The following is a 144,179-nucleotide window of genomic DNA, read 5'->3' as shown; positions in this document are numbered from 1 at the left end:
ATAGAGTGTTTATGGTTGTTCCGAAATATATATAGATGTGTCGACATGATAGGTCGAAACATTGTATACGTGTCTATGGTATCTCAAGATTACATAATATACAATACAAGTTGATTAAGTTATGGTTGGAATAGATTTGTTACCAATTTTCACGTAGCTAAAATGAGAAAAATTATCCAATCTTGTTTTACCCATAACTTCTTCATTTTAAATCCGTTTTGAGTGAATCAAATTGCTATGGTTTCATATTGAACTCTATTTTATGAATCTAAACAGAAAAGTATAGGTTTATAGTCGGAAAAATAAGTTACAAGTCGTTTTTGTAAAGGTAGTCATTTCAGTCGAAAGAACGACGTCTAGATGACCATTTTAGAAAACATACTTCCACTTTGAGTTTAATCATAATTTTTGGATATAGTTTCATGTTCATAATAAAAATCATTTTCTCATAATAACAACTTTAAAATCAAAGTTTATCATAGTTTTTAATTAACTAACCCAAAACAGCCCGCGGTGTTACTACGACGGCGTAAATCCGGTTTTACGGTGTTTTTCGTGTTTCCAGGTTTTAAATCATTAAGTTAGCATATCATATAGATATAGAACATGTGTTTAGTTGATTTTAAAAGTCAAGTTAGAAGGATTAACTTTTGTTTGCGAACAAGTTTAGAATTAACTAAACTATGTTCTAGTGATTACAAGTTTAAACCTTCGAATAAGATAGCTTTATATGTATGAATTGAATGATGTTATGAACATCATTACTACCTTAAGTTCCTTGGATAAACCTACTGGAAAAGAGAAAAATGGATCTAGCTTCAATGGATCCTTGGATGGCTCGAAGTTCTTGAAGCAGAATCATGACACGAAAACAAGTTCAAGTAAGATCATCACTTGAAATAAGATTGTTATAGTTATAGAAATTGAACCAAAGTTTGAATATGATTATTACCTTGTATTAGAATGATAACCTACTGTAAGAAACAAAGATTTCTTGAGGTTGGATGATCACCTTACAAGATTGGAAGTGAGCTAGCAAACTTGAAAGTATTCTTGATTTTATGAAACTAGAACTTTTGGAATTTATGAAGAACACTTAGAACTTGAAGATAGAACTTGAGAGAGATCAATTAGATGAAGAAAATTGAAGAATGAAAGTGTTTGTAGGTGTTTTTGGTCGTTGGTGTATGGATTAGATATAAAGGATATGTAATTTTGTTTTCATGTAAATAAGTCATGAATGATTACTCATATTTTTGTAATTTTATGAGATATTTCATGCTAGTTGCCAAATGATGGTTCCCACATGTGTTAGGTGACTCACATGGGCTGCTAAGAGCTGATCATTGGAGTGTATATACCAATAGTGCATACATCTAAAAGCTGTGTATTGTACGAGTACGAATACGGGTGCATACGAGTAGAATTGTTGATGAAACTGAACGAGGATGTAATTGTAAGCATTTTTGTTAAGTAGAAGTATTTTGATAAGTGTATTTAAGTCTTTCAAAAGTGTATAAATACATATTAAAACACTACATGTATATACATTTTAACTGAGTCGTTAAGTCATCGTTAGTCGTTACATGTAAGTGTTGTTTTGAAACCTTTAGGTTAACGATCTTGTTAAATGTTGTTAACCCAATGTTTATAATATCAAATGAGATTTTAAATTATTATATTATCATGATATTATCATGTATGAATATCTCTTAATATGATATATATACATTAAATGTCTTTACAACGATAATCGTTACATATATGTCTCGTTTAAAAATCATTAAGTTAGTAGTCTTGTTTTTACATATGTAGTTCATTGTTAATATACTTAATGATATGTTTACTTATCATAGTATCATGTTAACTATATATATATCCATATATATGTCATCATATAGTTTTTACAAGTTTTAACGTTCGTGAATCACCGGTCAACTTGGGTGGTCAATTGTCTATATGAAACATATTTCAATTAATCAAGTCTTAACAAGTTTGATTGCTTAACATGTTGGAAACATTTAATCATGTAAATATCAATCTCAATTAATATATATAAACATGGAAAAGTTCGGGTCACTACAGTACCTACCCGTTAAATAAATTTCGTCCCGAAATTTTAAGCTGTTGAAGGTGTTGACGAATCTTCTGGAAATAGATGCGGGTATTTCTTCTTCATCTGATCTTCACGCTCCCAGGTGAACTCGGGTCCTCTACGAGCATTCCATCGAACCTTAACAATTGGTATCTTGTTTTGCTTAAGTCTTTTAACCTCACGATCCATTATTTCGACGGGTTCTTCGATGAATTGAAGTTTTTCGTTGATTTGGATTTCATCTAACGGAATAGTGAGATCTTCTTTAGCAAAACATTTCTTTAAATTCGAGACGTGGAAAGTGTTATGTACAGCCGCGAGTTGTTGAGGTAACTCTAATCGGTAAGCTACTGGTCCGATACGATCAATAATCTTGAATGGTCCAATATACCTTGGATTTAATTTCCCTCGTTTACCAAATCGAACAACGCCTTTCCAAGGTGCAACTTTAAGCATGACCATCTCTCCAATTTCAAATTCTATATCTTTTCTTTTAATGTCAGCGTAGCTCTTTTGTCGACTTTGGGCGGTTTTCAACCGTTGTTGAATTTGGATGATCTTCTCGGTAGTTTCTTGTATAATCTCCGGACCCGTAATCTGTCTATCCCCCACTTCACTCCAACAAATCGGAGACCTGCACTTTCTACCATAAAGTGCTTCAAAAGGCGCCATCTCAATGCTTGAATGGTAGCTGTTGTTGTAGGAAAATTCTGCTAACGGTAGATGTCGATCCCAACTGTTTCCGAAATCAATAACACATGCTCGTAGCATGTCTTCAAGCGTTTGTATCGTCCTTTCGCTCTGCCCATCAGTTTGTGGATGATAGGCAGTACTCATGTCTAGACGAGTTCCTAATGCTTGCTGTAATGTCTGCCAGAATCTTGAAATAAATCTGCCATCCCTATCAGAGATAATAGAGATTGGTATTCCATGTCTGGAGACGACTTCCTTCAAATACAGTCGTGCTAACTTCTCCATCTTGTCATCTTCTCTTATTGGTAGGAAGTGTGCTGATTTGGTGAGACGATCAACTATTACCCAAATAGTATCAAAACCACTTGCAGTCCTTGGCAATTTAGTGATGAAATCCATGGTAATGTTTTCCCATTTCCATTCCGGGATTTCGGGTTGTTGAAGTAGACCTGATGGTTTCTGATGCTCAGCTTTGACCTTAGAACACGTCAAACATTCTCCTACGTATTTAGCAACATCGGCTTTCATACCCGGCCACCAAAAATATTTCTTGAGGTCCTTGTACATCTTCCCCGTTCCAGGATGTATTGAGTATCTGGTTTTATGAGCTTCTCTAAGTACCATTTCTCTCATATCTCCAAATTTTGGTACCCAAATCCTTTCAGCCCTATACCGGGTTCCGTCTTCCCGAATATTAAGATGCTTCTCCGATCCTTTGGGTATTTCATCCTTTAAATTTCCCTCTTTTAAAACTCCTTGTTGCGCCTCCTTTATTTGAGTAGTAATGTTATTATGAATCATTATATTCATAGATTTTACTCGAATGGGTTCTCTGTCCTTCCTGCTCAAGGCATCGGCTACCACATTTGCCTTCCCCGGGTGGTAACGAATCTCAAAGTCGTAATCATTCAATAATTCAATCCACCTACGCTGCCTCATATTCAGTTGTTTCTGATTAAATATGTGTTGAAGACTTTTGTGGTCGGTATATATAATACTTTTGACCCCATATAAGTAGTGCCTCCAAGTCTTTAATGCAAAAACAACCGCGCCTAATTCCAAATCATGCGTCGTATAATTTTGTTCGTGAATCTTCAATTGTCTAGACGCATAAGCAATCACCTTCGTTCGTTGCATTAATACACAACCGAGACCTTGCTTTGATGCATCACAATAAATCACAAAATCATCATTCCCTTCAGGCAATGACAATATAGGTGCCGTAGTTAGCTTTTTCTTCAATAACTGAAACGCTTTCTTTTGTTCATCATTCCATTCAAATTTCTTCCCTTTATGCGTTAATGCAGTCAAGGGTTTTGCTATTCTGGAAAAGTCTTGGATGAACCTTCTGTAGTAACCAGCTAGTCCTAAAAACTGGCGTATGTGTTTCGGAGTTTTCGGGGTTTCCCACTTTTCAACAGTTTCTATCTTTGCCGGATCCACCTTAATACCTTCTTTGTTCACTATGTGACCGAGGAATTGAACTTCTTCCAACCAAAATGCACACTTTGAAAACTTAGCGTACAATTCTTCCTTTCTCAATACTTCTAACACCTTTCTCAAATGTTCACCGTGTTCTTGGTCATTCTTTGAGTAAATAAGTATGTCATCAATGAAAACAATGACAAACTTGTCAAGGTATGGTCCACACACTCGGTTCATAAGGTCCATGAACACAGCTGGTGCATTAGTTAAACCAAACGGCATGACCATAAACTCGTAATGACCGTAACGTGTTCTGAAAGCAGTCTTTGGAATATCATCTTCTTTCACCCGCATTTGATGATACCCGGAACGTAAGTCAATCTTTGAATAAACAGACGAGCCTTGTAGTTGATCAAATAAGTCGTCGATTCTCGGTAGTGGGTAGCGGTTCTTGATGGTAAGTTTGTTCAACTCTCGGTAGTCGATACACAACCTGAATGTACCATCTTTCTTCTTGACAAACAAAACAGGAGCTCCCCACGGTGATGTGCTTGGTCGAATGAAACCACGCTCTAAAAGTTCTTGTAATTGGCTTTGCAGTTCTTTCATCTCGCTGGGTGCGAGTCTGTAAGGAGCACGAGCTATTGGTGCAGCTCCTGGTACAAGATCTATTTGAAATTCAACGGATCGATGTGGGGGTAATCCCGGTAATTCTTTCGGAAATACATCGGGAAATTCTTTTGCAATGGGAACATCATTGATGCTCTTTTCTTCAGTTTGTACTTTCTCGACGTGTGCTAGAACAGCATAGCAACCTTTTCTTATTAGTTTTTGTGCCTTCAAATTACTAATAAGATGTAGCTTCGTGTTGCCCTTTTCTCCGTACACCATTAAGGGTTTTCCTTTTTCTCGTATAATGCGAATTGCATTTTTGTAACAAACGATCTCCGCTTTCACTTCTTTCAACCAGTCCATACCGATTATCACATCAAAACTCCCTAACTCTACTGGTATCAAATCAATCTTAAATGTTTCGCTAACCAGTTTAATTTCTCGATTCCGACATATATTATCTGCTGAAATTAATTTACCATTTGCTAATTCGAGTAAAAATTTACTATCCAAAGGCGTCAATGGACAACTTAATTTAGCACAAAAATCTCTACTCATATAGCTTCTATCCGCACCCGAATCAAATAAAACGTAAGCAGATTTATTGTCAATAAGAAACGTACCCGTAACAAGCTCCGGGTCTTCCTGTGCCTCTGCCGCATTAATATTGAAAACTCTTCCACGGCCTTGTCCATTCGTGTTCTCCTGGTTCGGGCAATTTCTAATAATGTGGCCCGGTTTTCCACATTTATAACAAACTACATTGGCATAACTTGCTCCGACACTACTTGCTCCGCCATTACTCGTTCCGACACCATTTGTTCCTTTCGTTCTATTAACCCCTGGTCCGTAGACCTCACACTTCGCCGCGCTATGACCATTTCTTTTACACTTGTTGCAAAATTTGGTGCAGAACCCCGAGTGATTCTTTTCACACCTTTGGCATAGCTGCTTCTGATTGTTGTTGTTGTTGCGGTTATTATTGTTGTTGGGATGATTGTTGTAGTTGCTGTTGTTGTTGTTGTTGTTGTTGGGCCGTTTGTTGTAGTTGCGATTGATGTTGCGATTGTTGGGATAATTGTTGCGATTATTGTTGTAATTGCTGTTGTTGTTGTATTGGTGATTCTTATCACCGTTTTCCTCCCACTTTCTTTTGACTTGCTTCACATTGGCCTCTTCAGCAGTCTGTTCTTTAATTCTTTCTTCAATTTGGTTCACGAGTTTGTGAGCCATTCTACATGCCTGTTGTATGGAGGCGGGCTCGTGTGAACTTATATCTTCTTGGATTCTTTCCGGTAATCCTTTCACAAACGCGTCGATCTTCTCTTCCTCATCTTCGAATGCTCCCGGACACAATAGGCACAATTCTGTGAATCGTCTTTCGTACGTGGTAATATCAAATCCTTGGGTTCGTAACCCTCTAAGTTCTGTCTTGAGCTTATTGACCTCGGTTCTGGGACGGTACTTCTCGTTCATCAAGTGCTTGAATGCTGACCACGGTAGTGCGTACGCATCATCTTGTCCCACTTGCTCTAGATAGGTATTCCACCATGTTAACGCAGAACCTGTGAAGGTATGCGTAGCGTACTTCACTTTGTCCTCTTCAGTACACTTACTTATGGCAAACACCGATTCAACCTTCTCGGTCCACCGTTTCAATCCGATCGGTCCTTCGGTTCCATCAAATTCCAAAGGTTTGCAGGCAGTGAATTCTTTGTAGGTGCATCCTACACGATTTCCTGTACTGCTAGATCCAAGGTTATTGTTGGTATGTAGCGCAGCCTGTACTGCGGCTATGTTTGAAGCTAGAAAAGTACGGAATTCCTCTTCATTCATATTCACGGTGTGTCGAGTAGTCGGTGCCATTTCCTTCAAAATAGTCAAATGGAACAAGTTAATCATACAGAATATTAAGAGTAGTTAATAGTATTTCGTAGCATAATATGAACTCATTTATAAAAGCTTTTTCTTCATATTAGCGTTTTATAAGTTTAAATTCGGGTAGTACCTACCCGTTAAGTTCATACTTAGTAGCTAATATACAATTCAACTACTACAATTCTATATGAAAAACTGATTATAATAATATTTCGCGTTCAAACTTTTATACAATATTTTACAAACTTACAATACCGCTTATTTTACATAAAGCATGAAATATAGCACACAATAACTTTGATACAAGATAGTTGTGAAGATAATTCTAGCTAGTACACAAGTCGTTCAGCAAAGGCAATAAAGACACGTAATTCATACGTCCAGAAACAAGTCATGCATTCTGGTTTTACTAGGATTACTTCCCATCCTTGGTCTTGTGGAACATAACCGTTATGGCCGTTGATAAGACAGCGTGTTGTAACGTCGTCAAAGGGACGAGGGTTACGTAATGTCCAACAGTCCCGTAACAATCTAAAAACCTCATTTCTTACCCCAATTACCGACTCCGTTACTTGTGGAAACGTTTTGTTTAATAGTTGTAGCCCGATGTTCTTGTTCTCACTTTGGTGAGAAGCGAACATTACTAATCCGTAAGCATAACATGCTTCTTTATGTTGCATGTTAGCCGCTTTTTCTAAATCACGAAGTCCAATATTCGGATATATTGAGTCAAAATAATTTCTTAACCCGTTGCGTAAAATAGCATTTGGGTTCCCCGCAATATATGCGTCAAAGTAAACACATCGTAACTTATGGGTTTCCCAATGTGATATCCCCCATCTTTCAAACGAAAGTCTCTTATAAACCAAGACATTCTTGGAACGTTCTTCGAATGTCTTACAAACTGATCTCGCCTTAAATAGTTGTGCCGAGGAATTCTGACCGACTCTAGACAAGATTTCATCAATCATGTCTCCGGGTAGGTCTCTTAAAATATTGGGTTGTCTATCCATTTTGTGTTTTTAAACTGTAAAATAGACAAGAGTTAGATTCATAAAAAAATACTTATTAATACAAGCAATTTTTACATATATCATAAAGCATAAGCACACTATATTACATATATTACACCACACGAATACAACTATCTTATTCCGACTCGCTCGTTTCTTCTTCTTCGGTTTTGGTTCGTTTTGCCAGGTTTCTAGGGATATATGATGTTCCCCTAATACGAGCCGTAATTTTCCACATTGGTTTAGAAAAACCTGGTGGTTTAGAGGTTCCCGGGTCATTGTTACAACTTAAGGACTTCGGGGGTTGACGATACATATAAAGTTCATCGGGGTTGGAATTAGATTTCTCTATTTTTATGCCCTTTCCCTTTTTATTTTCTTTTGCCTTTTTAAATTCAGTTGGGGTAATTTCTATAACATCATCGGAATTCTCGTCGGAATCCGATTCATCGGAGAATTGGTAATCCTCCCAATATTTTGCTTCCTTGGCGGAAACACCATTGACCATAATTAACCTTGGTCGGTTGGTTGAGGATTTTCTTTTACTTAACCGTTTTATTATTTCCCCCACCGGTTCTATTTCTTCTTCCGGTTCCGATTCTTCTTCCGGTTCCGATTCTTCTTCCGGTTCCGACTCTTCTTCCGGTTCCTCTTCGGGAACTTGTGAATCAGTCCACGAATCATTCCAATTTACATTTGACTCTTCATTATTATTAGGTGAGTCAATGGGACTTGTTCTAGAGGTAGACATCTATCACATAATATCAAACTCGTTAAGAGATTAATATATCACATAATATTCACATGTTAAAAATATATAGTTTCCAACAAAATTTGTTAAGCAATCATTTTTCAAGTAAACACGGTCGAAGTCCAGACTCACTAATGCATCCTAACAAACTCGATAAGACACACTAATGCAAATTTTCTGGTTCTCTAAGACCAACGCTCGGATACCAACTGAAATGTCCCGTTCTTATTGATTAAAAACGTTCCATATTAATTGATTTCGTTGCGAGGTTTTGACCTCTATATGAGACGTTTTTCAAAGACTGCATTCATTTTTAAAACAAACCATAACCTTTATTTCATAAATAAAGGTTTAAAAAGCTTTACGTAGATTATCAAATAATGATAATCTAAAATATCCTGTTTACACACGACCATTACTTAATGGTTTACAATACAAATATGTTACATCGAAATCAGTTTCTTGAATGCAGTTTTTACACAATATCATACAAACATGGACTCCAAATCTTGTCCTTATTTTAGTATGCAACAGCGGAAGCTCTTAATATTCACCTGAGAATAAACATGCTTTAAACGTCAACAAAAAATGTTGGTGAGTTATAGGTTTAACCTATATATATCAAATCGTAACAATAGACCACAAGATTTCATATTTCAATACACATCCCATACATAGAGATAAAAATCATTCATATGGTGAACACCTGGTAACCGACAATAACAAGATGCATATATAAGAATATCCCCATCATTCCGGGACACCCTTCGGATATGATATAAATTTCGAAGTACTAAAGCATCCGGTACTTTGGATGGGGTTTGTTAGGCCCAATAGATCTATCTTTAGGATTCGCGTCAATTAGGGTGTCTGTTCCCTAATCCTTAGATTACCAGACTTAATAAAAAGGGGCATATTCGATTTCGATAATTCAACCATAGAATGTAGTTTCACGTACTTGTGTCTATTTTGTAAATCATTTATAAAACCTGCATGTATTCTCATCCCAAAAATATTAGATTTTAAAAGTGGGACTATTACTCACTTTCACAGATTTTTACTTCGTCGGGAAGTAAGACTTGGCCACTGGTTGATTCACGAACCTATAACAATATATACATATATATCAAAGTATGTTCAAAAATATATTTACAACACTTTTAATATATTTTGATGTTTTAAGTTTATTAAGTCAGCTGTCCTCGTTAGTAACCTACAACTAGTTGTCCACAGTTAGATGTACAGAAATAAATCGATAAATATTATCTTGAATCAATCCACGACCCAGTGTATACGTATCTCAGTATTGATCACAACTCAAACTATATATATTTTGGAATCAACCTCAACCCTGTATAGCTAACTCCAACATTCACATATAGAGTGTTTATGGTTGTTCCGAAATATATATAGATGTGTCGACATGATAGGTCGAAACATTGTATACGTGTCTATGGTATCTCAAGATTACATAATATACAATACAAGTTGATTAAGTTATGGTTGGAATAGATTTGTTACCAATTTTCACGTAGCTAAAATGAGAAAAATTATCCAATCTTGTTTTACCCATAACTTCTTCATTTTAAATCCGTTTTGAGTGAATCAAATTGCTATGGTTTCATATTGAACTCTATTTTATGAATCTAAACAGAAAAGTATAGGTTTATAGTCGGAAAAATAAGTTACAAGTCGTTTTTGTAAAGGTAGTCATTTCAGTCGAAAGAACGACGTCTAGATGACCATTTTAGAAAACATACTTCCACTTTGAGTTTAATCATAATTTTTGGATATAGTTTCATGTTCATAATAAAAATCATTTTCTCATAATAACAACTTTAAAATCAAAGTTTATCATAGTTTTTAATTAACTAACCCAAAACAGCCCGCGGTGTTACTACGACGGCGTAAATCCGGTTTTACGGTGTTTTTCGTGTTTCCAGGTTTTAAATCATTAAGTTAGCATATCATATAGATATAGAACATGTGTTTAGTTGATTTTAAAAGTCAAGTTAGAAGGATTAACTTTTGTTTGCGAACAAGTTTAGAATTAACTAAACTATGTTCTAGTGATTACAAGTTTAAACCTTCGAATAAGATAGCTTTATATGTATGAATTGAATGATGTTATGAACATCATTACTACCTTAAGTTCCTTGGATAAACCTACTGGAAAAGAGAAAAATGGATCTAGCTTCAATGGATCCTTGGATGGCTCGAAGTTCTTGAAGCAGAATCATGACACGAAAACAAGTTCAAGTAAGATCATCACTTGAAATAAGATTGTTATAGTTATAGAAATTGAACCAAAGTTTGAATATGATTATTACCTTGTATTAGAATGATAACCTACTGTAAGAAACAAAGATTTCTTGAGGTTGGATGATCACCTTACAAGATTGGAAGTGAGCTAGCAAACTTGAAAGTATTCTTGATTTTATGAAACTAGAACTTTTGGAATTTATGAAGAACACTTAGAACTTGAAGATAGAACTTGAGAGAGATCAATTAGATGAAGAAAATTGAAGAATGAAAGTGTTTGTAGGTGTTTTTGGTCGTTGGTGTATGGATTAGATATAAAGGATATGTAATTTTGTTTTCATGTAAATAAGTCATGAATGATTACTCATATTTTTGTAATTTTATGAGATATTTCATGCTAGTTGCCAAATGATGGTTCCCACATGTGTTAGGTGACTCACATGGGCTGCTAAGAGCTGATCATTGGAGTGTATATACCAATAGTGCATACATCTAAAAGCTGTGTATTGTACGAGTACGAATACGGGTGCATACGAGTAGAATTGTTGATGAAACTGAACGAGGATGTAATTGTAAGCATTTTTGTTAAGTAGAAGTATTTTGATAAGTGTATTTAAGTCTTTCAAAAGTGTATAAATACATATTAAAACACTACATGTATATACATTTTAACTGAGTCGTTAAGTCATCGTTAGTCGTTACATGTAAGTGTTGTTTTGAAACCTTTAGGTTAACGATCTTGTTAAATGTTGTTAACCCAATGTTTATAATATCAAATGAGATTTTAAATTATTATATTATCATGATATTATCATGTATGAATATCTCTTAATATGATATATATACATTAAATGTCTTTACAACGATAATCGTTACATATATGTCTCGTTTAAAAATCATTAAGTTAGTAGTCTTGTTTTTACATATGTAGTTCATTGTTAATATACTTAATGATATGTTTACTTATCATAGTATCATGTTAACTATATATATATCCATATATATGTCATCATATAGTTTTTACAAGTTTTAACGTTCGTGAATCACCGGTCAACTTGGGTGGTCAATTGTCTATATGAAACATATTTCAATTAATCAAGTCTTAACAAGTTTGATTGCTTAACATGTTGGAAACATTTAATCATGTAAATATCAATCTCAATTAATATATATAAACATGGAAAAGTTCGGGTCACTACAAACTGCAACTAAAAGCTTGTCTTTCTTGAGGGATAATGCTATGAAATATATGTTCGTTTTTAGCATTATCAAATATTTCCACACTTGAGCGTTGCTTGTCCTCAAGCAATATAGTCTTGAAATACTAGAATCACTTCTTTATTCTTCACACTTTGTACATCAGTGATTTCTATATAGTGGTATAAACAATGGTAGTAACGATGTGGTTTACAGTCCCACATGACTATAAAAATTTAGATCCTTAAAGAAATTGGATCTTTATGAAAACATTTGATCTTTTGAAAATTAAATCTAGCTTTTACCCTAGATAAGTTTTCCGGAATAACCCTTCAACGGTGTTTGCAAATTCTTTTTGTGGATTTGGTGGGTTTTAGATTTGAAAATTTTAGTTCAAAACTTGCGGTTTTGTGTCACCCACTTGCTAACCTTGTATTGGAAAAGCAACACGTCCAGTATACTTGTTCCGAATATTACCTTTCGATAAACTACCGTCCGGTTGTCAAGGAAAGCGTTGAACAAACAACTGTTAAGGCAATGTCCCCTGACATGCTTTTAATTATGGTCTATAACGTATCGGATGCAATTACTATCCTTGGTATGAGCAATAGTAAAGCTCACCCTTATAATTTTTCGGTCTGGCACAAGGTCCTGTCTTTGACCATGCTATGCAACCACCGTTCTTACGGTTGACACCCGATTTGGTTCAGGTGACCTAATGAATTCTAGGTGAATTCCTAGGATTTTACGTTCAATGGTAATGAACGCATTGAAAATGGGTTTTTAGAAAACAAATCGATTTGTAATTTTGATCAAAATATTTTCTCGTTCAAGCTCGAGTTTAGATATCATTGAATTCCATGAGTTTGTAATTCTCAATCTTTAAGGTCAATCCCTAGGATTGAGTAATATCAATCTTAAAAGCTGATTTTTTGATCTTTAAGGAGATTATCCTTTCTGGGGGTCTGATTCATTAGTCTTATCCAGCTAATTTCCACGGCGTCCTCCCCATTTTACAAGACAGATCCTCTCATGGTTAGGATAAGTCTGACCACTTGGCGACCCTGTTTGATGCTGAGGTCCGTGGATTTCCTGCTGATTTTAGTGATGACTTTTCTAGATTTTTCGTCAACCTACAGCTGGTCTGGACGACAACTTCATGACCTAAATCAAGAAGCGCGTTTCTTTTTCGGAAGACTTTATTTCCTTTAAGTGATGGAATTGATTCATCGTGTAGATCCATCTTTCTTACAGTAAATCGGGTAAAACTTTTTATTTTAGTCCAAAGCAAAAGTATCTTCAATTATTTGTTACAAAAATATGTGACTTATGTTTAAAATAACTTGGTAAATTTTCCCACACTAGGCTTTTATTTTCTTTTATTTGCCTTTTTATTGTCCTCTATTCCATTTTAAATGAATTCTAACATTTTGGTTTGTTTCTCAATTTATGTCCTTTCCGAGGTAACAATAATTTCGGTGTTAACACCTAGTTTTATCGTTCATAAATATGTATAAACATGATTTTGAATTCATTTAATTGAAAATTTTGAAAATTTTTACTAGAATTGGGTAGTCAGTATATAAGACTAGGGCTGTTCTTTATTATCAGAGAGCACTAGATTCTAATACAACTACTGCGTTACTAGTATTTTTAATGGTAACCAAGTGTTTTAAGTTAAAAAAATTTTAAAATTCCAAAAGAATTTAACCCCTTCCCACACTTAAGATCTTGCAATGCCCTCATTTGCAAGAAATCAGTAACAATTTAAATTATTGAGGGAGATTAGCGTAGAAAACTGATTAAATTTTACCAAAGTTTCCAAACATATTGGCGTTTGTTTGCTGAATGATAAATGGTGCATATCATTTGTTCATTCCATCTCGTTGTTACATCACATTTGTTTTTCGTTTTATCGTCTAAAGTACTAGCTTTTGCTGAACTTAATGCCAGTCTTTGAAAATGCGCTGTTTTACCCTGTTTTGTACAATCAACAATATACATACAATACAAATATAAACATGCATGACAATTTGAAATGAGACTTAATATCCCACTTTCAAATCCTAAATGTGAAATATTAGTACATAATATTAAAAAAATGATAAAAATTACAATAATATATTCAATAACATAAGTTTAAACATGAATAAGTAAAAAGATAAGAACATAAAAATCATAAAAATAACCTAATGGAACTAAATCAGTCTGGATAGGGGTTCCAGTTCATCTCGTCAGGTGGGTTCCATTGTTGGTTATAGGTGTTCTGATAGGCTTGGTTATAGTCATACCGGTTAAAGGGTGGTCGGATGTCGGGGCTGTGTGGCGGAAAATGAGCAGGTTGAGTAGGCACGTAATTATTTGGTACCTGATATGATAGCTGGCTCATGATTTGGTGCTGATGAACTAACTAGCTATCGTGTTGGCGTCGCCTATAATCCTCGTATACTCGCTCGGAGTTCCACTGCTCGTACATACTATGTCTGGCCGCGCTCATCATTGCTTCCTCATCTATACGAACGTGGACGTCAAGAATAGCATCTCGAATGACATCCCTAATGTCTTCCACTTCCTCTATTTCTTCGTCTGAACCCCTTTCTACCTGTGGATGATTACCTTCATAGGGCAATGCCTGGTTGCGTCTACTTTTCAATACCTTAGCACCCACATAAACCCGCAATCCTATGGTCTCATCCTATTCTCTACAAATCTGTAATTGACCCCCTTGGTTCCTATCAACACCTAAATACTCTCTAATGAGAGTAACAAAAATACCTCCTCCTATTATACTCCCGTCCTGCATTGCTTCTACCATTTTAGATAAATAAAAACCAACACAGTAAGGGATATTAACAAAGCTTCTCGGGTCTCGAATACACTTTAAGTAAAATAAATCATGTAAGGTCATTTTCTCCTTATTGTGACCTCTCTGTGTAATCGAGTTAGCCAAAAATCTATGAATCACACGAAGCTCTGCTTTGTTAATATGTAAGTAGGAGTGTTTTCCTCCCAGTGTAAAAACATTATAGTTTGACATACGCCTCCAAACGGCGTCAGCGTCAAAGTTCCTATCTACCCTTTCACCCTGATAAATCAAACTCATACAATCGGGTAGTAGCAATTCACTAGGAGTGTAAATCTATAATGCCCTGGCCATGTCCATCATGGACATTCTGTACATCCTACCGCCAAGGATAAACCTAAGAAATCTTCTATCATCTATTCTAACTATATTTGTATCAAGTGATACAGTACTCATGAGCTCAACACACCATTCCTTATATACAGGTCTACGAATGGTGAAAAGACGTTCCCAATCTGTAAAAGAAGAGTTCCCGTACCTCTGAATCAGTAGCAGTCTGACTCTATTAGCTAGCTGAACTCTTTCCAAAGGATCCCAATCGATTACCCTTGGCACCTCTACATTTTTAGTTACCAATATGAATTTGTTCATTTGATATGTCTCGTAATCTCTCCATCTTCTATCAAATCACAGATTAGGATGCAAAGTGTGCTCAGGAATCGTTGGGTATTCTACTGGCGGCCTCATCGGGAATACTATGAATTCATTAACAAACTGTACCGGATCATAATAAGGTACGTGTTGATCAGGCTGTTGTTGTGGTTCCTGTTGTGGTTCTTGTTCGGGTTCTGGCTCGTGTTGCATTTCTGGTTCTGGTTCTGGTGCTGGAGCAGGTTGTCTAGATGATGATGATCCTGAACCTCCAGTATCGGCTTTCTGCAAAACACATTAAACACAAAATTTGTGCATCCAAATATGCATTAGTGTTAGCAAAATAACAATTTAAAACAATCACAATAACATGTTAAATCAAAATTAAACTTATACACATTTTCACAATTTTTACAATTCTATACTTTTTCAAATAAGCACATATGAAAATGTAGACAAAGTTCATAAGCATTTAACTCAAATAACATGTTAAAATAGTCATTACTAACAATTAAACAAGTCTCAAATGGCAAATATATCAAATTAATCAAGTTCATGAATTTTGTACCTAAAAAGTCCACTTTAATATTCAAAAATCATGTTTAGGATCAATGTTTGGATCATTTAACTACCTAAACATGTTACACTACTCAATTTAGCAATAATTCATGACAAAAATCGGCCATAACCTGTTTATATCAAAAAGCCCCAAATTGCTCAAGAACACAAACCCTAGATTTCTAAAATTTTTGAAGTTTTTGGCTTCAAATCATATTAAATAGCATCAATCTAGGTTATACATGCATAAAATACTAACAATTTAACACTAATTACACTAGAAATCAACAAAATTGCATTAGGTAAAATATTGGTAATTATCACAAAAATTAGGAATTTATAGAGTTTAGGGGTGTAATTTTTACCTTTTTGCTGAAGAATGAGAATCTAGGCATGATTAGAGCAAGAAATTTGATGAATTACGGTGGAAAAATGATGAAATTTGGTGAATATTTGGGAGTATTTTTGGGTATGTGTGTGTGTTGTGGTGTAGAAGCAGACTCGCTGAGAGTTTTTGATCTGGCTAGTTTTCCAGCCTCATACGATCGCATGAGGTTGGTGTGTAAACCCCATGCGATCGCATGGGGTGCCGGCTACAGTGTTTTCAGGCTTTATTTTATTTTTATTTTTTTTTATAAAACCTTACACTTTATAAAACATAAAATTAATAAAATTTTAAAAATTTGTTTCTTTTTAGGATGAGGGCGTTTCGGATCGTTGTCCTAGTCCGTCCCTCGACAAAAATTTTAAAATTTGTTATTTTTAAGCGCGATTTTAAAAGCAAAGATTTTTGGTTTTTTTTTTTTTTTTTTTTTTATGTTTTTGGCATACTTTAATTCAATAAGATTAAAAATAATGATAATAAAAGTTCTCGTCCCTCCCTTGGGTAGAGCAATTTCGGTTCAACGACCTAGTCTTCAACTCAACGAAATTTAAAAATCTTATTTTTTTTAACTTAGCGAAATAAAGTAAATTTTTTTTTTAATTCACACCAAACTTAAATTTAAAATGCATTAAAATAAAATTCATATTTTAAAAATTAAAAATTCACACCAAACTTATATTATATTTTTATTTTTATACATATAAACTTATATTAATTTTTCAAATATTTACAATTTTAAATATATTGATTTTAAAAAGTTTACAATATTATTTTAATATTAATATATTAATTTTAAAAATAAGGTAAAAATAAAATTAAAAATCTTTTTGGCTTTTATCCTACTTTAATCAATCAAATATTATCAAAAATATACGCCCCTCTTTTCGGTAAAGTAATTTCGATTACATAACCTAGTTTAACTCATGACGAATTTTTAAAATATTTTGGGTTGATTGATTAAAGATATTTATACCTTAAGAATAAACGTTAAATTTCGCAGTGATGTAATAAATTTTTGAATGATATCAATAATTTCGGTCGCAATACCTAATTTTATCGAATACCATTTTAATACTTTATAGCGAACAAATTAGCGTTTATTATCAAAAGGTTAAAAATAAAAATAAAAACTGTACAAACTTACTTGTGAAATATATTTCTTAGTGATATGCTCTAGCCCACTCATAAGATAGTCAGACTAATTGGTTTTCCATAGCTACATAGGCGTAACCTCGAGCATTTATCGTTTTTTCTTCTAAACATATGAACGGTCCGTCTCTGCATAAAGTAACAAATTCGGTGTTTGAATAGGTTTGATTATTTGAACATTTACCTTCGTGTGACCATTTTCCGCATTTGTGACATTTTTCAAGGTGTCGTGCTCTTCTTTTCGCTGCTGATTTTGATTTTCCTTTACCAAATTGTAACTTATTATTTTCGCATCTGGATTCTTTTCTTACTCCATCCAATTTACCTCTGATTAATGATACTATTTCACTTGGAAGGGTGTCATTATTATGTTTAGTGATCAAAGCGTGTAGCATTAGACCATGGTTTAATTCACAGGAAGTCTTCATTTCGAAAAACCTAAAAAAAATAAAAATTCAGAATGGGGGGAGAAGACTAGTTCTTTAGGGTCTGCTAGGGAAAGACCATTCGGGTTCTATTTTCGAGAACTACACGAAAACAGAAAATCTAACTCTAACAGAAATACATATTATCCTTTAAAAGACTTGATTCTCCCCACACTTAGTTATCTGTGGTATCGAAATTGTGATTAACTTCGTTGTCGACTTCCATCGAACTATCTATGTAATGTTTAACTCTGTGACCATTAACCTTAAATTCAATCCCATTTGAATTTATTAATTCTACTGTTCCGTATGGGAAAACTCTTTTGACTATGAATGGTCCAGACCATCTTGATTTCAATTTTCCAGGAAATAGTTTGAATCGTGAATTGAAAAGAAGAACTCTGTCTCCTTCTTTAAATTCTTTTGAACTTCTGATTCTTTTATCATGCCATTTCTTCGTTCTTTCTTTATAGATCAACGAATTTTCGTATGATTCATGTCTTAATTCTTCTAATTCATTTAGTTGACTTAATCGTAGACGTCCGGCTTCATGTAAATCAAGATTACATGTCTTCAAAGCCCAAAATGCTTTGTGTTCAATTTCTACTGGAAGATGACATGCTTTTCCGTAAACGAGTCTAAAAGGTGTGGTTACAATTGGAGTTTTGTAGGCTGTTCTAAAAGCCCAGAGTGCATCCTCCAATTTAATGGACCATTCCTTCGGATTTGATCCTACGGTTTTCTCTAGAATACGTTTTAAAGCTTGGTTGGTATTTTCAACTTGTCCACTTGTCTGTGGATGATAAGCAGTGGAGATTTTATGAGTTACTCCATATATTTTGAGAACTTTCTCAAGTTGATTATTACAGAAATGAGTACCCCGATCACTTATTGAAGCTTTCGGTGTTCCAAACCTTGCAAAAAGACGTTTTAAAAAGTTGACTACAACTCGTGCATCATTAGTTGGGAGAGCTTGTGCTTCCGCCCATTTAGATACATAATCAATGGCTACGAGAATGTAGAGATTATTATGAGATTTTGGAAATGGACCCATAAAGTCAATACCCCAAATGTCAAATACTTCACATACTTGAATGACATTTTGTGGCATTTCATCACGTTGACTTATTTTTCCGGCCCTTTGACAAGCATCACAGGATTTGCAAAGAAGGTGTGCGTCTTTGTAAATTGTAGGCCAATAGAATCCAGCATCATAAACTTTTCTTGCTGTTAGTTGAGGTCCATAATGCCCTTCTGTTGGTCCTGTGTGACAATGGTTTAAAATTTTACTAGCTTCATCTCCGAATATAGATCGGCGTATTATTCCATCTGGACAACTTTTATACAAATGTGGATCTTCCCAGAAATAGTGTTTTATATCACTAAAGAATTTCTTTCGTTTTTGGTACGACAATCCTTTTTCAAGGAATCCACATACTAAATAGTTTGCATAGTCTACAAACCATGGAATTTCATTATAATCTATCTTCAATAGATATTCATCAGGAAAGTTGTCTTGTATGGCCGATTCATTTAGAACTTCTAATTCAGGATTTTCAAGACGAGAAAGATGATCAGCGACGAGATTTTATGCTCCTCTTTTATCTCGGATTTCAATATCAAACTCTTGTAAGAGTAAGATCCAACGGATTAATCTTGGTTTAGCATCTTGTTTCGAAAATAGGTATCTAAGAGCAGAATGGTCAATATAGACCACCGTTTTAGCTAGAACGAGATATGAACGAAATTTGTCAAAAGCAAAGACAATAGCAAGGAGTTCTTTTTCAGTAGTTGTATAATTTGTTTGTGCTCCTTGTAACGTCTTACTAGCATAATAAATAGATTGAAATCGTTTTTCAATCCTTTGTCCTAAAACGGCTCCCATTGCAAGGACTGTATCAAGTGAATTTGTTTGTGATCTTTTCTGGTGGCGTCATTTAATTTTCTATAATCAATACATACACGCCATCCTGTTACAGTCCTAGTCGGAATACGCACATTTTTCTCATTTGTGATAACAGTCATGCTGAAATGTCCCGTTCTTATTGATTAAAAACGTTCCATATTAATTGATTTCGTTGCGAGGTTTTGACCTCTATATGAGACGGTTTTCAAAGACTGCATTCATTTTTAAAACAAACCATAACCTTTATTTCATCAATAAAGGTTTAAAAAGCTTTACGTAGATTATCAAATAATGATAATCTAAAATATCCTGTTTACACACAACCATTACATAATGGTTTACAATACAAATATGTTACAACAAAATAAGTTTCTTGAATGCAGTTTTTACACAATATCATACAAGCATGGACTCCAAATCTCGTCCTTATTTAAGTATGCGACAGCGGAAGCTCTTAATAATCACCTGAGAATAAACATGCTTAAAACGTCAACAAAAATGTTGGTGAGTTATAGGTTTAACCTATATATATCAAATCGTAACAATAGACCACAAGATTTCATATTTCAATACACATCCCATACATAGAGATAAAAATCATTCATATAGTGAACACCTGGTAACCGACATTAACAAGATGCATATATAAGAATATCCCCATCATTCCGGGATCCTCCTTCGGACATGATATAAATTTCGAAGTACTAAAACATCCGGTACTTTGGATGGGGCTTGTTGGGCCCAATAGATCTATCTTTAGGATTCGCGTTAATTAGGGTGTCTGTTCCCTAATTCTTAGATTACCAGACTTAATAAAAAGGGGCATATTCGATTTCGATAATTCAACCATAGAATGTAGTTTCACGTACTTGTGTCTATTTTGTAAATCATTTATAAAACCTGCATGTATTCTCATCCCAAAAATATTAGATTTTAAAAGTGGGACTATAACTCACTTTCACAGATTTTTACTTCGTCGGGAAGTAAGACTTGGCCACTGGTTGATTCACGAACCTATAACAATATATACATATATATATCAAAGTATGTTTAAAATATATTTACAACACTTTTAATATATTTTGATGTTTTAAGTTTATTAAGTCAGCTGTCCTCGTTAGTAACCTACAACTAGTTTGTCCACAGTTAGATGTACAGAAATAAATCGATAAATATTATCTTGAATCAATCCACGACCCAGTGTATACGTATCTCAGTATTGATCACAACTCAAACTATATATATTTTGGAATCAACCTCAACCCTGTATAGCTAACTCCAACATTCACATATAGAGTGTCTATGGTTGTTCCGAAATATATATAGATGTGTCGACATGATAGGTCGAAACATTGTATACGTGTCTATGGTATCTCAAGATTACATAATATACAATAAAAGTTGATTAAGTTATGGTTGGAATAGATTTGTTACCAATTTTCACGTAGCTAAAATGAGAAAAATTATCCAATCTTGTTTTACCCATAACTTCTTCATTTTAAATCCGTTTTGAGTGAATCAAATTGCTATGGTTTCATATTGAACTCTATTTTATGAATCTAAACAGAAAAGTATAGGTTTATAGTCGGAAAAATAAGTTACAAGTCATTTTTGTAAAGGTAGTCATTTCAGTCGAAAGAACGACGTCTAGATGACCATTTTAGAAAACATACTTCCACTTTGAGTTTAACCATAATTTTTGGATATAGTTTCATGTTCATAATAAAAATCATCTTCTCAGAATAACAACTTTTAAATCAAAGTTTATCATAGTTTTTAATTAACTAACCCAAAACAGCCCGCGGTGTTACTACGACGGCGTAAATCTGGTTTTACGGTGTTTTTCGTGTTTCCAGGTTTTAAATCATTAAGTTAGCATATCATATAGATATAGAACATGTGTTTAGTTGATTTTAAAAGTCAAGTTAGAAGGATTAACTTTTGTTTGCGAACAAGTTTAGAATTAACTAAACTATGTTCTAGTGATTACAAGTTTAAACCTTCGAATAAGATAGCTTTATATGTATGAATCGGATGATGTTATGAACATCATTACTACCTTAAGTTCCTTGGATAAACCTACTGGAAAAGAGAAAAATGGATCTAGCTTCAACAGATCCTTGGATGGCTCGAAGTTCTTGAAGCAGAATCATGACACGAAAACAAGTTCAAGTAAGATCATCACTTGAAATAAGATTGTTATAGTTATAGAAATTGAACCAAAGTTTGAATATGATTATTACCTTGTATTAGAATGATAACCTACTGTAAGAAACAAAGATTTCTTGAGGTTGGATGATCACCTTACAAGATTGGAAGTGAGCTAGCAAACTTGAAAGTATTCTTGATTTTATGTAACTAGAACTTGTAAAATATATGAAGAACACTTAGAACTTGAAGATAGAACTTGAGAGAGATCAATTAGATGAAGAAAATTGAAGAATGAAAGTGTTTGTAGGTGTTTTTGGTCGTTGGTGTATGGATTAGATATAAAGGATATGTAATTTTGTTTTCATGTAAATAAGTCATGAATGATTACTCATATTTTTGTAATTTTATGAGATATTTCATGCTAGTTGCCAAATGATGGTTCCCACATATGTTAGGTGACTCACATGGGCTGCTAAGAGCTGATCATTATAGTGTATATACCAATAGTACATACATCTAAAAGCTGTGTATTGTACGAGTACGAATACGGGTGCATACGAGTAGAATTGTTGATGAAACTGAACGAGGATGTAATTGTAAACATTTTTGTTAAGTAGAAGTATTTTGATAAGTGTCTTGAAGTCTTTCAAAAGTGTATGAATACATATTAAAACACTACATGTATATACATTTTAACTGAGTCGTTAAGTCATCGTTAGTCGTTACATGTAAATGTTGTTTTGAAACCTTTAGGTTAACGATCTTGTTAAATGTTGTTAACCCAATGTTTATAATATAAAAAGAGATTTTAAATTATTATATTATCATGATATTATGATGTACGAATATCTCTTAATATGATATATATACATTAAATGTCGTTACAACGATAATCGTTACATATATGTCTCGTTTCAAAATCATTAAGTTAGTAGTCTTGTTTTTACATATGTAGTTCATTGTTAATATACTTAATGATATGTTTACTTATCATAATATCATGTTAACTATATATATAACCATATATATGTTATCATATAGTTTTTACAAGTTTTAACGTTCGTGAATCACCGGTCAACTCGGGTGGTCAATTGTCTATATGAAACCTATTTCAATTAATCAAGTCTTAACAAGTTTGATTGCTTAACATGTTGGAAACATTTAATCATGTAAATATCAATCTCAATTAATATATATAAACATGGAAAAGTTCGGGTCACTACAGTACCTACCCGTTGAATAAATTTCGTCCCGAAATTTTAAGCTGTTGAAGGTGTTGACGAATCTTCTGGAAATAGATGCGGGTATTTCTTCTTCATCTGATCTTCACGCTCCCAGGTGAACTCGGGTCCTCTACGAGCATTCCATCGAACCTTAACAATTGGTATCTTGTTTTGCTTAAGTCTTTTAACCTCACGATCCATTATTTCGACGGGTTCTTCGATGAATTGAAGTTTTTCGTTGATTTGGATTTCATCTAACGGAATAGTGAGATCTTCTTTAGCAAAACATTTCTTCAAATTCGAGACGTGGAAAGTGTTATGTACAGCCGCGAGTTGTTGAGGTAACTCAAGTCGGTAAGCTACTGGTCCAACACGATCAATAATCTTGAATGGTCCAATATACCTTGGATTTAATTTCCCTCGTTTACCAAATCGAACAACGCCTTTCCAAGGTGCAACTTTAAGCATGACCATCTCTCCAATTTCAAATTCTATATCTTTTCTTTTAATGTCAGCGTAGCTCTTTTGTCGACTTTGGGCGGTTTTCAACCGTTGTTGAATTTGGATGATCTTCTCGGTAGTTTCTTGTATAATCTCCGGACCCGTAATCTGTCTATCCCCCACTTCACTCCAACAAATCGGAGACCTGAACTTTCTACCATAAAGTGCTTCAAACGGCGCCATCTCAATGCTTGAATGGTAGCTGTTGTTGTAGGAAAATTCTGCTAACGGTAGATGTCGATCCCAACTGTTTCCGAAATCAATAACACATGCTCGTAGCATGTCTTCAAGCGTTTGTATCGTCCTTTCACTCTGCCCATCAGTTTGTGGATGATAGGCAGTACTTATGTCTAGACGAGTTCCTAATGCTTGCTGTAATGTCTGCCAGAATCTTGAAATAAATCTGCCATCCCTATCAGAGATAATAGAGATTGGTATTCCATGTCTGGAGACGACTTCCTTCAAATACAGTCGTGCTAACTTCTCCATCTTGTCATCTTCTCTTATTGGCAGGAAGTGTGCTGATTTGGTGAGACGATCAACTATTACCCAAATAGTATCAAAACCACTTGCAGTCCTTGGCAATTTAGTGATGAAATCCATGGTAATGTTTTCCCATTTTCATTCCGGGATTTCGGGTTATTGAAGTAGACCTGATGGTTTCTGATGCTCAGCTTTGACCTTAGAACACATCAAACATTCTCCTACGTATTTAGCAACATCGGCTTTCATACCCGGCCACCAAAAATGTTTCTTGAGATCCTTGTACATCTTCCCCGTTCCAGGATGTATTGAGTATCTGGTTTTATGAGCTTCTCTAAGTACCATTTCTCTCATATCTCCAAATTTTGGTACCCAAATCCTTTCAGCCCTATACCGGGTTCCGTCTTCCTGAACATTAAGATGCTTCTCCGATCCTTTGGGTATTTCATCCTTTAAATTTCCCTCTTTTAAAACTCCTTGTTGCGCCTTCTTTATTTGAGTAGTAAGGTTATTATGAATCATTATATTCATAGATTTTACTCGAATGGGTTCTCTGTCCTTCCTGCTCAAGGCATCGGCTACCACATTTGCCTTCCCCGGGTGGTAACGAATCTCAAAGTCGTAATCATTCAACAATTCAATCCACCTACGCTGCCTCATATTCAGTTGTTTCTGATTAAATATGTGTTGAAGACTTTTGTGGTCGGTATATATAATACTTTTGACCCCATATAAGTAGTGCCTCCAATTCTTTAATGCAAAAACAACCGCGCCTAATTCCAAATCATGCGTCGTATAATTTTGTTCGTGAATCTTCAATTGTCTAGACGCATAAGCAATCACCTTCGTTCGTTGCATTAATACACAACCGAGACCTTGCTTTGATGCGTCACAATAAATCACAAAATCATCATTCCCTTCAGGCAATGACAATATAGGTGCCGTAGTTAGCTTTTTCTTCAATAACTAAAACGCTTTCTCTTGTTCATCATTCCATTCAAATTTCTTCCCTTTATGCGTTAATGCAGTCAAGGGTTTTGCTATTCTGGAAAAGTCTTGGATGAACCTTCTGTAGTAACCAGCTAGTCCTAAAAACTGGCGTATGTGTTTCGGAGTTTTCGGGGTTTCCCACTTTTCAAATAAGTCGTCGATTCTCGGTAGTGGGTAGCGATTCTTGATGGTAAGTTTGTTCAACTCTCGGTAGTCGATACACAACCTGAATGTACCATCTTTCTTCTTGACAAACAAAACAGGAGCTCCCCACGGTGATGTGCTTGGTCGAATGAAACCACGCTCTAAAAGTTCTTGTAATTGGCTTTGTAGTTCTTTCATCTCGCTGGGTGAGAGTCTGTAAGGAGCACGAGCTATTGGTGCAGCTCCTGGTACAAGATCTATTTGAAATTCAACGGATCGATGTGGGGGTAATCCCGGTAATTCTTTCGGAAATACATCGGGAAATTCTTTTGCAATGGGAACATCATTGATGCTCTTTTCTTCAGTTTGTACTTTCTCGACGTGTGCTAGAACAGCATAGCAACCTTTTCTTATTAGTTTTTGTGCCTTCAAATTACTAATAAGATGTAGCTTCGTGTTGCCCTTTTCTCCGTACACCATTAAGGGTTTTCCTTTTTCTCGTATAATGCGAATTGCATTTTTGTAACAAACGATCTCTGCTTTCACTTCTTTCAACCAGTCCATACCGATTATCACATCAAAACTCCCTAACTCTACTGGTATCAAATCTATCTTAAATGTTTCGCTAACCAGTTTAATTTCTCGATTCCGACATATATTATCTGCTGAAATTAATTTACCATTTGCTAATTCGAGTAAAAATTTACTATCCAAAGGCGTCAATGGATAACTTAATTTAGCACAAAAATTTCTACTCATATAGCTTCTATCCGCACCCGAATCAAATAAAACGTAAGCAGATTTATTGTCAATAAGAAACGTACCCGTAACAAGCTCCGGGTCTTCCTGTGCCTCTGCCGCATTAATATTGAAAACTCTTCCGTGGCCTTGTCCAATCGTGTTCTCCTAGTTCGGGCAATTTCTAATAATGTGGCCCGGTTTTCCACATTTATAACAAACTACATTGGCATAACTTGCTCCGACACTACTTGCTCCGCCATTACTCGTTCCGACACCATTTGTTCCTTTCGTTCTATTAACCCCTGGTCCGTAGACCTCACACTTCGCCGCGCTATGACCATTTCTTTTACACTTGTTGCAAAATTTGGTGCAGAACCCCGAGTGATACTTTTCACACCTTTGGCATAGCTGCTTCTGATTGTTGTTGTTGTTGCGGTTATTATTGTTGTAGTTGCTGTTGTTGTTGTTGTTGTTGTTGGGCCGTTTGTTGTAGTTACGATTGATGTTGCGATTGTTGGGATAATTGTTGCGATTATTGTTGTAATTGCTGTTGTTGTTGTATTGGTGATTCTTATCACCGTTTTCCTCCCACTTTCTTTTGACTTGCTTCACATTGGCCTCTTCAGTAGTCTGTTCTTTAATTCTTTCTTCAATCTGGTTCACTAGTTTGTGAGCCATTCTACATGCCTGTTGTATGGAGACGGGCTCATGTGAACTTATATCTTCTTGGATTCTTTCCGGTAATCCTTTCACAAACGCGTCGATCTTCTCTTCCTCATCTTCGAATGCTCCCGGACACAATAGGCACAATTCTGTGAATCGTCTTTCGTATGTGGTAATATCAAATCCTTGGGTTCGTAACCCTCTAAGTTCTGTCTTGAGCTTATTGATCTCGGTTCTGGGACGGTACTTCTCGTTCATCAAGTGCTTGAATGCTGACCACGGTAGTGCGTACGCATCGTCTTGTCCCACTTGCTCTAGATAGGTATTCCACCATGTTAATGCAGAACCTGTGAAGGTATGCGTAGCGTACTTCACTTTGTCCTCTTCAGTACACTTACTTATGGCAAACACCGATTCGATCTTCTCGGTCCATCGTTTCAATCCGATCGGTCCTTCGGTTCCATCAAATTCCAAAGGTTTGCAGGCAGTGAATTCTTTGTAGGTGCATCCTACACGATTTCCTGTACTGCTAGATCCAAGGTTATTGTTGGTATGTAGCGCAGCCTGTACTGCGGCTATGTTTGAAGCTAGAAAAGTACGGAATTCCTCTTCATTCATATTCACGGTGTGTCGAGTAGTCGGTGCCATTTCCTTCAAAATATTCAAATGGAACAAGTTAATCATACAGAATATTAAGAGTAGTTAATAGTATTTCGTAGCATAATATGAACTCATTTATAAAAGCTTTTTCTTCATATTAGCGTTTTATAAGTTTAAATTCGGGTAGTACCTACCCGTTAAGTTCATACTTAGTAGCTAATATACAATTCAACTACTACAATTCTATATGAAAAACTGATTATAATAATATTTCGCGTTCAAACTTTTATACAATATTTTACAAACTTACAATACCGCTTATTTTACATAAAGCATGAAATATATCACGTAATAACTTTGATACAAGATAGTTGTGAAGATAATTCTAGCTAGTACACAAGTCGTTCAGCAAAGGCAATAAAGACACGTAATTCATACGTCCAGAAACAAGTCATGCATTCTGGTTTTACTAGGATTACTTCCCATCCTTGGTCTTGTGGAACATAACCGTTATGGCCATTGATAAGACAGCGTGTTGTAACGTCGTCAAAAGGACGAGGGTTACGTAATGTCCAACAGTCCCGTAACAATCTAAAAACCTCATTTTTTACCCCAATTACCGACTCCGTCACTTGTGGAAACGTTTTGTTTAATAGTTGTAGCCCGATGTTCTTGTTCTCACTTTGGTGAGAAGCGAACATTACTAATCCGTAAGCATAACATGCTTCTTTATGTTGCATGTTAGCCGCTTTTTCTAAATCACGAAGTCCAATATTCGGATATATTGAGTCAAAATAATTTCTTAACCCGTTGCGTAAAATAGCATTTGGGTTCCCCGCAATATATGCGTCAAAGTAAACACATCGTAACTTATGGGTTTCCCAATGTGATATCCCCCATCTTTCAAACGAAAGTCTCTTATAAACCAAGACATTCTTGGAACGTTCTTCGAATGTCTTACAAACTGATCTCGCCTTAAATAGTTGTGCCGAGGAATTCTGACCGACTCTAGACAAGATTTCATCAATCATGTCTCCGGGTAGGTCTCTTAAAATATTGGGTTGTCTATCCATTTTGTGTTTTTATACTGTAAAATAGACAAGAGTTAGATTCATAAAAAAATACTTATTAATACAAGCAATTTTTACATATATCATAAAGCATAAGCACACTATATTACATATATTACACCACACGAATACAACTATCTTATTCCGACTCGCTCGTTTCTTCTTGTTCGGTTTTGGTTCGTTTTGCCAAGTTTCTAGGGATATATGATGTTCCCCTAATACGAGCCGTCGTTGTCCACATTGGTTTAGAAAAACCTGGTGGTTTAGAGGTTCCCGGGTCATTGTTACAACTTAAGGACTTCGGGGGTTGACGATACATATAAAGTTCATCGGGGTTGGAATTAGATTTCTCTATTTTTATGCCCTTTCCCTTATTATTTTCTTTTGCCTTTTTAAATTCAGTTGGGGTAATTTCTATAACATCATCGGAATTCTCGTCGGAATCCGATTCATCGGAGAATTGGTAATCCTCCCAATATTTTGCTTCCTTGGCGGAAACACCATTGACCATAATTAACCTTGGTCGGTTGGTTGAGGATTCTCTTTTACTTAACCGTTTTATTATTTCCCCCACCGGTTCTATTTCTTCTTCCGGTTCCGATTCTTCTTCCGGTTCCGATTCTTCTTCCGGTTCCGACTCTTCTTCCGGTTCCTCTTTGGGAACTTGTGAATCAGTCCACGAATCATTCCAATTTACATTTGACTCTTCATTATTATTAGGTGAGTCAATGGGACTTGTTCTAGAGGTAGACATCTATCACATAATATCAAACACGTTAAGAGATTAATATATCACATAATATTCATATGTTAAAAATATATAGTTTCCAACAAAAATGTTAAGCAATCATTTTTAAAGAAAACACGGTCGAAGTCCAGACTCACTAATGCATCCTAACAAACTCGATAAGACACACTAATGCAAATTTTCTGGTTCTCTAAGACCAACGCTCGGATACCAACTGAAATGTCCCGTTCTTATTGATTAAAAACGTTCCATATTAATTGATTTCGTTGCGAGGTTTTGACCTCTATATGAGACGGTTTTCAAAGACTGCATTCATTTTTAAAACAAACCATAACCTTTATTTCATCAATAAAGGTTTAAAAAGCTTTACGTAGATTATCAAATAATGATAATCTAAAATATCCTGTTTACACACAACCATTACATAATGGTTTACAATACAAATATGTTACAACAAAATAAGTTTCTTGAATGCAGTTTTTACACAATATCATACAAGCATGGACTCCAAATCTCGTCCTTATTTAAGTATGCGACAGCGGAAGCTCTTAATAATCACCTGAGAATAAACATGCTTAAAACGTCAACAAAAATGTTGGTGAGTTATAGGTTTAACCTATATATATCAAATCGTAACAATAGACCACAAGATTTCATATTTCAATACACATCCCATACATAGAGATAAAAATCATTCATATAGTGAACACCTGGTAACCGACATTAACAAGATGCATATATAAGAATATCCCCATCATTCCGGGATCCTCCTTCGGACATGATATAAATTTCGAAGTACTAAAACATCCGGTACTTTGGATGGGGCTTGTTGGGCCCAATAGATCTATCTTTAGGATTCGCGTCAATTAGGGTGTCTGTTCCCTAATTCTTAGATTACCAGACTTAATAAAAAGGGGCATATTCGATTTCGATAATTCAACCATAGAATGTAGTTTCACGTACTTGTGTCTATTTTGTAAATCATTTATAAAACCTGCATGTATTCTCATCCCAAAAATATTAGATTTTAAAAGTGGGACTATAACTCACTTTCACAGATTTTTACTTCGTCGGGAAGTAAGACTTGGCCACTGGTTGATTCACGAACCTATAACAATATATACATATATATATCAAAGTATGTTTAAAATATATTTACAACACTTTTAATATATTTTGATGTTTTAAGTTTATTAAGTCAGCTGTCCTCGTTAGTAACCTACAACTAGTTTGTCCACAGTTAGATGTACAGAAATAAATCGATAAATATTATCTTGAATCAATCCACGACCCAGTGTATACGTATCTCAGTATTGATCACAACTCAAACTATATATATTTTGGAATCAACCTCAACCCTGTATAGCTAACTCCAACATTCACATATAGAGTGTCTATGGTTGTTCCGAAATATATATAGATGTGTCGACATGATAGGTTGAAACATTGTATACGTGTCTATGGTATCTCAAGATTACATAATATACAATAAAAGTTGATTAAGTTATGGTTGGAATAGATTTGTTACCAATTTTCACGTAGCTAAAATGAGAAAAATTATCCAATCTTGTTTTACCCATAACTTCTTCATTTTAAATCCGTTTTGAGTGAATCAAATTGCTATGGTTTCATATTGAACTCTATTTTATGAATCTAAACAGAAAAGTATAGGTTTATAGTCGGAAAAATAAGTTACAAGTGGTTTTTGTAAAGGTAGTCATTTCAGTCGAAAGAACGACGTCTAGATGACCATTTTAGAAAACATACTTCCACTTTGAGTTTAACCATAATTTTTGGATATAGTTTCATGTTCATAATAAAAATCATCTTCTCAGAATAACAACTTTTAAATCAAAGTTTATCATAGTTTTTAATTAACTAACCCAAAACAGCCCGCGGTGTTACAACGACGGCGTAAATCCGGTTTTACGGTGTTTTTCGTGTTTCCAGGTTTTAAATCATTAAGTTAGCATATAATATAGATATAGAACATGTGTTTAGTTGATTTTAAAAGTCAAGTTAGAAGGATTAACTTTTGTTTGCAAACAAGTTTAGAATTAACTAAACTATGTTCAAGTGATTACAAGTTTAAACCTTCGAATAAGATAGCTTTATATGTATGAATCGGATGATGTTATGAACATCATTACTACCTTAAGTTCCTTGGATAAACCTACTGGAAAAGAGAAAAATGGATCTAGCTTCAACGGATCCTTGGATGGCTCGAAGTTCTTGAAGCAGAATCATGACACGAAAACAAGTTCAAGTAAGATCATCACTTGAAATAAGATTGTTATAGTTATAGAAATTGAACCAAAGTTTGAATATGATTATTACCTTGTATTAGAATGATAACCTACTGTAAGAAACAAAGATTTCTTGAGGTTGGATGATCACCTTACAAGATTGGAAGTGAGCTAGCAAACTTGAAAGTATTCTTGATTTTATGTAACTAGAACTTGTAAAATATATGAAGAACACTTAGAACTTGAAGATAGAACTTGAGAGAGATCAATTAGATGAAGAAAATTGAAGAATGAAAGTGTTTGTAGGTGTTTTTGGTCGTTGGTGTATGGATTAGATATAAAGGATATGTAATTTTGTTTTCATGTAAATAAGTCATGAATGATTACTCATATTTTTGTAATTTTATGAGATATTTCATGCTAGTTGCCAAATGATGGTTCCCACATGTGTTAGGTGACTCACATGGGCTGCTAAGAGCTGATCATTGGAGTGTATATACTAATAGTACATACATCTAAAAGCTGTGTATTGTACGAGTACGAATACGGGTGCATACGAGTAGAATTGTTGATGAAACTGAACGAGGATGTAATTGTAAACATTTTTGTTAAGTAGAAATATTTTGATAAGTGTCTTGAAGTCTTTCAAAAGTGTATGAATACATATTAAAACACTACATGTATATACATTTTAACTGAGTCGTTAAGTCATCGTTAGTCGTTACATGTAAATGTTGTTTTGAAACCTTTAGGTTAACGATCTTGTTAAATGTTGTTAACCCAATGTTTATAATATCAAAAGAGATTTTAAATTATTATATTATCATGATATTATGATGTACGAATATCTCTTAATATGATATATATACATTAAATGTCGTTACAACGATAATCGTTACATATATGTCTCGTTTCAAAATCATTAAGTTAGTAGTCTTATTTTTACATATGTAGTTCATTGTTAATATACTTAATGATATGTTTACTTATCATAATATCATGTTAACTATATATATAACCATATATATGTTATCATATAGTTTTTACAAGTTTTAACGTTCGTGAATCACCGGTCAACTCGGGTGGTCAATTGTCTATATGAAACCTATTTCAATTAATCAAGTCTTAACAAGTTTGATTGCTTAATATGTTGGAAACATTTAATCATGTAAATATCAATCTCAATTAATATATATAAACATGGAAAAGTTCGGGTCACTACACATGCCACCCTTCTTAGGCACGCATTGAACTGGGCTTACCCATAGACTATCAGAAATTGGATAAATTAAACCTGCATCAAGCAGTTTAATAATTTCTTTTTTAACAACATCTTGCATATTAGGATTTAGTCTTCATTGGCGTTGCACATACGTTTTATGACCTTCTTCCATAAGGATTTTATGTGTGCAATACGAAGGAATTATTCCTTTAATATCATGAATCTTCCATGCAATAGCTGGTTTATGAGCTTTTAACACAGAAATGAGTTGAGATTTTTCATTTTCAGTAAGAGAAGACGATATTATTACAGGTAATTCAGATTCACCATGTAAATAAGCATATTCCAAATGGTTTGGAAGTGGCTTTAACTCTAATGTCGGTGGTTCTTCTATCGATGATTTATATCGATATCTGTCTTCTTCTTTTAACATTTGAATTTCTTCTGTTGTTGGTTCATATCCATTAGCCATTAGTGTAGCTAACATTTCAGTTTCATCAATTGGTTCAGTTCCTTCTCCTAAAGAACATTCTCCTGTTCCTTGTAATTCTGGAAATTCTTTTAACAATTCTGCATGTGATTCTATAGTTTGAATATAATAGCATGTATCATCTGCAGATTGCGGTTGTTGCATAGCTTTATCAACTGAAAATGTAACACTCTCGTCCTCTATACTCAGTGTCAGTTTCTTACCGAACACGTCTATCATTGCTTTAGCTGTATTTAAGAATGGTCTTCCTAATATGAGAGGAACTTGAGAATCTTCTTCCATGTCCAGAACAACAAAATCTACTGGAAATACTAAAGTACCAACTTTAACTAGCATGTTCTCCATTATCCCTCTAGGATATTTTACTGATCTATCGGCTAGTTATATGCTTATTCGTGTTGGTTTCAATTCTCCAAGGTCTAGTTTAGTGTATAGTGAATACGACATTAAATTTATACTAGCACCTAAGTCTGCCAATGCTTCTATTGAACTAAGACTACCCAGAAAACATGGAATTGTGAAACTTCCTGGATCAGATAGTTTTTCTGGTATCTTATTCAACAGCACTGCTGAACAATTAGCATTCATAGTAACAGCCGAGAGTTCTTCCATTTTCTTTCTATTTGTGATTAGATCTTTTAGAAATTTAGCATATCTAGGCATTCCAGAAATTACATCAATGAAAGGAAGATTTACATTTATATGTTTAAACATATACAAGAATTTAGATTGCTCGGCTTCAAGTCTCTCTTTTCTCATTTTACTCGGGTAAGGAAGTGGTGGTTGGTATGGTTTAACATAAGGTTTAGCTTTAACTGTGTTATCTTCATTAACCTTTTCAACTACCGGTTCTGTTTCCTTATCTTGTTTAGGTTGTGGTTCTTGTGGAGTAGGAATAGCTTCATCAGAAATTACAGGTATTTTGGGTGGTTTAAGTGTAATACCACTTCTTGTGGTAATGGCTTTAGCTGTTTCATTCCGGGGGTTAGCATTTGTATCACTAGGTAGACTTCCCGATTTTCTTTCACCTATTAACCTTGCTAGGTTGCTCACTTCTTATTCCAGATTTTGAATAGAAGCTTATTGATTTCTAAATGCTTGAGCATTTTGTTCATTGGTTTTTTTCTGAGATGTGAAAAACTGAGTTTGAGATTCAATTAGCTTCGTCATCATATCTTCTAAATTTGGCTTTTTATCATCGGTTTGTGGTGGTTTGTTTTGAAAATTAGGTCTTTGCTGGTTGTAAGTATTGTTGGATACTTGTTGATTGTTAGGACCTTGTTGGTTGTTGTATGGAATATTGCGACTATAATTCTGGTTTTGATTGTAAATCGGTCTTGGCGGTTGATAATTATTCTGATAATTATTTCCAGGCCTTTGGTTTATGTATGAAACATTCTCTCTTTGTTCCATTGTTAGTTCAATACTGAGACAAACTTTTGTCAAATGTGGTCCTCCACACTGCTCACAACTAATTCGTATTGAGTGAATATCTTTGGTTATCTTTTCCATTCGTCTCTCGACAGCATCTATCTTTGCAGAAATGGAATCTAAGTCATGGCTAGAATCGGCTCTAGCTGCTTTAGATGATCTAACGGTATCTTTTTCTTGGTGCCACTCATGTGAGTGGGAAGCAGTGTTATCAATAATTTTATAAGCATCAGTTTCTGTTTTCTTCATAATAGAACCACCAGCTGCTATATCGATGTCTTTCCTTGTAGTGATGTCGCATCCTTGGTAGAATATTTGTACTATTTGACAGGTGTCTAAACCATGTTGCGGACATCCTCTCAATAACTTTCCGAATCTGGTCCATGCCTCATATAGAGTTTCATTTGGCTTCTGTGTGAACGTAACAATTTCTCCTTGAAGTCTCACGGCTTTAGATGCCGGAAAGAATTGTTTAAGAAATTTTTCAACTAAAACGTCCCATGTATCAATCGCCCCTTCAGGTAACGATTCCAACCAATCTTTGGCTTCTCCCTTTAAAGTCCAGGGAAATAACATGAGATATATCTGTTCATCCTCAACTTCTCTTATTTTAAATAGAGTGCAGATCCTATTAAAGGTACGAAGATGTTCATTTGGATCTTCCTTCGGCGCACCACTAAATTGGCATTGATTAGTTACCATGTGTAGAATTTGTCCTTTGATTTCATAATCTGGTGCATTAATGTCCGGATGAGTAATTGCGTGACGTTGGCCAGTGCGTTTATCTCGCATTCGGTCTTCCATACTTAAAGGTTCCAGATTCTCCATGATTGAATTTGTTGAATCTGAATCACTAGAGGATTCTGATTTAATGGTCCGTTCCTCAACAATATCTGTTTGAATGATTGGTGGTTTCGGAGGAAAGATTAGTGGTTCAGGATCTATGAATCGTCCCTGAATATTCTCCAAATTCTCAATTGTGGGGTCGGGTTCAAAAAATGGATTATCGGAAATTTGAATTGGAGTACTTGGTCGACTGGATGACGATTCTAAAGAAAAATCAAGGGCGACAATATTTGCTAGATGTCTTGATCGAGTTACAGGTGGTGAACGTATAAAAGGTGGTGAACGTTTTGCTCGGTGCATTCACTGAATATCCTATTAGTTTTTAAAAAGGAAGAAAAATTATATAAGTTATCCAATTAATAGACTTTTCTGATTTTGCCCACGTTTCGAATAGCCAAAAGATGCAGCAGAGGGGCAGGATTCGTTTGGTTTCAATATAATTGAGTACTATTTGGCTCCAATAACTCGGTCCACGTACAAATCCAACTATTACTACGAACCAGAAAATTTTGATGTCTATCAATTTAACCACTTAAAATAAATTTTTGTAATTTAAAGAAATTTAGAGAAGAAATAGAGAAAATTCTAAGTCCTAAAAACTAGAATGGTGAGAAATAAGAAAGAAAAAGAGCGCGTCGGTATTAAAATTGGAGAAATAAGAAAGAAAAAGAGTGACTTATAAAACTTTAAAACACTCGACTAACCCAACCTTATTATTATCACTAACTTAAAATTAAAATTGCAAATTGAGATTACTAATTGGAGTGATAATTGATACATAGGTAAAAGGCGTCAAAAAATAAAAATAAGAAAGTAGCGCGTTGAAACTTAAAAAGGAACTAAAAACTAAGAATTAAAAGTTGCGTCTAAAAATATTAAAGCTTACAAGGAATACTATATCCTAAATGGCAATAACTTAAAAAGGAACTAAAAACGGCGTCGCAAAATTCTAAAGCACCTAAATCTTAGTCTAAAGAAAAAGCATTAAGGGATTTTACGGCAAAGCCTAAAAATCTAGAAGTAAAATAACTATTGCAAAAACTATATCTTAAAACTAAATACGAACGAAAAATACAAAAAAATTACACTAAAACAATTAAAAGGAGACAAAATATAAAAATATACTAAAAGTTGTAAAAAGTACAATTTTTATAAAAATATTATTTTTATATTATTTATTTTATAAAACTATTAATTTTATAATTTAATTAAACTAAATAAACTAAAAATACAAATTAATTAAAATCTAAACTAACTAATTAAATATTAAAAACCTAATTAGGGTTTTAAATTAAATAATAATAATAACCCGTAATTAATGCTGAACTAGGGCTTCCTGTGGCCTGTCAGAGACCCTCATGCGATCGCAAGAGTAATTGCCTTCGGGCTCATGCGATCGCATGAGCTTGGATTTCGGGCCAGGATACGGGCTGCTACAGTACCAGGCCGAGAGTTTTTAATTTTTTTTTAATTTTTTTTTTGTTTTAAATAAATACAAAATATTTAAATAAAATTTATATTTTTACAAACTTAAAAATAAAAATAAAGAAACTTTATAAAACTTATATATTTAACAAACTCTTAAAAATATTTATATTTTTCTTTTTCTTTTTATATATTTTTTTTAATTTTTAAAACGTATTTTTACAAAAGCGTATTTTTTTATAAAAGTAAACTAAAAATATCTTTTTTTATATATATAGCGTTGCGCTTCTGCTTTTAAGCTAGATTTGTTCCCCGGCAGCGGCGCCAAAAATACTTGATGTGCATAGAGACGTATATGAAATAACTTATATTTTACTAGGAAAAACTATTAAATATGATACAATTTTACACAAGATATTTATTTATTTATAGAACGGATATAACTAAACCTTGCTACAATACTTATAGGCAGTGTACCTAATTGTACAATAGTGTAGTTTTTAGTAAGTCCGATTCGTTCCACAGGGAAATCTTTAAACAAAGCTTAACGCTATATTAGTTTTACTTTATAAAAATACAAATATATATATATAAGTAATATTATTAATATAAAGGAGGGTTTTTACCGTTTAATGACCGGTTTGTCGATTTTAAAACTTTAGTCGCAGTTAAAACCTAATGTAAAATATTAAAAATAAATACAACTTAATTTAAAGCACAAAGTAAATAATGATAATGAAATTGCGATAAATAAAATTGCGATAATTAAAAAGTACGATAATTAAAAGTGCAATTAAATACAATGACAATAAATAAAAGTGCGATAATTAGAAGTGCAATTAAATATGAAATAAAGGAATTATGCTTATTTAAACTTCGGTAATCATGATGTTTGACGTGTTGATTTTAGTTTATTCCCATGGGTTAATTGTCCTTTGTCCTGGATTATTTAATATGTCCGTCTGATTTTTGTCCATAACAGTCCATCAGTCATAAATATAAAGTGCGAGTGTCCTCGTCAAATTATCCGTATACCCGAAGTCAAATATTCCAACTAATTGGGGACTTAAACTGTAACAAGGTTTTATTACTTTGTTTAATAATTACACTAGGATATCGACTGCGTGTAACCCAAGGTTTTAATACTTTGTTATCAATTATGCCAAGTGTCCTTGTACATAATTTCACCCTTGTTTTAATAATTCCATAGACTATTAATCCATTCCCGTGTCCGGTTAAATGAACGATTATTCGTACATATAAATATCCCGCCCATCGTGTCCGATCGAGTGTATATGGTTATTTATAGGTATGTCCAATTGTAAATCTTTATATTAAAATTAACAAACTATCATTTAGTTAAACAAATATAAAGCCCACTAATAGCCCATAGTCTAATTTCCACAAGTGTCGTTTTTTGTCCAAACCCCAATTATGGTACAAAGCCCAATTACCTAAATTTAAATATTTAGCCCAACATCATGATTACTTCGGTATTAAATAAGCATAATAATAACTTAGCTACGAGACATTAATGTAAAAAGGTTGAACATAACTTACAATGATTAAAAATAGTGTAGCGTTACACGGACAGAATTTCAACTTACACCCTTACAACATTCGCTAACATACCCTTATTATTGGAAATTAAAATTAAAATTAAAATTATAATATAAATATATATATATATATATATATATATATATATATATATATATATATATATATATATATATATATATATATATATATATATATATATATATATATATATATATAATACGTTTAGATAGAGAGATTGATGGATGGATATATATATTTTACGTTCACCAAACTGCGAATTTTTAGGCCTGTGAACTGAAAAAGGAGCTCATGCAATCGCATGAGCTTTGCTCTTCAAGGCCATGCGATCGCATGGCCAGCTGGGGAGGCTCACATGTGGTTGTTTTCTTCTGCCGACGGTTTATTAATATATTATATAATATATAAATAATTATAAGAATTATTTAAATATTATATTATATTTATGTGCATAGTTGACTTGTAATTTTTAGTCCGTTGCGTCGAGCGTTGAGAGTTGATTCTGGTCCCGGTTCCGTATTTTTGAACGTCCTTGCGTATAATTTAATATCTTGTACTTTGCGTTTCGCTTCTTGTACTCTTGTAATTTCGAGACGTTTCTTATCAATAATTGGAACCTCTTTGATTGTACTTTATACTTTTGAGCTTTTTGGTCGTTTGCGTCTTCAATTCGTCGAATCTGTCTTTTGTCTTCACCTTTTAATATTTAAACGAATATTCCTTGTAAATAGGACAACTGCAACTAAAAGCTTGTCTTTCTTGAGGGATAATGCTATGAAATATATGTTCGTTTTTAGCATTATCAAAAACGTCTTCGAATTCACTAACCACCGGAATTTCACGAATAGGTGGTGGCTCGTCACAAGTATCAACAACATGGGCAAGAAAAGCCATGCCACCACTAATAAGAAAACGACGTGCCCACGCAAAAGAACATATCGGCACAAGTCTTCTTCGCTTATCGCCATGAATAATTAGCTCTCCCCCACTTGGGGTTTTCACACGAATAGATTTTTTATGGCATGAAATATCGGCTCTATTATGATCGAGCCAATCCATACCAACAACGATATCAAAATCTCCCAAAGTCATCGGGATAAGATCAATCTTAAAGTTTTCGGCACCAAAAACAACATCACAATTATTACACACATCAACCACTAACACCATCTTACCGTCCGCTATTTCTACTTCTACCGGACGACTCAACTTAGCTAATGGTTTATTAAGTTTAGGCACAAATTTTGGTGACACGAACGACAAGTTAGCATCACTATCAAAAAGTATCCTTGCCGGATTAGAATTAACCATGAAAGTACCTGAGACTACTTCGTTTGATTGTTTGGCTTCGTCATTGGTCATCAAATAGTATCGACCCCTAGCCGTGCTCGCCGCCTTCTCTAACTTCTTAGCATGATCATTATTCAAATCAGGGCATTCCGGCCTCTTGTGCCCCTCTTTACCACAATTAAAGCAAGTGACTTTGGTCGACGCCTTGGTGCAATCACGGGCCATGTGTCCTCTTTGATTACAATTATAACACGTGGGCCCGAAACCCCCGGAAGCACCCTTCTTCACACTATTAACGCTTTCAGAGCCTTTCTTATTCTTTTTATTGAAAATTTCGAATGACTCGAACCTTCAAACTTTCTTTTAGAAAAAGTGAAATCGCTTTTCCTTGGAACCTCTGGCTCAAAAGCCCGAGCCAACTCAAACAACTCCTCAAAAGACTTAGCCATACCCCGACTAATCTTACCCTTCAACTCATCATTTAAAGTACGGTAGAAATCTTTCATTAATTTGTGATCTTCCCCAACATACTCCGGGCAAAAGCGAGTCTTTGCCAAGAAGGTAGACTTGAGAGTAACCAAGTCCATTGAACCTTGTTGCAAATGATGCAACTCGTCCCGGATTTTATCAAGGTCGAAAGAAGTTCGGTATTCTTGGAAAAATTCCTTCTTAAACTCCTCCCATGTCAAGCTCATGCATTGCTCTTGGCCATATAAATTGATTTTATCGTCCCACCACAACTTGCCTTCTTCACGTAACATGCTAGACCCATACCTCGTCTTCTTCTCGGGAGGACACTCCGCGGTACGGAACGCCCCCTCGATATCGGAAATCCAACAAGTGCTTTTCAATGGATCCCTCACACCATTAAACATCGGAGGTTGAGTATCCTTGAAATTTTTGTAGTGGAAGTCCCGTCTTCCTTCACCTCCTTCACCACGAGGATAAATGTTTCTAGCTTCAAGAGCCTCATCGACAGTGGTCTTCATTCGTTCATTAATTAAATCGGTTATTTTCTCGTCAACCGATTCCTTGAAAACCTTTCTCACGCTAACAAGAAAATCCTCCTTGTAGTGGCCTCAACTTTGGCCGTGAAATCGGGGTCCTCGCTTGTACCACCGATATCATTATCGTGTCCATTTCTCGTCTTCATTCTATAAAACGGAAAGGGTTAAACCATGAACGAAAGGCATAACACGTAAGTATATACATGGGTACCACACTACCCCATCTTGCTCAACAATCGTCGTACATTACTCGTTTGACACGATTTGCACCCGTAACAACGGTAGCTAATCGTTGTTACGCGAGCACGTCACATTAACTTGCTAGTACAACGTCCGTCTTGCTTGATGATTGCTAAACACAACACAAAACAATTAGCACACGGTTAGTTCACATAAACCAAAGCACTAACAATTCCCGATTAGACCCAAGGTCCTACAAGTCCCGCATAAAGCGCTCACACAATAAAGCCCAAGTCTAGGCACCTATCTCAAGTCGCCTAAATCCCTTAGACCATGCTCTGATACCACTTGAAACAACCCAACCCGTATTCCATACGATAAAATTTTTTTTTATACACATTTACGCGCCAATTAAATATGCAAACCATTCCACAAGTTCCATTTAAACGTACAGCAATTTAAATGTTTACAAAAGGCACGAAGGCCATTAATTAACTTTAATACAAGTTTGACCTACTACAACGATAGTTTATAATCCAAACGACACTCGAGCATGGTTTGGGGCTAAACTACCCAAAACGTTAGGCCACTTCAAAAGCTATCCCAAAAGCACCCCCTGTCAACACAAACGGGAGACAACTAATCCAACCGTATGCCCTTACCCTTGTCCAAGCTGGAACCTATAAAATGGTAAACAACGAGAGGGTAAGCAATGCTTAGTGAGTGCAACAATTATATGTACATATATATAACCTATCCATTTGCAATCACAATACCAAATACCTCATACGAACTTGTAACTCAAATAGCATGTCAACGTACCCGTAACACTAACAAGTCGTACATTATCACACCACTTCATTAGCATATACTCAACTCAATATATATTATATGCTAAACAAAACAACAATCTCAATATGGTTAACCAATAACGCTATGGTGCTACCGGCTCGTGGTTCACACCATACGCTTTTGAGTCATACTCGTTTATAGTGCTACCGGCTCGTGGTTCACACTCGATGCTACCGGCTCGTGGTTCACATCTTAGTTTATAGTGCTACCGGCTCGTGGTTCACACTCGATGCTACCGGCTCGTGGTTCACATCCTATCCCACACATGTTATGGCACTACAGGCTCGGTGATTCATACCATAACATTCACAAATAAATACGCTATATACATATACGTATAATTACTCCACTCACCTTAACACTTCGGTGATGATTTAATTGCTTCCGTATACTTCGAGCAAAATACCACATTACTTACTCTCGAGCATTAATGACCCATTAGCATTTATTAGCTCACTTACACCCAACACCGCCCATAAATGGCCAAGACTCATGTTAAATCACTAAAGCTAGTGATTTAAAGTCTATTAACATTAACTAGCACAACCTAGGGCAATTCATACCCATTTCACCCAAACTAGGTCAACATTACCCATTTTGACTCATTTTAACACTTTGACTCACAAACTAGTCATACTTAGTTTATTAACTATTTTCATCATCATTAACAAGTGTATTAGTGACAAAGAACCCATTTAACACTTTCAGCCTCAAATCTTAAGTCCAAACCCTAGATTATAGTTACTTAGGGTTTCCTTTCATTAACACAACCCAAGTTCACCCATTTTAACCCCAAATGGGTCACATAAGTTCCAAATGAACGAAAACCCTAGCATAACTAATTAAAACTCGAAACATAGAGTTAGAACTTACCAAGACTATCTTCTTGTAGCTAACAACAAGGAGAACAACTTTAATTCTTGCTCCTAGGTTTGATTCACAAATCTTCACCTTCAAATCTCAAGATTAAACTAAGTGGGTTTTGTGTTTTGGGAGAGAAATTGGAAAGAAAAGAGAAAAGAAAATGAAATAAATGGATAAGTGGCTGTGATTTAATGCTCCAATCTGATCTACAAGTCAAATTACCAAATTGCCCCTTAAAATCTCTTAAAATGAACTAAGTCCGGAATCTGTCCAGCAGAAATGTCGCGGCGCGACCCAATTCTCGCGGCGCGGCGTATAAAAGGAAAACAGACCCTTCTTAACTCAACTTCTGATCCAGATTTCCTTTGTTTGTTGCGTCGCAGCCCAGATCGCCGCGGCGCGGCATTAGCCTAAGCCTGAACAGTTTGACAACCTAAAACACATTTTGATTTCATTTGATTCGTACACTTAAATCCCGCTTCCTACATTCGCCTAACCTTCAACAATAGTCTCACAAGACTTAACGCTATCAAAGCCCATGTATAAACTTGTATGCGCACACATTATCAAGTATATATATATATATATATATATATATATATATATATATATATATATATATGTATATATATATATATATATATATATATGTATATATATATATATATATATATATATGTATATATATATATATATATATATATATATCTTCACATGTATCTATACAATTACGCATAATCTAGCGAGTTACAAACGTACAAATGATTAAGTATGTACCTTTCAATATGTGCGGGAAAAACGGGATGTGACACAAATGAAAGAAAGAGTGTTCACTTTAATGCTTAACAAATGACTAAGATTGTTCTTATGTAAATATTAACCCTTATATACTAAAAGTGATGGCCGATGTCGTAGTTTCAGTTACATCGGCTTGTCGTTTTAAATTTACGTTCACATTACAAACGGTCCCACAACTTCGACTATATTTACACAACACCCTTATATACTAAAAGTGATGGCCGATGTCGTAGTTTCAGTTACATCGGCTTGTCGTTTTGAATTTGCGTTCACATTACAAACGGTCCCACAACTTCGACTATATTTACACAATGGCCCCTAAAGTTTACACTTTTTCAGGGGTACAAAGTGTAAATATATAATTTTATTAAAATAAAAGAAACTAATTCCACCCGAATTTATAACGGGCCCTATCTTCTCGCTCGGTGTGAGTTAAATTTTTCAGAGACCACCGTTCAACTCGAGAAAATCTTATGAACCCCACGGGACTAACAATACGCGAAACGGACACTTCTTAAAAAAACGCTAAACAAAACGACAACCCGTATCTTCCCGCTCGACACGAGTTAAATTTTTTCGACGGCAGCGCATACTCGAAATAATTTTATGAACAAAACGAAACTAATCGCGTTCGAAACGGACACTTTTTAAAAAACGCTAAACACAACGACAGCCCGTATCTTTCTGTTCGCCGGGAGTTACATTTTTCCGACAGGACCGTTACACTCGAAAAAATTTATTGAACAAAACAAAACTAACTACGTTCGAAACGGATACTTTTTAAAAAACGCTTAACACAACGACATATAAAACGTCGCTTAAGACATGAGTCATGTTCCCCTCTGTAAATACACAACGCTACGTTAAATATGAATATGCAGGCCGAAAGCCCTCGCCGCAACGCGCGGGCCGGTCTGGACTAGTTAAAGTTATTATTAAGGTTATAAGTAAAAAGTTATATTAATCTCACAATATCAATAACTAAGATCTAATGAACTCAGTAAATTCACATAAACATCATTCATAGATTTTACCCTATTTAATCAATGAGACTCTTCCTTAATTAAACTCACGTAAAACCTTGCCTATTAAGATCATTCAAAATAGTCTGCACAATTATGTTGATACAATACCATTCATTTACCACTTATACTCACATGTAGATGTCTAAACCACTAGGTGCTAAAGTATGAATTATTTATCACGACTTATCTCACGATAACTAGTCGATAACTCATGTAATTGAATTAAAGCATATAAACAATCATAACAGTTAATATATGGAAGAACACAATCAATTAAACACAATAACCTCAATAATCAAAATATAAAACAATCCCAAATCATATGTCTTACATTAAAATGAACAGAATAAAATTTAGCCTAGCATAATTAAAGATGAAACATTCAAATACATAGGCATGATAGAATTCATAATTAAATCACTAAAATAATGAAAAGTAAAAGTACAAATGTTAATTTTGATCCGATCTTCATTCTTGATGATGTTCAAGCTTGAATGTGATGAAAAATAGCTCAAAACCCCTCAAATTCGTAGATGGAGTCGTGTATATTTTGAATGGTCAAAACCCTTCCATATTTATAGATTTTTCATGACTTGGAGGCCAAGACAGACACTGAGGCGTCACATCCTTCCACGCGTACAGGACAATGCGCCGCATCTCATGTAATGCACCGCATCATTTGACTTCTGATCAAAACTGGTTTCTTTTCAAAGGGCGATGCGCCACATCTTTTACAGGTGCACCACATCTCTTACAAATGCGCCGCATCTGATATTGAACTTGTATTTTTCTTCGTTTTAACATTTAAAGCTACAAATCTTCACTTTTATCCATCTTGAAACATTTTTACTTGAAATCATCATTCTAACCTTTAATTCATCAAATGTCTTCAATTTCATTCAAACCCACTTAAAATAAGAATGGATATTGCGATGATTGGCGTGATATCAGATATATAGTAGACTGTGTAACGATTAACATCCCTAAACACGTACTCGTAATAAACTAAAACCCAAATAATAACCTTTTTATAGGTACATTTTACCAACACGATAATCACATAACCTCTTTAAATCACAATTCTAATCACCTTTAACTCTCACAAATTCATTATCAACTTTTCATTTAGAAAAAGCATTGCTAATGATTCGGTGTCTCGATCGTTGCTTCCAGAAGGTTGGCAAAAAGTCACGTACGTATGCGTTTGAAATTGCATCCTCAAATGAATTTCACGGTTTCCAAAAATCCACGATTTAATATAATTTCATGGGATAGGAAGAGGTCAAGGGTTCGATCCTTAGAGATGACATGATTTTCTTTAAACCAATTGAACACCAATAATGGTGGTATATATTGACCCTATAGGGAAGATTTACCGGATTCGTTCACGGACCCCTACCCGGAACCACTGCCCGAATTGATGTGTTCCCGGGTACCGTCGACCGGGTTCGGGTTTTTGCCCGAACGTGTGTGTTACGTGCAAATGATGAGGGTCGTTGAAAGAAATGATCTACCGATGCCAAAAAAATCGCCGTTCAAAAAAAAATATATATAATTTCATTTCTTATGATTTTTCGTTATTATTAGACAAGATAAATCGCGTGCCCGCTACGCTGGGCGAAAATTACCAAATCGTCCAATATTCATATTTAAAATGAAACATTTTTTAATGTATCAAATTAAATTTTCATAAATAATTAACATATAACTCGTTGTTAAAATGTTACTCATTAAATTTAAGATAAAAATTATTTAGTTGCAAAATAAAAATGAAGTACCAAAATCGAAACATATTTGCTATGCATGTTTTCTAATGTTGTGATAACAAAAAATTTTAACCTCAAATAAGTAATATATACGTAATATATACTTCGAAATCAATAATATAGTCGTAAACATTTGTAGCGACCCCGACAAATCATCAAGTGACGGCGTCGTCTACGTAGGTCCCATTGCATGGTCATAAGTCTTTAAGACAAAGTTTGACCAAAATATGTCGCCTTCATTTCAAAATAAAGATGTTTCAAAGTTTACAAACATAGTTTCCATAACAAGTACATAACAATGTTTAAAGTTTGTATGAAACACGTGCGACACAATTAAAAGTAGTCAAAAAGACGCTCCACGTATGCAAGTATACTCGACATCCAATGCAAGTATCAAAAGTATGAGCGGAAGCATATATCACCTAAGTTCAAAGACCTGAGAAAAACATAGAGAATCTGTCAACGAAAACGTTGGTGAAATCACAGGTTTAAATAAGTAAGTGAGTAAAAGTAAGTTGAACCACAAGATTTGCAACATCGATAAAGTCATAGTACATTCTAAAAGTTAATATTCACGAGCACTCAATTATCAAAGCTTAACATTCCGTCCGTTGAACCCCGTAATAATAGTGTTAGAACATACACTGTTTCCCGAAAATATATTTCACCCGTAGACGGTAGCGAACCGTCCGAAGTGAGGGTTTGTCAAACCCATATGGCCATATAACATAAGTTCTCGCTTACACCATCTGATGTAACTAATGATAATCGAATTGAGGATTTGTGTTCAAACTCGTATGTAGAATGTTTGTTTTCCCTGTACTTGTGTTCACGTAGTTTAAAAGAACGTTTATGTTTTCTCATCCCAAAAGTAAGTTCAAAAAGAGTAAAAGTGGGACTATGATCTCACCTTGTATGCACGAACAAAAAGTACTTCGACAAGTAACGTGTGCAAGGAACAATGCTAGTCTCGACCTAAACAAATAGGTTGTATCAATAACGATAGTAACGAAGGGTCAAAGATGTTCAATTAGTCCTATGGCTCGTTACGACTCGATTAATATATCATGTGAATCAATTTGTCAAGTTTCATGCACGATACAAGTAGTTAAGCATGTTAGAACGATTGTATAATCGTTTGGTTAAGTTTGACTAAAAGTCAAACTTGGTCAAAGTCAAAGTCAACGGGGTCGGGTCGGGTGTCCGACAATTTTCTCATGATGAGAAGTCATATACGAGCATAATAGTCAAGTTTCATGTTAATCGGAGTTACGGTTAAGCGGGAAACATTTTGGGAGCGTTTAAAGACAAGAAAGTTGGCCTGGGCCATTTGCGCGGTGCGCAAAGGGTTGCGCGGCGCGCACCCATGTGCAATACCAGGTCAGAACTTAACCAAGAAGGCAGACATTGGGATTTTTGATTATGCGCGGCGCGCAGGTATGTGCGCGGCGCGCACTACCTGGGAAACATGTTGTTTGCAGAAAATTGGTCTAAGTCACGACCCAAAACACAATTTAACACATTTCTTGCACCGAAAACATTTAAAACGCATATCATATATCATTAGAAAGGTAATTTGACAAGGAAGATAACTAAATGCATTTACTCAATCAAAACCAAACAAACTCATATCAAAATCACCATTAATGCTCACATTTATTACTTTCAAGTTCATAAATGCAATTTAATGATTCGGAAATTTAATACACCCATTTAATACGCCGTTGTGTAGATAATCACGCATACAATGTATCTAAACACTTACAAACAACATTACATGTCATTCAAAGCATTACAAAAACCATTTCAAGTTCATGAAACCCTAACCCATATTCACCAAATTTCATAATCAAGTTTATGAACTAATCCATGTCAACCTACATACCAATTTGAAGCTAGTGATGTTAGGAACACAATTAAAACATGATCTTTCATCTTTAAACAACATATGAACACCTAAAACTCAAGATTAAGCAAGCATTCTTTCAATATGAATTAGTTACACCAAACTAGCAAGAACAAGCATACAAAACACATAATCATACTAGACTTGAGCCATAGACACTAATTAACAACCTTTTTAACTCAAAAACTCAAGAACACATAAAATTAGTGATTTTAGAAAGTTACCCAAATTTGATGAGATCGGTATGGAATCGAAGAGGAGATCACGAGGAGTTCAAATATGTAATTTGTTTGGCAAGATGACCGCTAGCTCGATTTTGGATGATGAATCTTTGTATGGAAGTTGAGAGAAAAGTTGAAGTAGTAAGAGTGAAAGAGATGAGGTTGAATGGATGAGGATGAGGGTTGACTCTTTGACCTAGTCAAAAGTTTCAACCCTTGGCAAGTTTGGTCCCTTAACTTTAAAACGGGTGTGGGAATTACCGAAACAAGATAATTCAAACACGTATCAACGAGACGTGTTATAAACATATAACGGAACATAAATAGTTAAACGGAAAAGTTGATGGAAAAAGGCGGGATGTTACATTACCTACACCTTAAAAGAAATTTCGTCCCGAAATTTAGGTAGGCGTAGTAGTCGTTGTTTCTTCCTCGGAATCTGACGTTTCCGGAACCGGGAATAGATGAGGGTGTTTCTTTCGCATTTGATCTTCTCTTTCCCAAGTAAACTCGGGTCCTCTTTTGGCATTCCAACGAACCTTAACAATCGGGATCCGGCTTTGTTTCAATTCCTTCTCGACGTAGTCCACAATTTCAACCGGTTCCTTGATAATGCTAAAAACGAACATATATTTCATAGCATTATTCCTCAAGAAAGACAAGCTTTTAGTTGCAATTGTTCTATTTACAAGTGATATTCGTTTAAATAATAAAAGGTGAAGACAGAAGACAGATTCGACGATTTGAAGACGCAAACGACCAAAAAGCTCAAAAGAACAAAAGACAATCAAAAAGGTTCCAATTATTAATAAGAAAAGTCTCGAAATCACAAGAGTACAAGATTCAAAACGCAAAGTACAAGATATTAAATTGTACGCGAGGACGTTCGAAAATCCGGAACCGGGACCAGAGTCAACTCTTAACGCTCGACGCAACGGACTAAAAATTACAAGTTAACTATGTATATAAATATAATATAATATATAATTAATTATATTAATTATATATATATTATATATATATATTAAAAACCGTCGGCAGCAAGAAACTCCAAGGGTGTGAGCTGTAAATATATCTCCGCGACTCGCGGAGTTTTAAGGGCATTTGGCCGCGAGTCGCGGAGCCCCAATTTTCAACTCTGGCTATAAAGCCAACCGAATTCTGATCAAATTTCATCATCTTTTTTCTCTTCCTCTTCATACGTAAATATATTTATATTTATAATTTATATTTTAATTTTAATTATAATTCTAATAATAAGGGTATGTTAGCGAATGTTGTAAGGGTGTAAGTCGAAATTCTGTCCGTGTAACGCTACGCTATTTTTAATCATTGTAAGTTATGTTCAACCTTTTTATATTAATGTCTCGTAGCTAAGTTATTATTATGCTTATTTAAAACGAAGTAATCATGATGTTGGGCTAATTACTAAAATTGGATAATTGGGCTTTGTACCATAATTGGGGTTTGGACAAAAGAACGACACTTGTGGAAACTAGACTATGGGCTATTAATGGGCTTTATATTTGTTTAACTAAATGAAAGTTTGTTAATGTTAATATAAAGATTTACAATTGGGCGTCCCTATAAATTACCATATACACTCGATCGGACACGATGGGCGGGGTATTTATATGTACGAATAATCGTTCATTTAACCGGACACGGGAATGGATTAATAGCCACTAGAATAATTAAAACAGGGGTGAAATTACATTCAAGGGTAATTGGTGTAATTGTTAACAAAGTAGTAAAACCTTGGTTTACACGCAGTCGATAACCTGGTGTATTCATTAAACAAAGTATTAAAACCTTGTTACAATTCGAATCCCCAATTAGTTGGAATATTTAACTTCGGGTATAATAATAATTTGACAAGGATACTTGCAATTTATATTTATGACTGATGGACTGTTATGGACAAAAACCAGACGGACATATTAAATAATCCAGGACAAAGGACAATTAACCCATGGGCATAAAACTAAAATCAACACGTCAAACATCATGATTACGGAAGTTTAAATAAGCATAATTCTTTTATTTCATATTTAATTTCCTTTATTTTATATTTAATTGCACTTCTAAGTATCGCACTTTTATTTATTGTTATCGCACTTTTAATTATCGTACTTTTTAATTATCGCAAGTTTATTTTATCGCATTTTTATTCGCAATTTCATTATCGTTATTTACTTTACGCTTTAATTTAAGTCTTGTATTTATTTTATATTTTACATTAGGTTTTAACTGCGACTAAAGTCTTAAAATCGACAAACCGGTCATTAAACGGTAAAAACCCCCCTTTATAATAATAATATTACCTATATATATATTTGTATTTTTATAAAAGTAAACTAATATAGCGTTGAGCTTTGTTTAAAGATTTCCCTGTGGAACGAACCGGACTTACTAAAAACTACACTACTGTACGATTAGGTACACTGCCTATAAGTGTTGTAGCAAGGTTTAAGTATATCCATTCTATAAATAAATAAATATCTTGTGTAAAATTGTATCGTATTTAATAGTATTTTCCTAGTAAAATAATAACTATTTTATATACACCTCGTTCGACATCAAGTATTTTTGGCGCCGCTGCCGGGGACTATCTTAAAAGCCGGAAGCGCAACGCTAATATAAAAAGAAAAAAAAAAAAAAAAAATTTTATCTACTTTTATTAAAAGTCGTTTTTGTAAAATTACGTTTTAAAAATTCGAAAAATATAAAAAAAAAAAACAAAAATATTAGTATTTTTAAGATTTTGTTAAATATTTAAGTTTTATAAGTTTCTTTATTTCTATTTTAGTTTATAAAAATATAACTTTTGTTTTAAACATCTTTTATTTATAAAAAAAAAAAACAGAAAACATAAAAAAAAAAAAAAAAAAAATAAAGAAAAACGCGTAAAAAGTGAAACCTGTCAACTGAATTCTGGAACCCCGCGACTCGCGGGGATTTCTTCTTTATTTGCCGCGACTCGCGGAGGGCATCTGACACACGGACAAAAACCCTAATCAAGCATTGATTACGGGTTATTTTTAATTATTATTATTATTAAAACCTAATTATTATTATTATTATTTTTAAGTTTTAATTTTACTTTTACTTTTTATTTATATATATTTTAGTTAAATTAGTTTTATTAAAATTGTAAAATTAATAGTTTAATAAAATAAATAATATAAAAATAATATTTTTATAAAAATTGTACTTTTTACAACTTTTTGTATATTTTTATATTTTGTACCTTTTTAATCGTTGTAGCGTAATATTTGTATTTTTAGCTCATATTTAATTTTAAACTTAGTTTTTGCTATAGTTATTTTTACTCCTATATTTTTAGGCTTTGCCGTAGAATTCCTTAAGTGCTTTTTCTTTAGACTAAGATTTAGGTGCTTTAGAATTTTGCGACGCCTTTTTAAGTTTTAGTTTCTTTTTAAGTTATTTTCATTTGGGATTTAGTTTCTACTGTAAGCTTTAATATTTTTAGACCTTTTACTATGTATCAATTATCATTCCAATTAGTAATTTCAATTTGCGATTATAATTTTAAGTTAGTTGTAGTAATAAGGTTAAATTAGTTAAGTATTTTTAAGTTTTTATAAGTTTCTTTTATTTTTCCGTCACCTTTTATTTTTCAACCATTTTTCTTTTTCGACCTTTTGCGACGAACTCTTTGTCTTTCTTATTTCTCGCCATTCTAGTTTTTAGGACTTAGAATTTTATTCTACTTCTTATCTAAATTTCTTAAAATTACGAAAATTTATTTTGAGTAGTTAAATTGATAGACATCAAAATTTTCTGGTTCGTAGTAATAGTTGGATTTGTACGTGGACCGGGTTATTGGAGCCAAACAGTCCTCAATTATATTGAGACCAAACGAATCCTGCCCCTCTGCTGCATCTTTTGGCTATTCGAAACGTGGGCAAAATCAGAAAAGTCTATTGATTGGATAACTTATTATAATTTTTCTTTCCTTTTAAAAACTAATAGGATATTCAGTGAATGCACCGAGCAAGACGTTCATCACCTTTTGTACGTTCACCACCTGTAACTCGATCAAGACATCGTTTAACAAATATAACCGCCGTTGATTTTTCTTTAGAATCGTCATCCAGTCGACCAAGTACTTCAGTTCAAATTTCCGATAATCCATTTTTTGAACCCAACCTCACAATTGAGAATCCAGAAAATATTCAGGAACGGTTCATAGATCCTGAACCATTAAACTTTCCTCCGGAACCACCAATCATTCAAACAGAGATTGTTGAGGAACGAACTATTAAATCAGAATCATCTAGTGATACCGATTCAACAAATTCAATTATGGAGAATCTGGAACCTTTAAGTATGGAAGACCGAATGAGAGCTAAACGCACTGGCCAAGGTCATGCAATTACTCATCCAGACATTAATGCGCCAGATTATGAAATCAAAGGACAAATTCTACACATGGTGACTAATCAATGCCAATTTAGTGGTGCACCGAAGGAAGATCCAAATGAACATCTACGTACCTTTAATAGGATCTGCACACTATTTAAAATACGAGAAGTGGAGGATGAACAGATATATCTCATGTTATTTCCCTGGACTTTAAAGGGAGAAGCCAAAGATTGGTTGGAATCGTTACCTGAAGGGGCGATTGATACATGGGATGTTTTAATTGACAAATTTCTTAAACAATTCTTTCCTGCATCTAAAGCCGTAAGACTTCAAGCAGAAATTGTTACGTTCACACAGAAGCCAAATGAAACTCTATATGAGGCGTGGACAAGATATGGAAAGTTATTAAGAGGATGTCCGCAACATGGTTTAGACACCTGTCAAATAGTACAAATATTCTACCAAGGATGCGACATCACTACAAGAAAAGACATAGATATAGCAGCTGGTGGTTCTATTATGAAGAAAACCGAAACTGATGCTTACAAAATTATTGATAACACTGCTTCCCACTCACATGAGTGGCAGCAAGAAAAAGACATCATTAGATCATCTAAAGCAGCTAGAGCCGATTCTAGCCATGACTTAGATTCCATTTCGGCAAAGATAGATGCTTTCGAAAGACGAATGGAAAAGATGACTAAAGATATTCATGCAATACGAATTAGTTGTGAGCAGTGTGGAGGACCACATTTGACAAAAGATTGTCTAAGTATTGAATTAACAATGGAACAAAGAGAGAATATTTCATACATAAACCAAAGGCCTGGAAATAATTATCAGAATAATTATCAACCGCCAAGACCGATTTACAATCAAAACCAGAATTATAACCGAAATATTCCATACAACAACCAACAAGGTCCTAGCAATCAACAAGTATCCAATAATACTTATAATCAGCAAAGACCTAATTTTCAAAACAAACCACCACAACAAACCGATGATAAAAAGCCGAATTTAGAAGATATGATGACGAAGCTAGTTGAAACTCAAACGCAGTTTTTCACATCTCAAAAACAAACCAATGAACAAAATGCTCAAGCATTTAGAAATCAACAAGCTTCTATTCAAAATCTGGAACAAGAAGTAAGTAACCTAGCAAGGTTAATAGGTGAAAGAAAACCGGGAAGTTTACCTAGTGATACAAATGCTAACCCCCGGAATGAAACAGCTAAAGCTATTACCACAAGAAGTGGTACAACACTTAAATCACCTGAAATACCTGTAACTTCTGATGAAACTATTCCTACTACACAAGAACCACAACCTGATCAAGATAAGGAAAAAGAACCGGTAGTTGAAAAGGTTAATAAAGATAACACAGTTAAGGATAAACCTTATGTTAAACCATACCAACCACCACTTCCTTATCCGAGTAAAATGAAGAAGGAAAAACTTGAAGCCGAGAAATCTAAATTCTTGGATATGTTTAAACAGATAAATGTAAATCTTCCTTTCATTGATGTAATTTCAGGAATGCCAAGGTATGCTAAATTCTTGAAAGATCTAATCACGAATAGAAAGAAAATGGAAGAACTCTCGGCTGTTACTATGAATGCTAATTGTTCAGCAGTGCTGTTGAATAAGATACCAGAAAAACTATCTGATCCAGGAAGTTTCACAATTCCATGTTTTCTGGGTAGTCTTAGTTCAATAGAAGCATTAGCAGATTTAGGTGCTAATATAAATCTAATGCCGTATTCACTATACGCTAAACTAGACCTTGGAGAATTAAAACCAACCAGAATAAGTATACAACTAGCCGATAGATCAATAAAATATCCTAGAGGGATAATGGAGAACATGCTAGTTAAAGTTGGTACTTTAGTATTTCCAGTAGATTTTGTTGTTTTGGACATGGAAGAAGATTCTCAAGTTCCTCTCATATTAGGAAGACCATTCTTAAACACGGCTAAAGCAATGATAGACGTGTTCGGTAAGAAACTGACCCTAAGTATAGAGGATGAGAGTGTTACCTTTTCAGTTGATAGAGCAATGCAACAACCACAATCTGCAGATGATACATGTTATTATATTCAAACTATAGATGCACATGCAGAATTATTAGAAGAATTTCCAGAATTACAAGGAACAGGAGAATGTTCTTTAGGAGAAGGTAATGAACCAATTGATGAAGCTGAAATGTTAGCTACACTTATAGCTAATGGATATGAACCAACAACAGAAGAAATTCAAATGCTAAAAGAAGAAGACAGATACCGATATAAATCATCGATAGAAGAACCTCCGAAATTAGAGTTAAAGCCACTTCCAAACCATTTGGAATACGCTTATTTACATGGTGAATCTGAATTACCTGTAATAATATCGTCTTCTCTTACTGAAAATGAGAAATCACAACTCATTTCTGTGTTGAAAGCTCATAAACCAGCCATTGCATGGAAGATTCATGATATTAAAGGAATAAGTCCTTCGTATTGCACACATAAAATCCTTATGGAAGAAGGTCATAAAACGTATGTGCAACGTCAACGAAGACTAAATCCTAATATGCAAGATGTAGTTAAGAAAGAGATTATTAAACTTCTAGATGCAGGTTTGATATATCCAATCTCTGATAGTCCATGGGTAAGCCCAGTTCAATGCGTACCTAAGAAGGGTGGCATGACTGTCATCACAAATGAGAAAAATGAGCTTATTCCTACTAGGACTGTAACAGGATGGCGTGTATGTATTGATTATAGAAAATTAAATGACGCCACCAGAAAAGATCACTTTCCCTTACCTTTCATAGATCAAATGTTGGAAAGATTAGCCGGAAATAGTTACTATTGTTTTCTAGATGGATTTTCCGGATATTTTCAAATTCCAATAGCACCCGAAGATCAAGAGAAAACCACATTCACGTGCCCTTATGGTACTTTTGCTTACAAAAGAATGCCATTTGGACTTTGCAACGCCCCTGCAACCTTTCAAAGGTGTATGATGGCGATTTTTCACGACATGATAAAAGAATGCATGGAAGTATTCATGGATGACTTTTCAGTCTTCGGTGATACATTTAAATCATGTCTAGTTAATCTGGAACGAATGCTAATTAGATGCGAAAAATCAAATCTAGTACTTAATTGGGAGAAATGCCATTTCATGGTTAAAGAAGGCATCGTTCTTGGACATAAAATTTCAAAAGAAGGAATCGAAGTGGATAGAGCTAAAGTAGATGTAATTGCTAAACTTCCACATCCCACCAATGTTAGAGGAGTTAGGAGTTTTCTAGGGCATGCCGGTTTTTACCGACGTTTCATAAAAGATTTTTCTAAAATTGCCACTCCTATGAATAAACTCCTAGAAAAGGATGCGCCATTCATCTTTTCAGATGAGTGTATCAAATCTTTTAATATTCTTAAAGAGAAACTCACTAATGCACCGATCATGATAACACCAAATTGGAATCTACCATTTGAACTAATGTGCGATGCAAGTGATTTTGCAATGGGAGCCGTTTTAGGACAAAGGATTGAAAAACGATTTCAACCTATATATTATGCTAGTAAGACATTACAAGGAGCACAAACGAACTATACAACTACTGAAAAAGAACTCCTTGCTATTGTCTTTGCTTTTGACAAATTTCGATCATATCTCGTTCTAGCAAAAACGGTGGTCTATACCGACCATTCTGCTCTTAGATACCTATTTTCAAAACAAGATGCTAAACCAAGATTAATCCGTTGGATTTTACTCTTACAAGAGTTTGATATTGAAATCCGAGATAAAAGAGGAGCAGAAAATCTCGCCGCTGATCATCTTTCTCGTCTTGAAAATCCCGAATTAGAAGTTCTGAATGAATCGGCCATACAAGACAACTTTCCTGATGAATATCTATTGAAGATAGATTATAAAGAAATCCCATGGTTTGCAGACTATGCAAACTACTTAGTTTGTGGATTCCTTGAAAAAGGATTATCGTACCAAAGACGAAAGAAATTCTTCAGTGATATAAAACACTATTTCTGGGAAGATCCACATCTGTTTAAAAGTTGTCCCGATGGAATAATACGCCGATGTGTATTTGGAGATGAAGCTAGTAAAATTTTAAACCATTGTCACACAGGACCAACAGGAGGGCATTATGGGCCTCAACTAACAGCAAGAAAAGTTTATGAAGCTGGATTCTATTGGCCTACAATTTACAAAGACTCACACCTTCTTTGCAAATCCTGTGATGCATGTCAAAGGGCCGGAAAAATAAGTCAACGCGATGAAATGCCACAAAATGTCATCCAAGTATGTGAAGTATTTGACATTTGGGGTATTGACTTTATGGGTCCATTTCCAAAATCTCATAATAATCTATATATACTCGTAGCCATTGATTATGTATCTAAATGGGCGGAAGCACAAGCTCTCCCAACTAACGATGCACGAGTTGTAGTCAACTTTTTAAAACGTCTTTTTGCAAGGTTTGGAACACCGAAAGCTTTAATAAGTGATCGGGGTACTCATTTCTGTAATAATCAACTTGAGAAAGTTCTTAAAAGATATGGAGTAACTCATAAAATCTCCACCGCATATCATCCACAAACAAGTGGACAAGTTGAAAATACCAACCGAGCTTTAAAACGTATTCTAGAGAAAACCGTAGGATCAAATCCGAAGGAATGGTCCATTAAATTGGAGGATGCACTCTGGGCTTTTAGAACAGCCTACAAAACTCCAATTGGAACCACACCTTTTAGACTTGTTTATGGAAAAGCATGTCATCTTCCAGTAGAAATTGAACACAAAGCATTTTGGGCTTTGAAGACATGTAATCTTGATTTACATGAAGCTGGACGTCTACGATTAAGTCAACTAAACGAATTAGAAGAATTAAGACATGAAGCATACGAAAATTCGTTAATCTATAAAGAAAGAACGAAGAAATGGCATGATAAAAGAATCAGAAGTTCAAAAGAATTTAAAGAAGGAGACAGAGTTCTTCTTTTCAATTCACGATTCAAGCTATTTCCTGGAAAATTGAAATCAAGATGGTCTGGACCATTCATAGTCAAAAGAGTTTTCCCATACGGAACGATAGAATTGATAAATTCAAATAGGATTGAATTTAAAGTTAATGGTCACAGAGTTAAACATTACATACAGGGTCCGATGGAAGTCGACAACGAAGTTAATCACAATTTCGACACCACAGCTAACTAAGTGTGGGGAGAATCAAGTCTTTAAAGGATAATATGTATTTCTGTTAGAGTTAGATTGTCTGTTTTCGTGTAGTTTTCGAAAATGGAACACGTATGGTCTTTCCCTAGCAGACCCTAAAGAACTAGTCTTCTCCCCCCATTCTGAATTTTTATTTTTTTAGGTTTTTACGAAATGAAGACTGCCTGTGAATTAAACCATGGTCTAATGCTACACGCTTTGATCACTAAAAGAAATAATGACATACTACCGAGTGAATTAGTATCAGTAATCAGAGAAAGAATGGACGGAGTTAGAAAAGGATCCAGATGCGAAGATAATAAGTTACAATTTGGTAAAGGAAAATCAAAATCCGCAGCGAAAAGAAGAGCACGACACCTAGAACGATGTCACAAATGCGGAAAATGGTCACATGGAGGTAAATGTTCAAATAATCAAACCTATTCAAATACCGAATTTGTTACTTTATGCAGAGACGGACCGTTCATATGTTTAGAAGAAAAGACAATGAATGCTCGAGGTTACGCTTATGCAGCCATGGAAAACCAATTAAACCGACTATCTTATGAATATAATAGATCATATAACTAAGAAATCTATTTCACAGGTATGTCTGTACAGTTTTTATTTTTATTTTTATTTTTAACCTTTTGATAATAAACGCTAATTTGTTCGCTAAAAAGTATTAAATTGGTATTGAATAAAATTAGGTTTGGCAACCGAAATTATTGATATCATTCAAAAATTTATTACATCACTGCGAAATTTAACGTTTATTCTTAAGGTATAAATATCTTTAATCAATCAACCCAAAATATTTCAAAAATTCGTCATGAGTTAAATTAGGTCTTGGAACCGAAATTACTTTACCGAAAAGAGGGGCGCATATTTTTGATAATATTTGATTGATTAAAGTGGGATAAAAAGACAAAAAGATTTTTAATTTTATTTTTACCATATTTTTAAAAATTAATATTTAAATCTTAAATTAATATTGTAAAACTTTGTAAAAACAATATATTTAAATTGTAAATATTTGAAAAATTAATATAAGTTTGGTATGAAATATGAATTTTTAAATTAAGTTTGGTGTGAATTTTTTATTTTTAAAATATGAAATTTTAATTTTATGCATTTCAAATTTTAAGTTTGGTGTGAATTTTTAATATTAATTTTGAATTTTATATTTAAGTTATGTGAATTTAAAAACAAACAAAAATTTACTTTATCTCATTAAGTTAAAAATATGATTTTTAAAATTCGTCGTAAGTTGAAGACTAGGTCTTTGAACCGAAATTGCTTTACCCGAGGGAGGGACGAGAACTTTTATTATCATTATTTTTAATCTTATTAATTTAAAGTATGCCAAAAAAAATTAAAAAACCCAAAAATCTTAGCTTTTAAAACAATCGCTACAAAAAGACAAATTTTAAAATTTTGTCGAGGGACGGACTAGGACATCGATCCGAAACGACCTCGTCCTAAATAACAAGGGAAACAAAATTTTAAAATTAATTTCTTAATTGTTTTAAGAAGTTAAAGATTATAAAAAAAAAAAAAAAAAAAAAAAAAAAAAGGGTAAACTCCGCGACTCGCGGAGTTTGCAGTGCAAAACCTCCGCGACTCGCGGAGGGTCCAAAACCCAGAAAAAAAAAATAAAAGAGCTGCTCGATCAGTCACTCCCCCACACACAAACACACTGCATAAACACTCGAAACTGCACCCGAAAACCACCGAAAATCACCCCCAAAAATCTCAATTTTTAACCGTTAATCACCAAATTTTTTGCTAAAATCATGTTGAGAAGGATGATATCTAAGAACTACTCAAGAAAAACGAATGAAAGGGGTGAATCTTCATCCCAAGCCCGCCATGCTCCTGCTGAGAACTTGGAACAACAGGAGGTAGATAACTACTACAAGCAGGATGTACCTCATCCAGTCATGACCTTTTCAGATATGCACTTGGAACAGTTGCACCCGAACCTGAGATTTGACAGACTTTGGATAGATTATCCAAAATATCAACGAGGTTTGCATACTCTTCACTCTAAGGTTGTTGAGGTACCGAGGGTCATAGAATGGGGACCCTTGGAAGCTGTAGAATTGGCCGGGCCAATTAGGGAATTACTTGTACAGAGGTATGGTAATTCTTCTTTTAATGACTGGATATGTTTATTCACCATACGCAGACCTGTATATAAAGTATGGTGTGAAGAGTTGTTATGTAGTATAGAGTTGAATGATCGGGTAGCTAGTTTAACCGATCGTTCTTTTATTAGATTTTTGTTAGGCGGTTCGATGCGCCACATGTCTTTACTGGACATGGCTCAGGCTTTACGTATATATACGCCTGAGGAGTTAGCGTCTGCCGATTGTAGAGGATTGATACTAAACGGTAGAAAGATATATGAGAATTTTGATACACACGGTGTGTGGAGTCAAATGACAAGCCATCACCGTTTCAAAGGGGGAAACTACTCTTATTTGGATATAGATAGAGCCGAATTAAGAGTAATACATAGGTTTTTAGCTAATTCGATTACACAAAGGGGTAAAAACAAAGAAAAGGTAAATGAACAAGATTTGTTTTACCATATGTGTATTCGAGACCCACACAGCGCTGTAAGTATACCATATTGTGTGGGTTATTATTTATCAGCTATGGTTCGGGGGATGCGTCCACATAGCATAATAGGAGGTGGTATTTTTATTACTTTGATTGGTGAATATCTCGGTGTGGATATAAGTCGGGGGGGATTATTACTAGAAGAGCCGGAACCCCGCGATACTATAGGTTTAAATGTATACCATGGTGCGAAAGTTTTGAAGAGGCGAAATAACGCCGCAGTACGATACCATGGTAGACATCCACAGGTGGAGAGAAACCATCAACAAGGTAATGTAGGAGGGGGGAATGAGATGCAAGAAATGCATAGGTTTATAGCTTCTCAGGAATACGAAAATGCTAGACAGAGAGCATTTGAAGATTGGCAAGTTCATCAGAACCAGATCATAGCGCATTGCCAACATATAGGTAGAAACTATATTCCTACACCGAAACCCGTCTTCCCTCCTTGGTCGATAGAGATGCAGCCACCATATCCTACGTATGACCCTGCCGAAGCATTCTATAGCACTTATGGTTATGCGTGGAACCCCTATTGGTACCAATATCATCCTTAGTTTACTTATTATTTTTTATTATTTTGTAATTTGTAATTATTGATACATTTAATATTTTTGTTAATATTGTAATCATTTTTATAATTATCTAACTTTTATTCTTTGATTTTAATAATTTTTGAATGTGGGGTAATAAACCAAACTTCAAAAATATGTATATATGTTTGCAGTTTATCTTATGTACACAACAGGGTAAAACAACGCATTTTCAAATACTGGCATTAAGTTCAGCAAAAGCAACTAATTTTGACGACAAGATGCAAAATACATGTGAAATAACAACAAGACGGAATGAACAAATGATGTGCACCATTTATCATTCAGCAAACAAACGCCAATATATTTGGAAACTTTGGTAAAAATTTAATCATTTTCACACAAATCACCCTCAATAATTTAAATTGTTACTGATTTCTTGCAAATGAGGGCATTGCAAGATCTTAAGTGTGGGAAGGGATTAAATTCTTTCGGATTTTAAAATTTTTATATTAAACACTTGGTTACCATTAAAAATACTAGTAAAGCAGTAGTTGTATTAGAATCTAGTGCTCTCTGATACAAAAAGAACAGCCCTAGTCTTATATACTAACTACCCAATTCTAGTAAAAATTTTCAAAATTTTCAATTAAATGAATTCAAAATCATGTTTATACATATTTATGAACGATAAAACTAGGTTTTAACACCGAAATTATTGTTACCTCGGAAAGGACATAAATTGAGAAACAAATTAAAATGTTAAAATTCATTTAAAATGGAATAGAGGACGATAAAAAGAAAAATAAAAAGCCAAGTGTGGGAAAATTTACCAAGTTATTTTAAACATATGTCACATATATTTGTAACAAATAACTGAAAATACTTCTGCTTTGGACTAAACTAAACTGTTTTACCCAATGAAAGAAAAGAAGAGATGGATCTACACGATGAATCAATTCCATCATTAAAAGGAAGTAAAGTCTTCCGAAAAAGAAACGCGCTTCTTGATTTAGGTCATGAAGTTGTCGTCCAGACCAGCTGTAGGTTGACGAAAAATCTAGAAAAGTCATCACTAAAATCAGCAGGAAATCCACGGACCTCAGCATTAAACAGGGTCGCCAAGTGGTCAGATTTATCCTAACCATGAGAAGGATTTATCTCGTACAATGGGGGGGCACCATGCAAATTAGCTGGATAAGACTAATGAATCAGATCCCCAGAAAGGATAATCTCCTTAAAGATTAAAAATCAGCTTTTAAGACTGATATTACTCAATCCTAGAGATTGACCTTAAAGATTGAGAATTACAAACTCATGGAATTCAATGATATCTAAGCTCGAGCTTAAACGAGAAAATATTTTGATCAAAATTACAAACCGATTTGTTTTCTGAAAACCCTATTTTCAATACGTTCATTACGATTGAACGTAAAATCCTAGGAATTCACCTGGAATTCATTAGGTCACCTGAACTAAATCGGGTGTCAACCGTAAGAACGGTAGTTGCATAGCATGGTCAAAGACAGGACCTTGTGCCAGACCGACAAATTATAAGGGTGAGCTTTACTATTGCTCCTACCAAGGATAGTAATTGCGTCCGACACGTTATAGACCATAATCAAAAGCATGTCACAGGACATTGCCTTAAACAGTTGCTTGTTCAACGCTTTCCTTTACAACCGGACGGTAGTTTGCCGAAAGGTAATATACGGAACAAGTAAACTGGACGTGTTGCTTTCCAAATACAAGGTTAGCAAGTGGGTGACACAAAACCGCAAGTTTTGAGCTAAAATTTTCAAATCTGTAACCCACCAAACCCACAAAAATATTTTGCAAACACCGGTAAAGGGTTATCCCGGAAAACTTATCTAGGGTAAAAACTAGATTTAATTTTCAAAAGATCAAATGTTTTCATAAAGATCCAATTTCCTTAATGGATCTAAATTTTTATAGTCATATGGGACTGTAAACCATATCGTTACTACCATTGTTTATACCGCCGTATAGAAATCACTGATGTACAAAGTGTGAAGAATAAAGAAGTGATTCTAGTATTTCAAGACAATATTGCTTGAGGACAAGCAACGCTCAAGTGTGGGAATATTTGATAATGCTAAAAACGAACATATATTTCATAGCATTATTCCTCAAGAAAGACAAGCTTTTAGTTGCAATTGTTCTATTTACAAGTGATATTCGTTTAAATAATAAAAGGTGAAGACAGAAGACAGATTCGACGATTTGAAGACGCAAACGACCAAAAAGCTCAAAAGAACAAAAGACAATCAAAAAGGTTCCAATTATTAATAAGAAAAGTCTCGAAATCACAAGAGTACAAGATTCAAAACGCAAAGTACAAGATATTAAATTGTACGCGAGGACGTTCGAAAATCCGGAACCGGGACCAGAGTCAACTCTTAACGCTCGACGCAACGGACTAAAAATTACAAGTTAACTATGTATATAAATATAATATAATATATAATTAATTATATTAATTATATATATATTATATATATATTAAAAACCGTCGGCAGCAAGAAACTCCAAGGGTGTGAGCTGTAAATATATCTCCGCGACTCGCGGAGTTTTAAGGGCATTTGGCCGCGAGTCGCGGAGCCCCAATTTTCAACTCTGGCTATAAAGCCAACCGAATTCTGATCAAATTTCATCATCTTTTTTCTCTTCCTCTTCATACGTAAATATATTTATATTTATAATTTATATTTTAATTTTAATTATAATTCTAATAATAAGGGTATGTTAGCGAATGTTGTAAGGGTGTAAGTCGAAATTCTGTCCGTGTAACGCTACGCTATTTTTAATCATTGTAAGTTATGTTCAACCTTTTTATATTAATGTCTCGTAGCTAAGTTATTATTATGCTTATTTAAAACGAAGTAATCATGATGTTGGGCTAATTACTAAAATTGGATAATTGGGCTTTGTACCATAATTGGGGTTTGGACAAAAGAACGACACTTGTGGAAACTAGACTATGGGCTATTAATGGGCTTTATATTTGTTTAACTAAATGAAAGTTTGTTAATGTTAATATAAAGATTTACAATTGGGCGTCCCTATAAATTACCATATACACTCGATCGGACACGATGGGCGGGGTATTTATATGTACGAATAATCGTTCATTTAACCGGACACGGGAATGGATTAATAGCCACTAGAATAATTAAAACAGGGGTGAAATTACATTCAAGGGTAATTGGTGTAATTGTTAACAAAGTAGTAAAACCTTGGTTTACACGCAGTCGATAACCTGGTGTATTCATTAAACAAAGTATTAAAACCTTGTTACAATTCGAATCCCCAATTAGTTGGAATATTTAACTTCGGGTATAATAATAATTTGACAAGGATACTTGCAATTTATATTTATGACTGATGGACTGTTATGGACAAAAACCAGACGGACATATTAAATAATCCAGGACAAAGGACAATTAACCCATGGCCATAAAACTAAAATCAACACGTCAAACATCATGATTACGGAAGTTTAAATAAGCATAATTCTTTTATTTCATATTTAATTTCCTTTATTTTATATTTAATTGCACTTCTAAGTATCGCACTTTTATTTATTGTTATCGCACTTTTAATTATCGTACTTTTTAATTATCGCAAGTTTATTTTATCGCATTTTTATTCGCAATTTCATTATCGTTATTTACTTTACGCTTTAATTTAAGTCTTGTATTTATTTTATATTTTACATTAGGTTTTAACTGCGACTAAAGTCTTAAAATCGACAAACCGGTCATTAAACGGTAAAAACCCCCCTTTATAATAATAATATTACCTATATATATATTTGTATTTTTATAAAAGTAAACTAATATAGCGTTGAGCTTTGTTTAAAGATTTCCCTGTGGAACGAACCGGACTTACTAAAAACTACACTACTGTACGATTAGGTACACTGCCTATAAGTGTTGTAGCAAGGTTTAAGTATATCCATTCTATAAATAAATAAATATCTTGTGTAAAATTGTATCGTATTTAATAGTATTTTCCTAGTAAAATAATAACTATTTTATATACACCTCGTTCGACATCATTCCTCCACAAAATGGAGTTTGTCATTAATAGTAAGTTCATCGAGAGGGACGACGATAACGGGCTCGGCGAGACACTTCTTCAAGTTAGATACATGAAAAGTAGGATGGACGGAGCTTAGTTGAGGCGGAAGATCCAAACGATACGCAACGGTTCCAACACGCTCTAAGATTTCGAAAGGACCAACGTACCGCGGATTTAGTTTTCCACGTTTCCCAAAACGGATGACACCTTTCCAAGGTGCGACTTTTAACATGACGCGGTCACCGACTTGAAATTCGAGGTCTTTGCGTCTTTTGTCGGTATAGCATTTTTGACGACTCCGGGCCGTCCGAAGCCTATCTCGGATTTGAAGAATCTTTTCGGTTGTTTCGTGAATGAGTTCGGGCCCGGAAATTTGCACGTCACCCACTTCGGCCCAACAAAGAGGAGAGCGACATTTTCGACCATATAACGCTTCAAAAGGTGCGGCCTGGATACTCGCATGATAACTATTGTTGTAAGAGAATTCGGCGAGAGGTAAGTGCTTGTCCCAAGCTTTTCCAAAATCAACAACACAAGCTCGTAGCATGTCCTCCAAGGTTTGTATCGTACGTTCACTTTGCCCATCGGTTTGAGGATGATATGCGGTGCTCATGTCTAAACGCGTTCCCAACGCTTCTTGTAAAGTACGCCAAAATCTAGAAACGAAACGACCATCTCGGTCGGAGATAATCGATAAAGGTACACCGTGACGGGCTACGATCTCCTTGATGTAAAGTTGTGCAAGTTTCTCCATTTTGTCGGTCTCTTTCATGGCGAGAAAGTGCGCGGATTTGGTGAGGCGATCGACAATGACCCAAATAGTATCATAACCGCTCGACGTTTTCGGTAATTTGGTGATAAAATCCATCGTGATCCTTTCCCACTTCCATTGTGGGATCTCGGGTTGTTGAAGTAACCCGGACGGTCTTTGGTGTTCGGCTTTGACTTTAGCGCAAGTCAAACATTTGGCAACGTATCTAGCAACCTCCTTTTTAATATTCGGCCACCAATATTGTTCTTTAAGGTCATGGTACATCTTATTGGCGCCGGGATGAATCGAATATCGTGATTTGTGGGCTTCGTCTAGGATGAGGTTTCGTAAGTCGCCATATCTAGGCACCCAAATTCTTCCGGCGTAATATCGAAGTCCGTTCTCCTTAACTTCGAATCGAGAGACGAGGATGTTTAAAAGTTCACGTCCGATGTGGTTGTCTTTAAGAGCCTCCTCTTGGGCTACACGAATTTGGCTATTAAGGTTTGAGTGGATGGTGATGTTTAATGCTCGGACGCGAAGAGGTACCGCTCTTTCCTTTCTACTTAAGGCATCGGCCACTACATTTGCCTTCCCGGGGTGGTAACGAAGCTCACAATTGTAATCGTTCAAGGTCTCAATCCACCTTCGTTGTCTCATGTTTAGTTGCTTTTGATCGAAGATATGTTGGAGACTTTTGTGATCGGTAAAGATAGTACTCTTGGTACCAAGAAGATGATGTCTCCATAGCTTAAGTGCAAAGATGACGGCACCGAGTTCAAGATCATGTGTCGTGTAGTTTCGTTAGTGAACCTTGAGTTGTCGAGAGGCATAAGCAATGACTTTCTTTCGTTGCATTAGTACACACCCATAACCGTTTTTCGAGGCATCACAATATACAACAAAATCATCATTGCCTTCGGGAAGTGACAAGATAGGAGCGGTGGTTAGTTTAGTTTTCAAGATTTGGAAAGCTTTTTCTTGTTCGGATGTCCAAACGAATTTTCGGTCCTTGTGAGTTAACGCGGTTAAAGGACAAGCGATTAGGGAGAAATCCTTGATGAATTTATGATAGTATCCGGCGAGACCCAAGAATTGACGAATTTGAGTAGGAGTAGTAGGAGTCTCCCATTTACTAATGGCTTCGATTTTTGCGGGATCGACTTTAATACCTTGATCACTTACAACATGACCAAGAAATTGAACTTCCTTTAACCAAAATTCACACTTGGAGAATTTGGCATAAAGTCGTTCTTGTCTCAAGAGTTCAAGCACAAGTCGGAGATGTTGTTCGTGCTCTTCTTCATTTTTAGAATAGATCAATATGTCATTGATGAACACAATACCGAATTTATCGAGATACGGTTTGCACACGCGGTTCATAAGATCCATGAACACCGCCGGTGCATTTGTGAGACCAAAAGGCATGACAAGGAATTCATAACTACCATAACGTGTCCGGAAAGCGGTTTTGGAGACGTCTTCCCCCTTAACCCTTAGTTGATGATAACCCGAACGGAGATCGATTTTTGAATATACACGAGAACCTTGTAGTTGATCAAAGAGATCATCGATGCGAGGAAGGGGATATCGGTTCTTAACCGTCAATTTGTTTAGTTCACGATAATCAATGCACATTCGTAGGGATCCATCTTTCTTCTTGACGAATAAAATCGGAGCGCCCCATGGTGAATGGCTAGGTTGAATGAAACCACGGTCAAGTAACTCTTGGATTTGACTTTGTAATTCTTGCAATTCGGATGGAGCGAGTCTATATGGTGCACGCGCTACGGGTGCGGCTCCTGGAATAAGATCGATTTGAAATTCAACCGGTCGATGAGGTGGAAGACCCGGTAGTTCGTCGGGAAACACATCGGAAAAGTCACTAACAATCGGCACATCATCGATGCGTTTCTCGTCGGCCTCGACTTTCTTAACGTGGGCAAGAATCGCGAAACAACCCTTGCGAAGTAGCTTTCGAACTTTAAGGCACGAAACGAGATTGAGTCCGGTGCAATTTTTGTCGCCATAGACAATCAATGGTTCACCATTCTCGATAGGAATTCGGATTGCATGAAGATCGCAAAGAATGTGAGATTTATTTTTGACCATCCAATTCATACCGATTATTACATCAAAACTCCCTAGTTCTATGGGTATCAAGTCAATTTCAAATTCATTACCCAAAATGTTCAAAGTACACCCCCGGTAATATGTGTCGGCACTTAAGAGTTTTCCATTGGCCACTTCGATGGAGTAAGTAGTATCTAAAGGGTGTGGTGGAGTGCAAAGAGTAGGAGCCAAAGTCTTAGACACAAAACATTTATCGGCACCCGAATCGAATAAGCATGTAACATAAGTGTTGTTGAGAAGAAACGTACCCGTGACTAGTTCATTGTCATCTCGGGCTTCCTCGGTGTTGATGTTAAAGGCTCGACCTCGGTTGTTGGGGTTGGCTTTCTTTTTCAGGCATTCGTTCTTATAATGGCCCGTTTAGCCACATTCGTAACAAGTGACCGTTTTTGGAGGATTGGGCCCCTTTCGAGCAACGGGGGCGGCGCTTGTGCAATTGTTGGCCCTATGACCAACACCTTGGCAACGGTGACAAACTAGTTTGTTACATTCGCCGTGATGATGCTTGTGACATTTGTTGCAAAAAGGTAAGTTTCCTACATAACCCTTCTTGCCGTCGTTGTTGAAAGGCTTTTTTGTGAAGTTGTTGTTGTTGTAGTTGGTTGATGGAGTGGCTTCCCATTTCCTTTTGTTGCCACCCGACTTGTCCTCGGCCTTAGGAGCCGGCACTACGATTTCGTCAACCGTTTCAATTAGTTGGCGAGCCATGTTCATAGCGGCTTGATGAGTAGTGGGTTTGGATGACATCACCCCTTGTTTGATGCTTTTTGGAAGACCGAGCATGTAGAGCTCAATCCTTTGAGATTCGGGGTTAACAAGATTAGGACACATCAAGGATAGTTCGGCGAAGCGTTGATTATAAGCTTTAAGATCGTTTCCGACCGCTTTCAAAGCTCTTAGTTCTTCCTCAAGCTTTCGGGTTTCTTCACGCGGAAAATATTCAACAATCATCTTTTCCCTTAGATCGGCCCAAGAGAGGGCATGAGCTTCATCGGTACCCACCGATTGAACATAGGTGTTCCACCATGTTAGAGCAATTCCGGAGAAGGTGTGGGTGGAGTATTTGACCTTGTCTTGATCCCGACAACCGCTTATACTAAAGACGGCCTCGGTTTGTTCAAACCAACGAGTAAGCACAACCGGTCCCCCGGTTCCATCATAAGTGTGAGGTTTGCACCCCATGAAAGCTTTGTAGGAGCACCCTTCGCTAGAGTTACCGGCTCCTTGGTTATTGTTGTTGTGGTTGGTGTTATTGTTGTTGTTAGACGAGTGACCGGCCATGGCCGCATCCACGGCGGTGGCTATCATGCGTTGTAAGGCTTGTTCGGGAGTTTCATTGCGTCGTACACGGCGAGGAGGCATTGTTCCTTCAAAACAAAAGAATACCGTTGGTTAGTATTCTAAATAATACTAACCGTGATATGGAATAAAGATAGAGAGAAAATTATCCTTGACTCGCCTTAAATTCTTTATGGCATAATGTCGGTATGTTCGTATGAGTCACCGTAATATAATTTCCGGAAATTATATTACCCTAATTCATATGTGCATTCGACATTACATCATATAGTCAAGGTGGCGTGTCAAGTAAATTATATGACGCAAGATTTAGATAGAATAAGAGTAGATATGAGTAGAAGAGTTAGAGTATAAATGCACAATTTGTCAAGTAATTCCTATGTCAAGTCTATATGCCGGTTGTAGTCTAGACTCACCAATGTACCCTATGACTCGGGGTTGACACCAATGAACTCTAAATCCCTACAACCAAGGCTCTGATACCACTTGTAGCGACCCCGACAAATCGTCAAGTGACGGCGTCGTCTACGTAGGTCCCATTGCATGGTCATAAGTCTTTAAGACAAAGTTTGACCAAAATATGTCGCCTTCATTTCAAAATAAAGATGTTTCAAAGTTTACAAACATAGTTTCCATAACAAGTACATAACAATGTTTAAAGTTTGTATGAAACACGTGCGACACAATTAAAAGTAGTCAAAAAGACGCTCCACGTATGCAAGTATACTCGACATCCAATGCAAGTATCAAAAGTATGAGCGGAAGCATATATCACCTAAGTTCAAAGACCTGAGAAAAACATAGAGAATCTGTCAACGAAAACGTTGGTGAAATCACAGGTTTAAATAAGTAAGTGAGTAAAAGTAAGTTGAACCACAAGATTTGCAACATCGATAAAGTCATAGTACATTCTAAAAGTTAATATTCACGAGCACTCAATTATCAAAGCTTAACATTCCGTCCGTTGAACCCCGTAATAATAGTGTTAGAACATACACTGTTTCCCGAAAATATATTTCACCCGTAGACGGTAGCGAACCGTCCGAAGTGAGGGTTTGTCAAACCCATATGGCCATATAACATAAGTTCTCGCTTACACCATCTGATGTAACTAATGATAATCGAATTGAGGATTTGTGTTCAAACTCGTATGTAGAATGTTTGTTTTCCCTGTACTTGTGTTCACGTAGTTTAAAAGAACGTTTATGTTTTCTCATCCCAAAAGTAAGTTCAAAAAGAGTAAAAGTGGGACTATGATCTCACCTTGTATGCACGAACAAAAAGTACTTCGACAAGTAACGTGTGCAAGGAACAATGCTAGTCTCGACCTAAACAAATAGGTTGTATCAATAACGATAGTCACGAAGGGTCAAAGATGTTCAATTAGTCCTATGGCTCGTTACGACTCGATTAATATATCAAGTGAATCAATTTGTCAAGTTTCATGCACGATACAAGTAGTTAAGCATGTTAGAACGATTGTATAATCGTTTGGTTAAGTTTGACTAAAAGTCAAACTTGGTCAAAGTCAAAGTCAACGGGGTCGGGTCGGGTGTCCGACAATTTTCTCATGATGAGAAGTCATATACGAGCATAATAGTCAAGTTTCATGTTAATCGGAGTTACGGTTAAGCGGGAAACATTTTGGGAGCGTTTAAAGACAAGAAAGTTGGCCTGGGCCATTTGCGCGGTGCGCAAAGGGTTGCGCGGCGCGCACCCATGTGCAATACCAGGTCAGAACTTAACCAAGAAGGCAGACATTGGGATTTTTGATTATGCGCGGCGCGCAGGTATGTGCGCGGCGCGCACTACCTGGGAAACATGTTGTTTGCAGAAAATTGGTCTAAGTCACGACCCAAAACACAATTTAACACATTTCATGCACCGAAAACATTTAAAACGCATATCATATATCATTAGAAAGGTAATTTGACAAGGAAGATAACTAAATGCATTTACTCAATCAAAACCAAACAAACTCATATCAAAATCACCATTAATGCTCACATTTATTACTTCCAAGTTCATAAATGCAATTTAATGATTCGGAAATTTAATACACCCATTTAATACGCCGTTGTGTAGATAATCACGCATACAATGTATCTAAACACTTACAAACAACATTACATGTCATTCAAAGCATTACAAAAACCATTTCAAGTTCATGAAACCCTAACCCATATTCACCAAATTTCATAATCAAGTTTATGAACTAATCCATATCAACCTACATACCAATTTGAAGCTAGTGATGTTAGGAACACAATTAAAACATGATCTTTCATCTTTAAACAACATATGAACACCTAAAACTCAAGATTAAGCAAGCATTCTTTCAATATGAATTAGTTACACCAAACTAGCAAGAACAAGCATACAAAACACATAATCATACTAGACTTGAGCCATAGACACTAATTAACAACCTTTTTAACTCAAAAACTCAAGAACACATAAAATTAGTGATTTTAGAAAGTTACCCAAATTTGATGAGATCGGTATGGAATCGAAGAGGAGATCACGAGGAGTTCAAATATGTAATTTGTTTGGCAAGATGACCGCTAGCTCGATTTTGGATGATGAATCTTTGTATGGAAGTTGAGAGAAAAGTTGAAGTAGTAAGAGTGAAAGAGATGAGATTGAATGGATGAGGATGAGGGTTGACTCTTTGACCTAGTCAAAAGTTTCAACCCTTGGCAAGTTTGGTCCCTTAACTTTAAAACGGGTGTGGGAATTACCTAAACAAGATAATTCAAACACGTATCAACGAGACGTGTTATAAACATATAACGGAACATAAATAGTTAAACGGAAAAGTTGACGGAAAAAGGCGGGATGTTACAACATTTTTTGGCCAAAAAATTCACCCTTATAGTTAGCGGAAACCAATAATAAAGTCTCCTACAATTTTGGTCCAAAAAATTCACATTTAGAGCTAAAAAAAAGTCTATACTCCGAATCAATAATATAGTTGTGTACAATTCTTGACCAACAAATTCGTAGAAAGCAATAATATAGTCGGCTACAATTTTTTGTTCAAAGAATTCACCTTTAGAGGTTAAAAAAAAAAAGAAGGTAAAAGATGAACAGTAAAGTCGGGCCAATGAGAGCCCTTGAATCCGGGCGCAAATAGTGATAGAGTAATGTTTATTCAACATTATATGATAGATCTTTTTTTTTTTTTTTACGTGTGACACTAATATTTGCATAATTTGTGTGATTGGTACTTGACCTAAATAGTCGTTAGTCAAGCTCCTTCAAATGACCATATGCCTTACATGTGAGGGTATTTTCGTCATTTTAAATAATTCTCTTCCTCCATTCTAATTTCATCTTCCCCAAATTTTATATCTTTAGCATCAAAATTAAAATGAAATTCAAATCAAAACCTATAAACTAAAACCAATTCTAATTCATAAACCTACGATTAATAACGAAAAATATAAACATAAACAAAATTATTAGAGTAAAATGGTTCATACGTGAAGTTACCAAATTCATCATCTTTCTCTTCTTATTCTTTTCCATATTCAGATCTTGCATATCATATAACAAGTATTGTAAATCAGAATTAGATCTGAAATTCTAAACTAGATTTTGGCTGTGTTCTCGAATTTTTTTAAGCAGAAAGGAATGGAGTGAATAGAGCCTTTCAAAAAAAAAAAAAAAATGGAGGTAATAGAGAATGAGAGAATTATAACAAAAAAGAAAATGATGTAAAATAGTACACCTACATTCTCGAGTTGAAAGGGATAAAGTGGAAAGGAAAGGAGAGAATTATAACAATCGGATTGTTTACACTGTACACTATTAATAAAGAATATATAACTATTTTATTTTAGTTGATTATATCGTATATACATCTAATATAATTTTTTTTTTTTTTTTTTTTTTGTCTTGGCTAATACAAGCAATCACTTTTATACTATCATTAAATATATGCATCAGATGTTAATATGTTACTCAGTAAAGCATACTCCACAAATAACAAACAAAATGTAAACATCTTGACATGAATATCACTTGTCTAATATGACCATTTTTTTAAAAGAAAAGCTAATATCATTAATAAAAGAACTAAATACAGAGTTAGGGGCTTTGGCCATACAGCGAAATATAAACAGGCAGCAGTGACTATACAAAGTAAACTTTTGTAGTACGGTTTTCGTTAGTTCTAACGTGTTTGAGAAATAATATGGAGTGGTAATAGTAGGATTAAGGAATATAATAGTCTTATTAACATACAAGATTTTTTTTCCGTTCTAATCATCTCAAAAGTGAGCGGATTGTAACCTATGTAAAAAACCATTGTAGTCCCCTTCCAACCTTTTTCCTCTCAATTACTTTCTTTGCTTAAAAAAACCTCAAGAATGGTTGATGAGTGCTCTATCCATCTGTTTCCTTTCCTCACCTCTTAAAAAAAAACTCAAGAATGCAGCCTTAAAGGACAACAAACTTTGCCGAGAAGAACTTGATTTTTGGATTTAAAAATCAGAATTATCAACCAGAAGCTTTGATTCATTTCCGAGTGTCGTGTTTCATCGCTGACCGATGTTTTCATCACCATCCTTACTGGGTTTATTCTGATTAATCAATTATGCAGTTCAATCGAAATTGTTAAACATAGATCTAAAATCGCCTCTGTAGTTGGAATTTGGGGTAAAAATAGATATTCATATATACGCTATTATGGGTGTGCATGGTATAGGAAAAACCAAAAATATCCAAGGACCGAACCGAACTAGAACCGAGCATTCCTAAGGAGTTTTCGTACGGTCTATGGTCCCAAATTAAAATATTTTTTGGTCTTCGGTACGGGACGGACTGAAAGCGAAAAAAGTAAAATTGGATCGGACCGAAGTATTTACATTATTTCGTAGTTTTTTTAAGAAATGTATACATTTATAGGGTTTTATAGAATAACAAGGTCTGTAATTTAGTTTTCAAAATGTGTATTATTCAATATATGTATGAGACGTCTGTTATACACTTTATATATATGAGACGTTTGTTATTCAATATATTTATGAGACGTCTGAACCTCCCGAGCAGGTGAAACGCCCCATTTTTTTTTCAAAACTTAGAAAAAGTCTATTTTCATTACTACATACACACTTTAATAACATCCTTTAAGTAAATTTGCCTTCATTTTACATATCAAGTTCAAAAGATCATTATCATATCATTTTTACATTTTCAACACCATATCTAAATGAACATAACTTCAAAAGATTGCTTTTACATACCCCAAAATAACATTTGGCATTTTTAAGATTAAACAAAAACATAATATCATAACATGGACATCATTATAAGCTAAGCACATGACGGTAATTCAAAAGAGGGGCTTTGGGTAACACTTATGATGTGCAATCCACTTTATTCTCTAACTTGTTCCTTTCCTTCTCTATGGCCACTTCTTACTTCTTTAACTTATGTACCTATAAAATGTTAGGAATTTTGTAAATCTGATTAGTCAAAGAAGTATTTAGCTGAAAAGTATTTTGAGTCTGTATTATTTGAATCTGTGTATTTAGAGTCTGTAATATTTAGAGTCTGGAAGATTGAAAAACACAGACTATGCTCAACAAGAAATACAGATTCTACGGTTGCTGAAAAGAGATAAAGATCAAATCAAATACGCGTGAAACAATTGAAGATAAGAATGAAGAGATTTCATCTAAACGAATATCTCTGATTTCTAGGAAAAGATCATTGAAGAGATATGATATTATCTTGTTTCCTTTTATTTCGCTACGTTTGTTTTGGAATAGATTTGATAAGATTTGAGAAGTGTGTTTCTCAAATCTATAGATAGGGAACATGTAATTCATTCCAATTCGCCAATTTCAATAACAATTATCTTCTCTATTGCTTCATTCTTTGTGTGTCAATTTAATTGATAAAGTTCAATTGATTTCGTACTTTGTAACTTATTTGTTATTCTGTTCAATTGATCTTATATAAACATTTAACGACCCGAAAAAAACGTCATTGACGGCGTCGTTAACTTAGGTCTCGTTACGTGGTCATAGTCCCTAAATGAGACGCGTTTGACCAAAATTATGTGGCATTTATTTGAAACGTACAAGACTTACAAAGTTTAGTTTACCCAACGGTTCGGCAACAAGTTTAAGTTTACAAAATTATAAAGTATTATTGAAATAACTTGCGACATAATTAGTTGAAAATCACAGTTGCTATAAATAGCGTACGTAGGTATGCTTTAAGTTTAAATCCAAAGGTGCTATTCCTAGCATATGCATGCATGGTTGACCCCAAGCAAGTAATCAAAGTGTGCGGAAGCATGTATCACGTAGCCAATCAAGAAGCTGAGAAACATATAGAAAACTGTCAACGAAAAACGTTGGTGAAATCTTAGGTGTATTTGTAAACGTTGTTTTTAAACCACAAGATTTTGTATTTCCATAAAGTTGATTATCCAAATCATTTACATTCCAAAAGTTGTTGTTATTCGCGAGCACCCAATTATCAAGACTTAACTGTACACGAACCCCATAAACATAGTGTTAGAACCTACACTTATCCTCGAAAATACATTTCATCCGCCAACGGTCGCACCTTCCGAGTGAGGGTTTGTCAAACCCGTATGGCCACACAACGTAATTACACCCTGCAAGTGTAACTAATGATAATCAAATTGAGGCTTTTTGTTCTAACTCGCACGTGGAATGTTTGTTTTCGTACTTATGTTTAAAGCATAAAAGTAAGTAGTATAAAATGTATATGTTTCTCATCCCATGATTTAAAAGAGTAAAAGTTATTGAAAAGATGGGACTATGATCTCACCGTAGTCGCATGCCAAAGTAATTGAAATTAAACATTGTGCAAATGAAAGTTGCTTAGCCTTGACCTAAACAATTAGGTTATATCAATTAACGGTTACGACATAAGGTCGGGCGAAATGTGTTCAATTAGTCCTATGGCTCGTTACGACTCGATTATATATAGCATGTGAATCACGTTGTCAAGTTTTATGCAAGATATAAGTATAAAAGCATGTTAGAATGATCGCATACGCATTTGGTTAAGTTTGACTAAAAGTCAAACTTCGGTCAAGTCAAAGTCAACGAAAAAGTCAACACGTTCGGGTCGGGTCTCGAACAATTTTTCTAAGTTATATAATCATATGAACATGTTAGAACAAGTTTCATGTTAATCGGAGATGCGTAGCATAGTTAGAATTAAACGAAAAATGACAATTTTGGACAGCCCAAAATGTTACGCCCGCAATGGCATGGTTTACAGCCGCAATGTCCTGGGTTACGGCCGCAATGGCCTGGGTTACGGCCGCAACTTGGGTCCTCCAGGTGCTGAAATGCTGAATTTTTCTAAGTGTCGAGCCAAACTTCTTTCATTCATAACTAATGATCCGAAAACGCTAAAAACGCATATCATACATCGTTGGAAAGGTATTTTGACAAGGAATACAACTAAACACATATCATCAATCAAGTTCATCATTTACAACAACAAAAACCTCTTTGAAAGATCGTTAAAAGTCCATTATCAAAGTTTCAAGTTCATAAAATGCATTTCATGATTCGGGAAACCAATTTACATATACGACATGCCGTTTCGTAGGTAATTAAACATACAATACAACTAAACACTTACCAACAATGTCTCATGGCATTCAAGGCATCAAAAGTTCATTTTAAATGCTACCAAACCCTAACCAAGAATCAAGAATTCAACATTTTTGTAAATGAAGTTTTTCTAAATCAATCTACATACCAAAACGAAGCTAATGATGCTAGTAACACATTAAATACATGAGCTTTAACATATAACAACATTAAATCACCCAAAACTCAAGATTAAACAAACCCTTTTTCAAGTTCATGCTAGTTTATGCAAAATAACAAGATCGAGCAAATAAATCACATATTCATGCTAGACTCGAGCCATAGACACTAACTAACACACTTTCAAGTTTAAAAGTCTAATTTATGAAAATTAGAGATTTTTGAAAAGCTTACCCCAAGCTATGAAAATGGTACCAAATTGAAGAGGATGATGCAAGGTTCACAAATATGTAGTTTATTTTGATGTTTGATTGCTAGATTGGATTTAGATGATGAATTAGTGAATTGGGTGTTTGAGAGTAAAAATGGAAGTAGTAGAGAAAGAGGAGGTGAATGAATGAGTGGAGGATGAGGGACTTGACTAGTTGACCTAGTCACTAGTTTGGTCCCTTGGCAATTTTGGTCCCTCGAGTTTGGAAACGGGTGCGTGAATTAACCAAACGAAATATATCAGATACGCAAGAGTAAACGGGAGATGTTATAATTAGATAGCAGGAAATATTGAAACGCTAATTAACGGAAGATACGAATTTAGATAATGAAAGATATTATCTATAAAAAAAAAAAAAGACGGGCGTTAAAATAAATTAACGGAAAAAGTCTGGTTGTTACATAGGTTGTTGATTGTGGACCAACAACTGATATCAGAGTGGTTAAAGATATAAATTCTTTTTATTTTCTTTAAATGATCTATTAAAACCTAGAACAAGAACACACAATCATCATGTCTGCTACAATTACTGCTCCAGTTATGGCAGGAAAAGGTGTTTCCATCTTTGATGGTATTGATTTTACAACCTAGAAACTAAAGTTACTTTGGTATCTAGGTTCCATTCATGATGAAATGGAAAGAGTTCTAACTGAAGGACCTATTATTCCAGGAAAATGGACTGAAGAAGTAAGCAATGCAGATGGTGTAGTGACCCGAACTTTTCCATGTTTATATATATATTAAATAAAATTGTTATTTACATGATTAAGTGTTTCCAACATGTTAAGCAATCAAACTTGTTAAGACTTGATTAATTGAAATAGGTTTCATATAGACAATTGACCACCCAAGTTGACCGGTGATTCACGAACGTTAAAACTTGTAAAAACTATACGATGACATATATATGGTTATATATATAGTTAACATGATTTTATTATAAGTATGTATCTCATTAGGTATTTTAACAATGAGTTATATACATAAAAATGAGACTATTAATTTAAGAAACTCGAAAACGATATATATAACGATTATCGTTATAACAACGTCTTACTAGGTACATATGAATCATATTAAGATATTGATACACTTGGTTAATTATGTTAAATGATAAGTAAATATATTATTAAGTGTATTAACAATGAAATACATATGTAAAAATAAGACTACTAACATAATGATTTCGAAACGAGACATATATGTAACGATTATCGTTGTAACGACATTTAACTGTATATATATCATACTAAGATATATTATATATCATAATATCATGATAATATAACAATTTAACATCTCATTTGTTATAATAAATAATGGGTTAACAACATTCAACAAGATCGTTAACCTAAAGGTTTCAAAACAACATTTACATGTAACGACTAACGATGACTTAACGACTCAGTTAAAATGTATATACATGTAGTGTTTTAATATGTATTCATACACTTTTGAAAGACTTCAAGACACTTATCAAAATACTTCTAATTAACAAAAATGCTCACAATTACATCCTCGTTCAGTTTCATCAACAATTCTACTCGTATACACCCGTATTCGTACTCGTACAATACACAGCTTTTAGATGTATGTACTATTGGTATATATACTCCAATGATCAGCTCTTAGCAGCCCATGTGAGTCACCTAACACATGTGGGAACCATCATTTGGCAACTAGCATGAAATATCTCATAAAATTACAAAAATATGAGTAATCATTCATGACTTATTTACATGAAAACAAAATTACATATCCTTTATATCTAATCCATACACCAACGACCAAAAACACCTACAAACACTTTCATTCTTCAATTTTCTTCATATAATTGATCTCTCTCAAGTTCTATCTTCAAGTTCTAAGTGTTCTTCATAAATTCCAAAAGTTATAGTTTCATAAAATCAAGAATACTTCCAAGATTGCAAGTTTACTTCCAAGTTTTCTAAATCCATTCCAAGTAATCATCCAAGATCAAGAAACCTTTGTTACTTATAGTAGGTTATCTTTCTAATACAAAGTAATAATCATATTCAAACTTTAATTCAATTTCTATAACTATAACAATCTTATTTCGAGTGGAAATTTTACTTGAAATTGTTTTCGTGTCATGATTCTGCTTCAAGAACTTTCAACCCATCCAAGGATCCTTTGAAGCTAGATCCATTTTTTTCATTTCCAGTAGGTTTATCCAAGGAACTTGAGGTAGTAATGATGTTCATAACATCATTCGATTCATACATATAAAGCTATCTTATTCGAAGGTTTAAACTTGTAATCACTAGAGCATAGTTTAGTTAATTATAAACTTGTTCGCAAATAAAAGTTAATCCTTATAACTTGACTTTTAAAATCAACTAAACACATGTTCTATATCTATATGATATGCTAACTTAATGATTTAAAACCTGAAAACACGAAAAACACCGTAAAACCGGATTTACGCCGTCGTAGTAACACCACGGGCTGTTTTGGGTTAGTTAATTAAAAACTATGATAAACTTTGATTTAAAAGTTGTTATTCTGGGAAAATGATTTTTATTATGAACATGAAACTATATCCAAAAATTATGGTTAAACTCAAAGTGGAAGTATGTTTTCTAAAATGGTCATCTAGAAGTAGTTCTTTCGACTGAAATGACTACCTTTACAAAAATGACTTGTAACTTATTTTTCCGACTATAAACCTATACTTTTTCTGTTTAGATTCATAAAATAGAGTTCAATATGAAACCATAGCAATTTGATTCACTCAAAACGGATTTAAAATGAAGAAGTTATGGGTAAGACAAGATTGGATAATTTTTCTCATTTTAGCTACGTGAAAATTGGTAACAAATCTATTCCAACCATAACTTAATCAACTTGTATTATATATTATGTAATCTTGAGATACCATAGACACGTATACAATGTTTCGATCTATCATGTCGACACATCTATATATATTTCGGAACAACCATAGACACTCTATATGTGAATGTTGGAGTTAGCTATACAGGGTTGAGGTTGATTCCAAAATATATATAGTTTGAGTTGTGATCAATACTGAGATACGTATACACTGGGTCGTGGATTGATTCAAGATAATATTTATCGATTTATTTCTGTACATCTAACTGTGGACAACTAGTTGTAGGTTACTAACGAGGACAGCTGACTTAATAAACTTAAAACATCAAAATATATTAAAAGTGTTGTAAATATATTTTGAACATACTTTGATATATATGTATATATTGTTATAGGTTCGTGAATCAACCAGTGGCCAAATCTTACTTCCCGACGAAGTAAAAATCTGTGAAAGTGAGTTATAGTCCCACTTTTAAAATCTAATATTTTTGGGATGAGAATACATGCAGGTTTTTTAAATGATTTACAAAATAGACACAAGTACGTGAAACTACATTCTATGGTTGAATTATCAAAATCGAATATGCCCCTTTTTTATTAAGTCTGGTAATCTAAGAATTAGGGAACAGACACCCTAATTGACGCGAATCCTAAAGATAGATCTATTGGGCCTAACAAACCCCATCCAAAGTACCGGATGCTTTAGTACTTCGAAATTTATATCATATCCGAAGGGTGTCCCGGAATGATGGGGATATTCTTATATATATGCATCTTGTTAATGTCGGTTACCAGGTGTTCACCATATGAATGATTTTTATCTCTATGTATGGGATGTGTATTGAAATATGAAATCTTGTGGTCTATTGTTACGATTTGATATATATAGGTTAAACCTATAACTCACCAACATTTTTGTTGACGTTTAAAGCATGCTTATTCTCAGGTGAATACTAAGAGCTTCCGCTGTTGCATACTAAAATAAGGACAAGATTTGGAGTCCATGTTTGTATGATATTGTGTAAAAACTGCATTCAAGAAACTGATTTCGATGTAACATATTTGTATTGTAAACCATTATGTAATGGTCGTGTGTAAACATGATATTTTAGATTATCATTATTTGATAATCTACGTAAAGCTTTTTAAACCTTTATTTATGAAATAAAGGTTATGGTTTGTTTTAAAAATGAATGCAGACTTTGAAAAACGTCTCATATAGAGGTTAAAACCTCGCAACGAAATCAATTAATATGGAACATTTTTAATCAATAAGAACGGGACATTTCAGTTGGTATCAGAGCCTGGTATAACGCCGTCCATGTGTGGCGGGTTAGTCGTAAAGGAGGTTCTCACAGTGTTACCTGTGACGAAGCATTGGCTCTTACTCCTTGCGATCCCTTACGAGGGTTGGCAGTAGCCGAGAGGCAGGCCCTAAAATCAGTATCTGAGGTACACTCAGTGGTCACCAGGCGGTTAGCTGGGAAGGCACTGGGTGGGACGGTGGTTGTCCCCAACTGTATTTCAGTTGGTATCCGAGCGTTGGTCTTAGAGAACTAGAAAATTTGCATTAGTGTGTCTTATCGAGTTTGTTAGGATGCATTAGTGAGTCTGGACTTCGACCGTGTTTTCTTTAAAAATGATTGCTTAACATTTTTGTTGGAAACTATATATTATTAACATGTATATATTATGTGATATATTAATCTCTTAACATGTTTGATATTGTGTGATAGATGTCTACCTCTAGCACAAATCCCATTGACTCACCTAATAATAACGAAGAGTCGAATATATATTGGACTGATTCACAAGTTCCCGAAGAAGAACCGGAAGAAGAATCAGAACCGGAAGAAGAATCAGAACCGGAAGAGGAGGAACCGGAGGAGAAAATAGAACCGGTGGGGGAAATAATAAAACGGTTAAGTAAAAGAAAATCCTCAACCAACCGACCAAGGTTAATTATGGTCAATGGTGTTTCCGCCAAGGAAGCAAAATATTGGAAGGATTACCAATTCTCCGATGAATCGGATTCCGACGAGAATTCCGATGATGTTATAGAAATTACCCCAACTGAATTTAAAAAGGCAAAAGAAAATAATAAGGGAAAGGGCATAAAAATAGAGAAATCTAATTCCAACCCCGATGAACTTTATATGTATCGTCAACCCCCGAAGCCCTTAAGTTGTAACAATGACCCGGGAACCTCTAAACCACCAGGTTTTTCTAAACCGTTGTGGAAAACGACAGCTCGTATTAGGGGAACATCATATATCCCTAGAAACTTGGCAAAATGAACCAAAACCGAAGAAGAAGAAATGAGCGAGTCGGAATAAGATAGTTGTATTCGTGTGGTGTAATATATGTAATATAGTGTGCTTATGCTTTATGATATATGTAAAAATTGCTTGTATTAATAAGTATTTTTTTAATGAATCTAACTCTTGTCTATTTTACAGTATAAAAACACAAAATGGATAGACAACCCAATATTTTAAGAGACCTACCCGGAGACATGATTGATGAAATCTTGTCTAGAGTCGGTCAGAATTCTTCGGCACAACTATTTACGGTGAAATCAGTTTGTAAGACATTCGAAGAACGTTCCAAGAATGTCTTGGTTTATAAGAGACTTTCGTTTGAAAGATGGGGGATATCACATTGGGAAACCCATAAGTTACGATGTGTTTACTTTGACGCATATATTGCGGGGAACCCAAATGCTATTTTACGCAACGGGTTAAGAAATTATTTTGACTCAATGTATCCGAATATAGGACTTCATAATTTAGAAAAAGTGGCTAACATGCAACATAAAAAAGCATGCTATGCTTACGGGTTAGTAATGTTTGCTTCTTACCAAAGTGAGAAAAAGAACATCGGGCTACAACTATTAAACAAAACGTTTCCACAAGTGACGGAGTCGGTAATTGGGGTAAGAAATGAGGTTTTTAGGTTATTACGAGACTGTTGGTCATTACGTAACCCTCGTCCCTTTGACCACGTTACAACACGCTGTCTTATCAACGGCCATAACGGTTATGTTCCACAAGACCAAGGATGGGAAGTAGTCCTAGTAAAACCAGAATGCATGACTTGTTTCTGGACGTATGAATTACGTGTCTTTATTGCCTTTGCTGAACGACTTGTGTACTAGCTAGAATTATCTTCACAACTATCTTGTATCAAAGTTATTGTGTGCTATATTTTATGCTTTATGTAAAATAAGCGGTATTGTAAGTTTGTAAAATATTGTATAAAAGTTTGAAGGCGAAATATTATTATAATCAGTTTTTCATATAGAATTGTAGTAGTTGAATTGTATATTAGCTACTAAGTATGAACTTAACGGGTAGGTACTACCCGAATTTAAACTTATAAAACGCTAATATGAAGAAAAAGCTTTTATAAATGAGTTCATATTATGCTACGAAATACTATTAACTACTCTTAATATTCTGTATGATTAACTTGTTCCATTTGACTATTTTGAAGGAAATGGCACCGACTACTCGACACACCGTGAATATGAATGAAGAGGAATTCCGTACTTTTCTAGCTTCAAACATAGCCGCAGTACAGGCTGCGCTACATACCAACAATAACCTTGGATCTAGCAGTACAGGAAATCGTGTAGGATGCACCTACAAAGAATTTACTGCCTGCAAACCTTTGGAATTTGATGGAACCGAAGGACCGATCGGATTGAAACGGTGGACCGAGAAGGTCGAATCGGTGTTTGCCATAAGTAAGTGTACTGAAGAGGACAAAGTAAAGTATGCTACGCATACCTTCATAGGTTCTGCGTTAACATGGTGGAATACCTATCTAGAGCAAGTGGGACAAGATGATGCGTACGCACTACCGTGGTCAGCATTCAAGCACTTGATGAACGAGAAGTACCGTCCCAGAACCGAGGTCAATAAGCTCAAGACAGAACTTAGAGGGTTACGAACCCAAGGATTTGATATTACCACGTACGAAAGACGATTCACAGAATTGTGCCTATTGTGTCCGGGAGCGTTCGAAGATGAGGAAGAGAAGATCGACGCGTTTGTTAAAGGATTACCGGAAAGAATCCAAGAAGATATAAGTTCACACGATCCCACCTCCATACAACAGGCATGTGGAATGGCTTACAAACTAGTGAACCAGATTGAGGAAAGAATTAAAGAACAGACGGCTGAAGAGGCCAATGTGAAGCAAGTCAAAAGAAAGTGGGAGGAAAACGGTGATAAGAATCACCAATACAACAACAACAGCAATTACAATAATAATCGCAACAATTATCCCAACAATCGCAACATCAATCGCAACTACAACAAACGGCCCAACAACAACAACAACAACAACAACAACAACAACAACAACAACAACAACAACAACAACAACAACAACTACAACAATCATCCCAACAACAATAACTACCGCAACAACAACAACAACAATCAGAAGCAGCTATGCCAAAGGTGTGAAAAGTATCACTCGGGGTTCTGCACCAAATTTTGCAACAAGTGTAAAAGAAATGGTCATAGCGCGGCGAAGTGTGGGGTCTACGGACCAGGGGTTAACAGAACGAAAGGAACAAATGGTGTCGGAACGAGTAATGGCAGAGCAAGTAGTGTCAGAGCAAGTTATGCCAATGTAGTTTGTTATAAATGTGGAAAACCGGGCCACATTATTAAAAATTGCCCGAACCAGGAGAACACGAATGGATAAGGCCGCGGAAGAGTTTTCAATATTAATGCGGCAGAGGCACAGGAAGACCCGGAGCTTGTTACGGGTACGTTTCTTATTGACAATAAATCTGCTTACGCTTTATTTGATTCGGGTGCGGATAGAAGCTATATGAGTAGAGATTTTTGTGCTAAATTAAGTTGTCCATTGACGCCGTTGGATAGTAAATTTTTACTCGAATTAGCAAACGGTAAATTAATTTCAGCAGATAATATATGCCGGAATCGAGAAATCAAACTGGGTAGCGAAATATTTAAGATTGATTTGATACCAGTAGAGTTAGGGAGTTTTGATGTTATAGTTGGCATGGACTGGCTGAAGAAGGTGAAAGCAGAGATCGTATGTTATAAAAATGCAATTCGCATTGTATGAGAAGAAGGAGAACCCTTAATGGTGTACGGAGAAAAGGGCAACATGAAGCTACATCTTATTAGTAATTTGAAGGCACAAAAACTAATAAGAAAAGGTTGCTATGCTGTTCTAGCACACGTCGAGAAAGTACAAACTGAAGAAAAGAGCATCAATGATGTTCCCGTCGCAAAAGAATTTCCCGATGTATTTCCGAAAGAATTACCGGGACTACCTCCACATCGATCTGTTGAATTTCAAATTGATCTTGTACTAGGAGCTGCACCAATAGCTCGTGCTCCTTATAGACTCGTACCCAGCGAGATGAAAGAACTGCAAAGCCAACTGCAAGAACTATTAGAATGTGGTTTCATTCGACCAAGCACATCACCATGGGGAGCTCCTGTTTTGTTTGTCAAGAAGAAGGATGGTACATTTAGGTTGTGTATTGACTACAGAGAGTTGAACAAACTTACCATCAAAAACCGTTATCCACTGCCGAGAATTGACGACTTATTTGATCAACTACAAGGCTCGTCGGTTTATTCGAAGATCGATTTACGTTCTGGATATCATCAAATGCGAGTAAAGGAGGATGATATTCCAAAAACTGCTTTTAGGACGCGTTATGGTCATTACAAGTTTATGGTTATGCCGTTTGGATTGACTAACGCACCAGCTGTGTTCATAGACCTTATGAACCGAGTGTGTGGGCCAGATCTTAACAAGTTTGTCATTGTTTTCATCGATGACATACTTATTTACTCAAAGAATGATCAAGAGCACGAAAAACATTTGAGAAAAGTGCTAGAAGTATTGAGGAAAGAAAAACTGTACGCTAAGTTTTCAAAGTGTGCATTTTGGTTGGAAGAAGTTCAATTTCTCGGTCACATAGTGAACAAAGAAGGTATCCAGGTGGACCCGGCAAAGATCGAAACCGCTGAAAAGTGGGAAACCCCAAAAACTCCGAAGCATATACGTCAATTTTTAGGATTGGCTGGTTACTACAGAAGATTCATCCAAAATTTCACCAAAATAGCAAAACCCTTGACTGCATTAACGCATAAAGGGAAGAAATTTGAATGGAAGGATGAACAAGAGAAGGCGTTTCAATTATTGAAGAAAAAGCTAACTACGGCACCTATATTGTCATTGCCTGAAGGGAATGATGATTTTGTGATTTATTGTGACGCATCAAAGCAAGGTCTCGGTTGTGTATTAATGCAACGGACGAAGGTGATTGCTTATGCGTCTAGACAATTGAAGATTCACGAGCAAAATTATACGACACATGATTTGGAATTAGGCGCGGTTGTTTTTGCATTAAAGACTTGGAGGCACTACTTATATGGGGTCAAAAGTATTATATATACCGACCACAAAAGTCTTCAATACATATTTAATCAGAAACAACTGAATATGAGGCAGCGTAGGTGGATTGAATTGTTGAATGATTACAACTTTGAGATTCGTTACCACCCGGGGAAGGCAAATGTGGTAGCCGACGCCTTGAGCAGGAAGGACAGAGAACCCATTCGAGTAAAATCTATGAATATAATGATTCACACTAACCTTACTACTCAAATAAAGGAGGCACAACAAGGAGTTTTAAAAGAGGGAAATTTAAAGGATGAAATACCCAAAGGATCGGAGAAGCATCTTAATATTCGAGAAGACAGAACCCGGTATAGGGCTGAAAGAATTTGGGTACCAAAATTTAGAGATATGAGAGAAATGGTACTTAGAGAAGCTCATAAAACCAGATACTCAATACATCCTGGAACGGGGAAGATGTACAAGGATCTTAAGAAACATTTTTGGTGGCCAGGTATGAAAGCCGATATTGCTAAATATGTAGGAGAATGTTTGACGTGTTCTAAGGTCAAAGCTGAACATCAGAAACCATCAGGTCTACTACAACAACCTGAAATCTCGGAATGGAAATGGGAAAACATTACCATGGATTTCATTACTAAATTGCCAAGGACTGCAAGTGGTTATGATACTATTAGGGTAATAGTTGATCGTCTCACCAAGTCAGCACACTTCCTGCCAATAAGAGAAGATGACAAGATGGAGAAGTTAGCACGACTGTATTTGAAGGAAGTCGTCTCCAGACATGGAATACCAATCTCTATTATCTCTGATAGGGATGGCAGATTTATTTCAAGATTCTGGCAGACATTACAGCAAGCATTGGGAACTCGTCTAGACATGAGTACTGCCTATCATCCACAAACTGATGGGCAGAGTGAAAGGATGATACAAACGCTTGAAGACATGCTACGAGCTTGTGTTATTGATTTCGGAAACAGTTGGGATCGACATCTACCGTTAGCAGAATTTTCCTACAACAACAGCTACCATTCAAGCATTGAGATGGCGCCCTTTGAAGCACTTTATCGTAGAAAGTGCAGGTCTCCGATTTGTTGGAGTGAAGTGGGGGATAGACAGATTACGGGTCCGGAGATAATATAAGAAACTACCGAGAAAATCATCCAAATTCAACAAAGATTGAAAACCGCCCAGAGTCGACAAAAGAGCTACGCGGACAGTAAAAGAAAAGATATAGAGTTTGAAATTGGAGAAATGGTCATGCTTAAGGTTTCACCTTGGAAAGGCGTTGTTCGATTTGGTAAACGGGGGAAACTAAATCCAAGGTACATTGGACCATTCAAGATTATAGATCGTGTCGGACCAGTAGCTTACCAACTGGAGCTACCTCAACAACTCACAGCTGTACATAACACTTTCCACGTCTCAAATTTGAAGAAATGTTTTGCTAAAGAAGATCTCACTATTCCGTTGGACGAAATCCAAATCAATGAAAAACTTCAATTCATTGAAGAACCCGTCGAAATAATGGATCGTGAGGTTAAGAGACTTAAACAAAACAAGATACCGATTGTTAAGGTTCGATGGAATGCTCGTAGAGGACTCGAGTTCACCTGGGAGTGTGAAGATCATATGAAGAAGAAATACCTGCATTTATTTCCAGAAGATACGTCAACACCTCCAACTGCTTAAAATTTCGGGACGAAATTTATTTAACGGGTAGGTACTGTAGTGACCCGAACTTTTCCATGTTTATATATATATTAAATGAAATTGTTATTTACATGATTAAGTGTTTCCAACATGTTAAGCAATCAAACTTGTTAAGACTTGATTAATTGAAATAGGTTTCATATAGACAATTGACCACCCAAGTTGACCGGTGATTCAAGAACGTTAAAACTTGTAAAAACTATACGATGACATATATATGGTTATATATATAGTTAACTTGATTTTATTATAAGTATGTATCTCATTAGGTATTTTAACAATGAGTTATATACATAAAAATGAGACTATTAATTTAAGAAACTCGAAAACGATATATATAACGATTATCGTTATAACAACGTCTTACTAGGTACATATGAATCATATTAAGATATTGATACACTTGGTTAATTATGTTAAATGATAAGTAAATATATTATTAAGTGTATTAACAATGAAATACATATGTAAAAATAAGACTACTAACATAATGATTTCGAAACGAGACATATATGTAACGATTATCGTTGTAACGACATTTAACTGTATATATATCATACTAAGATATATTATATATCATAATATCATGATAATATAACAATTTAACATCTCATTTGTTATAATAAATAATGGGTTAACAACATTCAACAAGATCGTTAACCTAAAGGTTTCAAAACAACATTTACATGTAACGACAAACGATGACTTAACGACTCAGTTAAAATGTATATACATGTAGTGTTTTAATATGTATTCATACACTTTTGAAAGACTTCAAAACACTTATCAAAATACTTCTACTTAACAAAAATGCTTACAATTACATCCTCGTTCAGTTTCATCAACAATTCTACTCGTATGCACCCGTATTCGTACTCGTACAATACACAGCTTTTAGATGTATGTACTATTGGTATATACACTCCAATGATCAGCTCTTAGCAGCCCATGTGAGTCACCTAACACATGTGGGAACCATAATTTGGAAACTAGCATGAAATATCTCATAAAATTACAAAAATATGAGTAATCATTCATGACTTATTTACATGAAAACAAAATTACATATCCTTTATATCTAATCCATACACCAACGACCAAAAACACCTACAAACACTTTCATTCTTCAATTTTTTTCATCTAATTGATCTCTTTCAAGTTCTATCTTCAAGTTCTAAGTGTTCTTCATAAATTCCAAAAGTTCTAGTTTCATAAAATCAAGAATACTTCCAAGATTGCAAGTTTACTTCCAAGTTTTCTAAATCCATTCCAAGTAATCATCCAAGATCAAGAAACCTTTGTTACTTACAGTAGGTTATCTTTCTAATACAAGGTAATAATCATATTCAAACTTTAATTCAATTTCTATAACTATAACAATCTTATTTCGAGTGGAAATCTTACTTGAAATTGTTTTCGTGTCATGATTTTGCTTCAAGAACTTTCAAGCCATCCAAGGATCCTTTGAAGCTAGATCCATTTTTCTCATTTCCAGTAGGTTTATCCAAAGAACTTGAGGTAGTAATGATGTTCATAACATCATTCGATTCATACATATAAAGCTATCTTATTCGAAGGTTTAAACTTGTAATCACTAGAACATAGTTTAGTTAATTCTAAACTTGTTCGCAAATAAAAGTTAATACTTCTAACTTGACTTTTAAAATCAACTAAACACATGTTTTATATCTATATGATATGCTAACTTAATGATTTAAAACCTGAAAACACAAAAAACACCGTAAAACCGGATTTACGCCGTCGTAGTAACACCACGGGCTGTTTTGGGTTAGTTAATTAAAAACTATGATAAACTTTGATTTAAAAGTTGTTATTCTGGGAAAATGATTTTTATTATGAACATGAAACTATATCCAAAAATTATGGTTAAACTCAAAGTGGAAGTATGTTTTCTAAAATGGTCATCTAGACGTCGTTCTTTCGACTGAAATGACTACCTTTACAAAAACGACTTGTAACTTATTTTTCAGACCATAAACCAATACTTTTTCTGTTTATATTCATAAAATAGAGTTCAATATGAAACCATAGCAATTTGATTCACTCAAAACGGATTTGAAATAAAGAAGTTATGGGTAAGACAAGATTGGATAATTTTTCTCATTTTAGCTACGTGAAAATTGGTAACAAATCTATTCCAACCATAACTTAATCAACTTGTATTGTATATTATGTAATCTTGAGATACCATAGACACGTATACAATGTTTCGACCTATCATGTCGACACATCTATATATATTTCGGAACAACCATAGACACTCTATATGTGAATGTTGGAGTTAGCTATACAGGGTTGAGGTTGATTCCAAAATATATATAGTTTGAGTTGTGATCAATACTGAGATACGTATACACTGGGTCGTGGATTGATTCAAGATAATATTTATCAATTTATTTCTGTACATCTAACTGTGGACAACTAGTTGTAGGTTACTAACGAGGACAGCTGACTTAATAAACTTAAAACATCAAAATATATTAAAAGTGTTGTAAATATATTTTGAACATACTTTGATATATATGTATATATTGTTATAGGTTCGTGAATCAACCAGTGGCCAAGTCTTACTTCCCGACGATGTAAAAATCTGTGAAAGTGAGTTATAGTTCCACTTTTAAAATCTAATATTTTTGGGATGAGAATACATGCAGGTTTTTTAAATGATTTACAAAATAGACACAAGTACGTGAAACTACATTCTATGGTTGAATTATCGAAATCGAATATGCCCCTTTTTTATTAAGTCTGGTAATCTAAGAATTAGGGAACAGACACCCTAATTGACGCGAATCCTAAAGATAGATCTATTGGGCCTAACAAACCCCATCCAAAGTACCGGATGCTTTAGTACTTCGAAATTTATATCATATCCGAAGGGTGTCCCGGAATGATGGGTATATTCTTATATATATGCATCTTGTTAATGTCGGTTACCAGGTGTTCACCATATGAATGATTTTTATCTCTATGTATGGGATGTGTATTGAAATATGAAATCTTGTGGTCTATTGTTACGATTTGATATATATAGGTTAAACCTATAACTCACCAACATTTTTGTTGACGTTTAAAGCATGCTTATTCTCAGGTGAATACTAAGAGCTTCCGCTGTTGCATAATAAAATAAGGACACGATTTGGAGTCCATGTTTGTATGATATTGTATAAAAACTGCATTCAAGAAACTGATTTTGATGTAACATATTTGTATTGTAAACCATTATGTAATGGTCGTGTGTAAACATGATATTTTAGATTATCATTATTTGATAATCTACGTAAAGCTTTTTAAACCTTTATTTATGAAATAAAGGTTATGGTTTGTTTTAAAAATGAATGCAGACTTTGAAAAACGTCTCATATAGAGGTTAAAACCTCGCAACGAAATCAATTAATATGGAACGTTTTTAATCAATAAGAACGGGACATTTCAGATGGTACTATAGTCAAACCTGCTGAGTTTATTCAGATTCCAAGAACTCAGTGGACAGATCAAGATGCTATTCTTTATAGATTAGATAACAAAATCAGAAGTATCATTGGAAATGCTATTTCTGTTCTTATCTTAAGAAAGGTAGGACATGCTAAAACTGCAAAAGCTATGTGGGATATTTTGCTAAATGATTTTGAAGGAGTTACTGTGGTTAAAACTCAAAAGAAGAAGAATTTAATTTGATTGTATGAAAATTTTACTGCTGAACCAAAGGAATCATTGTTTGATCTTCATTCAAGATTTCAATTTTTGATCAATGATCTGGAAGGTGCTGGAGTAATAAAGACACAAGCAGAATTGTGTCAAAAGTTTGTTGATGCACTTCCAGACACTTTTGAATCTATCATTACCTCAATAGTAGTAAGTGAAAAGTTGGATAATTATGATCTTAGTGGGTTATTTGGAATCCTCACAAACTTTGAGGAAACCAAATTGAAGAAGAAGATCAATGCTAAGAAGATAGCCAAAGATCCAGATGTTGCTTTAGTTGAAACAACCAAAAGAAACAAAGAACTATTCTCAAGCTATTCTACCAAGGCTGAAACAGATGAGGAAAGTGATGACTCTTCAAAGGATGAAGAGGTTCAAATGCTTGAAGAACAAATGGCTCTTCTTACTCAAAGAATTGAAAAGAAAAAGTTTGGACCTAGGAAAATAAAAAGTTCTTTTGATCCAAAGAAGGCTACTTGTTTTAAGTGTGGAAACATTTGTCACATTGCTGCTGAGTGTTGGTCTAAGGTTGATTCTAGTTCAGACTCTGGTAAGTACTTGGAAAAATCAAAGAAGTGCAAGCAGAAGTACAAGAACTTGAAGAAGGAAGGAGTGAAGCCTGTGATAAAGAAGGCTGAGAAGGCTCTCTACACATATGAAATGTCCCGTTCATAATAATTATAAACGTTTCATATTAATTGATTTCGTTGCGAGGTTTTGACCTCTATATGAGACGTTTTTCAAAGACTGCATTCGATTTTTGAAACAAACCATAACCTTTATATTTGCGATAAAGGTTTAAAATATTACGAAGATTATCAAATAATGATAATCTAAAATGTAGCGTTTTCACACGACCATTACATAATAGTTTACAATAATATTACACAACAACTTAAGTCTTCGAATGCAGTTTTTAAACAATATTGTACAAGCATGCAGACTCCAATCCTGTCATTATTTAGCATGCAACAGCGAAAGCTCTTAATAATCACCTGAGAATAAACATGCTTTAAACGTCAACAAAAATGTTGGTGAGCTATAGGTTTAACCTATATATCAAATTATATTAATTGACCACAAGATTTCATTTTTCATAATTAACTGCAGGAACACTCATCTACAAAAAAAATAATACAGGAACACTCATCTGTATAAAAATCATTCATATGAAGAACACCTGGTAATCGAAATTAACAAATGCATATAGAATATCCCCAAATATACATGTACACTCATCTGTATATAAAAATTGAAGTACTAAAGCATCCGTAACATGGATGGGGTTCGTTAGGCCCATAAATCTATCTTCAGGATTCGCGTCAATTAGTGGCGTTCACTAATTCTTAAGTTACCAAACAAAAGGGTGATATTCAATAAGTTAATTCAATCATATAATGTAATTTTCAAGTACTTGTGTCTATTTTATAAATCATTTATAATACTGCATGTATTCTCATCCCCAAAATATTCAATAGTAAAAATGGGACTATAACTCACTTTCACAGATTATCCCTTCGTCGGAAAATAACACTTGGCCACTGGTTGATTCACGAACCTATAACAAATATATACATATATATCAAAGTATGATCGAAATATATTCACAATATGTTTTATTATGTTTTAACGATTTAAGTTTGTTAAGTTAACAGTCCAACGTTCGTAGTCCACAATTAGTTGTACACAGTTAGTAGTACAGAAATAAATCAATATATATTATCTCGAATCAATCCACGACCCAGTGTATACAAGTCTCAGACTCGATCACAACTCAAAGTATATATATTATTTTGGAATCGACCTCAACCCTGTATAGCTAACTCGAACATTACCGCATATAGAGTGTCTATGGTTGTTCCAAATAATATATAGATGACGTCGATATTATATGTCAAAACATTGTATACGTGTCTATGGTCTATCAAGGGTACATAATATATGTTAGACTACATGTATAATACAATATAAGCTAGTTAAGTTATGGTTAGTATAGATTTTTGTAAATTCATCCCGTAGTCAAATTAACCATTTTTAACCAATTTTGTTTTACCCATCATTTCTTCATTTTAAATCCGTTTTAAGTGAATCAAATTGCTATGGTTTCATATTGAACTGAAATTTATGAATCTAAATAGAAAAAGTATAAGTTTATAGTCAGAAATATAAGTTACAAGTCATTTTTGTAAGAGGTAGTCATTTCAGTCGAAAGAACGACGTCTTGATGACCATTTTGAAAAACATACTTCCACTTTGAGTTTAACCATGATTTTTGGATATAGTTTCATTTTCATAAGAAAAATCATTTTCCCAGAATAACAACTTTTAAATCAAAGTTTTTCATAGTTTTTAATTATCTAACCCAAAACAGCCCCCGGTTCACTACGACGGCGTATGTCCAGTTTTACGGTGTTCTTTGTATTTCCAGGTTTTAATCATTAAGTTAGCATATCATATATGTAACAGACTGAAACCCGAGCTAGTTGTAAGTGGACTATTTTTCCCTTAGAGTTTGTGCTTAGTTTTAAGTGCTTTTATTTTAATTATTTTATTAGTGTTTTGTTATATTTGTGTTGTGTCCAGTTTGTGACAAGGGTCCCAGAATAGGTTTGTTTATTTTATTTGGACCTCATTTGGGTTACCTAATCCTGTACGAAAGATATCAGATAACTGGTAAATACTTGCACAGTGTGGGAATTAAACCCAATTAAGTGACTTGTGTGCTGTATTTTCTTCCCATTTCTAGAAAATTCACCAAAAACACCGTACCTTCATCCCTCCCACCTAACCAAACCCTAATTCTCCATTGTTGATCTTGAGCTCGAATTAGTCTTGAAATCACGTTCTTTACACTCTACTGATTCTTTTAAGGTATGAATCATGAGCTTTCATGATCAATTTAGTGTTAAAATGGTGTTTTAAGTGTATTTGTTCAAAAGCTTGATTTTGTGTCAAAATCCATGGATTTGATGTTGTTATGGTCAAAACTTTGTGGGTTTATAGTCTATAACATGTAGTAATTGAGTTGTGGTAAGTTTTGGTGTAGAAAACGAGCTCTAGATCGAGTTTTGGTGAATTTAGCTCGAAGTCCGTAGGTTGTGTTCAGAATCTGCAGATGATGAACACAGTCGGCCGACTGTCGGTCGACAGTCGACCGACTGGCGAGTGAACCGACCGACTGAGTGTGTGTAACGACCCAACTTTTTTGACTAGCTTTTATGCTTTGTATTTTTGCGAAACTGCGTATTTCTGCGTACTGTGTTACTTTATTACTCCGGAACCTTGGCATACGTGTTTTATATTCATATATATATTAAAACGTGCCTTGGTGTATGTAGAATGCTTAACTTGTCCACCGGATGCTTTATAACCGTTGGTGTTACTTGCCGTTACGAATAAACCGCGGACTGCGCACGTTTGACTTTTGTCGGAACCGTAATATTTGGACAGCGAAATATTAATTATTATTTTATAATAATAATTATTTGGGCCTTTGGATACTTAATTTTATTTATTTAATTGCTAAAGCCCAATAGTTAGTCTTGTTGGACTTTCTACCTTGTTGGGCTCAAGCCCACCCTACTCTAGCTAGTGACTCAATTAATTAGTCCAAGTATTATTACTAGTGGCCCATATTAATAAATAAATAAATAAATAATTAATTAATGAGTCATACTAGCATAATGGATAAGGATTATCTATTTGTCACATGAAATTCTAGCAAAAGGACACACTTTAGACAACCACTAACTAAAAAGCAACATGGTGTCTCCCCCTCCCCTCCTCAAAATTTCAGCCAAATGGCCTTGCCATGTCATCAATCCAAGTGAAATTATGCCTATAAATACTAGCCTTTAGTCCCTCATTTCTACACTTGATCATTTTGGTTTTTCACACACTTGTTCTTTCTTTCTTTCTTTCCTTTCTAGCATTATTTGTAAGTCTTCTTTTCCTTCTTCTTTTTCTTTTCAAATTCATGATCATCATCATCATTTTATGGAGATCAAAGTTCCTTTTAGCTTTGATCTTACTTATATCTTGTTGATTCAAGCATGAATCTTTCAAGAACATGGAAGATTCAAGCTTTCTAGCTTGAATCTTCATATCTTTTGTAGATCTATTTCTTTTAAACTTTAATCTTTCTATTTTATGATAAAGATTTAAACTTTTGTTTGTAATCTTCATGCATCTTCAAGATCCAAGTTTTATGCTTCAAGATCTTCAAGAACAAACAAGATGCAAGCTTTCTAGCTTGAATCTTCATATCTTTTTGTTAGATCTAAGTTCTTTTTGCTCTGATCTTGTTATTTTGTTAAAAAGATTCAAACTTGTATTTGTTATCTTCATATATCTTAAAGATCCAAGCTTTATGCTTCAAGATCTTCAAGAACATCAAAGGTTCAAGCTTTCTAGCTTTGCAACCTTGTAACTTGTGTGAATAGGATCCAAGCTCTCTAGCTTAGGGTTCCATCACCTCATTTGACTTAGATTGTGTTCATACTTGTTAGATTGATGTAAAGTTTGTAGCTTTAGTTGTTATTGTGAATTGGAATTGTGTTAAGACTAAGGATATGATGTAACCTTGGTTCATCATCCATCTAAGACTCATAAATGAGTTGTGTTCTTACTTGGTCTTAACGTATTGTGTATTGATGGTGAATCTTGGTCAAAAGTGATGCTAAACCATCAACGAGTTGTACACTTGAAGCTACAAGCATCAAGGATGAGAACCGTGATGAGCATCAAGCACCAAGAACCCCACCGGAGCACTTGTCCACTGATTTTCGTATATGATCAGACCACCTGGGCTACTTGAAAGTTTATTTTAAGTTAGTTCGGTTCGATTAGACGATTTTCCGTTTAGGCCTCGTCTTAATCCGAGTTACAGTTTAGGATTTATGGCCCTCCGATAGTCACTACACCCTATTAACGTTGTGCTGAAATTTCTGACCTACTCGCACTTAAACCGTCGCCACGGTCAAATGAAGACGAGTTAGGTTCTGAAAATTGGTCAGCTGTTAGGGGACTCATATACGGAGCCATAGCCATTGACCATGCGTCTTTTTGATTTACGTAGAGGTCGTAGCAGCTGACCGAACTCAGCCTATTGTTTTGATCTCTATTCTCGTCAAACTTACTTAGCTTTTATGATGATGAATGATGATGATGATGACACTTAAACTTATTTTATGCACTATTAGAATTTATAAAGACAACCTACTGACCTAGTAACATTTGATTTAGGTTGACAACCTTTCGGACCGACTTACTACTTGCGTACTTTCATTACCGACTTTACCGCTTTTATCACTGTAAGTTATAGCATCCCTTTTTACTTTAATTATTTTGGGACTGAGAATATATGCGCTTTTTACGTTTTACATACTAGACATGAGTACTTAAACTTTATATGTGTGTGGGTTATACAACGGCATAAACATTCCCCTTAGCACGGTAACGTTTAGTCATTGGTTTTTGAACCGGTGAACGCGAATCTTAGATATGGATCCATAGGGTTTGACATCCCCACTCGGGCTAGTCGGGCTAGCATTTAACGGGTGTTTAATACTTCGTGAACATACGCACTCGCCAAGTGTACTTTCAGGGGGTTATAAACGTTAAGTCTAGTTACCGGGTGCCCACGGTTATACATATACTTTATCTTACTGATTTGAATTACTGATTTGAAACGCTTGTTTGAAGCACTGAAATCTCGTGGCCTACATTACATTATTGATTACAAACAAACTATAGCTCACCAACATTCGTGTTGACTTTTTTAAGCATGTATTTCTCAGGTGCTTAGACGTTGTTGCTTCTGCTGTTAGACTTGCTGTTAGACTTGCTGTTATAGACTTGCTGTTATAGACTTGCTGTTATGGACCTGCTGTATTAGATTTCCACAGCATTACTTAGAGATGTCTCAAGCATGGAACTTTTATTTTGCATTCGTGACTTACGTTATTTTAAAAAAATGGCTTTGTAATGACCTTTGTACCATGTACTCATGTTAATGTTTTCTAGTCATCTTTTGTAAAACGCTATCTTTTTACGAATGCAAACTGGTTTTCAAACAGCATATAGTGTTTGACCTTGTAATGATCCTGTTTTCGATGATCCATACATGATGGTTTTGTACGGGGCGTCACAGTTAGTATCAGAGCATTGGTTGTAGGGAATTAGGTTGCATTAGTGAGTCTAGACCGGACCAAGTAGGATTCACTAATAGGACTAATCTACAACTTGCTTGTTTACTTGTTTCTGCGGGACCTTCTGCATGCTACTGTGTTATAATACTTCATGTTACTGCTTATTACTACTGCATGGTACTGCTTACTTTTATTGCTGTATGATCTTACTGCATGCTATTGCTTATCTTTACCGCCATGCGAACTTGCTGTAGGCTTATTTCCGCTATTGCATGATTACTATCTGCTTTCACATGTTACTTCTGTTTAGCGCTGTTGATATTATTGCCATGATGTGTACTGTTTTAGACAACCTAGGTTGTTGTAGTGCCTGATTACATGCTTGCTTCATGTCTGCCATTTGCTATACCGACTTGGAAAAACTTACCTTTCCTAGTACAGATGTTTTTCTGAACCCTTTTCCCCACTCGTCTAGCCCTAAGGATTAGTATTGTAATCCGCCTGTTAATACCGTTCCACCGTTCCGGAGATATAACATTACTTCACGCAATCTAGTAGGAGTACCCCTCGGATTACACGCCCATTAAAGTTGATCCTCGGAGGAGGAGATATGTGAGGACTTGTCGGAATAACCGCACCCCAAGCTCACTCTAATTAGCCACGTACAACGTATGAACATTAGAAGGTTGTTCACTTCCCGTAAGATGACCTGTATCCCGTACGCTTTCATGATCGTCACTTTTCTCCTTCATTCTTCCCTACTGCTTGACGATCTAACGACACTTCTGGACATAGGTCCCCAACACTCTTAGGAATTGGAGAAGTCGGGAAGGCATCTCCTTTCACAAGGTCATAGTGTCTTCTACTGATGCTCAGCCATACCCAAGGACTTGGGAGTCGCCTCGAAACATATCGTATTACTACTTGCTACACGTACAACTCGACACGAGACCCATATTGAATTTCTAGAAAGGAACCTAACGACATTACTGGAACCCGAACATTTTGAAGAAGTTTCAAGACATTTAGATGCATAACCTACGGAACCTATGCACCCACACCGAGAAACTGTGAGATTAATTATGTAGATTTTGTTTTGAGATAGTATAGATAAGGCACCGTTAGGTGGAATTGAGTAGAACTTGAAGTGAACACGTTACATTGACCATATGGAGTGATATTGGAATGAACGTACGATTTAGTACAATATAATGACGCCAGGCCAGCGTGATTATATTGACGTAAATCATGCAGAAATCCCAATGTTACTATATAAGGAATATGAAGCGATTCAAAGGAAATTTTGGTAGGAACCACTTGAGTATATGCATTACGGTCTGATAAAGGTAGGAATAACCACTTAGCCTAGGTACTGAAAGAGAAGGGCCTGGATTGCAGAATTGATAACCCGAAAATTTGTTATAGATATACACACCCTGGGCACTTAAGTAAAAAGTTCTCAAATAGGAAAAACTTTGGACTTACTTGCGGTAGAGCAATCGTTATCTCAGTTATGGAGACTCGCATGGATCCTGATTTTAGTTAGGGTGCATTTCTTCACAACGTTTATTGTCTCTGAGATGTTAATACTAGAGTGATAGAAACCTTACATCTAGGAAATATAGCGTTATGACTAGTAAGCCATTAATAACCATAAGAGTTAAGTAATCTATAGGACAAAGTAATGGTAATCTGGCAGAGATAGAGGAATGATTTAAGGTAGTATCTTATAATTAACAGGTGGGTCATTTAGAGATGACCACATGCCGATGAAACTTGGAAGTTTTATAGTAGTAGTTGGAAAGGATTAGTTACCTGCTTGATGTTATTTGAGAAGGTTGATGGAATTTTTCGCGATAGTATAATAAGATTTAGTTGGAATGGACTTTAGGATTAACCTAATACTCATCAAGATAGGAAGCTTTGATGAAATAGTTGGAACAGATTGGCTTTCAAGGATGAAAGCGTAAGTTATTTATAGTAAGAATATTATTCGTATACCTCGCGAGAATGGTGAGCCAGAAGCCATCTGGGTTACTTCAACAACCCGAGATCCCACAATGGAAATGGGAAGGGATGACGATGAATTTCATCCTGAAGACTACCAAAAACAATAGGCAGTTATGACACCATCTGGATTATCATTGACCACCTCACCAAATCTACTCACTTTCTAGCCATGAAAGGAACCGATACAATGGACAAACCTGCACAACGATACATAAAGGAAAATGTATCCCGTCACTTCGGCAATTCAAATTCTATCTTAAGGACTGGCCAGGAATCTTATTTGATACTCATTCTTACGCGACTCTAAATCCTAACTTACTCCGAGAGATTTCTTATTTGATGATAATCATACCATCATCCTTCTTACGTCAATATTAGTCGTACCAGTTCGAAATTTCTAAAATCAATGGGTAGTTAATTCCCATCCTCATACTCTCCCACTCGTATCTCACTTATAAGCAACAACTTTACACTTAAGCATTTTTGGTCAAAGGACTTATGTCCTACTAAAAGTCATCAACCACATTTAAATTCAATAGTTTTTATTACCTCAAATGTCACCCGAAATTTTCAAAAATCTTTTACTCGATCTTTTCCCAACTTGTAATCTCCGAAATATGAAAATTTGTTTGCCAAAATTTTACACACACTATTTTACTGTGCGATCCTCTCAAAGTTTTATAAAAATTTATTTTATTACCATTCGTACAAATTTTAGAAACCGTATATGTTAAATAATTACTTATATTGACTAGTACACATGAAATTTTACTTTCACTTTTACAAATCAAAGCTTTTATTCAAAAGATATTTTACCTTAAAATGGTACGTGTTGCACATAACCCTAGTTTGCTAAGAACTTCGTTTCTTTTCTTACATTGTCACCTTAAACGATTTTTATAAAATTTTCGTTGCTTGTCAATATAAAATTTTTCGTTGCTTATTCGTATCCAAGTCTTCATGGAGACTTTACAACCATCGAAACCGAGAGATTCATGGGTGTGTATGTGATGAAGGCACTTACTACCACGTCATGCAGAGCCTTCGGGCATCCATTAACACTTAAACCATTCAAAATTACTGCGTTACCCTAGGGATCTTATCCTTCACACCTGTCCGAGCGATGCTCTATCTTACACAACTCAAAGTCCTGACTTATTCCAAGGGATTCTCATCTAGCGATATTAACATCATCAGTACTCCGACTTTAATATTGGCCATAACCTGTTTGGCATTTTTGAAAAGTCAAGAAACAATTAACTTCTCATCCTCATGCTCTATCCTTCATACCTCACTTTTTAGCAACGGCTTCGCACGTGAACATTTTTGGGCCAAAGACTTAGGTCCTGATAATTTTCAAAACTACATTTAAGTCATTAGTTTTCATTACCTAGTAACATGTCAACCGATGATTCAAAGATTTTTCACTCGACCTTTTTCAACTCATAACCTCTGAAATACAAAAAAACTATATTTATCAAAATATTTTGATTTTACACGTTGCTTATTTGTGCGGTCCGCACGAGATTATGGACAAATGAAAGTAATAAAATTTTTCGATCACTTACGCGATTTATAAAATCATATATGTATATATATATATAATTAAGTTAACAAATTTACCCTTACTTATTTTGGTTAATACCCACTAAGTTATACCTTCAAATTATTTAACAATCGCTCCTTTAATGAGTTGTTTAACTTAAGTCAAATAGTTTTATGCAAAATGGTACACGTTGTACATATTTCTAAATTTACTAAGAACTTCGTTCCGTTTATGTTGTCACATCAAACGTTTAAAGGTTTTTCAAAACTTCCTTGGTTGATTTTAAAGGTTTTCGTATTAAGCTACACCATGTATGGATCACACTTCTTCTCGCCCTCCGTTAGGGATGAAGCTTACTATTAAAATCCTTGTTAAAAATATTTGAGCCACTTTGGGTGGCAGATTTAAAAAAAAAAAAAAAAAATTAAGAAGTCTTTGCGCTCATGAAATGTTCCTCTTAAGGTTAGACTTGGCAAAAACGCGAGCCGATAAATCAGTCTTCTGATGTACACTCAGTGTTTACTCGATTGTAGGAAAGGAACTAGTTAGGTTTCTACTCTCAATATTTCACGGCTAATCGCAACACCCTCGTAAACGTCATCTCTAGGATTCACTATGTTGAGGTACAGGAAATCATTGTTGGAGATTCTCTTAACTTGGAGTAAATCATTCCTTATGACCAGGAGTTCACGTATCTTCTCATCCGCGCATCCCCTTAAGTATAAGGATAAATTCAGAACGAACTGTTCGGAGAATTCACTCTCGTTCAAGGACCACACCTTTCATGCGATTTTCTTTCGGAAATGTAACATAAGATACCTTAAGAATCTATGAATCTTGTTATCCTCTTGGAAGGGACGGCTTAAAACGTCTGTAACATGGATATGGTTACTCCACACATTCCTTCCTTCGCCTGTTGCAACTATATGTTGTTCTAGTTAATGTTAACCCTAACCCCAACATGTAACTGAAAGGAAAAAGTTACATTATGGAACTGTTCACCTGTAGTATGGTAAACTAAGGTGATATACTTCATTGTTCGTTCAGACCATCCTGAAGACACTATAGATAATTATGGCTTGCATTGCAAATAAGTCCGATTAGTCACTTTCAGCTAAAATTTCAATTCATTTAGTCAAATGAAACGTTCTTAAATATCGGGTTCTTTATGCCCGTGGTCTCCTTCCGAAATTAAGGGATTAGTAAAATCCGTGGCTAACACTATCCAGACATCAAATCGCATGGTTGTGAATCACCATGTTTTCCATTCCACCTGTCAGCTTTATATTGCAACATAAACGCTCGATGTTTTAAATGAGTTTGGTAACATTCATGATGTATTTCATGCATCCAGCTTACTGAAAATGCCTCTAAGGCTAAAAACATCAAATTTCCTTTTGTGGGTATATATATTCGGATGACATATTCATGATAGCAAGAAACGAAATCAACTTGTTGATCTCTTAGGACAAAGGGACTTACTTAATGGCATATACCTATTCTTACTTTTATACGCCCAAGTACCTTTCGAGGTAAATAACTCACTTCTGAGCCCACGAGTCTCACGGAACCTTGATACGCTACTTCTTATTTAAATACGGTACCATTTGTAGTCACTCCTTAAATTTTGGGACGAAATTTCCATTAACAGGTGGGTAATGTAACGACCCGACTTTTTCGACTAGCTTTTATGCTTTGTATTTTTGCGAAACTACGTATTTGTGCGTATTGTGTTACTTTATTACTCCAGAACCTTGGAATATGTGTTTTATATTCATATATACTTTAAAACGTGTCTTGGTGTATGTAGAATGCTTAACTTGTCCACCGGATGCTTTATAACAGTTGGTGTTACTTGCCGTTACGAATAAACCGCGGACTGCGCGCACGTTTGACTTTTGTCGGAACCGTAATATTTGGACAGCGAAATATTAATTATTATTTTATAATAATAATTACTTGGGCCTTTGGATGCTTAATTTTATTTATTTAATTGCTAAAGCCCAATAGTTAGTCTTGTTGGACTTTCTACCTTGTTGGGCTCAAGCCCACCCTACTCTAGCTAGTGACCCAATTAATTAGCCCAAGTATTATTACTAGTGGCCCATATTAATAAATAAATAAATAATTAATTAATTAATGAGTCATACTAGCATAATGGATAAGGATTATCTATTTGTCACATGGGATTCTAGCAAAAGGACACACTTTAGACAACCACTAACCAAAAAGCAACATGGTGTCTCCCCCTCCCCTCCTCAAAATTTAGGCCAAATGGCCTTGCCATGTCATCAATCCAAGTGAAATTATGCCTATAAATACTAGCCTTTAGTCCCTTATTTCCACACTTGATCATTTTGGTTTTTCACACACTTGTTCTTTCTTTCCTTTCTAGCATTACTTGTAAGTCTTCTTTTCCTTCTTCTTTTTCTTTTCAAATTCATGATCATTATCATCATTTTATGGAGATCAAAGTTCCTTTTAGCTTTGATCTTACTTATATCTTGTTGATTCAAGCATGAATCTTTCAAGAACATGGAAGATTCAAGCTTTCTAGCTTGAATCTTCATATCTTTTGTAGATCTACTTCTTTTATACTTTAATCTTTCTATTTTGTGATAAAGATTCAAACTTTTATTTGTAATCTTCATGCATCTTCAAGATGCAAGCTTTATGCTTCAAGATCTTCAAGAACAAACAAGATGCAAGCTTTCTAGCTTGAATCTTCATATCTTTTTGTTAGATCTAAGTTCTTTTTGCTTTGATCTTGTTATTTTGTTAAAAAGATTCAAACTTGTGTTTGTTATCTTCATATATCTTAAAAATCCAAGCTTTATGCTTCAAGATCTTCAAGAACATCAAAGGTTCAAGCTTTCTAGCTTTGCAACCTTGTAACTTGTGTGAATTGTAGCGACCCGACAAAATCGTCATTGACGGCGCCGTCTACTTAGGTCCCGTTATGTGACAACCCGTAAATTTTCGGCAAAATTTAAACAAAAATCTTTATATGATTTCATTTAACCTCGACTAATTCTGACGATTCACGAACAATTATTTGTAAATAATTACGCATTAATTTGATATATTAATATTATTATTATTAATATCCTTTTTAGACAAGATATCAATAATTAATATCTTTATTATCAATATTGTTATTATGAATAAAAAAAAATATTGACAAATATTCTTGGAAAAATAGTAAATCAATTTGTTTATTTTTTAAAATATATATATATAAAAAAAATCATTAAAATAAATGATTTTTTTAATAAAATAAATAAATAAATAAATAAATTACTTTTTAATTAAAAATTATAATGGAAAACTACTTTTATTATTTTATTTTGTGCATTATCCCATGACCTAACATTTAATACTTTTGAATTTTAAAATCCCATTAAAAATTAAAATATTTTTTTTTCTTTTAATTATTTTATTCTTTTTACCTAATTTTTTCAAGTATAAATACCCCTCATTTCTCATTCAAACTCACACCAAAATTTCTCTCATTCTCTCTTTGAAGAATTACTACTAGTAAGTATTCTTTTCTTACTTTTTACTTTTTACTTTTTACTTTTTACTATTTATTTCGGTTTATTATTTTTTTACCGAAACATGTAAATAATGTTATAAATTATATGCAATTAAAATTAAAATAAATAACATGTTATAATTAGTAATATATGTTACTAAAAATTATAAAAGTATTTTTATGAATTAATATATAGGAGTTATAATTAAAATCGAATTGATGAATATATATGTATATACGCACCTAACGTGAAGGTTATAATTAAAGATAGCGTACAAAGACTACAAATATCACAGCTACTTGTGGCCTAGGGTGATCCTTGTTACCATTATGGGACGCTTGTGGATCTCGAATGCCAAGACTTAGATTCTGGTCAAGAGATCCTGGGCCGCTCGGTAACAATAGATCATTCGAGTGACTTGCATGTTAGCGACGAAGTTTGGGCGAGATTGTACAACATCTTTGTTAAGAATTATAACCCGAACATTCTTAAACTAGAAGCTTACTATAAGTGGAAGTTTTTCATAAATAGTAGGTTTCCAAAAATAGAAACTTTTAAGAAATAGGAACTTTTCTCGAAAACCGTCACTATCAATATAGTTGCTATATTAATAAACATACTTTATGTCAAGTTAGACATTAACTAATCAAACGTTATACCTCAAGGTTGATATCCAGATCACTTACTTGCTTTACTTTCCTTCTTGCGTGGAATACTTCAACTGCTATTTAATGTGAGTTTCATATGATCCCTTTTACTCTTTACATTTTTGGGCTGAGAATACATGCGCAACTTTTATAACTGTTTTACACGTATCAACTATTAAACTGTGATATGTTGGGCTATGACCAGCAAGTCCCCAACCGACAAGTATAAACGATAACTTATTACGGGGAAAACTTGAAAGTATAGTCTAAATACAAGTACCAACTATTAAACTATGATATGTTGGGCTATGACCAGCAAGTCCCCAATCGACAAGTATAAACGATAACTTGTTACGGGGAAAACTTGAAAGTCTAGTCTAAATATCAGTACCAACTATTAAACTATGCTATACCCGGCTATGTCCGACTAAGTCCCTACAGTGATATTTTTAATTGCTGCGGCATTCTTAATTATTGGGGATAGGCCTATCGGGAGTAACGTCCCTGATACATTTGACTAAGTCTTTGTATTACTTGATAATGAAATTAAAACGACAAGGACAGAACAACTTGTTACGGGGCAAACAACGTTTAGTCTAAATATCACGCACTGGCATAACTTTTTGATCCTGCGGGAGATCAACTTGACTGGATCTGAGTGATCTACTTATGAAAAACAAATCTTGTGGTCTAACAATATTATTGAAATCATTATTTATGACAAACCTATGAACTCACTCAACCTCGTGTTGACTTTTTAAACATGTTTATTCTCAGGTACTTAAATATTGTTTCCGCTGTATATCTACTGCTTTGATGATGATTGCTTGCTATGCTTGGAGTCGTCATTACATATCATATCAATTAAAGACATATTTATCTTCCGCTGCAAAACTCAACAAAACGTCTCATGTAGAGTCGTTCTCGTTTATACAACTGTGAATTGATATATTAAGTCACGTTATTCTTCCAGGCCCTATCTGGAGGACGTGACACGTTACGTGGTCATAAGTATTTAAAACAACGTTTGACCAAAAGTATGTCGCATTCATTTCAAAGGTAAAGATGTTTCGGGGTTTCCAAAGTAGTTCGACAACTAGTTACATAACAAAGTTTAAAGTACAATTGAAACATATGCGACACAATTTAAAAGTAGCCAAAAGACGCTCCACGTATGCATGTATACTCGACATCCAAGCAAGTATCAAAAGTAATGAGCGGAAGCATGAATTACACAAATGTTCAAGGACCTGAGAAAAACATAGAAATCTGTCAACGAAAACGTTGGTGAAATCATAGGTTTGAGTAAGTAAGTACAAGTGAACCACAAGATTTGCAACAATGATATAATAGTAATACATTCCAAAAGTTTGTTTCACGAGCACCCAATTATCAATGCTTAACATTCCTTCCATAGAACCCCATCACAATAGTGTTAGAACATACACTGTTTCTCGAAAATATATTTCATTCGTAAACGGTAGCGAACCGTTTGAATGAGGGTTTGTCAAACCCATATGGCCATATAACATAAGTTCTCGCTTACACCCGGCAAGTGTAACTAATGATAATCGAATTGAGGATTTTTGTTCAAACTCGTATGTAGAATGTTTGTTTTCCTGTACTTGTGTTCACTTAGTAAAAAGAAACGTTTATGTTTTCTCATCCCAAATGTAAGTGCAAAAGAGTAAAAGTGGGACTATGATCTCACCTTGAGCGCAAGAGCAAATAAGTACTTCGACGAGTAACGTGTGCAAAGAACAATGCTAGTCTTGACCTAAACAAATAGGTTGTATCAATAACGATAGTCATGATTGGTCAAAGATGTTCAATTAGTCCTATGGCTCAATACGACTCGATTATGTAGCATGTGAATCAAATTGTCAAGTTTCATGCAAGATGCAAGTTTAGAATCATGTTAGAAAGATTGCATAATCATTTGGTTAAGTTTGACAAAAAGTCAAACTTTGGTTGGTCAAAGTCAACAAAAAAGTCAACACGTTCGGGTCGGCTCCCGAACTATTTTTCTGAGGTTTTTAATCATATATGAGCATGTTAGAACAAGTTTCATGTGAATCGAAGGTCCATAGCATAGCAAACATTTTTCGTAAATTGACCAAGCAAAACAGAATCTGATAGTGCAATTGGACGGCGTCCCAGAGTCTGGACGGCGTCCAAGTCTGAAGGTCTGGACGGCGTCCCAGAGTCTGGACGGCGTCCAGATCAGTATACAGACCCTGTTTTGCTGAAACACAAGTGCACGAACCAAAAACCAAACAAACTCAAATCATGATCCGCAAACAATCAAAACATGTATCATATACCGTTGGAAAGGTATTTTGACGAAGAAAATGACTAGACACATTTCAAAAAGTAATTAAACACTTACGACAACCCAAAACCGCATTAAACGTTCATAATCAAAGGTTCAAGTTCTAAAAATGCATTTCATGATTCGGGCAATCAATTTACATGTATGATATGCCGTTTCGAAGGTAATCAAACTCACATTGCAACAAAATACTTATCAACAATCTTTCATAGCATTTGATACATCAAAAGTTCATATAAAGCTTATCAAACCCTAACCAAAATCTCAAAACCAATAATCATGTTAATGTAAGGTTTTCATGTCAATCAACACACCAAAACGAAGCTAATGAAGTAACTAACACTTTGAACACACAACCATTAACATCTAAACACATTTCATCATCCAAAATCAAAGATTTTACAAGATCTTTTTCAAGTTCATGCTAGTTATGTCAATTCACAAGATCGAGCATACAAATTACATATACGACATCACAATGAGCCATAGACACTAATTAACACACCTTTAAGTCAAGAACACTAAGATTATGAAATTTAGAGTTTTTAGAAAGTTACCCAATCAAGATGAAATTAGTATCAAAACGTAGAGAATGAAGAGAGGATTCCAAATATGTAATTTGTTTTGATGTTAGCCTCCAAAATCGGATTTAGATGATGAATTAATGATTGAATGTTGAGAGGATTTGGAAGTAGTAAAAGATGAGGATGAAAATGAATGGATGAAAGGGGTTTGACCCTTTGACCTAGTCAAGGGTTTGATCCCTTGTCAAGTTTAGTCCCTCAACTTTCGTTCGGGTGCTTGAATTACCTAAACGAGATAATTTAAAACGTGTATTAACGGGAGATATTATAGTCATATAACGGACTTTAAATAATTAAACGGAAAAGTAAACGAAAAAAGGCGGGATGTTACATTACCTACTCCTTAAAAGAAATTTCGTCCCGAAATTTAAGTAGGCGTAGCAGTCGTTGTTTCTTCCTCGGGATCTTGCTTTTCCGAGTTTGCGAATAGATGAGGATATTTCCTTTGCATTTGATCTTGTCTTCCCCAAGTAAACTCGGGTCCCCTTTTGGCGTTCCAACGGACTTTAACAATCGGAATTCGGCTTTGTTTCAATGTCTTGACGGAGGTGTCCACAATTTCAACTGGTTCCTCCACAAAATGGAGTTTGTCATCAATAGTAAGCTCCTCGAGAGGAATGATGATATCGGGTTCGGCAAGACATTTCTTCAAGTTAGATACTTGGAAAGTAGGGTGAACGGAGCTCAATTGAGGCGAAAGTTCTAAACGATAAGCAACGGTTCCGACACGCTCCAAGATTTCGAAAGGACCAATATACCGCGGATTTAGCTTCCCGCATTTCCCGAAACGAATTACACCTTTCCAAGGCGTGACTTTCAACATTACGCGGTTACCGACTTGAAATTCAAGGTCGTTGCGTCGTTTGTCGGTATAGCTCTTTTTGACGACTTCGGGCTGTCCTAAGCCTATCTCGGATTTGAACGATCTTCTCGGTTGTTTCATGAATGAGTTCGGGTCCAGTGATTTGTGTGTTGCCTACTTCGGCCCAACAAAGAGGTGAACGACATTTTCGGCCATATAAAGCTTCGAATGGTGCGGCGTTAATACTCGCGTGATAACTATTGTTGTAAGAGAACTCGACGAGAGGTAAGTGCTTGTCCCAAGCTTTTCCAAAATCAACTACACAAGCTCGTAACATGTCCTCCAAGGTTTGAATTGTGCGTTCGCTTTATCCATCGGTTTGAGGATGATATGCGGTGCTCATGTCTAAACGTGTTCCCAACGCTTCTTGCAAGGTACGCCAAAATCTAGAAACAAAGCGGCCATCTTGGTCGGAGATAATCGATAAAGGTACACCGTGTCGGGCTAGGATCTCCTTGATGTAAATTTGTGCAAGTTTCTCCATTTTGTCAGTTTCTTTCATGGCAAGAAAATGTGCGAATTTGGTGAGACGGTCAACAATAACCCAAATGGTATCATAACCGCCCGTCGTTTTTGGTAGTTTGGTGATAAAATCCATCGTTATCCTTTCCCACTTCCATTGCTGGATCTCTGGTTGTTGAAGTAGTCTGGACGGTCTTTGGTGTTCGGCTTTGACCTTGGAACATGTCAAACACTTGGAAACATAAGTAGCTACGTCCCTTTTGATGTTCGGCCACCAATATTGTTGTTTAAGGTCGTGGTACATCTTATTGGCACCGGGGTGAATCAAGTATCGTGACTTATGGGCTTCATCTAAAATAAGGCTTCGTAGGTCCCCATAACTAGGCACCCAAATCCTTCCGGAGAAATATCGGAGTCCGGTTTCCTTAGTTTCGAATCGAGAGACTAGAATGTTTAAGAGCTCGTGTGAAACGTTTTCATCCTTGAGAGCCTCATCTTGGGCTACCCGAATTTGACTATTAAGGTTCGTATGGATGGTGATGTTTAAAGCTCGGACACGAAGAGGCACCGCTCTTTCTTTTCGACTTAAGGCATCGGCTACTACGTTTGCCTTCCCGGGATGGTAACGAAGCTCGCAATCGTAATCGTTTAAGGTTTCAATCCACCTTCGTTGTCTCATGGTTAGTTGCTTTTGATCAAAGATGTGTTGGAGGCTTTTGTGATCGGTGAAGATAGTACTCTTAGTTCCATAAAGATAGTGTCTCCACATTTTAAGTGCAAAGACAACAGCTCCGAGTTCGAGATCATGTGTCGTATAGTTTCGTTCATGAATTTTGAGTTGTCGAGAAGCATAAGAAATGACTTTCGTTCGTTGCATCAACACACACCCAAAACCATGTTTCGAGGCGTCGCAATACACAACAAAATCATCGTTGCCTTCCGAAAGTGACAAGATAGGAGCGGTGGTTAGCTTCGTTTTCAAGATTTGAAATGCGGATTCTTGTTCGGTTGCCCAAACGAATTTTCTTCCCTTATGAGTTAACGCGGTTAGAGGACGAGCGACCAAAGAGAAATCTTTGATGAATCTACGATAGTATCCGGCGAGACCCAAGAATTGACGAATGTGAGTAGGAGTAGTAGGAGTCTCCCATTTACTAATGGCTTCGATTTTTGATGGATCTACTTTAATACCTTGATCACTTACAACATGACCAAGAAACTGAACTTCCTTCAACCAAAATTCACACTTGGAGAATTTGGCATAGAGTCGTTCTTGTCTCAAGAGTTCAAGCACAAGTCGGAGATGTTCCTCGTGTTCTTCTTCACTTTTGGAATAAACCGAAATATCATCGATGAACACGATAACGAATTTGTCAAGATACGGTTTGCACACGCGGTTCATAAGATCCATGAACACCGCCGGTGCGTTAGTGAGACCAAATGGCATGACAAGGAATTTATAACTACTATAACGAGTTCGGAAAGCGGTTTTGGAGACATCTTTCCCCTTAACCCTTAATTGATGATAACCCGAGTGGAGATCGATTTTCGAATATACACAAGACCCTTGTAGTTGATCAAAGAGTTCATCGATGCGAGGAAGAGGATATCGGTTCTTAACCGTTAATTTGTTTAGTTCACGATAATCAATGCACATTCGTAGGGATCCGTCTTTCTTTTTAACAAACAAAATCGGAGTGCCCCAAGTTGAATGGCTAGGTTGGATAAAACCACGATCAAGTAGTTCTTGGATTTGACTTTGCAATTCTTGCATTTCGGATGGAGCAAGTCTATATGGTGCACGTGCTATGGGTGCGGCTCCCGGAATTAGATCGATTTAGAATTCAACCGGTCGATGAGGTGGAAGACCCGGCAATTCGTCGGGAAATACATCGGAATAGTCACTAACAATTGGCACATCATCGATGTGCTTCTCATCGGACTCAACTTTCTTAATGTGAGCAAGGATCACAAAACAACCCTTACGGAGTAGTTTTCTAACTTTAATGCATGAAACGAGGTTGAGTCCGGTGCAAATCTTATTGCCATAAACAATCAAGGGTTCACCATTCTCGATAGGAATCCGTATTGCGTTAAGATTACAAAGGATGTGAGATTTCGTTTTGGCTAACCAATTCATACCGATTATTACATCGAAGCTTCCTAGTTCCATGGGTATCAAGTCAATTTCAAACTCTTTACCCAAAATGTTTAACGTACACCCCCGGTAATATGTGTCGGCACTCAATAGTTTCCCGTTGGCCACTTCAATGGTATAAGTGGTATCTAGTGGGAGTGGTGGAGTGCTAAAAGAATGAATCAAAGTCTTGGATACAAAGCATTTATCGGCACCCGAATTGAATAAACAAGTAACATAAGTGTTGTTGAGAAGAAACGTACCCGTGACTAATTCATTGTCATCTCGGGCTTCCTCGGTGTTGATGTTGAAAGCTCGGTCGCGCGTATTGGGGTTATCTTTCTTCTTCGGGCATGCATTTCTATAATGGCCCGTTTGGCCACATTCGTAACAAGTGCCTGTTTTTGGTGCATTGGGCCCCTTTCGAGCGATTGGGGCGACACTTTTACATTCGTTGGCCTTATGACCAACTCCTTGGCACCGATGGCAAATTAGCTTGCCACATTCACCAAAGTGATGCTTGTTGCATTTGTTGCAAAGAGGTAGGTTTCCGGCATAACCCTTCTTGCCGTCGGAGGTGTAAGGCTTCTTAGCAAAGTTGTTGTTGCTTGTTTGGGGGGCTTCCCACTTTCTTTTATTGTTACCCGACTTATCCTCGGCTTTAGGTGCCGGCACTACAATTTCGTCCACTGTTTCTATCAATTTGCGGGCCATGTTCAAAGCTTCTTGATGATTAGTGGGTTTGGATGACATTACTCAGTGTTTGATGCTCTTTGGAAGACCATCCATGTAAAGTTCAACCCTTAAAGCTTCGGGGTTCACAAGATTTGGGCACATCAAGGCTAGTTCGGAAAATCGTTGATTATAAGCCTTGAGATCATTTCCGACCGCCTTTAAAGTTCTTAGCTCTTGTTCGAGCCTTCAAGTTTCTTCACGAGGGAAATATTCGACAATCATCTTTTCCCTCAAGTCGGCCCAAGAGAGGGTGTGAGCTTCATCGGTACCCACCGATTGTACATAGGTGTTCCACCATGTGAGGGCGATACCGGCAAAGGTGTGGGTGGAATATTTGACTTTATCTTGGTCTCGACAACCGCTTATGCTAAAAACGGCTTCCGTTTGTTCGAACCATCGAGTGAGTACAATCGGTCCCCCAGTTCCATCAAAAGTGTGAGGTTTGCACTCCATGAAGGCTTTGTAAGAGCACCCTTCGCTTGAGTTACCGGCCCCTTGATTGTTGTTGTTGTGGTTGTTGTTATTGTTGGAGGAGTGATCGGCCATGGCCGCTTCCACGGCGGTGGCTATCATTCGTTGTAGAGCTTGTTCGGGAGTCTCATGGCGTGGCACACGACGAGGAGGCATTGTTCCTTCAAAACACAAGAATACCGTTGATTAGTATTTTCAATAATACTAATCATGATATGGAAATAGGGTAGAGAGAAAAAAAATTTCCTTGACTCGCCTTAAATTCTTTATGCCACAATATCGGAACGTTCATATGAGTCACCGTAATATAATCCCGGAAATTATATTACCCTGATTCATATGTGCATTCGACATCATTTCATATAGTCAAGGTGGCGCGTTAATCAAATTAAACAACGTGAGGTTAAGATGAAACAAGAGTAGATATGAGTAGAAACGTTCGAGTATAATGCACAAGTAGTCAAGTAATTCCTACTTCAAGTCTATATGCCGGTTGTAGTCTAGACTCACTAATGTACCCTATGACTCGGGGTTGACACCAATGAACTCTAAATCCCTACAACCAACGCTCTGATACCATCTGTAACGACCCGACAAAATCGTCATTGACGGCGCCGTCTACTTAGGTCCCGTTACGTGGTCATAAGTCTTTAAAACAACATTTGACCAAAAGTATGTCGCATTCATTTCAAAGGTAAAGATGTTTCGGGGTTTCCAAAGTAGTTCGACAACTAGTTACATAACAAAGTTTAAAGTACAATTGAAACATATGCGACACAATTTAAAAGTAGCCAAAAGACGCTCCACGTATGCATGTATACTCGACATCCAAGCAAGTATCAAAAGTAATGAGCGGAAGCATGAATCACACAAATGTTCAAGGACCTGAGAAAAACAAAGAAATCTGTCAACAAAAACGTTGGTGAAATCATAGGTTTGAGTAAGTAAGTACAAGTGAACCACAAGATTTGCAACAATGATATAATAGTAATACATTCCAAAAGTTTGTTTCACGAGCACCCAATTATCAATGCTTAACATTCCTTCCATAGAACCCCATCACAATAGTGTTAGAACATACACTGTTTCTCGAAAATATATTTCATTCGTAAACGGTAGCGAACCGTTTGAATGAGGGTTTGTCAAACCCATATGGCCGTATAACATAAGTTCTCGCTTACACCCGGCAAGTGTAACTAATAATAATCGAATTGAGGATTTTTGTTCAAACTCGTATGTAGAATGTTTGTTTTCCTGTACTTGTGTTCACTTAGTAAAAAGAAACGTTTATGTTTTCTCATCCCAAATGTAAGTGCAAAAGAGTAAAAGTGGGACTATGATCTCACCTTGAGCGCAAGAGCAAATAAGTACTTCGACGAGTAACGTGTGCAAAGAACAATGCTAGTCTTGACCTAAACAAATAGGTTGTATCAATAACGATAGTCACGATTGGTCAAAGATGTTCAATTAGTCCTATGGCTCAATACGACTCGATTATGTAGCATGTGAATCAAATTGTCAAGTTTCATGCAAGATGCAAGTATAGAATCATGTTAGAAAGATTGCATAATCATTTGGTTAAGTTTGAAAAAAGTCAAACTTTGGTCGGTCAAAGTCAACGAAAAAGTCAACACGTTCGGGTCGGGTCCCGAACTATTTTTCTGAGGTTTTTAATCATATATGAGCATGTTAGAACAAGTTTTATGTGAATCGGAGGTCCATAGCATAGCAAACATTTTTCGTAAATTGACCAAGCAAAACAGAATCTGATAGTGCAATTGGACGGCGTCCCAGAGTCTGGATGGAGTCCAAGTCTGAAGGTCTAGATGGCGTCCCAGAGTCTGGACGGCGTCCAGATCAGTATACATACCCTGTTTTGCTGAAACACAAGTGCACGAACCAAAAACCAAACAAACTCAAATCATGATCCGCAAACAACCAAAACATGTATCATACACCGTTGGAAAGGTATTTTGACGAAGAAAATGACTAGACACATTTCAACAAGTAATTCAACACTTACAACAACCCAAAACCGCATTAAACGTTCATAATCAAAGGTTCAAGTTCTAAAAACGCATTTCATGATTCGGGCAACCAATTTACATGTATGATATGCCGTTTCGAAGGTAATCAAACACACATTGCAACAAAACACTTATCAACAATCTTTCATAGCATTTGATACATCAAAAGTTCATATAAAGCTTATCAAACCCTAACCAAAATCTCAAAACCAATAATCATGTTAATGTAAGGTTTTCATGTCAATCAACACACCAAAACGAAGCTAATGAAGTAACTAACACTTTGAACACACGACCATTAACATCTAAACACATTTCATCATCCAAAATCAAAGATTTAACAAGCTCTTTTTCAAGTTCATGCTAGTTATGTCAATTCACAAGATCGAGCATACAAATTACATATACGACATCACAATGAGCCATAGACACTAATTAACACACCTTTAAGTCAAGAACACTAAGATTATGAAATTTAGAGTTTTTAGAAATTACCCAATCAAGATGAAATTAGTATCAAAACATAGAGAATGAAGAGAGGATTCCAAATATGTAATTTGTTTTGATGTTAGCCTCCAAAATCGGATTTAGATGATGAATTAAGGATTGAATGTTGAGAGGATTTGGAAATAGTAAAAGATGAGGATGAAAATGAATGGATGAAAGGGGTTTGACCCTTTGACCTAGTCAAGGGTTTGATCCCTTGTCAATTTTATTCCCTCAACTTTCGTTCGGGTGCGTGAATTACCTAAACGAGATAATTTAAAACGCGTATTAACGGGAGATGTTATAGTCATATAACGGACTTTAAATAATTAAACGGAAAAAGGCGGGATGTTACATGAATAGGATCCAAGCTCTCTAGCTTAGGGTTCCATCACCTTATTTGACTTAGATTGTGTTCATACTTGTTAGATTGATGTAAAGTTTGTAGCTTTAGTTGTTATTGTGAATTGGAATTGTGTTAAGACTAAGGATATGATGTAACCTTGGTTCATCATCCATCTAAGACTCATGAATGAGTTGTGTTCTTACTTGGTCTTAACATATTATGTTTTGAAGGTGAATCTTGGTCAAAATTGATGCTAAACCATCAACGAGTTGTACACTTGAAGCTACAAGCATCAAGGATGAGAACCGTGATGAGCATCAAGCACCAAGAACCCCACCGGAGCACTTGTCCACTGATTTTCGTATCTGATCAGACCACCTGGGCTACAGGAAAGTTGATTTTCAGTTAGTTCGGTTCGAGTAGATGATTTTCCATTTAGGCCTCGTCTTAATCCGAGTTACGGTTTAGGATTTATGGCCCTCCGATAGTCACTACACCCTATTAACGCTGTGCTGAAATTTCTGACCTACTCTCACTTAAACCGTCGCCTCGGTCAAACGAAGATGAATTAGTTACGAAAATTGGTCAGCTATTAGGGGACTCATATACGGAGCCATAGCCACTGACCATGCATCTTTTCGATTTACGTAGAGGTCGTAGCAGCTGACCGAAGTCAGCCTATTGTTTCGATCTCTATTCTCGTCAAACTTACATAGCTTTTATGATGATGAATGATGATGATGATGACACTTAAACTTATTTTATGCACTATTAGAATTTATAAAGACAACCTACTGACCTAGTAACATTTGATTTAGGTTGACGACCTTTCGGACCGACTTACTACTTGCGTACTTTCATTACCGACTTTACCGCTTTTATCACTGTGAGTTATAGCATCCCTTTTTACTTTAATTATTTTGGGACTGAGAATACATGCGCTTTTTACGTTTTACATACTAGGCACGAGTACTTAAACTTTATATGTGTGTGGGTTATACAACGGCATAAACATTCCCCTTAGCACGGTAACGTTTAGTCATTGGTTTTTGAACCGGTGAAAGCGAATCTTAGATATGGATCCATAGGGTTTGACATCCCCACTCGGGCTAGTCGCGCTAGCATTTAACGGGTGTTTAATACTTCGTGAACATACGCACTCGCCAAGTGTACTTTCAGGGGGTTATAAACGTTAAGTCTAGTTACCGGGTGCCCACGGTTATACATATACTTTATCTTACTGATTTGAATTACTGATTTGAAACGCTTGTTTGAAGCACTGAAATCTCGTGGCCTACATTACATTACTGATTACAAATAAACTATAGCTCACCAACATTCGTGTTGACTTTTTTAAGCATGTATTTCTCAGGTGCTTAGACGTTGTTGCTTCCGCTGTTAGACTTGCTGTTAGACTTGCTGTTATAGACTTGCTGTTATGGACCTGCTGTATTAGATTTCCACAGCATTACTTAGAGATGTCTCAAGCACGGAACTTTTATTTTGTATTCGTGACTTACGTAATTTTAAAACAGTGGCTTTGTAATGACCTTTGTACCATGTACTCATGTTAATGTTTTCTAGTCATCTTTTGTAAAACGCTATCTTTTTACAAATGCAAACTGGTTTTCAAACAGCATATAGTATTTGACCTTGTAATGATCCTGTTGTCGATGATCCGTACACGATGGTTTTGTACGCGGCGTCAAAGTGTGACTTTCGGTCGATTGTGGAAATACCAAATAAGCCGACCAATTAGGAAAGTCAGTCGATCGCTTGTGTCAACAGTCGACCGACTGTCTACGTCAGTCGGCCGATTGAGGAGACAGTCGACCGAATGTGTGTCCAGGGCAGAATGTTTTACCAAAGTGCCTTTTTCTAGCCATTACGCTGCCCGTTTGTATTTTGGTGTTCAGGATGTAAATTTTGAAAGTGCATAAGTGTTAGGTAGACTTTTAGCGGCGCTTTTTGTGACTGATTTTCTGTACTGTGGTGTTTTGTGTTAATGGACAGAAACTAACTTGATTTGCCATATGTTCAGGTGATAAGGATAAGGAAGCCGCTCAGTGATAGATTATCTGAGCTAGTTGCTGGTATTCGGTGAGTGGGTCTATCTATGGATAGAGTTTAAGTAGCATATCATGCTACCGTGGTCGACTCTTTTACCATGCATAGTGTAGGAATTGCCATGTTAGAATAATATCGTTTGCCTGATGTTGTATGTGATTTATGTGTACACTATGTGAATGGCACCAGTCGAGCCTAGGGAGACTGGGGACTCAAAACCATGCCTAGGAGAGGTTAGAGTCCGTATGAGGTCAATCGTGCCTAGGGGAGGTTGGGTCCATAGGCTACTGATTGTGGAGTATAGTGTGAATGATGCATCCCCTGCATCTGGATAACTATACTGTGAATTGAGTAGCAGGGACTATCGGTAGACTCAGGCCCGATCAGCTGAAAGTCGTGTGCTCGTACAAGCCGCCGATCCTCGTATTGTCTTATTGTATGTTAGTTGGTAGTTAGCAGGTACTGTTGATGTATATAGCTTGTGTGTGGCTTAAGCTATATCTGTTAGATAGATTCCATTTACTTAGCGGTGTGCTAATCCCCCACATATTCTCCCCTTGCAGGTTTAGGTACTGCTAGTCGGGATGGGTGCTGTTGCAGAAGACATGTTTGACAACCCAACTCTGATGTGGACTTTTGTATAAATAATGTTTTGTAATAACGTAACACCGTTGTGTAAACTTAAAAGTAATTACACGGATTAATGCAATGACGTGACATATATTGTGTTTGTAACTAAAGTCTTCCGCTGTGTGTTCTATAAAAATAAAATAAAAATGGCCGGTGTTACAAATTGGTATCAGAGCAAGGTTTGGCAGCAAATACGTGCGCATACTTTGTTCCCAAACCCTGAGGCAAGTCAAACATGTCTGTGGGAGTGGGGGCTAAGTGAAAATAGGATATACGTGTGTTAGTTGTGATTGAACTAACTGTTATCCACTAAGCTTTTGTGTGAGCTATTTTGTAGCACATGTATGGCTGATAGAAACGCAACTGGCCCATCTAATCCCAGAACATTCAGAGCACCAGAAGAGGGTGTTGAGTCTGATGATGATCAGAATAGTTACATCCTTCAGTTAGAAAGTAAGCTAAAAGAGGCTGAAGACAAAATTAATGAGCTTGAATTAGCGAGGCATTTTGGAAATGATGATACACCACCTGGATTCCCAACTGCGTAATCCCAAACGATACCTAATGTGCACCAGAACCAGTTTCAGAATCAAATACCTAACCAAAACTATATGCCACCGCAAAACACTTTTACTTACCAAAATCCCATGATGATGAATCCATACCAAATGCAAATGTTCCAACAACCTTACATGCAACCACCCAAAAAGTGTACTTATAAGAACTTCCGTGATTGCAAACCCTCTGAGTTTTCTGGAAGTACTGATCTGACTGTAACTCTCAATTGGTTGAGAGAGATTGAAAGAGTATTTGAAGCGTGTCAGTGTGAAGCCGAGCTAAAAGTAACATATGCTTGTCGAATGTTGAAAGGTAGGGCTATGATTTGGTGGGATTCTTTGATTTCCAGTATACCAAAAGAGCAAGTGAGTATGATCACGTGGGAGCAGTTTTATGGGAAGGTGTGTGAACAGTATTGTAATCTGTTTGATATGAACTGATTCAAGACTGAGTTTCTTGAAATGAAGATGACACCTCAAATGATGATCGATGAGGTAGTAGAGAAGTATATGGATAAACTGAGGTTTGTGCAACAATGGGTGCCAGACGAAGCGTCTCGTATCCAGCATTTTGTTAATATCATTCTGCCGGAGTACCGAACTTTCGTTAGAACAGCTACGTCGTTGTCTCAAGCTGTTGTGATGGCTAAGTTGGTAGAAAGTGATGTTCAGGCCGCCAGAAATAGAATGTTTGGTAATGTGCTACAACAAGGTGGGCAAGTATTTGGTCAATCAGGATCTAAATCCAAGAAGTCTAGTGGGTTTAAATCGAAGGGTAAAAGTGTTCAGAGTAGTTCTGGGTCTGGATCAGGTAAAGGGAATTGGTGTCACACGTGTCGATCTTCTCATAGTAGTCAATGTTCTGAGGCTACAAGAAGATGTTTAAAGTGTGGTGTGGTTGGGCATGAGTCTTCAGCATGTCTGTATCCTAATAGTATGTGTTGGAGTTGTCATAAACCAGGGCATCATGCAGTTAGTTATCCGTCGAAGAGTGGTAGTTCCGGGGCAGGGTCAGGGGCACGTTCGCCATCAGCCGAAGGGTCAACTGCCTCGAGTGGGCAGAAGAGGAAGAACCCTCCAACAGCAGAGGCTAGAGCTTTTCAGATGTCGGTTGAGAATGCTGTGGCAACCGATGAAGTGATCACCAGTATGTTTCTAATCAACTCAATACCTGCTCGCGTATTGTTTGATTGTGGTGCCAATAGGTGTTTTATGTCCCTAGATTTCTGTGCTAAGTTGAATTTACCAGCTACTGTGTTACCCAAGCCGGTTAGTGTAGAAGTAGCCGATGGTAAGACCACACCCTTCACAACATATGTGTCTGGGGTTTGTATAGAGATCGAAGGGAAGTCTTTCCCGGTGACTTGTTTAGTATTACCTATTCCTAGCTTTGATGTAGTATTAGGAATGGATTGGCTAAGCTTGCTTAGGGCTAATATTAAGTGTGATAGGAAAATGATTACCTTTCGTTCGACCGATGGAACCCGTGTTGTGGCCTGAGGAGAGCGGGGCGGGTATAATTTTCCGTTGATAACCATGATGAAAGCGAAAAAGTCGATGGCAAAGGGTTGTGATTTGTTTCTTGCGTACGTGATTGATGCGAAGAAAGAAAAGAGAACAGTGGCCGATATTCCGACAGTATCAGAATTTCCCGAAGTGTTCCTAGATGAGTTACCAGGTCTGCCACCGGTAAGGGAAGTCGAATATAAGATTGAGTTGGTTCCTGGAACAACTCCAGTTGCAAAAGCTCCATACCGATTAGCGCCATCTGAAATCCATGAAATGATGTCACAGATTCAAGAGTTATTAGATCGTGGGTTTATATGACCGAGTTTTCACCGTGGGGTGCTCCGGTATTGTTTGTTAAAAAGAAAGATGGGTCAATGCGTATGTGTATTGATTATCGTGAATTGAACAAAAGAACCGTGAAAAATAAGTATCTGTTACCTCGAATAGACAATTTGTTCGATCAGTTACAGGGTGCTTCATTCTTTTCTAAGATAGACTTACGATCCGGGTATCATCAAGTTCGTGTTGCTGAATCAGATATACCGAAAACAGCATTCAGAACAAGGTATGGTCATTATGAATTTCTTGTCTTGCCGTTTGGGTTGACGAATGTGCCAGCAGTCTTCACGGATCTAATGAATAGAGTGTGTCATCCGTTCTTAGATAAGTTTGTGATTGTGTTCATAGACGATATACTAGTGTATTCAAAGACAGAAAGTGAACATGCTGAACATCTGAGATAGGTTTTGAACTTGTTGAAACGTGAGCAACTATTTGCAAAATTTTCAAAAATGTGAATTTTGGTTACGTGAAGTGCAGTTTTTGGGTCATCTGATTTGTGCTGAAGGTATAAAGGTTGATCCGATAAAGATAGAAGCGGTAATGAATTGGAAATCTCCGAAGACTCCGACTGAGATTAAGAGTTTTCTGGGATTGACTGGTTATTATCGCAGGTTTATCAAAGATTTTTCTAAAATAGTAGGTCCGTTGACTAAGTTGACTCGTAAGGATGTAGCCTTTCGATGGACTGATGAACAGGAAAAGGCTTTTCAGATTTTGAAACAGCTACTGTGTCAGGCACCAGTGTTAGCTTTACCAGAAGGTTCAGATGACTTTGTGGTATACTGTGATGCGTCATATGCTGGGTTGGGATGTGTATTAATGCTAAGAGGTAAAGTAATCGCTTACGCCTCGCGACAGTTGAAAGTTCATGAGAAGAATTATCCAGTGCATGATCTTGAAATGGCTGCAGTAGTGTTTGCTTTGAAACTGTGGAGACATTATTTGTATGGAACTCATTGTGTTATTTGTACAGATCACAAAGGTTTGCAGTTTATCTTTTCACAGAAAGAATTGAATATGCGACAGAGACGGTGGCAGGAGTTGATCAAAGATTATGATTGTGAAATTAAATACCATCCGAGTAAGGCAAATGTGGTTGCAGATGCGCTAAGTCGTAAAAGGTTAAGTGAAAATGTGAAATTCCTTCGTTTGAATATAACTTCAGATTTGATTAACAACTTAAGAACCGTTCAGGCCTGTGCTTTGGAGGACGAACATATTAAATCTGAACAAATGACCAAACAAAAAGTGGACTTAATTGATGACTCACGTGGACTAAAGACCTTAAACAATCGTGTTTGGGTGCCTAAGCTTGGAGATTTGAGAGATTTAATTATGACATAAGCTCATAAATCCAGATTGACAGTACATCCGGGTAGTAATAAGATGTATCATGATTTGAAAACAGTGTATTGGTGGCCGACAATGAAAACAGATATCGCTCGATATGTTGAAAAGTGTCATATTTGTGCTTAAGTGAAGGCAGAACATCAGAAACCTTATGGTTCATTACATCAGTTATAGATTCCAGAGTGGAAATGGGAACATATAACGATGGATTTTGTGACCAAACTACCAAGAACTCAGAAACGACACGATATGATTTGGGTAATAGTGGATCGTCTAACTAAAAGTGCTCATTTTCTTGCTACTTGTGAGACAGCTTCCGATTTGTATGTGAAAGAAATAGTAGTCAACATGGTGTGCCGTTATCGATCGTTTCAGATAGAGATTCCAGATTTGTGTCAAACTTTTGGAATAGTCTTCAACATAATCTGGGTACACGTGTGAATTTAAGTACAACTTATCATCCTCCGACACACGGTCAGATTGAAAGAACGATACAGACTTTGGAGGATATGTTTAGGGCTTGTGTGTTAGAATACGGTAGTTCGTGGGATACACATTTACCGTTGGTCGAATTCGCGTATAATAATTCATATCATTCGAGTATAGGGATGCCGCCCTATGAAATGTTGTACGGTCGTCGTTGTAGAACTCTGACTTGTTGGTCAGAAGTCGGGGAGAAACAGTTTGCAGGTCCCGAAATTGTTCAAATGACAGCTGAAAAAGTTGCAATTGCGAGAGAAAAGTTGAAAGCCGCTAGAGATAGAAAGAAAATGTATGCTGATTCGCGTAGACATTCGGTAACCTTTAATGTGGGTGAACGAGTGTATCTAAAAGTTTCGCCGTGGAAAGGGGTTATCAGATTCGGTAAACGTGGTAAGTTAGCACCAAGATTTATTGGTCCATTTCAGATCAGTGAAGTGTTGAATGATCAGACTGTGGTGTTAGATCTTCCGCCAGATTTAGCCGGTATTCATAATACATTTAACGTGTGTTATCTTCATAAGTGTAAAGTCGATGATGAAACGCAACTCCTTCCTTTAGAAGATTTAAGGGTAGATTTGAATAAGAAATTGGTGGAAGAGCCGGTCCGGGTAGTTGACCGAAAGGTGACTAAGCTGAGAAAGAAAGAAATTCCGATGGTGTTGATTGAATGGAAACACAGTTTTGGTTCTAATCTTACGTGGGAGACAGAAGAGTTGATGAGAAATCGCTACCCTCATTTGTTTGACCAAGACCAGATTCCGAGGACAGAATCTCCTTAAGGGGGGTGGATTTGTAACAGACTGAAACCCGGGCTAGTTGTAAGTGGACTATTTTGCCCTTAGGGTTTGTGCTTAGTTTTAAGTGCTTTTATTTTAATTATTTTATTAGTGTTTTATTATATTTGTGTTGTGTCCAGTTTGTGACAAGGGTCCCATAACAGGTTTGTTTATTTTATTTGGACCTCGTTTGGGTTACCTAATCCTGTACGAAAGATATCAGATAACTGGTAAATACCCATATGTTGCACAGTGTGGGAATTAAACCCAATTAAGTGACTTGTGTGCGGTATTTTCTTTCCGTTTCTAGGAAATTCACCAAAAACACCGTACCTTCATCCCTCCCACCTAACCAAACCCTAATTCCCCATTGTTGATCTTGAGCTTGAATTGGTCTTGAAATCACATTCTTTACACTCTACTGATTCTTTTAAGGTATGAATCATGAGCTTTCATGATCAATTTAGTGTTAAAATGGTGTTTTAAGTGTATTTGTTCAAAAGCTTGATTTTGTGTCAAAATCTATGGATTTGATGTTGTTATGGTCAAAACTTTGTGGGTTTATAGTCTATAACATGTAGTAATTGAGTTGTGGTAAGTTTTGGTGTCGAAAACGAGCTCTAGATCGAGTTTTGGTGAATTTAGCTTGAAGTCCGTAGGTTGTGTTCAGAATCTGCAGATGATGAACACAGTCGGCCGACTGTCGGTCGACAGTCGACCGACTGGCGAGTGAACCGACCGACTGAGTGTGACTTTCGGTCGATTGTGGAAATACCAAATAAGCCGACCGATTGGGAAAGTCAGTCGATCAGTTGTGTCAACAGTCGACCGACTGTCTACGTAAGTCGACCGATTGAGGAGACAGTCGACCGACTGTGTGTCCAGGGCAGAATGTTTTACCAAAGTGCCTTTTTCTAGCCGTTACGCTGCCCGTTTGTATTTTGGTGTTCAGGATGTAAATTTTGAAAGTGCATAAGTGTTAGGTGGACTTTTAACGGCGCTTTTTGTGACTGATTTTCTGTACTGTGCTGTTTTGTGTTAATGGGCAGAAACTAACTTGATTTGCCTTATGTTCAGGTGATAAGGATAAGAAAGCCGCTCAGTGATAGATTATCTGAGCTAGTTGCTAGTATTCGGTGAGTGGGTCTATCTACAGATAGAGTTTAAGTAGCATATCATGCTACTGTGGTCGACTCTTTTACCATGCATAGTGTAGGAATTGCCATGTTAGAATAATATCGTTTGCCTGATGTTGTATGTGAATTATGTATACACTATGTGAATGGCACCAGTCGGGCCTAGGGAGACTGGGGACTCGAAACCGTTCCTAGGAGAGGTTAGAGTCCGTATGAGGTCAACCGTGCCTAGGGGAGGTTGGGTCCATAGGCTACTGATTGTGGAGTATAGTGTGAATGATGCATCCCCTGCATCTGGATAACTATATTGTGAATTGAGTAGCAGAGACTATCGGTAGACTCATGCCCGATCAGCTGAGTGTCGTGTGCTCGTACAAGCCGCCGATCCTCGTATTGTCTTATTGTATGTTAGTTGGTAGTTAGCAGGTACTGTTGATGTATATAGCTTGTGTGTGGCTTAAGCTATATCTGTTAGATAGATTCAATTCACTTAGCGGTGCGCTAATCCCCCACATATTCTCCCCTTACAGGTTTAGGTACTGCTAGTCGGGATGGGTGCTGTTGCAGAAGACATGTTTAACAACCCAACTCTGATGTGGACTTTTGTATAAATAATGTTTTGTAATAACGTAACACCGTTGTGTAAACTTAAACGTAATTACACGGATTAATGTAATGACGTGACATATATTGTGTTTGTAAATAAAGTCTTTCGCTGTGTGTTTAAAAAAAAATGGCCGGTGTTACAATATAGATATAGAACATGTGTTTAGTTGATTTTAAAAGTCAAGTTAGAAGGGTAAACTTTGTTTGCGAACAAGTTTAGAATTAACTAAACTATGTTCTATTGATTACAAGTTTAAATCTTCGAATAAGATAGTTATATATATATATATGAATCGAATGATGTTATGAACATCATTACTACCTCAAGTTTGGTAGGTAAACCTACTGGAAGTGACAAGAAAAGATCTAGCTTCAAAGGATCTTGGATGGCTTGAAAGTTCTTGAAGTAGAATCATGACACGAAAACAAGTTCAAGTAAGATTTTTACTCGAATTAAGATAGTTTATAGTTATAGAAATCAAATCAAAGTTTGAATATGAATTATACCTTGAATTAGAATGATAACTTACTGTAAATAACAGAGGTTTCTAGATCTTAGATGATTACTTGGAATGTATTAGAAAGCATGGAAGTAGACTTGTAAACTTGAAAGTGTTCTTGAAGTTTACTTGAGTAGTTGTTTTGAAAGTTGATCTAGGTTAGGATTTAAGAGCTAGATTGAGCTAGATTTTGTTGAATATGATGAAGAACACTTAGAACACCAAGAGAGAACTTGAGAGAGAGTAGTTTGATGCATAAAAGTTGGAATCAAATTGTGTTTATGGTTGGTGACAATTCACGTGAAAGATGGCCATGGATATAGGCTCCGTTAGTTTGTAATTTTGTGAGATATTTCATGCTAGTTGCCAAATGATGGTTCCCACATGTTTAGGTGACTCACAAGGGCTGCTAAGACCTGATCATTGGAGTGTATATACCAATAGTAAATACATTTAGAAGCTGGGTATTGTACGAGTACGAATACGGGTGCATATGAGTAGAATTGTTGATGAAAATGAATGAGAATGTAATTGTAAGCATTTTTGCTAAATAGAAGTACTTTGATATGTGTCTTGAAGTCTTTCAAAAGTGTACTAATACATCTTAATACACTACATGTATATACATTTTAACTGAGTCGTTAAGTCATCGTTAGTCGTTACATGTAAGTGTTGTTTTGAAATCTTTAAGTTAACGATCCTGTTAAATGTAGTTAATCCCTTATTTATGATAAGAAATGAGATGTTAAATTATTACATTATCATGATATTAGGATGTATGAATATATCCTAATATGATATATATACATTACAATGTCGTTACAACGATAATCGTTACATATATGCCTCGTTTCGAAATTCTTAAGTTAGTAGTCTTGTTTTACATATGTAGTTCATTGTGAACATACTTAATGATATATATAATTATCATTTTATCATGTTAAATATAGTGTAACAATATCTTAATATAATTCACATGTATTTAGTAAGACGTTGTTATAACGATAATCGTTATGTATATCGTTTCGAGCTTCTTAATTCAATAATCTCATTTTTTATGTATATCACTCATTGTTAATATACTTAGTGAGATACTTACTTATCATAATCTCATGTTAACCATATATATTTTCATATATATATCATCATGTAGTTTTTACAAGTTTTTAAAGTTCGTGAATCGCCGGTCAACTTGGGTGGTCAATTGTCTATATGAAACTCATTTCAAATAATCAATTCTTAACAAGTTTGATTGCTTAACATGTTAGAAATATTTAATCATGCAAATATAGTTTTCATTTAATATATATAATCATGGAAAAGTTTGGGTCACTACAGTACCTACCCGTTAAATAAATTTCGTCCCAAAATTTCAAGCTGTTGGAGGTGTTGACGCATCTTCTGGAAATAGGTGCGGGTATTTTTTCTTCATCTGATCTTCATGTTCCCAGGTGAACTCTGGTCCTCTACGAGCATTCTATCGAACCTTAACAATTGGTATTTTATTTTACTTAAGTCTTGTAGCCTCACGATCCATTATTTCGACAGGTTCTTCGATGAATTGAAGTTTTTCATTAATTTGAATTTCGTCTAACGGAATAGTGAGATCTTATTTAGCAAAACATTTCTTCAGATTCGAGACATGAAAAGTATTATGTACCCCGACGAGTTGTTGAGGTAAGTCAACTCGGTAAGCTACTGGTCAGACACGATCTATAATCTTGAATGGCCCAATGTACCTTGGGTTTAGTTTCCCCCGTTTACCAAATCAAACAACGCCCTTCCAAGGTGAAACCTTAAGCATGACCATTTCTCCAATCTCAAATTCTATATCTTTTCTCTTAATGTCCGTGTAGCTCTTTTGTCGACTTTGGGCGATTTTCAACCGTTGTTGAATTTGAATAATTTTCTCTGCAGTTTCTTGGAGAATTTCTGGACCCGTAATCTGTCTATCTCCAACTTCACTCCAACAAATCAGAGACCTGCACTTTCTACCATAAAGTGCCTCAAACGGTGCCATCTCAATACTTGAGTGGTAACTGTTGTTGTAAGAAAATTCTGCTAACGGTAGATGTCGATCCCAACTGTTTCCAAAATCAATAACACATGCTCGTAGCATGTTTTCAAGCATTTGATTGTCCTTACGCTCTGCCCATCAGTTTGTGGGTGATAGGCAGTACTCATGTGTAGACGAGTTCCCAATGCTTGTTGTAATGTTTGCCAAAACATTGAAACAAATCTTCCATCCCTATCAGAGATAATAGAGATTGGTATTCCATGTCTGGAGACAACTTCCTTCAAGTATAATTGTGCCAACTTCTCTATTTTATCATCTTCTCTCATTGACAGAAAGTGTGCTGACTTGGTGAGACGATCGACTATTACCCAAATTATAGCATAACCACTTGCAGTCCTTGGCAATTTAGTAATGAAATCCATGGTAATTTTTTCCCATTTCCATTCCGGGATTTCAGGTTGTTGAAGTAGACCTGATGGTTTTTGATGTTCAGCTTTAACCTTAGAACACGTCAAAAATTATCCTACGTATTTAGCAATATCGGCTTTCATACCCGGCCACCAAAACTGTTTCTTGAGATCTTTGTACATCTTTCCCGCTCCAGGATGTATTGAGTATCTGGTTTTATGTGCTTCCTTAAGTACCATTTCTCTCACATCTCCAAACTTTGGTACCCAAATTCTTTCAGCCCTATACCGGGTTCCGTCTTCCCTAATATTAAGATGTTTCTCCGAACCTTTGGGTATCTCATCCTTCAAATTTCCCTCTTTTAAAACTCCCTGTTGCGCCTCCTTTATTTGAGTAGTAACGTTAGTACGAATAATTATATTCATAGCTTTTACCCGCACAGGTTCTCTGTCCTTTCTACTCAAAGCGTCGGCTACCACATTCGCCTTCCCCGGGTGGTAACGAATATCAAATTTGTAATCATTCAACAACTCAATCTACCTACGCTGCCTCATGTTCAGTTGTTTCTGATTAAATATATGTTGGAGACTTTTGTGGTCGGTATATATAATACTTTTGACCCCATATAAATAGTGGCTCCAAGTCTTTAATGCAAAAATAATAGCGCCCAATTCCAAATCGTAAGTCGTATAATTTTGTTCATGAATCTTCAATTGTCTGGACGCATAAGCAATTACCTTCTTTCGTTGCATTAATACACAACCGAGACCTTGCTTTGAAGCATCACAATAAATCACAAAATCATCATTCCCTTCAGGCAATGATAATATAGGTGCCGTAGTTAACTTTTTCTTCAACAATTGAAATGCTTTCTCTTGCTCATCCTTCCATTCAAATTTCTTCCCTTTATGCGTTAATGCAGTCAAGAGTTTTGCTATTTTGGAAAAATCTTGGATGAATCTTCTGTAGTAACCAGTCAATCCTAAAAATTGGCGTATATGCTTCGGAGTTTTCGGGGTTTCCCAGTTTTCAACGGTTTCAATGTTTGACGGATCCACCTGAATATCATCCTTGTTTACTACGTGACCGAGGAATTGAACTTCTTTCAACCAAAATGCACACTTTGAAAATTTAGCGTACAATTTTTCTTTCCTCAACAATTCTAACACTTTTCTCAAATGTTCTCCGTGCTCTTGATCATTCTTTGAGTAAATAAGGATGTCGTCGATGAAAACAACAAACTTGTCAAGATATGGTCCACACACTCGGTTCATGAGGTCCATGAACATAGCTGGTGAGTTAGTCAATCCAAACAGCATAACCATAAACTCATAATGACTGTAACGCATCCTAAAAGCAGTCTTTGGAATATCATCCTCCTTCACACGCATTTGATGATACCCGGAACGTAAATTGATCTTCGAATAAACTAACGAGCCTTATAGTTGATCAAATAAGTCGTCGATTCATGGTAGTGGGTAACGGTTCTTGATAGTAAGTTTGTTCAACTCTCTGTAGTCGATACACAACCTGAATGTACCATCCTTCTTTTTGACAAACAAGACAGGAGCTCCCCATGGTGATGTGCTTGGTCGAATGAAATCACGTTCTAAAAGTTCTTGTAGTTGACTTTGTAATTCCTTTATTTCACTGGGTGCGAGTCTGTATTGAGCACGAGCTATTGGTGCAGCTCCTGGTACAAGATCTATTTGAAATTCCACAGATCGGTGTGGAGGTAGTCCCGGTAATTCTTTCCGAAATACATCGGGAAATTCTTTTGCGACGGGAACATCATTGATGTTCTTCTCTTCGGTTTGTATTTACTCGACTTGTGCTAGAATGGCATAGCAACCTTTTCTTATTAGCTTTTGCGTCTTCAAGTTACTAATAATGTTTAGCTTCGCGTTGCTCTTTTCTTCGTACACCATTAAGGATTTTCTCTTTTCGCGCATAATGCGAATCGCATTTTTGTAACAAACGATTTCTGCTTTCACCTCTTTCAACCAGTCCATGCCAATTATCACATCAAAACTCCCTAACTCTACTGGTATCAAATCAATCTTAAACGTTTCGCTAATCAGTTTAATTTCTCTATTTTATCTGCTGTAATTAATTTTCCGTTTGCTAATTCGAGTAAAAATTTATTATCCAAAGGTGTCAATGGACAACTTAATTTAGCACAAAAATCTCTACTCATATAGCTTCTATCCGCACCCGAATCAAATAAAACATAAGCAGGTTTTTCATCAATAAGGAACGTACCCGTAACAAGCTCCGGGTCTTCCTGTGCTTCAACCGCATTTATGTTGAAGACTCTTTCTCGGCCTTGACCATTATTATTCTCCGGGTTTGGACACGTATTTCTGTAATGACCCTTCTTCCCGCATCCGAAACATGTAACGTCGGCATTACTTGTTCCGGCGTTATACGTTCCTTTATTTCTGTTAACCGCTGGTCCGTAGACTTCGCACTTTGTAGCACTGTGACACGTTCTATTGCATTTGGTGCATAACTCCCTACAAAAGTCATCCGAATGATATTTCTCACACCTTAGGCATCGATTTTTCTGCCTCTTGTTGTTGTTGTTGTTATTGTTGGGGTTGTTGTTGCGGTTGAAATTGTTGTTGGAACAGTTGTTGTAGTGGTTATTGTTGTTGTTGGGGTGTTTGTTGTTGCGATAAATGGTGCGATTGAATTTGTGATTATTGTTTTGATGATTGTTGAGGTGATTGTTACTGTTGTTGTGTTGGTGACTTTTGTCACTGTTTTCTTCCCACTTTCTCTTGACTTGTTTCGTGTTGGCTTCTTCGGCCTCCTATTTTTAATCCTTCCCTCAATCTGATTTATGACTTTGTAAGCCATTCGACTTGCATTTTGTATGGAGGCGGGCTCGTGTGAACTCACATCTTCTCGAATCCATTCTGGTAACCCTTTTACAAATGCGTCGATCTTCTCTTCATCATCTTCGAACGCTCTTGGACACAATAGGAACAACTCTGTGAATCGTCGTTCGTACGTGGTAATGTCGAAACCTTGCGTTCGCAATCCTCTAAGCTCTACTTTGAGCTTATTGACCTCGTTTTTGGGACGGTACTGCTCGTTCATCACGTGCTTGAATGCTGACCACGGTAGTGTGTAAGCAGCATCTTGTCCCACCTGCTCGAGATAGGTGTTACACCATGTTAACGCAGTACCTGTGAAGGTATGCGTAGCGTACTTTACTTTGTCTTCTTCAGTGCACTTACTTATGGCAAACACCGATTTGACCTTCTCAGTCCACCATTTTAATCCGATTGGACCCTCGGTTCCATCGAATTCCAGAGGTTTACAAGCAGTAAATTCTTTGTAGGAGCATCCCACACGATTTCTTGTGGAACTAGTTCCACTGCTAGATCCAGAGTTATTGTTGTTATTTTGCATTGCGGCATGCACTGCGGCTATGTTTGCTGCAAGGAAAACACGAAAGTCTTCCTCGCTCATGTTCAAGTTCTGACGAGTAGTCGGTGCCATTTCCTTCAAAAATAGCTAAAAGAATTAAGTTAATCATATAGAATATTAAAAGTAGTCAATAGTATTTCGTAGCATAATATGAACTTATTTATAAAAGCTTTTTCTTCATATTAGCGTTTTATAATTTTCCATTCGGTTAGTACCTACCCGTTAAGTTCATACTTAGTAGCTAATATACAATCAACTACTACAATTCTATATGAAAAACTGATTACAATAATATTTCGTGTTCAAACTATTATAAAAATATTACAACTTACAATACCGCTATTTTACATATAGCATGAAATATATTACACAATAACTTTGATACAAGGCAGTTGTGAAGACAAATCTAGTTAATACGCAAGTCGTTCAGCAAAAGCAACAAAGACACGTAATTCATAAGTCCAGAAACAAGTCATGCATTCGGGTTTTACTAGTATTATTTCCCATCCTTGGTCTTGTGGAAAATAACCGTTGTGGTCGTTGACAAAATAGCATGTTGTAACGTCGTCAAAAGGACGAGGGTTACGTAATGCCCAACAGCCCCATAACAATAACCTTATTTCTCACCCCAACTACTAATCCGTCACTTGTGGGAATGTTTTATTTAACAGTTGCAATCCGATGTTCTTTTTCTCAATTTGGTGAGAAGCGAACATCACTAACCCATAAACATAACATGCTTCTTATATTGCATGTTTGAAGCTCTTTCTAAAGAACGAAGTTCTATGTTGGGATATGTGGAGTCAAAATAGGTTCTTAACCTGTAGCGTAAAATTGCATCTGGGTTTCCCGCATTTAATGCCTTAAAGAAAACACGGCGTAACTTAAAGTCTCCCCAATGTGATATACCCCATCTTTAAAAGGAAAGCCTTTTATAAACTAAGGCATGCCTGGAACGTCTTTCAAATGTTCGACAAACTAATTTCGCCGTAAATAATTGTGCCGATGAATTCTGACCGACTCTAGACAAGATTTCATCAATCATATCCCCTGGTAGGTCTTCTAAAATTTTTGGTTGTCTATTCTTAACGTCCATTGTGTGTTTTATACTGTAAAATAGACAAGGATTAGATTTGTAAAAAGATAATTAACAAACAATATAAGCAATTTTTACATATATCATCGAAGTACAAGCACACTACAATACATATATTACACAACATGATTACTACTCTTCATTCCGACTCACTTGTTTCTTCCTCTTTGGACTTGGTTCGTTTCGCTAATTTCCTAGGGATATATGGTGTTCCTCTAATACGAGTCGTTGTTTTCACAAATGGTTTAGAAAAACCTGGGGGCTTAGATGTCCCCGGGTTATAGTTAAAACTTAAGAAATACGGGTGTTGACGGTATTTCCCATCGGGATATTTCATGTTAACATAAAGTTCATCGGGGTTAGAATTAGATTTTTCTATTTTGATGCCTTTTCCCTTATTGTTTTCTTTTGCTTTTTCAAATTGGGTCGGGGTAATTTCTATAACATCATCGGAATCCTCATCAGGATCCGATTCATCAGAAAATTGGTAATTTTCCCAATATTTTGCTTCCTCGGCGGAAAAACCATTGACCACTTTTAACTTTGGTCCATTGGTTGAGAATTTTCTTTTATTTATCGGTTTTTTTGTGATTCCTAATATTTTCTCTTCCGGAACCTCTTCTTCTTCCGGTTCCTCTTCTCCCGGTTCCTCTTCGGGAATTTGTGAATCTTCCCAATATATATTCAACTCTTCGTTATTATTCGGTGAGTCGATGAGATTTGTACTAGAGGTAGATATCTATCACACAATATCAAACACGTTAAGAGATTAATATATCACATAATATTTACATGTTAACAATTTATAGTTTCCAACAAAAAGTGTTAAGCAATCGTTTTTAAAGAAAACACGGTTGAAGTCCAGACTCACTAATGCATCCTAACAAACTCGATAAGACACACTAATGCAATTTCTGGTTATCTAAGACCAACGCTCGGATACCAACTAAAATGTGCCGTTCATAATAATTATAAACGTTTCATATTAATTGATTTCGTTGCGAGGTTTTGACCTCTATATGAGACGTTTTTCAAAGACTGCATTCGATTTTTGAAACAAACCATAACCTTTATATTTGCAATAAAGGTTTAAAATATTACGAAGATTATCAAATAATGATAATATAAAATGTAGCGTTTTCGCACAACCATTACATAATAGTTTACAATAATATTACACAACAACTTAAGTCTTCGAATGCAGTTTTTAAACAATATTGTACAAGCATGCAGACTCCAATCCTGTCATTATTTAGCATGCAACAGCGGAAGCTCTTAATAATCACCTGAGAATAAACATGCTTTAAACGTCAACAAAAATGTTGGTGAGATATATGTTTAACCTATATATCAAATTATATTAATAGACCACAAGATTTTATTTTTCATAATTAACTGCAGGAACACTCATCTGCAAAAAAATAATACAGGAACACTCATCTGTATAAAAATCATTTATATGAAGAACACCTGGTAACCGACATTAACAAATGCATATAGAATATCCCCAAATATACAGGTACACTCATCTGTATATAAAAATCGAAGTACTAAAGCATCCATAACCTGGATGGGGTTCATTAGGCCCATAAATCTATCTTCAGAATTCGCGTCAATTAGTGGCGTTCACTAATTCTTAGGTTACCAAGCAAAAGGGTGATATTCAATAAGATAATTCAATCATAGAATGTAATTTTCAAGTACTTGTGTCTATTTTGTAAATCATTTATAAAACTGCATGTATTCTCATCCCAAAAATATTCGATAGTAAAAATGGGACTATAACTCACTTTCACAGATTATCCTTTCGTCGGAAAATAACACTTGGCCACTGGTCGATTCACGAACCTATAACAAATATATACATATATATCAAAGTATGATCGAAATATATTCACAATATGTTTTATTATGTTTTAACGATTTAAGTTTGTTAAGTTAACAGTCCAACGTTCGTAGTCCATAATTAGTTGTCCACAGTTAGTAGTACAGAAATAAATCAATATATATTATATCGAATCAATCCACGACCCAGTGTATACAAGTCTCAGACTCGATCACAACTCAAAGTATATATATTATTTTGGAATCAACCTCAACCATGTATAGCTAACTCGAACATTACCGCATATAGAGTGTCTATGGTTGTTCCAAATAATATATATAGATGACGTCGATATGATATGACAAAACATTGTATACGTGTCTATGGTCTAGCTTCAAAGGACCTGGATGGCTTGAAAGTTCTTGAAGTAGAATCATGACAAGAAAACAAGTTCAAGTAAGATTTTTACTCGAATTAAGATAGTTTATAGTTATAGAAATCGAATCAAAGTTTGAATATGAATTATACCTTGAATTAGAATGATAACTTACTGTAAATAACAGAGGTTTCTTGATCTTAGATGATTACTTGGAATGGATTAGAAAGCTTGGAAGTAGAGTTGTAAACTTGAAAGTGTTCTTGAAGTTTACTTGAGTAATTGTTTTGAAAGTTGATCTAGGTTAGGATTTATGAGCTAGATTGAGCTAGATTTTGTTGAATATGATGAAGAACACTTAGAAAACCAAGAGAGAACTTGAGAGAGAGTAGTTTGATGCATGAAAGTTAGAATCAAAATGTGTTTATGGTTGGTGACAATTCACGTGAAAGATGGCCATGGATATAGGCTCCATTAGTTTGTAATTTTGTGAGATATTTTATGCTAGTTTCTAAATGATGGTTCTCACATGTTTAGGTGACTCACAAGGGCTACTAAGAGCTAATCATTGGAGTGTATATACCAATAGTAAATACATTTAGAATCTGGGTATTGTACGAGTACGAATACGGGTGCATACGTGTAGAATTGTTGATGAAAATGAATGAGAATGTAATATAAGCATTTTTGCTAAATAGAAGTACTTTGATATATGTCTTGAAGTCTTTCAAAAGTGTACTAATACATCTTAATACAATACATGTATATACATTTTAACTGAGTCGTTAAGTCATCGTTAGTCATTACATGTAAGTGTTGTTTTGAAACCTTTAAGTTAACGATCTTGTTAAATGTAGTTAATCCCTTATTTATCATAAGAAATGAGATGTTAAATTATTACATTATCATGATATTATGATGTATGAATATATCCTAATATGATATATATATACATTAAAATGTCGTTACAACGATAATCGTTACATATATGCCTCGTTTCGAAATTCTTAAGTTAGTAGTCTTGTTTTACATATGTAGTTCATTGTGAACATACTTAATGATATATATAATTATCATTTTATCATGTTAAATATAGTGTAACAATATCTTAATATAATTCACATGTATTTAGTAAGACGTTGTTATAACGATAATCGTTATGTATATCGTTTCGAGCTTCTTAATTCAATAATCTCATTTTTTTATGTATATCACTCATTGTTAATATACTTAGTGAGATACTTAGTTATCATAATCTCATGTTAACCATATATATATCATCATGTAGTTTTTACAAGTTTTTAACGTTCGTGAATAAGGAGATTATAAGATTTGATGATGAGAATCGCCGGTCAACTTGGGTGGTCAATTGTCTATATGAAACTCATTTTAAATAATCAAGTCTTAACAAGTTTGATTGCTTAACATGTTGGAAACATTTAATCATGCAAATATAGTTTTCATTTAATATATATAATCATGGAAAAGTTCGGGTCACTACAACATAAACTTGGGATGATAAAGACTCATCATCTGATGAAGAGGAAGATAAGTGTTTAATGGCAGTTATTGAATAGGAGAAGTCGTCTAGTCAATTTGAAGCGGATTTAAAAATTGCTGAGAAACTTAATAGTCAATCAAATAGTGATAAATCTACTGCTTATAAGGTACAAAATTTTGTTCACTATGTTGATAATGAAAAGATAAGCATGTTTCAGTATTTGTTGAATGACTTTAAATCATGCTTAGATGAGAACAAAAGATTAAAATCTGAACTAAATAATCTTAAAGCCATAGTTAGAGAGAAAGATTTACACATAAGTGAAACAGAGCACTGTAGAATTGAGCTAGCAGAATACAAATCTAGTTTTAATAAGGAGATTATAAGATTTGATGATGAGAAAAGGAAAATTAGAGAAAGAGCAGATAAGTATGAAAAGATTTGTAAATCTTGGTGTGTATCATCTAAGAAAAATTCAGATGCTATAGCTAGGCAAATACTTGCAGATATAAGGGTTGTGCTTGGTGTAGGTTTTAATCTCAAGAATGATACTAGAGTTGAAAAAGAAAAGGATCTAAATATATTTAAGCCTGTGATTTTACATAATATTTTTCTTAAGGTTGATGGTGATAAGCAATACTTAATAAATGCTTTTGTTAGGCCAGAATCAGGATTCATCTATAGTACTGAGACCATATCAGGATCTGGAAATACAGACTCAATTTCAGAGTCTGGATCATCAGACTCAGATATAGACTCAGTTAAACAAAGTGATACTGTGATCTCAGAAATAACACATGATGATTCTAAAAGTGAAAAACAAAAGTGTTTTGAAGTCAAAGCTATTTCTAAACTGAAAAAGAGAATTTCAAAACTTTGTAAAAACCTAAAAGAGAAACCAAAGGTCAAAACTGAGTTAAACAAACCCAAGAGTCTTGAAAAGGTCAACAAATGGATAAAATTAGACAAACAATGGTCAAACATTCAGGATCAATGTAAAGAAAAAAAAATTGGATAAAGAACAAACCATTTGTTTGGAGAGTAAAAAACTCTTCTTGTGAACCCACTGTAAAGTGGGTTCCCAAAGGTAACTAATGTTTGTTGTTTTTATGTCTTGTGCAGAATGAAAGAAAGTAGTTTTTGGATAGTAGATGCTCAAGACAAATGACAGGATGCAAGGAGCATCTTGAAGGGTTTGTAGATGAAAAAGGTCCCTCTGTAAGATATGGGGACAACTCTGTTGGTAAGACTATTGGGTATGGAAATGTCAAAGCTGGTGGTGTTTTTTTAAAGAGGGTTGCTCTTGTAGAAGGATTAATGTATAATCTGTTGAGTGTGAGTCAAGTTGCTGATGAAGATTGTGAGATAAGGATAAGAAAAAATGCTGGAATCATCTATGATCCTAAAGGGAAACCTATCTTGGTTGCTTGGAGGCAACAGAATGTGTATGTAGTTGATCTTGATGCTACAGATTCTGGTATTGATACTAGTCTTTATTCACAAACTGTTCCTGAGTTAAATTGGTTATGGCATAGAAGACTTTCTCATTTAGATTTCAAAAATATAAATGAATTGTCTAAAAAGAAGTTAGTAAGAGGGCTGTCACAGCTCTCCTACAAGAAGGATAAAGTCTGCTCTGCTTGTGTTAAGGGTAAACAAACCAAAGCTTATTTTCACTCTAAGACTTTAGCTTCCATTAATGAACCTCTTCACATGCTTCACATGGACCTTTTTGGGCCTATGAACATTGGAAGTCTGAGTGGAAAGAAGTTGTGACGACTCCGTCAAAACACTTAACGGCTCCGTCACTTGGTCCCACAGCTTGATCGAAACTCTATATGAATTTAATAAAACAACCTTGCATTCTTTATTTAAAAATGATTTCCTATAAAGGAGATCTACTAAAATGTATAAGTTTAGAAAAACCATACAATAATACTTTAACCAAAAGTTGACCCAAAACAAAGTCAACAAACAACCACTATTTAATGTAACAAAAATAGAATGCAAGTTAATGTTTAACAAAAGCTGCCATCGTAAATATGCAGACTCTCTAAGCACAGCGGAAGCATTCAATCATGAACCTGAGAATAAAACATGCGAGTAACTGTCAACAAAAATGTTGAGTGAATTATAGGTTTAATATTGCAAACAATATTTAATTTAAACAATAAAAATTTATGTTTGAAAACATAAAAACTCCTTTTTGAACCTCAAAATTATATGCTAGAAAACATATAATAAAACATTATTCCATTTTCCGTGAGCCACCTGGTAACCACTTAACCCTTTATTTACCCTTGCCAAACACAATAAATAATATACACCGAACAAGTGTATCTACAACTAAATACGAAGTACTAAACATTCCGATAACAAATTGCTAGCGCGACTAGCTCGAAATGGGGTTGTCAAACCCGATAGATCTATCCATAGGATTCGCGTTCACCAGTAGAAACCAGTGATTACAGTTACCAGACTAGGGAATATTTTTGTTCAACTCACAATGAATAATTTAAACCAACTTCCACTTGTCCAAAATATAAAATAAATTGCATGTATTCTCATCCCAAAAGATTTAAATAGAAAAATGGGACTATAACTCACCTTAAATAGCAACTGAAGAAATCTCACAAACAAGCGAACAGCAAGTAAAGTAAAGTGACCAAGAAAGATCACAACGCCGACCTATAAATAAAGCAGGTCGAAATAAATAACTAACTTAGGTCAAGTCTTAGTATGATAGCTATTGTACATGTTGCAAGTAGACATAGAACATTACTCAGCAAGCATCGGTTTGATTGGAACAGCATAAGGACACACACTTTCTATTTTTAGAAAGTTTCTATTTTTAGCAGGTTTTCATTTTTGGAAAGTTTCCATTTTAGGAAAGTTTCTATTTTTGGAAAGTTTCTATCTTTGGAAAGTTTCCAAATTTAGAAACTTCTATTTTTAGAAAGTTTTGAAGTTAGGAAAGTTTCCTTATTTAGAAAGTCAACAGAAGTCAACTGAAAGTCAAAGTCAACCGAAAGTCAACTCAAAAGTCAAACTTGGTCAACATAGTCAACATTAATTTGAAAAGTGTAAGTTATAATAATAACATAGGTTATAATGTTTATTAAAGTCAAAAGTGTAAAGTTATGTCATAACATAAGTTTAATTAAATAAAATGAATTATTAAAGTTAATATAAGTTGAACTGTTATAATTAGTATAACATAAGTATTTAATTAATTAAATATTAATCATAATATAAGTTTTATTAATTAATAATGAATTTTAATTCATATCATAAGTATTATAAATTAATAATGAATTATTAATTATATCATAAGTTTCTAATTAAAATTATTAAATCATAAGTATTTAATAATTAAATCATAATTAAATAATAATTAAGTCTTATAATAATTAAATAATTATTTAATCTTTGTTATAAGTCTTATAATAATTTCTCAAAAATAAATTTAATACTTATCATAAGTATTTTCCTTTAATAATAAAAGTATTATTAATCATAAGTTTAATTAAAATGTTAATTAAATCATAATTAATAATTAAATGATATAATAAATATTTATATCATAAGTCTTAAATAATAATAATTACTTCTCTTATCATAAGTAATTTATTAATAATGAAAGCCATTCATTTTAACATAAGTTTAATCATTAACCATAAGTTTTAAGTTTAAAAGTTCATCGGGTCGTATCTTGAGCCCCGGGTGTCGGTTTCGGGCAAGCCACATATGCAACTTCACCTACTCAAACCACCCGACACAATTATGAACTCAAGAACACTCCAAGAACAGTCCCTAGGTCGTGGATATCAGCCATGACAACATTTGGGAAATCAATTTACTCAAAACAGTAATTCGGGCACAACGGGTGAACCGTGGCTCGGATTTAGGTGACCCGAACATGAAAATTCGTCCCACCATCAGTCCAAACCAAATGACACAACCTAAAGACACCAAGGATGGTCACAAAGTCGGACCCAACCTTGTTCATGCCAAGAACACCTTTCAATCTTTAACAAAAACCAAATTAAGCATATCTAGGGCTCCGGGAATCGAAACGACATGAATCCGGAGTCTAAAATTAATGTCTTGATGAGAGGAACTCATTTATATACTTTATTTTAACTTTTATATCAGTTACAAAGTCAGAAACACACGAAAAAGCTGCTGTCCCAATTAAATCAAACCGAAAACATATGCAAACGAGTAATTCTACGCATCCAATCAACCATACAATAACATACAATTATCATACTATCAATATAACATACAAAATCAGTAAAATATAAGAAAAATCAAAAAGCTAGGGTTAGGGTTTATACCCTAATCAAGAATCAAGAGATAGCAACGTGTAGAGGAGAACGAGAGGAACGCGTTGATGTTAAAAGCCCTAAAATCCAAGCAATAATTGATGAAGAATGATGATGATATTGATGATGAATGTGGCGGCCTCAAAAAGAAAAAGAGAGAGGAAGAAAGATGAGAGAAAAAGATACTTGCTAGTTTTAGATTTAGAAAAGAAATGAGGAATAAAATGGAAATGAAAAATTGAAAAATAAAATAAAAATGGGGTATAAGGGGATTTTGGCCGAAATTTTTAGAGGGGTGGGCCCCTCATGGACCACTTTGGCCAAAAAGAAGAATACTTGTGGCCCGATCGCCCGAACAAAGCCCGAAACGCGAAAACGCTACTACGCGATTAATTTTCGGAGAGATAACAAACACGCGACGAATAAAATATATAAACACTATATATAATCATATGACATCAAAATATCATATTTAAAATAAATTGGATTTAAAAATCCCAAAATCTTGACCGTTGGTTTGAAAACCGAAAAGATTCGCCGGACAGAAATCTGCGACACGTAGAAACGTATAACTTGAAATATGAATACAAATATTCATATAACACATAATAATTAATATATTATTACAAAAATAATAATATAGGTCTTAGAAATGACGTGTCACGAATAAAAATTAACGGTCGTTAAATAATTAACGGCAAAAGATAACGGAAAAAGTAGGGTCGTTACAGTACCTTCCCGTTACGGAAATTTCGTCCCGAAATTTAAGCAGGTGCAGGGGTTGACTCAGCATCTGAGAACAAATGCGGGTACTTCTGCCTCATCTAGTCTTCATGCTCCCAAGTGAACTCGAGACCGCGTCTGGCGTTCCATCGAACTCGAACAATAGGAATTTTGCTCTGCTTGAGAGTCTTAACCTCTCGGTTCATAATTTCGACAGGTTCCTCAATAAAATGGAGTTGTTTATCAACATGAAGTTCCTCCAAAGGAATAGTTTCACCGGCCTAGGCCAAACACTTCTTCAAATTCGATACATGAAAAACATCGTGAACAGCACTGAGTTCTCGTGGCAACTTCAAACGATAAGCCGCCGGTCCAACTATCTCAATAATCTCAAAAGGTCCAACAAAACGAGGACTCAACCTTCCCCTTTTACCAAAACGTATCACACCCTTCCAAGGTGAAACCTTTAACATAACACGGTCACCGACCTGAAATTCAATATCGTTCCTTCCCTTATTGGCATAACTCTTTTGCCGACTTCTGGCGGTTCTCAATCTTTCCTTAATCTGTACGATCTTCTCGGTAGTCTCATGAATAATTTCTGGACCTGTGAGTTGAGCATCCCCAACCTCATTCCAGCAGACAGGAGACCTACACTTTCTACCATATATAGTTTCAAACGGTGCGGCTTTAATACTTCCATGATAACTATTATTATAAGAAAATTCGGCCAGTGGCAAGTACTTATCCCAACCCTTACCAAAATCAATGATTCATGCTCGTAACATGTCTTCCAACGTTTGAATGGTCCTTTCACTATGACCTTCCAAAACCTCGATGTAAATCGACTGTCTCGGTCCGAAATAATAGATACGGGAACACCATGTCTAGAAACAATCTCCTTCAAATACAAACGGGTAAGATTTTCTATCGAATCTGTTTCCTTAATTGGCAAGGAATGAGTTGACTTAGCGAGTCGGTCAACAATCACCCAAATGGTATCATAACCACCCACAACTCTTGGTAACTTCGTAATAAAATCCATTGTAATACCTTCCTACTTCCACTCGGGAATCTCAGGTTGCACCAAAAGTCCAGGCGGTTTCTGATGTTCAGTTTTAACCTTAGCACAGGTCAAACACTTAGCCACATACGTAGCCACATCAGCTTTCAAATTAGGCCACCAATACAGCTCCTTAAGATCATGATACATCTTTCCTGAACCAGGATGAATAGAGTACCTAGACTTATGAGCCTTATCTAAAACAAGTTGTCTTAGATCACCAAACTTCGGAACCCAAAGGCGTCCCGCAAAAATACCGAGTGCCATCGGTTCGTACCTCAAACTGTTTACTTAAGCCTCGGACCTTCCCGTTACAAAATTTTCCTCTCTCAAGGCTTCTTGTTGAGCTGCAAGAATCTGCCTTGCGAGGTTTGTTCGAATGGTCATATTCAAGGCCCTAAACCTACGAGGTTCAACTCTCTCCTTTCGACTCAAAGCATCAGCCACAACATTGGCCTTTCCAGGATGATATAAAAGTTCAAGATCATAATCATTCAACGTCTCAACCCGTCATCGCTGCTTCACGTATAGCTGTTTTTGATCAAGAATATGTTGACGACTCTTGTGATCAGTGTACACTGTACTTTTGACCCCATATAAATAATATCTCCAAATATTAAGTGTAAACACAACAGCTCCTAACACTACATCATGGGTTGTATAATTCTGCTCATGAATCTTCAACTGGCGTGACGCATGCGCAATAACTTTCTTTCGTTGCATAAAAATGCAACCAAAGCCTTGACGCGAAGCATTACAATAAACAACAAAATCATCATTACCCTCAGGTAGTGACAATATCGGAGCGGTAGTCAACTTCTTCTTCAAAATCTGAAAGCAGTCTCTTGTTCATTCTTCCACTCATACTTCTTCCCCTTATGCGTTAAAGCAGTCAGAGGTTTCGCTACTCGTGAAAAATCTTGAATGAACCTTCTATAATAGCCTGCTAATCCTAGAAACTGGCGAATCTGAGTATATATATATATATAGGCCTCAATCTTAGCAGGATCAACTTGTATTCCCTGTTTACTAA

Source organism: Rutidosis leptorrhynchoides, chromosome 11 (assembly GCF_046630445.1).
Source record: "Rutidosis leptorrhynchoides isolate AG116_Rl617_1_P2 chromosome 11, CSIRO_AGI_Rlap_v1, whole genome shotgun sequence".
Taxonomy (NCBI): Eukaryota; Viridiplantae; Streptophyta; class Magnoliopsida; order Asterales; family Asteraceae; genus Rutidosis; species Rutidosis leptorrhynchoides.
The sequence above is the reverse complement of the archived record's forward strand: the minus strand, read 5'-3'. Positions refer to the sequence as shown.